At 35.3% G+C, this 125794-nt stretch overlaps 3 protein-coding genes, 2 long non-coding RNA genes and 1 pseudogene across 11 annotated transcripts; 1 reads left to right on the forward strand and 5 right to left on the reverse strand.

The window, feature by feature from the left end:
* Positions 1 to 20597: 20597 nt before the first annotated feature.
* Positions 20598 to 21140, reverse strand: LOC110820078 (uncharacterized). Its single transcript, XR_002540807.2, has 2 exons — positions 20929 to 21140; positions 20598 to 20848 (listed from the first exon to the last, which is right to left on the reverse strand). It is a non-coding gene; the product is annotated as an uncharacterized LOC110820078 (long non-coding RNA).
* A 24254-nt stretch (positions 21141 to 45394) lies between these two features.
* LOC148266308 (uncharacterized) lies at positions 45395 to 48718 on the reverse strand. Its single transcript, XR_015818442.1, has 4 exons — positions 47348 to 48718; positions 46913 to 47088; positions 46366 to 46468; positions 45395 to 46189 (listed from the first exon to the last, which is right to left on the reverse strand). It is a non-coding gene; the product is annotated as an uncharacterized LOC148266308 (long non-coding RNA).
* Positions 48719 to 58189: 9471 nt separating this feature from the next.
* Positions 58190 to 66171, reverse strand: LOC110820024 (DNA glycosylase superfamily protein). 4 transcript variants are annotated; one of them, XM_088217935.1, is made up of 3 exons: positions 65458 to 66171; positions 63297 to 63356; positions 58190 to 63149 (listed from the first exon to the last, which is right to left on the reverse strand). In XM_088217935.1, the coding sequence occupies exons 1-3, from the start codon at positions 65513 to 65515 to the stop codon at positions 61417 to 61419; spliced, it is 1851 nt and encodes a 616-aa protein (XP_088074061.1). In that variant the 5' UTR covers positions 65516 to 66171; the 3' UTR covers positions 58190 to 61416. The 4 variants fall into 4 exon arrangements, with proteins under 4 accessions (XP_088074061.1, XP_088074060.1, XP_088074059.1 ...); XM_088217934.1 differs by having other exon boundaries at positions 63297 to 63359; XM_088217933.1 differs by having other exon boundaries at positions 58190 to 63356.
* A 10221-nt stretch (positions 66172 to 76392) lies between these two features.
* On the reverse strand, positions 76393 to 104434 carry LOC110820081 (uncharacterized). 4 transcript variants are annotated; one of them, XM_022049457.2, is made up of 6 exons: positions 104273 to 104434; positions 104061 to 104156; positions 103832 to 103949; positions 103598 to 103711; positions 88593 to 88668; positions 76784 to 76846 (listed from the first exon to the last, which is right to left on the reverse strand). In XM_022049457.2, the coding sequence occupies exons 2-6, from the start codon at positions 104066 to 104068 to the stop codon at positions 76830 to 76832; spliced, it is 333 nt and encodes a 110-aa protein (XP_021905149.1). In that variant the 5' UTR covers positions 104069 to 104156; positions 104273 to 104434; the 3' UTR covers positions 76784 to 76829. The 4 variants fall into 4 exon arrangements, with proteins under 4 accessions (XP_021905147.1, XP_021905146.1, XP_021905149.1 ...); XM_022049456.2 differs by having other exon boundaries at positions 103598 to 103750; positions 104273 to 104431; XM_022049455.2 differs by lacking the exon at positions 88593 to 88668 and having other exon boundaries at positions 76393 to 76846; positions 104273 to 104431.
* Positions 104435 to 108024: 3590 nt separating this feature from the next.
* LOC110820082 (UDP-N-acetylmuramoyl-L-alanyl-D-glutamate-2, 6-diaminopimelate ligase) lies at positions 108025 to 112432 on the forward strand. Its single transcript, XM_022049459.2, has 5 exons — positions 108025 to 108214; positions 108314 to 108366; positions 111547 to 111717; positions 111832 to 111912; positions 112003 to 112432. The coding sequence occupies exons 1-5, from the start codon at positions 108161 to 108163 to the stop codon at positions 112163 to 112165; spliced, it is 522 nt and encodes a 173-aa protein (XP_021905151.1). The 5' UTR covers positions 108025 to 108160; the 3' UTR covers positions 112166 to 112432.
* LOC110820025 (putative glucose-6-phosphate 1-epimerase pseudogene) lies at positions 110508 to 111501 on the reverse strand (annotated as a pseudogene).
* Positions 112433 to 125794: the final 13362 nt, after the last annotated feature.

Raw genomic sequence — 125794 nt, forward strand, 5'->3', positions numbered from 1 at the left:
GGCATTTTTCAATCCATAGGGCATGACTCAGAATTCGAAGAGATCGTACTGACAGCGAAACGTTCTCACTAACATATTTTTGGTTCGGACCCTTATTTGATGATAGCCTAACTTGAGATGAAAAACAGCAGCGCCCAGAAGTCGATTGAATAGGTTATCAACACAAGGCAAGGGATGCCATTTGTTGGTGATTATTTGGATGAGTTCTTGATAATCGATGCAAAGGTGGGGAGTTCCATCCTTCCTTTCTATGAACAAGACCGGGGCACCCCACGAAGATGAGCTAAGTCAGATAAACTTCTTCTTCCTCAATGCCAAAAGTTTGCAATGCAGTTCCCGAAGCTCGATCCTATTCATTTGGCGTGAGGGTATGTCGATGGATTCAATTCCAAGAACTAGGTTGATGGAGCACTCAATTCCTCATCTGGGCAACAACCCTGATAGTTGTGGTGGTGGTGGTGATATATCTTGTATTTTTTAGAAGTTAAACCCTGATAGTTGTGGCAGTATTGAAATCATTATTGTCCAGAGCTTGGCAAAGCTTAACAAGCTTCTCAGTTGCATTTTTAAAAATTTCACTACCATTGAGTTTAGCAAACAAGGCACTTATTTTCCTTGAATTTTCTTTTATTTCATGATTTTTCACTGGATTTGCGCAGAAGCTTCCAAGTGCTTCTGATGTTTCATTCAAAAGTCTTGTCAATGTTATGATAACTGGCTTTTGGTGGGATATAGAAAATTATCAACAAAGTAGTAATACTATTAGACTACAGGAAATTAGAAAGTGCATTGTCAATAGTTACAATCAACTTGCATAAACCTAAGACAATAAATTGAATCGACAAGGTTCTATTGCTTGATATTCTTCCGAATGTATTCATTAATCATCATCTGAATCTTATGGGATCCATAACTTGAGAAGCTCAATAGCAATAGATAACAACAATATAACAAATAGGACTTATAAGACATTGCTTATATCCATATTCTAGAAAGAGATATTTGAGAGACTCAATTAGCCTAAATTTAAGAGACTGAGAAGATGATCAAAGGCTAAAGCTTGCGTAAAGGAAAACTAGAGACAATTTTAATTTCCTAAATGGAAAAACAGGGATTGCTTTGGATGTTCAATACCTTTTTTAATTCTAAAATATATAGTTTCGTTAGGCATCCACACAAGAATTTGTTGGAGGTAAATCTGACTCACCCATATCCCACAACATAGACTAAACTACACCCTACACAGACTAATGCAAACCTACAAACTCATATAAAGCCCAAACTCATAAGCAGAACAGTCATCTTCAACCAGTAACAAATATCAAAAAATTTGTAGGAAGGCTACTAAAAAAATGCAGGAGTGCAGAATACTTGAGGAACCTGCTAAGGCTGGGGAGGCATAAACATGGTACGTGACTATTGAGTCAGACATGACGTGGAAGGATTAATATATCTGAGAGCTTTGTGAATGAGATTTGTCAAAAACCAAAGTATTAGTTTCTTTTTCAACATCAATTAGCACCAAAACTGCATCAGTAAAAAGAACATTTTGGATGATAGCTAGATGCTTGATAAGAATAAAAATCTAACAAAAACAAAAGGGGCATTTACAAATTATTGAATTGTCACAGTTATTGAATTGTAACAATCATTTTTATTACAAGCACTGCATTAAGAGGAACAAAAAATTGTTGGCATCTCTTTTCTTGCATCACACTTGTTAGGTCTTGATCAGAGGCTAGTAAGTATTTAAGAAGTTTTTTTCTTTTGGACGAGAACATCACATATTTAATTTGTAAAATTTAACCCTACTTTTTTATTGATGATTCAGGCATGCTTTAAATACAAAAACTTATACTTGTTACTTCCTACGATTATGGAACTGAATTGAAAACATAAAAATGTGAAAATTTAAAGTGGAGGTGTAAACATGGTACATGGCTGTTGAGTCAGATATGACATGAGAGGAGTAATATATATGAGAGCTTAGTCACTGAGAATTGTCAAAAGCCAGAATATTAGTTTCTTTTTCTATCATGGGTGTCAAATCCATCAAAAATAATTTCTTATTTCAACAACAAATTAAACTTGTAGTAGTGGGGAATAGGGTTGAATCCTTATGGGAATTGAGAACTACTCTCTTTTATGACCAGCGATAAAACAAAGCTGGGGGCTTTCGTTTTAATTCAAAACAAAGAATTTAAGTGAATCAAAGAGGTTTAAAACAGAAAGGTAGGGAATATTTCCAGCAAGAAATTGAAGTAACAAACAGTTGTGATTGAGTTCCAATTAAAGAAACAATCTTGATTTCAATTACAGGATTGATCACGGATGCAATGATTGTTTTTCCTTAAACCTCACTAAACTAGTTCTAGTTGTCGGAGACGCTTATAACAACTAATCTTTTCTTATTCTTAATGAATTAAGAGACGCTCGTTAGTTAATCTTTTTTAATAAAAACCCAGAGATGGTCCTAAAATTTAGTTCACTAATAGTATTAAAAGCTAAAAAGACTTCGTTTTAATCAATAAATTCAACCGCATGATTAATTCAAACTAAATTATATATCCCTCTTAGTACGAAACTAATTCACTATTAATCATCAAATAACTAAACAATTACGGATTTAAGAGTTTGAACGGCAATATGTTGTTATGTTGCATGCTTAACGGGCCCTATTAAACAATCAACAAGCAACAATAATAATATGTGCAGAGATATATAAATACTGAAGCTTAAATGATAACAAGAATAAAAACAGTTAGATTTCATAATCCTGAATTGGAATATCAATGAATCTCTAATTGGAAAAGAATTTACCAATCGCTCATGATGAGTCGAATACACAGAATGTTGTTTATATTGTTTTATAGAAAGAGATAATCTAGAATACCTAAGTTTGCTGCAGTCATCGGCAACCTGTTCTCTTCTTTTTCTTTCTCTATTTAAAGGGTGAGAGGGTCCAAGTGTTTCCTTGTGAATGTAGGGTTTTTTTCGCAATGATTTTGGTTTCCTTCGTGTTTTCAAAAATTATCTCTTCATTGATTCTTGATTTTCCGCTTCTAAATGCAATGTGATCTTCTTTTTTAAAATCCAAATGCACATCGAGTTCCAAATCTACTGCTGAAAGGACATAAGCTTGTTAAGTAATATTTAGTTATTTGTAGGTGAATATAAAAGAATATTACACTGACTTAATTTTTTGGCACTTATAGATGATGGAGAAGACAATAATGAAGGGAAAGAGAATGCGTGTTGAAGAAGAGATTGATACCATCCATGACATAATTAAGTATGTACTAAATTTAAATTCTATAGTGAATAAACTTTTTTTGTTGTTTATATAGGTAATGGAACATTTCCAATAGAAATCATTACTCGAACCATAAGAGAATATTATAAAAATTTATTGGATGAGTAGTGTTTAATAAATTTTTAATTTAACATACGACAATATCATAAGTAATAAAATTATTGTTTAGGAGGCAAAAGGAAATGTTATTGTTCACGAGGCAAAAGAAAATATGGAGAAGCATAGCTCAACGCATAAGCCAAGAGGTGTATCAAAGAGCTAGATGCCAGAATTCATAACAATGCCTCAACAGTCACATAAAGGCGTTGTGATCAATGAAAAAAACAAGGGAAAGAATGATGAGGAGAAAAAGATATAAATTGGTGGTCTTTGTCAAGAAACAACGAACAACTCCTAAATCTTCTTCCAATCTAATTTGTAAACCATTTATAAGTCTTTCTTAACCCAACATTTGGGTAAAAAGAGTGCACTACTATTTTCAACTAGTGCAAAGAGTAGAATATATTAACTCCTAATTCATTGGTTATTATGATAACTATACATGGGGGAAACCCTTTCTTGATCTAGTTACTATCCAAAGAATGCAGTTATGTTCCAACAGGGTGATAGAAAAAGGTGGGAAGATGTTAATGTGAAGATCTTATTATGTATTATTAGTCATGAGTTAGTTTTGACATCCCAAATACCTAATGGTATAAGGGAGCCAGATAATAGAAACATATCCGAGTGATAATAATTAAATTAACATTGAAGTGGAAAATAGAAATCTCTTCAACAAAAATCATGGTTCACTTTACACCCGAGGCCAATGATTGGCTACCAAAATATGAATATACAAAATAGAGTCATTTAAATATTTACAAAAGAGTCATCAAAATGCAAGCATTACAAAGCACTCGTAACTATACTCAGGATCCGAGAAGGGATCTAAACAAGCTTCAAGGGGCAACACATCAAATGCATCATTGCTTAAATCATTTGGTAGGACATGAATTGGAGGTGAGTTCCATGTAAACTCAGTAAGGGAAACAGTATTTAAACTACAATGCTAAGTTTTAAAAAGTAATTTGTCTTTTAAGAAAAAACATAAGTTTCACAATAAAATTGACTCACCTCATAAGCTTCCATAGACGAGCATATTTTATATACTTAATGAAAATTATCATTTGACTTATGAAAACAACCATAACAATACAATAAAGATAGAGATAATATAGAACATATCATGAACCGGAAATCTAATAGAATCTATTCAAACTAAGGTTCACAATAAAAAGCACCATCATTATTTAACCTCAACTATATCTTATTTTTATTAAGTCTTTTACTAAATTTTACATCAAACTATTCAAACATATATCTGCTGAGGGCAGAAGGGATTCCAAACCACCACTATGAATGACCAAATCATTTCATTTTTTTCATTGTGACAAGTTTGGGATAGTTCCATAACAATATTGGGTCAGTTCCATAACCATTATTAGGTCAGTTCCATAACCAATATTGGAACAGTTCCATAACGATATTGAGTCAGTTCTATAACTATATTTGGACAGTTCCATTACCATATTAGAACAGTTCCATAACGATATTGGGTCAGTTCTATAATAATATTGGGTATAATCTATAACCACAGGCATAGTTGCACTACATGTTATTTCGCAAATCCAATCTCATCATAGGGAAACACCGATCATTCATAGGAGTGGTTAAACGACATTTATTTTGAGGAAGGAAGAACAGAAACCCCTCAGAGATAACAGTTAAATGAATTTTTATTCTTTTCTCTTTTATATTCAGTATTCCTTTATGATCGCCACGTTTTTAGATCCATCACATATTCACAGCTACTTCACATCTCAAAACTCGATGGGGCTCAAAAACACATTCGACCAAAGGCCCATTATTCTCGAATTTTACCACTGTGGTATTCTTTGAAGCCAGAGCTCTTTAGAACAAGTCTCTTTGTCATTACCAAAGGTAAGACAGAGGATCAATCGTGCTTATATCTCAAATCCTCAATCTGTCATATTTATCAAGAATACATTTCATAGATCCAAATAAATCACCAAACAAACATGAATCCAAATAATTCACCAACAAGCAGGAAAAATCCATTTCAACAAGTCGTCAATTCTATCAAATTAATTAACTAAAAGAGCACTTAGAAATGTAAATAAAAATACTAAGATTCCTTTACCGTAACTATAATGTCTAGATTCATTGCTTGGTGAAAAAGAAAAGGGTCGCGTGAGCTTCCAACTTCTTTCCGCTTCTTTTTTTTTTCTAAAAATCTCTTTATCTTTCTCTCTATAATTTACTAAAGTTGAAGAAATGAAAACAATGAAAAATAAAGAGAGGAAGGAAGGCTTTTTAAAGAGAGATGGAGGGCTGGATTTATGCCACTTGGCAGAGATCGAAGCAGTCGTGCCCATGCAGGCATACTGCGCGTAAGGCCGCGATTATACAAGCACAAGTTGCAGACTGCAGGGATTTTTCCCGCCTTTCGTTGTGCTGATTTATCCATTCCTTCCATTCTCTCTAAAAACGTTATAAATAATTTTTGAAAAATAGAAAAATGAATAAAATTATTTAAATTGATGTAATTCAAAATACCAATAGTTTTGAATACTAACAAAATTTAAATGGCCTATGGGATCGAAAATAATAGAGTTTGACATCTCAATCTATCATAAAAACTTGGGGTGTCACATTCCCCCTACTTTATAAAAATTTGGTCCTCTAAATTTGAATAAGTTCCAAAAATAATTCGAGAAATCCTTTCCGCATTCCCTCTTCCACTTTCCAAGTCACCTCATCTGAAGTATGGTGATGCCATAATACCTTAACCATGATCTCCATAGGATACTCATCATAAGCCATATACGCACTAATAAGAGCTATCGGGCACAGAATGATGTGAGAAGAATCGTGGCGAATACTTTTTAAGTATGAAGACATAAACATTATGCAAGGCTGCATATTCTGAGGTCAATGCAAGGCGGTACACCATAGGGCCTACACGTCCCACAATCTTAAAAAGTCCAACATAGTGAGGACTAAGCTTTCCTCTATTTCCAAATTGCATTCTTCTTTTGTATGGAAAGAGCTTAAGAAAAGCATGGTTACCAACAGTAACCTCCAAAATCCTTCATTGATTGTTCGCATAGTTTTTCTGGCAAATTTGAGTAGTGACGAGGTGTTTCAAAATGATGTCGACCTTTTCAATGGTTTCCTGGACATAATGTAACACAGGGAGATGGTTATTCCCAACTTCATTCCAGTAAGTTGGAGATTGGTAAGACCTAGCATAGAGAGCTTCAAATGGAGCAATATTGATGTTGGAGTGGTAGTTGTTGTTATAAACAAATTCGCAAAGAAGAAGGTGTTGATCCCAACTGCCACCTAAGTCCAGGCGCACAACATATACTCCAACATTTGAATTATTCATTCCAACTACCTATCAGTTTGAGGTTGATAAGCCTAAAGAACAGGCTAGAATCAAGGGCTTTTTGGATACTATTCGAAAGTGAAAAATAAAACGAGAATCTCAGTCTGATACTACAAAAGTAAGGATACCATAGAGTCGGACGATCTCCTCAATATACAGTTGGGCTGATTTCGTGACTGTATAAGTGGTCTTAATTGTGAAAAAATGGGCGAACTTGGTCCGTCTATACACAATGACACAAATGACATTTCGGTCGCACTGATCTTTGGAAAACCTATGATGAAGTCTATGGTCACGTGCTCCCACTTCCATTTAAGAATGGGGGGATTTTATAAAAGACCACCAGGTCTTTGATGCTCAATCTTGATCCTTTCCCAAGTGAGACATCGAAAGACATAATCAACGATATTCTTTTTCATTTTAAGCCACTAGTAACAGTGCTTTAGGTCCCGATACATCTTGGTCCTACCTGAGTGGATGGACAACTTAGATGCATAAGCCTCCTTCAGGACATCCAACCTTAGATCGGGGCCATTTGGTACCCATATCTGATCTCAGAATATGTGCAACCCACCATCGATCATCTTGAAGACGTGGACTTCCTCGAAGGTAAATTTGTCGATGTGCTTCAAAATCTCCTGATCCGTTGCTTAGGCTTCTTAAATTCTCATAAGAAGTATGGGTTGGATCTTGATATGGGCAAGGTACACACCATTGTTGTAATGATTTGAACAAAGATCTTGAATCATCTCGAGCATTCTCCATTTAAAAGCCAACATTTGGCCCAACATGACCGATTTTTTCTGACTAAGGGCATCGACGACTACATTACCCTTACTAGGATAGTATAGGATCTTGCAATCGTAGTCCTTCAAAAGATTTATCCAATACCTTTACCTCATGTTCAGACCCTTATGGGAAAATAAGTACTTCAGACTTTTGTGATCAATGTAGATTTCAAAAGTCTAACTATACAGATAGTGACACCATGTCTTTAAGACAAAGAAAATGGCGACAAACTCAAGGTCATATGTGGGATAGTTATGCTCATGTGCCTTCAGTTGCTTGGAATCATAAACCACTATCCGACCATATAACATGAGTACACATCTTAGACCAATGTGAGATGCATCGTAGAAAACTTGAAAACATTTGGTATCATCAAGGAGGATCAACACCGGAGCAGTGATGATTGACGCTTAAGTTCGAAAAAGCTTCTTCACACTTTTCATTCCAATTGAAAGCAATTCCTTTCCTTGTGAGTTTGGTTAATGAGTAGTAATATGTAAAAAATCTTTGATAAATCGCCAGTAATATTCTGTCAATCCTAAGAAGCTACAAACTTCTGAGATGTTAGTCAGTTGGCTCCAATTAATAACAACCTCAACCTTAGAAGGATCTGCAGAAATTCTTTCACTAGAAACCACGTGACTAAGAAAAAAAACTCGATCCAACCAAAAAGAACATTTGCTCAATTTGACATAAAGTCGGTGTTGACGAAGGGTCTCCAACACTTAAGCAAGGTGAATAATAAGCTCTAGAGGGTTCTTGGAGTATACTAGAATATCATCAATGAAGATAATAATGTATTGATCCAATACAAACTTGGAGACCTGGTTCATGAGATCCATGAAGGCCGCGAGAGCATTGGTCAACACGAAGGGCATGACTCTAAACTCGAACTGGCCGTATCTACAGCAAAAAAAAACTATTTTTGGAATATGCTCAGCCTTAACCCACAATTGGTGGTAACCCTACCTGAGATCAATTTTGGAGAAGACAGATGCTCTCTGTAATTGATCAAACAGGTCGTCAATATGGTGCAGAGAATAATTACTCTTGATGGTGATTTGATTTATCTCCTGATAATCAACACAAAGTTGAAGGGTCCCATTCTTTTTCTTCGTGAAGAACACAGGAGCTCCCCAAGGAAAATGACTTGATCTGATAAACTTTTTCTTCCTCAAGACTGCAATGTGTCGTCCTAGCTCTGCGAGTTCTGCTCGGCCCATCCGATATGTGGGTTTTAAAATAGGTTGTGTTCCAGGGACTAAGTCAATGGAGAATTTGGTTTTTTGTCGGGAAGGTAAACCCGATAACTCTATCAGAAAAATATTCGGGAAGTTATAGACAACAAGGATTATCTAAACTGACAACTCAAAATCCATTCACCTATGCATCACATAGGTTAGAGAAAGATAGGTAGATTTTTGAAATAGCCCTATTGACATACAGGCATATATTTTATACATCCAAGAGTTATGAATTTAGAACAAAGATTTTCCATTAAAGCCTTAGGATGGTTTCATTTTTTGGCAACCACAAGGTTATAATTTCATCATCACAATTTATAATGGCTCGATAGTTTTCTAACCAAAGTTTCTAACCAATCCATTCCTAAAATAATGTCGAATCTTGGAAAAGTCTAGGAGTATTAAGTTTCCAGCTAATTCTTTATCCGAAACATTTACCCTAAAATTTTTATAAATAAGGCGTGCTTTTAAAAATACTCTAGAGGGCGTTTCTACTACTAAGAGTTATCTTAATGGCTCTAGTTTAAGTGCTAAGTTCCTAGTAAATTTACAATATACAAATAAATGAGTAGCGTCAGTATCAATCAAGGCATGAGTAATAGAGTTGTAAGCAAAAATCGTACCCTGAATGACGACTAGTGTAGTAATGGTACTGAGCTTATCAAGATGGAAGACTCCCCCTTATGCGACTAGTCTCACAGTCCTGGGGCCTTTGAGGACAATCCTTTATGAAATGTTGTGCGCTCCTGCACTTATAGCAAGAGTTGTTCAAACGATAGCAGAGTCGGTCGCCATAATCCTGTCTACAATGTCAATAGGGCTGATTAAACCGAAAGAGTTTTACAGAAGGTGGGGGTAAGGCAAGATTTGGTGCTATGTGGGACTTCTTATCAACATGATCGAGGCTAAGGCCAGTTAGTCTTCTTTTAGGCTGCTCTTGAGCACGGATGTGAGTAATGCACTAATGTTGGGCTAAAATGAGCCCTTTGGCCAAAAGAGCGTGTTAAAGGGCTTCGGTATAAGTGTTGGGTTTCATCAGGGCAATGCAATACAAAATATCTGCTCTAAGACCTTTCAAGAATTTCTAAGCCTTCTGGCTCTCGGAGGCAACCAGTAGGGGAGCGAATCAGGATGGTTGAATAAACCTAGTAGCATACTAGCTAACCATCACACTTCCCTGGCATAGATCCTGAAATTTCTCTTCCTTCTTCTCCCAAACATAAACCGATAAGAAGTTCTTTAAAAAACGTCCATAAAAATATCCCAAGTGGTAGGAGTGGGCAAGACATCTTTCTTAAGCTGCCACTAATGCTTGGCTTCTTCAGTAAACATAAAAGCAGCTAAGGGAACCTTCTACTCTTCAATTAGGTCCAAAATAGAGAAAAGTTTTTCGAAATGCGAATCCAAGCTTCTGTGGCTAGGGGATTGGGTCCACCATCAAAGGAAGGAGGGTTCAATCTCCTAAACTCAAAAATATTTTGGGAAATAGTTTTTTCTACCTAACGAAAACGTTGGTAAGGAGTAGCTAATTTTTGTTATAACCAACAATAGCGGTCAAACCCTGGATGGCTCAGAATAATTCGGTGAACTTGGCTCAAGTCAAAGCGTCCTACACCTTGAGGTATACTACAAATGGTCTCCCTCAAGTCATTGGTCCTACAAAAGGGAGACAACAAACTGGATGACTAGATAGAAAAGGTCATTTCTAGTTCAAGAATTTTTTAAGGTTTTCTTTAAGCCTCTATAAGCCTCAGTGTAAAGGATTCATCCAATAACCATGTTCTGATATCATTTTGTGACATCCCAAAAAACTAATGGTAGAAGGGAGTTAGATAACATAAACATATATGAGTGCTAATAACTAAATTAACATTGAAGCAAAAAATAGAAATCTCTTACACAAAAATCAAGGTGTACTTTAAACCTGAAGCCAATGATTAGCTACCAAACTATGACTATACAAAATAGTCGTCTAAATATTTACAAAAGACTCATTAGAATACAAGCATTATAAAGCACTCATAACTATCTTAAGGATCCAAGAAGTGATCTAGACAACCTTTATGGGGCAACACATCGAGCGCGTCATCACTTAAATCATCTGGGTGGCCACAAATTGGGGACGAGTTCTATGTAAACTCAGTAAGCAATATTATATTAGATAACCCAAATTTGGTGACAAGGATGCCAATCTGCATCAAGGAGGAATCCAGCAGGTCTTGACTCAAACAAGAAAGTAAGTTCTGATTTCCTAAACGAGAATGCCTAGAACAGGAAAGTAATTTCATCCCTTATTATTTTCATAATTGGGATTATTCCAAGAGATGGAACAAGTTTTTTCAATCCAGAATACTTAAGGCTCAAGTAAGATTAATGGGCTTGATGGATCAAAAGGAAGTACAAGCTTTGGGCTCAACTTGAGAAGGCCTCAAGGCCTTATGGCCAAGATGGGCCACAGCCTAAGGATGTCGCACCCATGGGCAGCCCACGCCCGATGAAGAAGGCCCACATACACGCACCAAGTGCATATGCACTGTACGGCCTTCACATATGTAAGTTCAGCTCGGGCAGAAGCCCCTCCCGCACAGCCCAAAAGACCCATGGGCTCCACACACAGAATCAGTCGCGCATGCAGGCCCAAGAGGTCAAATGTGCGCCCCACGCAGACGAACATGCGAACGGCCCAAATGGTCCAAGCCCAGCCTGCGACCCTCATGGGCCTTCTCCTGCAACTCTCGCGAGCTTTTTCCTGTGCAATTCGCGCAAATCGGCCGACCCAGCCCATCTGGGTAGCCCAAACTGACTAGCCTCACTTTTTTCCCTTTTTAAATCATTTAAATTATTTTAAAAATCTTTTAAAAAAGCTTGGGACCCACTTTTTAAATGTTCATGTGTTAACATTAATTTATATATTTTTTTAATGAATTTTACATAGAATAAATATGAATTTAAATTAAATATTATTTTAATTATAACTTTATCCTTTATGATTATTTAATTAATTTATTTGTGATAAAATAATTATTATATTTTATAATTATCCTACATTAAAATAGAATTTTATTTAGAGTATTATTTTATTAATTATCTCAAGATTTTTGTACTCATCGAGATTGCTCGAGAAAGACTATAAATAGACATTTGTCCATATGATGTAAAGCATACCTTTGAGAATAAATTTAAGAGAATTCTTGAGAGTTTCGATTTTTCTTTCTTTTAGTATTTTTGTTAAAATTATTTTTCGAGAAGCATGAGTTTTCAGAAATCTTGTTGAGCCAAGGAGCAGGAATCAACTTATCAGTAAGTTCGTAGCATTTTTCTTTTATTTGTTTTATTTTCCTATTCTTTGTTTTTGTTTTCCTTTTAGGATTGTAGATTCAATTAAAGGGAGGGGTTTTATTTTAGGTGGTTATTGTAATACCCTACTAACCTTCGCGCTAAATTAGTATCTGAAAACTCTTATTTATTCGAACTCTAAAACCACTTAAACTCTTCAAATTACCTAGTAATTTTTATATATCGTATTTTGCAAATTTGATTCGTATTTTTACTTTGTTCTAAAAAGCATATTTTACAATTTTGTTAGTTTTATCAATTTTACTTTATTATTTTTATTATTTTTTTATTAAAATAATTTTTCAGGAGAAAAAACGGAAAAGGGGTGGAATCCCGTAGAAAAACACCCACAAGAAAAACCCGCCCGTGCAGGCACCGTACGTTGTGGGCACGTGCGTGCGCACGTCCCGTTCGGGCGAGGTGCGAGGTCGATCTGCGCGCATATCCCACCACGCATAGACAAGTCAGTCTGCGCGCGTCACATCGCACACAGATAGGCCAGGCATCAAATGCCCTGTGCACGAGCCGTCCGCACAGTAGGTTTGTGCGGTAGACCTGCACGCATTGGCCTACGCGCAATAGGCCTACACGCAGCACCTTGCGTGTTGTAGACCCTGCACGCTTGCAAACTAGCTCTGCACGCAACAGGATAGGCTGGCATGCCTGCAGCTAGGTCTGCAGCGCATGGCCGACTTGGGAAGGCACGCTACTGTATTGGGCAGTGTGTCGCCGCCCCTTGGGCATCATGCACTGCCTTAGGCAGTGCACCGCCGCCGCCTTGGGTAGTGAGCTGCCACCGGTTAGGAGTTTTTTCCCTTGTTTTTCGCACCACCATCATATCGAGTCAAATCACTCCTTTTTCACTCAACTTGCTCTCTCCTCACCAGATTTCGCCACTTGGCACAAATCCACCAATTCTCATTTTTTATAAATAGGGACCTCTCTTTTCCATTTTTCTCATCACTTTCATTTCATTCTTCCATCCTCCAAGAGCTTAGAAAGAGAGGGAGTAATCCAGAGAGAGAGGGAGTGATCTAGAGAGAGAATAAGAGGAGAAGAAGATGAAAGGTATTGGAAAACTTCAAGGTTTTGCTAAAGAATTTAGTATTTTCTTAAACATCTTAAGGAACATTGTTAGAAATAAAATTATGAAGCTTAAAATTTATGATTTGCATGATTTATATTTAATCGTTCAAATGAAGTGACTCTTACTTAATAAAGTATGTTATAAGATTATATAAACACTTGGTGATTTGCATGTGATCTAAGTGACATGATTTTGGTGATAATTTTCTAAAATATGAAAAAAAAATTGAACATGAAATGGTAGGAATAACATGTATCTATATTGACATGCATAATGCATCAAGTGTCTCGTTAGTTTTTTATCTCTGAGTGATTTTTATTTCCCCCTCCCTCATCTGGTCTAGAAAGACATGAGAAGACAAGCGCCCTGTGGATGACAGTGTATCATCTGACGAGAGTGGTGACGCAAATTATTTATTAGGGATCACTTTTGGTTAACTACTATCATGACTATAGAATATCTGATAGGACCACTATAGTTAGCACGGCCGTAGTCAAAATCGTGTCATGATTTAGCAAGCAAAAATGTGTCGTGAGCAAATTGTTGTTATATATCTGATCTGGTCATTCCATACAGATAGTCAAAAATCCGTATCTGCCCTCAATAAATGGAAGTCGGAACGATTTCGCAAAATATGATAAAAAAATTTGAGTATTTCATGATTTATTTGATTTTTTCTATTATCAACATGACTAATTTGATTGTTGTGATTATGATATGATGGATTTTTTTAATAAATAAATTATTTTCATAAAGTGAGAAAAGACCCTAATGTGACTCCTAATGGTAAGTGTTAATGACATAATTATGCACTTTTAAAATCTTATGATATTATTTAAATATTGTTTTCCTTACTGAGTATATGGAACTCATCTAATTTCATGTCCCCCCTCCAGATGAGGAAGATAGTGAGGAACCAATCGCTGACCTACCCCTTAAAATTTATGAAGATCCTATTGATCCACAAATCTTGAGTGCATTAATTGTCTCATACTCTGATGAGTCCACTCACGTAGAAAAGAAATGGCATTTTCTGTATTTTGATATTTTTGTATTTTGTTACCACTTCTGACCTTAGTTATATGTGTAATTAAAACTCATATTTTGGCAATAGATTTGTAATAATTTTATTCGTTGCATACAATTATTTATCATGTACTCGTAATCTGTTTCTGTATCTGACACTCTTATGCCTTAGTTAACATTTGGGATATCACAGTTATTGTTTCGATATTAGATACGTTGAGTGCAAGAGTAAATTCGATCCTCCTCATATCCTTTCGCGTCAGTAAGAGAAATAATATTTAAACTACGCTACTAAAGTTTGAAAAGTAAAAAACATTATCATTATTTAACATCAACTATACCTGTGTTTTTATTAAGTTTTTTTCTGACCTTTGCGCGAAGCCGTTCCAACATATATCCAGTGAGGGCAAAGGAAATTCCCAACTTTCACTGTGAATAACCAAATCATTTCATTTTTTCCATTGGGGCCAGTTCATTTCCTATTTTAGGACAATTCCATAAAGATATTGGATCAGTTCCATAACAATATTGGGATATTTCCATAACGATGGGTTCCATAACCATATTAGGACAATTCCATAACGATATTTGGTAAGTTCCATAACCATATTAGGATAGTTCCGTAACAATATTAGGTAAGTTTAGTAACCATATTGGGACAGTTCCATAATGATATTGGGTCAGTTTCATAACTATATTAGGTATAATCTATGACCACAATCGTACTTTACCACTATAGCCCTTTATATCATTTCGTGAATCGACTCTCATCAGAGGAAAATGCCAATCATTCACAGGGAGTAGTTCATTGATATTTATTTAGAGGATAGAGGAACAAAAACCTCTAATAGATAACAGTTAAATGGATTTTGATTCTTTTCTCTTTCATATTTAGTATCTCTTTATGACCGTCACATTTTCAAATCCATCACATATTCACAGCTACTTCACATCCAGAACTCGGTAGGGCTCAATAACACATTTGATCAAAGGCCCATTATACCCATATTTAACTATCGGGATATTCTTTGAAGGTGGAACTCCTTAGAACAACCCTCTTTATCTTTACCAAATATAAAACGAAGGGTCAGTCCCACTTATATCTCAAATCGTTAGTGTATCATTTTTATCAAGAATATATTTCAAATATCCAAATAAATCACCAAACAAGCATGAACCCAAATAAATCACCAACAACCAGGAAAAATTCATTTCAACGAGTCTTCAATTTTATCAAATTAATTAACTAAAAAGAGCACTAAGAAATTTAGGTAAAAATACTAAGAATCCCTTATCGTAATTGTAACGTTTAGATTCGTTGCTCGGTAAAGAAGAAAAGGACCGCGTGAGCTTCGTAATTCTTTCCACTTCTTTCTCTTTCTAAAAATCTCTTCTCTTTCTCTCTCTAATTTACTAAAGTTGAAGAAATGAAAACGGTGAAAAATAAAGAGAGGAAGGCTTTCTAAAGAGAGATGGATGGTCGAATTTGAGCCACCTGGCAAAGATCGGAGGAGACACGTGGAGCTGACCATGGGACCAACACAATAAGGTAAGTCATCCGACATGACAGTCACTCACGTCGAAGTGGTTACGCGAGTGCGGGTCGCGAACTACAAGGATTTTTCCTACCTTTTGTTGCGCCGATTTGTCGATTCCTTCTGTTCTTTCTAAAATCGTTATAAATAATTTTTCGAAAATAGAAAAATGAATAAAATTATTTAAAATAATGTAATTCAAAATACCAGTAGCTTTAAATATTAAGAGATTTTAAATGGTCAATGGGACCCAAAATAATAGAGTTTGACATCTCAATTTATCACAAAAGTTTGAAGTGTCACATTAGCGGTGGTTTAATTTAACAATTATAGAGCAATCGAATAGTTGTGTCTTAATCATAAAGTAGTAGTCACTTAATTTCAACAATTATAAATTAGTAGGTTAATAGTTTTCTTAGTAGTTAGTGCTTATTTATGTTTTGTAATATTTATTTATTTTTGACATATTTAAGCTGACTGATTTCATCAATAAAAATTACCTAAGTTCAGTTCAATTCTTATATACATACAGTTTGTGTTACTGTATAATTAATGTCAATCTTATAACATAAGCTAATTAATTTAAACTAACAGACTTTACTACCTAAAAGAATAATGGAGTAATATTGAAACGAAACTATCCTAATAAAGAAGTTTAAAAGTTTTTTTTCGAAAACTCAAAGAGCAAAGTTTTGTTTTTCAACTTTTTCATATTTAATTTTCAAAAATAACCAAAAAGATATTTTTCATACGTCAGATAAAAAATAGTCTTTTGAATTATAATATTCCAAAATAATGATTTAAAGTGGCGGAAACATATAATTTACATTCACATAAAAAATTATCTTTCGCTTAAAAAAATGAACTTCTATACTAAAAGAAAAGTACAAAAATAAAATTCTTTTAACTAGTAAAAGTCAAAATCTAGGCCAAGTTCATAAGTAAACGTAACCAACTTATAACATAATAAAAAAGTTGTTTTTATTAAGGGTGAGACAATTTTATAACTTTTATGCTTAATCCACATAAACTAAGCATGAAACTTATTTATACTTTAAAAATAAAAGACTATGTATACAAAGTAAATGCAAAATTAAGATGTGTAACAATAACTGAGTGTTAGTAGAAAGTGCGTGATAATTATTAATTAAAGCACAAATATCTAAGACTAAAGCAAATTGTATTTGAAAGCAATGAATAGAAGTTTCTAAATAAGTTTATGAAAATTAACTAGAATTTTTACCAAATCCCATGAAGCTAAATATAGACACTACCATAAATCTTCGAAAAACTTTGGAATTTTAGCAAAATACAAATTTGTCTATTTTAAGGAATAAAATATGCTCCATAAACTTCAAAGAGGAGATCAGTTTCTTTCTCTCTTCTTTGTCTCTGAAGGATGCACACCTCCCGTTATCAAACATTTTGATTTTCTTTGATTAATTATAAATTCTAATATCCTTGAAATTTAAATTTAAAAAAAATGATAACAAATTTATAAAGATATAATATACTTATGTAGTTCAATTATTTCTTTAGTTAAATATATAAGAGTAAATCAAATTTATAAATATTGAAAATAGATATGTAGTTATATTTCTTTTAGTTAAATTTTATTTTTACCTTCATAAATAATAAAAACATTCGAATGTTTTACCATAAAAGTTATGATCTTAGCGAAAATACAATTGTATGAATTAATATTAAAAATGAGTAAGACACATTCGAGCTGATAAAAATCAAATTACAAAAGTAAATATACGAATAACTGTTAAACTGTTAATAATAAATATATATATATGTATGTATATGCTCATGGTTTTGCATGCATAAGAGCAGTATTTTCACAATTGTTTAGATATATAGGAAAAAATGTGAAATTAGATATGTGAAATCTCACATTAATTTTGTGGGATATAACAATTATAAATATTTTTTTTAACCCTAATCCAACTAAAAGAAAATCTCAATTATAAATGTTGGTTCAAATAAAAGAAAATGGTTACAAAAAAGGGGGCAAAATAATTATAAGGATAACAAAATTTTGTCTATAACCAATAGGTAACTAAATTGATTAATTAAAAATATTTCTTATTTTTCTTGTGTGTTTGCAGTGCTGCAAATTCAATAGAATTCATTTCCTCACGTATCCTCCTAATTAGAAATTTGTATACCTTTCAGTTTCATGGACTATTCTATTTGCTCTTTGAATTATCTTAAGATGGTTTTAATAGGATAAAATCTTCACCTTCTCTAAAGTTTAAGAAGTTTTTGATAGATTCATGGGAGAAGTTTCTGAGAAGATTAAAGGAAGAAGCAGAGAAGAAGTCTATTAATGGAGAAGGGTTTGTTCAGGACTCTGTAAATAAAGCTTCAAATGATCCAAGAATGGCGGTGGAAGAGATGGAGGTTTATTTTTTGAAATTCACTGTGAAAAATAATAGGAAAAAAAAGGATTAAAATCGTTATCAAAATTAACATAGTTTCCTTCAAGTTCATCATTGGTACTACCTGTTAGCTTTTTCGCCTATAAGTTTCATACCATTAAACCAGGAACCCTAGTTTATTTGTTTTCTATAAGCTTAAGACTGAAATGTGTTCTTTTTCTTTTTAATTCTTTTTTATCTATAGAGAGAGGTGGAGACAAGAAAGGAGGAAAAAGAGAGATTTCTAGAGAGAGAGTGTCATTTTTTTAATTCTTTTTTTAATGAATGTTTTGCAAAAATAACTGAAAATTATTTAAGAAATGAACAACAAAAGAGTAATCCTAAGTTGTGATAGTCCGCAGTCCCACCGGGAAACCACGATTGTCAAACATCAACTAATTTAGAGAATTTGTTGATCACAATACATAAAGTAATGCAAAAGCATAACTTACTTATCCTTGTACAGTGTAATAATAATTTACAGCTCATGAGGTATCATAACTTGCAGAATAAAAAACTAAAATAAACTTACCTAAAGAGAACCACAACGAAATTCTGATTTGGCTACTACATATCCCTGGTATGAAAAAATGATAATATGAATGGAATGGGCAAATTTTAACGCACTTAATAAGTATACATGTAATGCCCCAAGTATGCACACAGCAAGCAATCACACAATGATGTAAAACTGGTTTTATCTTTTTAAGAAAATAATGAGTTTCAAATAATAGTGTTATAAATTCTAAGCTATAAGCTGAGAATTTACGTTCTTCTATAGTTGCTTTGGTGTTGTTGTAGTTTTTCTGTTTTCCTACAGTTTTTTCTAATTTTTAATTGACTATCCTAATTGTATGCACAGTATTTAACAGAACAAGTACCATTGAGAGATCTAGATCCCCACTTTCTCATGGGTAGGGACACAACGATCATGCACAGACTATTCACAACAGTACTTAGCAAGGTGACCCAAACAAAGATACGCATCCCAACCACGTCTGAAAAAGTTTTCATCCACTCATAAGAAGGGTTCATCCACCGTTGAATTTCAGTTACACTATTCTGAGGCATATTTACAGTGTTGCTTTAAGATGTTCTTTTTAGTTTTGTTTTATTTGTATGATTGTTTTGCTTTCTTGAGTTTTATTCGAAGACTTCACATTTCTTATCGACTAAACCTTATTTCATTTAGTCTTCCTTACACTTTAAACTCAATCATTCTGTTTATCTTATTTTCCTCTTAAATTCATGCATTTTAATTAATCCAAGTATTATTCATTTGAGTGGTTTCAGATTTGTATTTATCATAAAAATTTAGATCTAAGATGGTATTATTTTATGTATTTATTATTTGATTTATTTTGTAATTTGTTCTTTTTGTTTAAGTCATTGTTTCCATTTAAATCTCTTATGTGATAATTTATTTTCATTAAACTTCCTAAATTTCAACGATAATACTTCGACTAATCTGCCCTTACTTTCATTTCCTTTATTTAAATTCCTTCTCAATTTACCCAATTTGATTAAGTTAAGTTTATTTTATTTGGTGTAGGTTTGGTTGGTTTTTAATTTGTTTAATTTATTGCTTAAATTTTATCTTGAAAATTTTATAGTTCCTGGCATAACTTACCTATTCAGCTTGTTTTAAATTCTTTTATTACATAAACTTTCTATTTTAACTTATTGCTTAACTAATCTAAAGTCCTTTATTTTATTTAATCTAGAACCTAATTTTTCAAACATAATAATTAATTTATTTCTAACATACCCAAAAATTAACCAATTCTTTAAACCTATAAATTTTTTAATTAATTTATTCAAATTATTGTTTTAGTATAATTTTAATTTTTTTTATTTTGATTTAAATTGTTGATATTTTTACTACTTGATGTTTAAAATATTTTTTTTATTGTTGGTTAAATTATTTTTCTTTCCTAAATAACTACAATTAGTTTAATGATTTACAATTTAAATCATTACTAGAACACCCTTTTTGCCATTTTTATTTTCCAATTTAAACCATTAAATAAACCTATTCTTGCATCTATTTAAAATTTATCTCTAAAACATTCAAACAATCATCAAATTATCATCAATCATCAATCACAACTTAAATAGAGAACATACATGCAAGATAATCGATCAAGCAGCTTGCAAATGTGAAGAAATTTAATAAAATACAGTTCTTAAAGCTTTTTTTAGCATGATTACCAACATATGTTTAACCGGTTCAAATTCAATCCAAATGATGTTAGTTTTTTATTTCAAAACATGCATATGAAACTTAGAGATTACTACTACGCATACTTAGAAACTTCTTCGCAAAAAGGACCGATTTAGGGCTCTAAATAGGTCCCCAAAGTTGCTTTGGAACCGGACAAGAAAGCAGGTGTCTCGGGTCAGTGATGAACCTAAGATTTTCATGCAAGTTGTCTTGCATTAAATGTCAATTTTACATTTTTTAAAACCTTGGTGCGTGTTCTATGATGTATGAACAATTTTTTGATCCAAGATTTTAGGCTAAATGGAAGACAAATGCAAAGAAAAATGCTTCTAGAGAGTTGGTTCGGTAATGTGACCAACAGAACCGGGTTGGCAGCTCGCTCGAAATTTTGGCATGTTTGTTGATGATTTTCAAAACCTGAACATGCGTAGAGGTGTTAGACGGTCAGAAGAATTAATATGAGGGATAAATTTTGGTTTTCGAGTGAAAAATCTCACCGAATTTCAAAGTCGGGTCATGCGCGAGCCGGTCGCAATCCGATGGAACCCAGGCTATTTCCGATTTCCCCATGCCGCACGACCACAAGAGACCATGGATTGCTCGAATACCTGCGGTGGTCTGGTGGTGCTCCCTCACATTTCCTCTCCTTTTCCCTCTTTCTCTCTCCCCAATGACTCTCTCTCCCACTTCTGCAATTTTTCCCTCTTTGGTCGAGGAAAGAAAAAGAAAATTGATTTTTTTTTTATTTATGGGCAGGGATCTTCAATTTAAATCGAGCCGTTTATTTTCATGGAATGGGTTTGGGCTGTACGATTGATTTAAGTGGGAAGGGCAGGATTGGAATATCGCGTGCGAAGGAAATCGGGCCATTGGATTGCTGACAGGAACGATCTGGCCCGTTGAACATGCCCCCTCACACGTGGCCGGCGCTGACACGTCAGAACTGCGTGCTTTGGCTTCCTTTAATTGCGTTTTGACCCCAGACATTTATTTAATTTAGAAAAGACCCCAAAATGTTTTTATTTAGTTATTTTGGGTCCCTAAAATTAAGTATTGACATATTTTGGGATAATTTTCAATCTTCATAATTTTCTTGTGGTTTAAATATTATTTATTTTACAATATTTATTTGACTAATTAACTAAAATTAATATTTCCTAATTAATTTTTTTATTTAAATTCATTTATAAATTTGTTTGCCAATTTAATTTTTTTTATCAAACTATTATTTTTAATATTTTCTAAATATTCTTAATTTAATTTGTTTTACAAATCATGAGTTTTAACTATTTGTAAAGTCCTTTTCTAATTTATTTTAGTTATCTAATTTAAATACTTCTTAATTAATTTTAATTCAATTAATTTTCAAATTTGCTTGTTAATATGAATTTATTAAATTATTGATTTTAATATTTTCTAAATATTTTTAGATTAATTTATTTTACAAATTACGAGTTTACACATCAAGGGTCATGCAGAAAAAGATATCAAACTAATGAAAAGAAGAAGACAAATCAAAACTGAGTCTTTTTCCTGTCTTGTAGACTATCTTACTAACCGCACAAGGCAATTTAATACCAAACCAAAATCATGTAGAAGAGTATAATGTGAAGACTAAAAAGCTAAAATTTGTAAATTTTGCAATCAACAAGAGTCATTATTGTGTATGTCAGAAGTACAAAACGATCATTGTCCCCAAATGACTTATTGCATAGGTGAAATTAACACCAAAAATGAGGTTTCTACATTCAGAAAATTTTTATACTTCACTTCACATTTTGTCTTGTCTTGATCATTTATTTTAAGGTTGCTAGCCAGAAGTTGCATTCATTCCAATCACTGGTGGTAAAAAGCACCTGTTGTAGACCAAAACACAACAATAATACTATTTTCAATTGCCAACACTCATATACAAGTTCATAATAATAATAATAATAATAATAATAATAATAATAATAACGATAATGGTGATGATAAATCTTGTATTTTTAGAAGTTCAACCTATTTTTGTAGGGTAGTACTGAAATCGTTATTGTCCAAAGCCTGGCAAAGCTTAACAAGCTTATCAGCTGCATTTTTAAAAATTTCACTACCGTTGAATTTAGCAAACAAGGCACTTATTTTCCTTGAATTCTCTTCTATTTCACGTTTTTTCACTAGATTTACATAGGAGCCTCCAAGTGCTTCCGATGTTTCATTGAAAAGTCTTGTCAATGTTATAACAACAAGCTTTTAGTGGGCTGTAAAAAATTATTAGCAAAGTAGCAATATTATTATACTAAGGAAATAAGGAACTGCATTTCAATAGTTATTATCATCTTGCATAAACCTAACACAATAAATTGAATTGACAAGGTTTTATTGCCTTATATTCTTCCGAATATATCCATTAATCATCATTCAAATCTTATGGGATTTATTATGTGAGAAGCTCCATAGCAATACATAACAATAGTATAACATATAGGACTTATAGCACATTGTTTATCTCCATTTTAGACTATATTCTAGAAAGAGACATTTGAAAGACTCAATTAGACTATATTTGATAGACTGAGAAGATGATCAAAGGCTAAAGCTTGCATAAAGGAAAACTAGAGAAATTTTTAATTTCCTAAATGCAAAAACAAGGATTGTTTTGGATGTTCAATACTTTATTTATTTTTGAAATATATAGTGTTATTAGGCATCCACACATGAATTTGTTGGAGGTAAATCCCATACATCCATATCCCATAACATAGACTAAACTATAGCCTACACAAACTAATTATAAGCCACAAACTTCATATAAAGCTCAAACTCATAAGTAGAACAATCAACTTCAACCAATAATAAATACCAAAAAATTTACAAAAAGTCTATTAAAAGAATGCAGGAGCACAGAATACCTGAGGAACCTACTAAGACTAGGGAGGCATAAACATGGTATATGGCTATTGAGTCAGATATGATGTGAGAGGATTAATGTATCTGAGAGCTTTGTGATTGAGAATTGTCAAAAGCCATAGTATTAGTTTCTTTTTCTGCATCAGTTAGCACCAAAACTGCATCAATAAAAGGAATATTTTGCATGATAGCTAAATTGTGACATCCCAAGTGCCAATTAAGACAAATGAGTATCAGGTACAGATTCAGAATAACGAGTGCATAATAATATTTATGCAGTAAAGTTAAACCTTAACAAATCCTTACAAATATATATAATGTTCTAAATACATACATAAATTGAGGCTAGAAGTGGCAACAAAATACAAAATATAAGGGTCACTTCTTTCACTATGCTACTAGAATTCATCAGAGTGCAGGAATATACATGCACTCAGACTTGTGGATCCACGGGATCCTCATAGACTTCCAATGGTATGTTTGCTTGTGGTTCCTCATTTTTTTCCTCATGTGGGGGAGATGGAAATAGTGAGTTCCATTTGCTGAGCAAGGAAAACAGTATTAAATTAATATCATAAGATTTCAAAAGGTTATTATTTTATCTCACCATTTAGTTTCCTTGTTCGCCTAACTCATCATTAGGAAAAATTATTTATTTGCATATCAAACTAGTACGTTAGCACAGAAAATCAAATATACATATATTATGCCAAATAATAGAGAAAATCAAATAAATCATAAAATGCACAAATTTTTCGTGTCATGTTTCGCGAAATCGTTACAAACTTCCATCTCTGAAGGCAGATACAGATTTCTAACTGCCTATGTAGAATGACCAGATCAGATATAGATACGACAATTTGCTCATAGTCACTTCTAGTTGGCTAAACTATGGTATGATCTATGATCACGGTCGTATCAACCATAGTAGTCCTAACAGATATCTATAGTCACGACATTACTTAGCCACGGGTGACCCCTACAAATAGTATGATACCACTCTCGTCAGAGGGCACGCCATCATCCACTAGGAGTAGTCCTCTTATGTTTTTCTAGACCAGATAGGGGAGGGGAAAACAGATACCCCGAAGGGTAAGGGGAACAGATACCCTGAAGGGTAAGGGGAACAGATACCCCGAAGAGTAAGGAGAACAGGTACTCCGAAGATATAAAAAGACTAATGAGACACTTGATGCAATATGTTTGTCAATACAAATACACTTCAGATCACACAGGCTTCATTTCACTTTTCTCTTTTTCTTTTATTTCACTTTTATTATCACGAACTACATATTATATTTATTACATGTAAATTCATCAAATGTCAGTAAATCACACAGCATACTTGAAAATCATAACAATTCGACTCATTTGAACATAGAGACATGCAAAATAAGCAAAATAACAATCATATTAAATTTTTTTATCTAAAAATACTCATTAAGATGTCAAAAGTAATACTAGATTCCTTACCGAAACCTTGATATTTTCTTCTTCACTATTTTTCCTTCTTTCTTTTCTTCTCTCACTAATTTACTATCTCTCTCTTTCTCTCTAAACTTTTGAAAAATGGAAGAAATCGAAGTGTGGAGATGAAGGGGAGGAGAAGGGCAATTTATAGAATTTTATAACTGTTGGATTCTCGCCAAGTTGCGAAATTCGATGAAAAGAGTAGAGAAAAAGATTCTTGGCATGAAAAATAAGGAAGGAAAATTTCCTCCATCGGCGGCGGCAGCGTGGCACCCAAGGCATTGGCGGTGCACTAATAGAGGTGGCAGTGTCCAACCGACGGGTTGCAGGGGCACAGGCCTGCTTTCGCGTGCGCAGGGCCTTAGCGCACTGGGCACCACGTGTACAGGCCTATTGCGCTCAGGCCCCAGGAGCACAAGGCCTATCCGCTAAAGCCTGCTGCGTGGACAGCGTGTGCAGCGCTAGTTAATGTGCGAAGTGATGCGCTGATGGCCTGTCTGTGCGCAACAGCACATGCACGTAAGTCCTGACCTCATACCATGCGCATGTCCCGTGCGTGCGTGCGTGCGTGCGTGCGCGCGCGTTGTGCGCACGTCCCGTGTATGTTGGCATACAGATGGGTCGTGCGCACTGTGCGCACGCCCCATGGCCACTGTGCGCGCTATGCGCACACCCGCGACCACTGTGCACATGCCCGCGGCCACTGTGCGCACGCCCCACGACCACTGTGTGCGCATGCACCGCACACAGTGTCTAGCACCTACGCGGGCAAACTGCTTTTCCACAGGATTTTTTCCGCGAGCAGGTTTTCTCTCGTTTCGTCAATTTTTTATTTTTTTCTAAATTTTTCTTTTGAAATAAAATAAAATGACTTAAAATAATAATAAAATTAATAAAAATAAAAATAGATCAAAATCATGAATCTCGAGAACAACATAAATTAATTTGAGTTTAAGGCGGCCAAAGGTATGAATAATAGAGTTTTCAAATTATTTTAGCACAGTGATAGGCGAGGTATTACATAGATGATTGAAAAAAATCAACAATCTAACAAAAAAAGGGCCATTTATAAATTGTTGAACTGTCACAATCATTTTTGTTACAAGCACTGCATTAAGAGGCATAAAAAACTTTTGGCATCTCTTTCCTTGCATCACACCTGTTAGGTCCCGATCAGAAGTTACTAAATATTTAAGAAATTTTTCTCTTTTAGGTGAGAACTATTGTAGATTTAATTCGCAGAATTCAACTCTGCTTTTTTATTGATGATTCTTGCATGCTTAAATACAAAAAATTCTACTTGTTACTTCTTAAGATTATCGAACTGAATTAAAAACATAGAAATGTGAAAATTTAACGCAGAGGTATAAACATGGTACATGGCTGTTGAGTCAGATATGACGTAGGAGAAGTAATATATCTGAGAGCTTAGTGACTGAGAATTGTCAAAAGCTAGAGTTTTAGTTTCTTTTTCTGTGATGGGTGTTGAATCCACCAAAAATAATTTTTTATTCTAACAATAAATTAAAACTTGTGGCAGTGGCTAATAGGGTCAAATCCTTAAGGAATTGAGAATTGCTCTCTTTTATGACCAGTGATAAAACAAAGCTAGGGGTTTTCATTTTAATGCAAAACAAATAATTAAAGTGAATCGACAAGGCTTAAAATAGAAAGGCAATGAATATTGTCGACAAGTAATTAAAGTAACAAGCCGTTGTGATTGAGTTCTAGTTAAAGAAATAGTTTTGATTTCAATTACAAGATTGATTACAGATATAATGATTGTTTTCCTTATACCTCAATAAACCAGTTCTAGTTGTCGGAGATGCTTATTAACGGGCCCTGTTAAATGATCAATAAGCAACAATAATAATATATGTAGAGAGATATATAAATATTGAAGCTTAAATGATAATAAGAAAAAAGACAGTTAGATCTCACAATCCCAAAGTAGAATTTCAACTGATCTCTAACTGAAAAAGAGTTTATAAGGCGCTTATGGTGAGCTGAATACATAGAATGTTGTTTATATTATTTTACATAAAGAGATAATCTAGAAAACCTAAACGTGTTCCAGTCCTCGGTAGCCTGTTCTCTTATTCTTTTTCTTTCTCTATTTAAAGATCGAGAGGGTCCAAGCGTTTCCTTATAAATGTAGGGTTTTCTTTGATGATTTTGATTTCCTTCTTTCTTTTTAAATTTATCTCTTCCTTGATTCTTGATTTTCTGCTTCCAAATGCAGTGGGATCTTCTTTTTTTAAAGCCAAAAGTGCACCGAGTTTCAAATCTATTACTATCAGGACATAAGCCTTGGCCAAGGGTTATTCGTGTGTGACTTGGCACTTCCTCTGACTGCCAAGACATTAGCTTTGTCCAAGGGTTATTTGCACATAGACCATTATTTTCTACTATCGCAAGATTACAAGCCTTGCTCGAGGCTTACATGTGCCTCGACCAGTGCTTTTACTGTTGTGAGAATACAAGCCTTGCTTGAGGCTTGCGATCAGGGGCATGTTGCCTTTGCTAGGGTATAAGCATTGTCTGAGGCTTATACCAGGACTGATGACAGTTTCTATACAAAATCTACTTATGTGGGACTTTTTTGTCTAAAATTGAGTCATGTCCCTTTCCTGTGTCAAAATAGATAAAATCACCTAGATTAGGTAATAAGCAGCTTAATTACCAACTCAAAATAATAAATAAAGATCTTCTTTATGTGCACTATCAAACTTTCCCACATTTATCTCGTGTTTGCCCTCAAGCACTTCACAATACCTCTCAACAGCCCTCAACCTTTCACCCTTTTCCCATCTATCCTTAGTCATTCCCTCACAACTCGCATGGTATATCTCAATCCTTGAATTAAAAAATAGTCACCAACTAGTAGTTCTATGCTTTGAGTTTTATGGAATCACACCAATCAGCAACTTACTTCAAAAAGCGTCCGAACACAAAATTGAAAGGTTTTATAAGTTTTTGAACACATTTTTACCTTGAGAGGATCGTCCAGTGACGGGTGTCAAACCCATTAAAAATAAATTTATATTTAGCCAATAAAATAAGATTAAGTAGTGGTAAGCAAGATCAAATCCATAGGAAATTAAAAACTAATTTTCTTCCTTAACTGATGAATAAAAAATAAACAAGGGCGGGATTTTGTAGAACTCAATATACAAATATAAAATAAAAAAAACAAAATAATGTTTAAATAAACTCCTAGCTGCAAGTTAAAGACTAAAGCAATTATAAAAATGATTCTCAGTCGACGAAATAGCTAGCTCCTGTAACGTAGTTGATCACAGATGCAAGGAATCGTTTTATCCAAAGTATGAAAAATTAGTTATAGTTATCGGAAATGTTCCGATAACCAATCCTTCTATATTCCTAAACTACCTAAGAAACGTTTGTTAGTTGGTTCTTCATTGCTAAGCAGTCCTAAGAACTTCCACAAGATTTAACTTGTCAATGACCTTGAGGACTAGGACTTGATTCAAATTGCCAGATTCATCTGCGTAAATTGGTCAACTAGATTACTTACCTTCTCAGTACGACACTTATCGCTATTTGGTGTTGGAACCACTCAAACAATTATGGATTTAAGGGATTCGACTAGTTGCTTGCGATTTCTTCTCTCATATGATGGGCCATGTTCAAATGGATTCAAAAAAACATATATATATAGGTGCAAGATGTAAATAAATACCAGCTCTAAAATAAAAATCAAATTAATTCGATTAGATCTCACAAATACATTGTTGGAGTTTGCTAGATCTATCAATTAGAAAAAAGAAATAAGTTAGCCACTCATGGTGATCTTTAATACAAAACAAGTTCTTAAATATTATAGAGAAGAAAATAGATGAAAGGAGATGAAATAAGGGTGCAGAATCTTCAGCCACTGCTGTGAGCAGCGATGGGAAAAAGATGAATGCCGATTCTGCTGTGCGGCCTGTCTTTTATAACCAAAAGGGCTTGGGTTTCCTCTTTTTTCTTGATTGGAATCTTTCCTCAATTTTTGGCATATCCCTAACTTTTCAAAATGATTCTCTTTGATTTTATGTCCTTAAATCTCGATCGACACAAAATCTTTTCAGATTTAAAAAACCTGTGTCTTCATTTAAACTAGCTATTATGCGTGACCCTTAGCCTTGCCCAAGGCTAAGTTGTCTAGGGCAGGACCTGCTACTGACTACTGAACCCAAGCCTTGCCTAAGACCTGTTTCTGGGCTGATGATTCTTTTGAAAAAATCTTTCTGTTTTCATGTTATTTTTCCTTATTTCATCCTTATCTCATGTCCTGCAATAAAATATAGAAAATACCTCGGATTAGATAGTATACCACCAAGTTTAACAACTCAAAAGTGGGTGATAATGATGTTTTTAAACACTGTCAAACTCCACCACACTTATCTTGTGCTTGTTCTCAAGCACCACATAACACACACTACTATTTTCATCTCCTCACTTCTAATCAATCCCAATCATTTTATCAAAACTCACATGTTATATCTCAACCTTCGAATTGCAAAAATAACCAATACTAGTAGTCTGTAGGATGAGTTTCAGGGAACCACACTAATGAATAACCACTTTGACTAATATCCAAACATGACATGAGGGAAAATTGTAAATTTTATCACACAAAAAGTTTCATTTAGAGGAACAACCAATACCCAATAGAACATCCACCAAACTTATCCAGAAATAAGGATTTCATCCAATTGGTTCATGCTAAAAATAGAAAATCTATTAGTAACCAATCTTTTTTGCTTGAAATGTCACTAACCTTTTTGACGCGAGGACAAACATTTGTGATGAATGCACCCGATACTCAGTTAGTATTGATTTCAAGTATTATGAGTGCATTTTACGCTCCATCTCACACTTTTATCCTAAATGTATTTTTAGAAGTGAGTACGTTTTACACTTTATCTCACCCATCACATGTTAGCCAATTTGTTCTATTCATCCAAACTTTTTTTTATGGTCTTAGACATGAACAATTGAATTCTAGGCATACAAATATGGACAAGTTGTAGTAGGGTTCTTTCTAAGTATTGACATTCACTCAAAAATAAGAGAATTTTTTTTTTGAATAGGCAATCCCCAAACAAGTCATGCTTAAAAATATATGATCAAATATACTTATTCAAGGTGTGAAAAGATGAAAAACAAGCTACAATTCTTAGAAGATGATTATAAGTGCAATTCAATTTTTGAAATATCCTATTTGAGTTGTTTAAAAATAATAAAGATAGTTGTGAATATTGGAGCAAAAAAATTATTAGAGGTGTATGTTTGGTGTGATAAAAATTAGGTAAGGTCTAAATTCCTAGAATGATATGGTAAAAAAGAAAAACTAGCTGCCTAAGATACAGAATACAAAATGCCTCTCCCTCACACTTAAACTACACATTGTCCCCAATGTGATGCAAATAATGAGTAATGAAATAAAATATATAATGAAGGGATATATTAAATCCCCTGTTAATTGACTTGGAGGTGGAACGCGCTGGGAAGCATCATCTAGTCTTGGGGTGAGAGGCGACCTTCACAGCTTGAGCTACTAACTTGGGTTAATTCCTCTTGTTTGATATGTGGTTCGGTTTCTGCTAGAGGCGATTGTGTTTGTTCTTTTACCTCATCAATAAGTCACGACCATTTGTTTTTAGATTAACCATGTTTGGAGTGAAGGAGATTTAGTTTGGTTGAGGTTATAAGCAGGGAGAGGAAATTGCAAAGTCAATTTGGTAAGAGAGGGAAGGGGGTGTTTGCGTTAAGCAAATAAGGTAATGTGAGCAACTTGCTCATTTGAGGTGTTAGGGCAAAATAAATATAATAGGTGTTAGTGGTTGCGGTATAAGCCTTGGGCAAGGCTTATGCAAACATCCTATATTATAACCCAAAACTTCTGTGCGTACCTCCTCCATTAAAAAGCTGCAAGTGATAAAAAAAAAAGCTTCTAGTTAAGAAAAATAAGGAAGAAGACAATAGAAAAAAAATGAAATGAAAATTAAAAAATCTTTAAAATAAAGGGGAAAAAAACCGAATGGTTTGTCTCCATTTAGTGCATTTGTTTAACGTTTTAGGCTTGACATTGTCAATTTTTTAGCACTCAAATCAATTTATCTTCTTATAGCCTATTTAGCTCATTAGAACTTATCACCGGAAGGGTCTCCTATCCTCATAAGAACACATATTTCAAATGTTCAGGTAGCGGTTTGAGCTCCAATTTTGATGCTTACAAAAAAGATGGTAGACATTTTGGGTCAGAAATAGGAAGGTCAACACATGATGCACTGCTTCTTTGAGGTTTACGTGCCTCAAATTCGAACAACATATCTTGTAGATTCTTTTCAGCAACAAGATCCTCTTCTAAAATTTTTAAGTTGTTCACATTAAAATTATTAGGGAGCACAATGTTTAGGTTATCATCATGGCTTGAATCAAAATATTTTTTATTTAGAGGACTTACAGTATCAACTCGATACACACAAGACACATCACTAAGATACTTCATATCATCATAAACATTAAATTTTGCCATTCTCCATTAAATTCCATAGCGAGTGTACTATTATACACATCTATCTTTATCTTGGCCATACGAAGGAAAGGTCTTCCTTGGTCCTTGTATTGGGGGGGAGGGGGGTAGTTTCATCTTAATTATAACTTAAACATTTTTCCTCACACTTACGCTTTGATTGTAGTTCCGCTTTTTATTGTTGGTACACAGCTCCTTTAGAAACTTGACATATCGAGGTACCTGTTTAATTACATTGAGTAAAGGACTATTTACCTCAACCTTGCGAAAAGTTTCTAGAATCTCTTTCTCTTCTTTTTCCTTCATTAATTGTGCAAATCTTTGTAGAAATAGTGGAGGGATTTTAAATGGTGCTAGCTAGTCAGAGTTTGACTTTGTTCCATCTGTCTAACCATCAACTACAGCTTCTGATTTTGTGCCAAGGCTGGAATTTCTATCAGTGTCTTACCACTTCTCAATATGATAGCACTCACATTTTGCCTTGAATTAACTTCGGTTTGTGATGGTAATTTGTCTTGGGATTCTAGCCTACTCATAGATGCTGCTAATTCGCTCACTTGGGTCTCCAAATTTTAAATGCTCTTGTTTCCTGCTGAAATTGTTAGGTGTTAGTAGCAAGTGATTTAATACTTTCTTTAAAAGACCTACCTTGTTTTAGAGGTACTGGTTGTTGTTGTGGAGGCGATCTTGGCTGATATTATTGGAAATTTTGTTGTCTTACTCCATAGCTAAAGCTAGGATGATACCTCTATCCTGGGTTATAAGTGTTAGAATAGGGGTCATATCTCCTTTACGGTTGATAGGAGAATCCTCCAATCATATTAACTTGCTATTGGTCATCATCTTAAAGTCTAGGGTATATGTCTGTAGGATGTCTAGGATGCAAACAAATTCCACAAACCCTTGTTTGAGAGTTATTTCCTGCAGCCATATTTTTTACCAAATGAGTTAGTTCAGAAATTTGGGATTTAAGAGAAGAAATATTTACCTCATTCACCCTTCACGAGGTGTCTTGTATTGCTCCGAATTGTTGTGAGGTGGCAGCCATGTTTGCTATCAAATCTCTAACTTCTCGAGGTGTTTTGTTCACTATGGAACTGCCATTAACTACATCCAACATTCTTCTTTCCGTAGGTAGCAACCCTTCATAAAAGTAGTCGATGAGAGATTATTCGGAGATATCGTATTGTGGGTAACTCGCACACAACTGGTTGAATCTTTTTCAATAATCACGGAGGCTCTTTGACTCTCTTTGATTGATTCCATATATTTCTGTCCTTATTCCAACAGCTTTAGAGGCAGAAAAAATTATGTTTAGAAAATTTTTTTATCATATCAGTCCAAGTAGTAATTGAACCAGGAGTTAAAAAAAATAATCAATATTTAACTACACCATCCAAAGAAAAGGGGAACACTCTCAATTTTATTTGTTCTTCAGAGACTCCTTACAGCTTCATACTTGAGCACACAATATATAATTCCTTAAGATGCTTGTGCGGGTCTTCATTCTCCAATCCTTGAAACTTTAGCAGTAAATGAGGCTGCCAGCTCCCATAAGGTGTGTTCCTCGGCTATCTACTCAGTTTCTGCTTCAGTTTCAATGGTTGTACTATTGTCTGCAAAAATCGTATCCTACTAAGACTTTTTTCTCTTTAGCTTGGTCTGTTTCTGTGACATCTTTAATGTAAATTAAGACAAAAGGGTGTCAGATACAAAAACAGATTATGAATGCATGATAAACATTATATACAACGGAGCTAATTATTACAAATATATGAGTTCCAATTACACACATATATATATATAACTAAGGTCAGAAGTGGCATCAAAATACAAAATATAGAAATACAAAAAGGGTTACTTCTATCATTATGTCATTAGACTCATCAGAGTGCGGGAACAATCATGCACTCAAGGTTTGCGGATCTACGAGATCCTCATAGACTTCAAGGGATGATCAGTGGATGGTTCCTCACTATCTTCCTTATCTAGAGGGCATGGAAAGAGTGACTTCCATATGCTCAGTAAGAAAATCAGTATTTAAATACCATCGTAAGATTTAAAAGGTGAATAATAATATCATTACTACTTACCATCAAGTAACATCGGGGTCCTATCTCACTTTATGAAAATAATTTTATTTATTAGAAAAAACATCATGTCATAGTCATAAATATTAAATCAAATCATACTCAATAATAAGGAAAATCAAATAATCATGAAATGCTCAGATTTTCGTGTCATGCTTCGTGAAGTTGTTCTAACTTTCATCTCTGAGGGCAGATACAGATTTTTGACTGTCCATGTGGAATGGTCAGATCAGATACAAATAACGACAATTTGCTCAAGCACATTTTCGGCTTGCCAAACCATGGTCGTAACGACCATAGTGATTTTATCAAATATTCTATAGTTACGAGAGTACTTAGCCAAAGGTGATCCCTAAAAGATATTCGCATCACCGCTCTTGTCAGGGGTACACCGTCATCCACAAGGAGCGGTCATCTCACATCTTTCCAAACCAGATGAGGAAGGGAAAAATAAATACCCTTTAGAGATAAAAAGTCTAAAAAGACACTTGATGCATTATGCATGTCAATACAGGTATATACATATTTCGAACCATTCAGGCTTCATTCCACTTCTCTTTTCTCTTTTTTTTTTTACTTTTTTTTAGATAATATCACCGGATTCATATTATTTTATTTACATGCAAATCATCAAGTGCCTATAAATCACATAACATGCTTGAAATCAAGAACAATTCACTTATTTAGAAACATAAAACATACAAATCACACAAATCACAATTTCATAATATTAATTTTTCGAAAAATACTTCTTAAGATATTTAAAGAAATACTAAATTCCTTCCCAGAACATCTAAGTTTTTTCTACACCATTCTTCTTCTCATCCTTCTCTCTCTAAACTCTTGGAAGGTGGAAGAAAGAAATGAAAGTGATGAGAAAATGGGAGGAATGGTCCTTATTTATAGAAAATGGGGACCGTCAGATTTGTTTCAAGTGGCAAAATCCAGTGAAGAGAGAGAGTTGAATGGAAGATGATCAACTTGACGCGACGTAAAAAACAGAGGAAAAATTCTTCCACTAGCGGCGCGACTTCCCAAAGTGGTGGCACATAGCCCAAGGAGGGTAGCAGCGCACTGCCCAAGGCGGTAGTGCACCTCACCTAGCTAGCGCGCGCTGCAGACCTAGCCTGCAAGCGCTGGCCTACTTAGCTGCACACAAGAGTTAACCTGTGCGCGTGAAAGGCCTATAGTGCGCTAGGTCACTGTGCGCATAGGTCTACTGCTCACAGGCCTATCGGTGCAGGGCCACTACACAGACGACATGTGACTAGATTGCAGCACCTGGCCCAGTCCGCGCGCCATGTGACGCACGCAGACGAGCCTGCCTGCACGTGACAAGATGTTAGTGCAGGACTAACCTCGCGCCTCACACCGATGGGATGTGCGCACTGTGTACATCCTCCACCTGGTTGCATGCGCACGCACGCGTACAATGCGTAGTTCCCGCGGGTGTTATCCTGTGTAATATTTTTCCTTTTTTTTCGTTTTATCCTGAAACTTCATTATTTTAAAATAATAATAAATCAAAATAAAAATAATAACAGATAAAATTAAATAAACTATAAAAATCAGCATAAAATTAAAATTACGAATTATGATATAAGGCTGTAAAATAAATTTAAATAAGTTCAGGTGGCCTTAAGGCTCGAATAAAGAGGAATTTTCTGAATATAATTTAGCGCACTGGTGAGCAGGGTGTTACATCCCTCCCACCTGAAAAAATTTGGGGGACCAAATTTGTCTTGAATAGGTCTAAAAACTTTTCTCTCATCTCGTTTTCCAACTCTCACATTGCCACTTTCGGAGTATGGTGCTACCATTGCACCTTCACCATGGGGATCGTCTTGTTGCATAAAACTTTATCGTTCTAATCAAAAATCTCTATGGAGAGTTCTTTGTAGGTCATATCAGCTTGTACTTGCATCTCATCGTGAGGAATGAGACTTGTAAACTCTCGAGGTAGAGTAAGGCAGTACGCCACGAGTCCAATATGCTCCACGATTCGGAAAGGTCTCACATAACGGGGGCTCAACTTTCCTCTTTTCACGAATCACATTTTTTCCTTAAAGGGAAAAACCTTAAGGAAGACTTAGTCTCAAATGGCGAATTCCAGGGGTCTCCTACAATTATCAGTGTAACTCTTCTGGCGACTTTAGGTGGTAGCCAAGTTCCTACGGATGATTGCGACCTTCTCAATAGTCTTTTGGATGAAGTTTGGTCCCAAATGACACTGGTTTTCAACTTTACTTTAACAAGTGGGAGAATAGCAAGGCCTACTGTATAGGGCTCTATACAGAGCTATGATGATGCTTGAATGATAACTGTTATGATAAGAAAATTTACACAGGAAAAGATACTCATACCAGTTATCGCCAAAGTCAAGGATGCAAGCACACAACATGTCTTCCAATGTCTGAATAGTACGTTCCAACTTACCATTAGTTTGGGAATGATAAATGGTGCAGAAGTTCAATCAAGACCCAAAAGCTTCTTGAAAGATGTCCTTAAAGTGGGAGGTGGATCGAGGATCTCGATCGAACACAATAGATGAGGGGACACCATTGAGTCAAGCAATTTCATCGACATAAAGGCGGACTAATTTGTTGGTGGAGTAAGTGATTTTGATGGATAAAAAATGGGCGATCTTGGTTAGTCTGTCAAGGATGACCTAAATAGCATTACGACCATAACAGATCCTGGGTAGTCCAGTGACAAAATCTATGGTTATATGCTCCCATTTTTATTTCGAAATCGGGAGGCCCTGTAACAAACCACTGGGTCTCTAATATTCTGCCTTAATCCTTTGACAAATAAGGCATCAGAAGATGTAGTCGACAATGTCCTTCTTCATTCTTGGTCACTAGTATTGGTGCTTTAGGTCCTGATACATCTTGGTACTCTTAGGGTGGATTAATAGTTTGGAGGTATGGACAGCTTTGAGAACATCTGTTCTGATAGCGACGGGGACCCAAATTTGGTCCTAAAATCTAAATAACCCATTGTCTGAGAGTCTGAAATAAAAAAATTCATCAGAAGTGAACTTACTCAAATTCTTGGTGATTTCTTAGTATGTGGACTGAGCTTCCCAAATCTTCATGAAAAAGCCAGGCAAGACTTGGATCTGAGCAAGATAGGTACCGTTGTCATAGTAGCTGAGGCGGAGTGACTATATAACATCTATTAACTTCTAACTAGAGGCCATGGTTTGGGCCACCACTGCGGACTCCTTTTGACTCAGTGCATCAGTAACTATATTTCTTCTACTAGAATGGTAGATGATCTTGTTGTTGTAGTCCTTCAGGAGGTCCATCCAATGTCTCTATCTCATGTTCAACTCCCTCTGCGAGCAGATGTACTTTAAGTTTTTATTATTAGTGTAAATCTCAAAGGTTTGACCAAACAAGTAATGACATAATATCTTTAGGGCAAAGATAATGACAGCTAACTCCAGATCATAAGTAGGGTAGTTCAGCTTATGGAGTTTCAACTGTTGGATCCATAAGCAACCACTCTACCATCCTTCATCAAAATGCATCCCAAGCCAATATGAGATACATCACAGTAGACCTAAAATCTTCTAGTGTTGTAAGGGAGGATCAACACCGGAGCAGAGGTAAGACGATATTTTAATTCCATAAAGCTTTCACCATATTCATAATTCCAGATAAATGGTATGCCCTTTCGAGTGAGTCGAGTCAACGAAGCAGCAATTTTAGAAAATCCATCGATGAATCGTTGATAATACCCTGCCAAGCCAAGAAACTGCGTACCTCAGCCACATTAATGGGCGGATTCCAGTTGATCACCGTTTCAACCTTGGCCAGATCCGCAGAAACTCCTTCCCTTGAAATCACATGATCAAGAAATGAAACTCGATACAACCATAAAGAGGATTTGCTAAGTTTAGCAAATAGCTGGTTCTAATGAAGTGTTCCCAACACTTCAGACAGGTGGATTGTTATTCTTCCGGGCTTTTGGAGCACACTAGGATCTCATCAATGAATACGATGACGTATTGATCCAGTGCATGCCGGAAAACCCTATTCATGAGATCCATGAAGGAAGCAGGGGTATTAGTTAACCTAAACGGCATCACCTTAAACTCGTACAGGCTATATCTACACTAAAAAGCGGTCTTTGAAATATCTTCTTCTTTAGCTCCTAGCTGGTAGTATCTCGATCTGTAGTCAATCTTAGAGAAGATCGTGGCTCTTTGTAATTGGTCGAAAAGATCGTCGATTCGAGATAGGGGATACTTGCTCTTTATTGTTACTCGGTTGAGTTCTCAGTAGTCCACGCATAGTCTGAGGGGACCATCCTTCTTTTTCACAAATAATACTGGAGCACTACAAGGGGAGTTATTAAAGTGAATAAACTTCTGGCCAATAAGCTCAGAAAGCTGGTTCTCCAAGTATACGATCTCAGTACAACTCATGTTATAGGCAGATTTCAACATTGGTTGGGTTCTAGGTAGTAGTTTGATAGAAAATTCTACCTTTTGCGGGGGAGACAGACTAGGTAATTTGACTAAAAGACTTCTAAAAAGTTACAAACAATGAGAATGGAATACACAGCAAGATCAATATCCATATTCCTGTTTATTTAATTATTATGGAGAAAAATAGATTTTATTTCTTTTTCAGGGATCGTAAGATTACAACTTTATTTTCATAATAAATAATTGCTCTATATTTTTTTAACCAATCCATTCTTAGAATAATGTCAAACCCTGAAAAATCTAAGAGTATCAGGTGTACAAATACTTCTATTTCCAAAGCTTTTATCTTACAATTTTTATATACATAGTGAGCTTCTAGTAATCCCTTAGAGGGAGTCTCTACAGTTAATATTTTTTTAAATGTTCAACTCTAATATCAAATTTACAAGCAAATGCATAGGAGATAAAAGAGTGAGTAGCACCTATATCGATCAAGGCTTTAATAGAAGTATCATGAATAGAAAGCATACCCTAAATAAGGACAGAAGTGGAAAGGGCACCGGGTTTATCTAGGTTGTACACACGACCCTATGCTATAGGTCTGGCCACGTCCTTCGGCTATTGAGGGCAATCTTTTATAAAATATTATGTGATTCTGCATCGATAATAGGCGTGATTGATATGATGATAGGGTAATTCACCATGCGAGCGACCACAATGCTAACATGGTTAAAAAGGTCAGCCAGGCTGTCTAGTAGGTGGAGGTAGAGCAGGAGAAAGGGCAACTTGGGTTCGTTTATCAGGGTGGCTGCTTACTGGTTCGAGTAATTTTTTTTTTGGGTTATTAGGGTTGTTGTTGTTAGGGACTGAGTTGGGCAATGCGTTGGTGCCTGGCAGAGATGAGGTTTTCAGCCAACTAGGCATGTCCTAGCACCTCTGCATACGAGCTGGGTCTCAGCATTGTAACTCGATCATAGATATCGACATGAAGGCCTTTCAGAAACTTCCTATCTTTATGACTTTCGAGGGTGACCATTAGAGGGGTAAACCTAAATAGTTGGACAAATTGGGTTGCATATTGGGCAACCATCATATTTCTTTAGTGGAGTCCTGAAATTCCTCCTCTTTCTTCTCTCGGACATAAGCTGAAAAAAAGTTATCAAAGAATGCATCTATGAAAACTTCTAAAGTAGTAGGGGTAGGCATGACTTCCTTCTTAAGTCACCACTAGTGTTCTACTTCATTGATCAGTATAAAGGTTGCTAGAGGAACCTTCTGCTCCTCAGTTAAGTCTAAGATAGAGAAAAACTTCTCTATCTGTAGGATCCAGACTTCGGCTCCTAAGGGGTCAGGGCCACCTTCAAAATGTGGTGGTTTAAGTTTCATATACTCTACTATATTGTGAGAGATAGACCTCTCGGCTGTTTTGTATTCCGAAATTGGGTGTTGACAAGGCTTGGCTTGGCTCTATCCTACAACTGCGGTTAATCCTTGAATAACTCAGAAGTGTTCGGTAAACTTGACCCTGGTTGATGGTCTTAGGCCTCGGGTCTTTCAGTACGTTCTACGGAAGGTCTCCTTTGCATCATTCCTATAAAAGAAAGGAAGACATGAGTTGGTAGTCTAATTTGAAAAAAATGACTTATTTTCCTAGATATCTTAAGGGTCTTTCTACCTATAGCCTCAGTTGTAAGGGATTTGGCCTGCATAACTGCTTTGATACCATCTGTGTCATCTCTAATGCGAATTAAGGTATAAAGGTGTCAGATACAAAAATAGATTATGAGTCCATGACAAAAATTGTATGTAGCGGAGTAAATTATTACAAATCCCTTACAAATTATATGAGTTTCAATTATACATATATATAACTGAGGCCAGAAGTAGCATCAAAATATAAAATATTAAAATACAAAACACTTATATCATTATGCTATTGGACTCATTAGATTGCGGAAAGAATCATGTACTCAAGTTTTGCAGATCTACGGGATCCTCATGGATTTCAAGGATTAGGTCAACAGATGGTTCCTCACTATTTTCCTTATCTGGGGTGCAATAGAAAGAGTAGATTCTATATGTTCAGTAAGAAAAATAGTATTTAAATAATACCGTAAGAATTAAAAGGTGAATAATAATATCATTACTACTTACCATCAAGTCACGTCGGGGTACTATCTTACTTTATGAAAATAATTTTATTTATTAGAGAAAATATCGTATCATAGTCTCAACAATCAAATCAAAATCATACTTAATAATAGAGAAAATCAAATAAATCATTAAATGCTCAGATTTTCATGTCATACTTCGCGAAATTGTTTCGACTTTCATTTTTGAGGGCAGATATAAATATCTGACTATTTATGTGGAATGACCAAATCAAATACAGATGACGGTAATTTGCTCAGGCAATTTCTAGCTTGCTAAGCCATGGTACAACTATGACTACGGTCGTACCGACCATAGTGGTCCTATCCAATATTCTATAGGCATAACAGTACTTAGTTAAAGGTGATCCCTAATAGATATTTGTATCACCACTCTCGTTAGAGGGTACACCGTCACCCACAGGGAGCGGTCCTCTCACATCTTTTCAGACTAAATGGAGGAGGGAGAAACAGATACCCCTCAGAGATAAAAAAAATATAACAAGACACTTGATGTATTATGCATGTCAATACAGATACATACATATTTCAAACCATTTAGGCTTTATTCTACTTCTTTGTTCTCCTTTTTTTTTCCAGATAATATCATCAGATTCATATTATTTTATTTACATGTAAATCATCAAGTGCCTATAAATCATATAGCATGCTTGAAATCAAGAACAATTCATTTATTTAGAACTACTAAACATAAAATATATAAACCACAGAAATCACATATTCATAATTTTAATATTTCTAGAAATACTCCTTAAAATATTTAAAGAAATATTAAATTCCTTATACCGTTCTTCTTCTCCTCCTCTCTTTAGATCACTCCATCTCTCTCTAAACTCTTGGAAGGTGGAAGAATGAAATCGAAGTGATGAGAAAATGGGAGGAAGGGTCCCTATTTATAGAAAATAGGGATCATCGGATTTACGTCAAGTGGCAAAATTCGGTGAAGAGAGAGAGTTGAATGAAAGATGATCGATTTGATATGACGCAAAAAATGAAGAAAAATTCCTCCACCGGTGGCGACACACCCCAATATGGTGGCACATCGTCCAAGGAGGGCGAGGACATAATGTCCGAGGCGACAGCGTGCCCCACCCAGCCGGCGCATGCTACAGGCACAGTGTGCGACGCTTGGCCCTGTCTGCACATGATGTGACGCACACGCAAGACTTGCCTCACACCTTCTACAGATGGGAGTGTGCACTGTGTGCATGTCCTACACCTGGTCGCGCGCGCGCGCGCACGTACACAATGCGTGGTGCCCACGTGGGCAACTTTCTCCCGTGAGATTTTTTTCCCTTTTTCCATTTGCTCCTCAAAAGTAATTATTTTAAAATAATAATAAATCAAAATAAAAATAATAATAGATAAAATTAAATAAAATCAAAATAAAATAACAAAATCAGCATGTAATTGAAATTACAAATTACGATAGAAGGTTGCGAAATAAATTTAAATGAGTTTAGGTGGCCTTAAGGCCCGAATAAATAGGAGTTCTCCAAATACAATTTAGTGTGGTGGTGAGCAAGGTGTTATAGTTTCCTTAACCTTTTTATGGTTTTTTTTATTTTCGGATCGTAAAGAAGAGGTTCTCTACAATCAGTCCTGGTCATAAAAAAAAAAAACAATTAGTTAATCTCAACTCCTCAGCAACATCACCAAAATTTTATGGGTGTCAAATCTACCAAAAATAAATTTCTAATTAACTAATAAAATAATATTGTAGTAGTGATAAGAACGGTCGAATCCACAAGGAATTAGAAAACAATTTTTTTCCTTGACCAACGAATAAAAAGTAACTAAGGAGGGGTTTTATAGAATCAAATATCAATGCAAAATATGAAATAGGATATAAGTAAATTAATAGAAACCAAACTCTTGGCTTTAAGTTAAAACTAAAATAATTATAAGAAGAATTCTTAGTGGACGAAATAGCTAGCTCTAGTAATGTAGTTGATCATAGATGCAAGAATTTGTTTTACTCAAAATATGGTAAATCAGTTATAGTTTTCAGAAATGTTTCGACAACCAATTCTTTCTTATTCTTAAACTAACTAAGAAACGTTCATTAGTTAGTTTTTTTACTGCCAAGGAGTCCTAGAAACATCCACAAGATTTAACTTGTCAATAACCTTGAGAGCTAGAAGAACTTGATTCAAGTTGTCGGATTCATTCGCATGAACTTGTCAAATAGATTGCTTACCTCCTCAATGTGGCACTGATCACTGCTTGGTGCGAGAATCGCTCAAATAATTATGAATTTGAGTGGTTCGACCAACTGTTTGCGATTTCTCTTCTCATATGACGGGTCATGTTTAAACGTATTCAAAATAATAAATATATATATAGGTGCAAGATGTAAATAAATACCAAATTTAAAATAAAACTCAAATTGATTCGATTATATCTCACAAATACGTTGCTGGAGTTTCCTAAATCTATCAACTAGGAAAAAGAAACAAATTACCTACTCATGATGGTCTTTAATACAAAACAAGTTCTTGAAGATTAAAGAGAATAAAATAGATAAAAGGAGATGAAAGAGGGTGTGGAATCTTCAGCCACTGCTATGAACGATGTCGAAAAGAAGATAGATGTCGATTCTGTTGCGCAGCCCGCCTTTTATAACCAAAAGGGCTAGTGTTTTTTCATTTTTCTTGATTAGGACCTTTCCTCAATTTTTGGCATATCCCTAGCTTTTTAAAATAATCTCCCTTGATTTTCTGTCCTTAAATATCGACTGACACCTAATCTTTTCGAATTTAAAAAATGTGCGTTTTCATTTAAACCAACTACTGTGCGTGACCCTTAGCCTTACCCAAGGTAAAGTTAACTGGGGTAGAACCTGTTGCTGACTACTGAACCCAAGCCTTGCCTAAGGTTTGTTTCTAGGGTGATGATTCTTTTCACAAACTCTCTTATTTTCATGTTGTTTTTTCTTGTTTCGTCTTTGTATCATGTCCTGCAGCAAAATATAGAAAATACCTCGGATTAAATAGTATTCCATCAAGTTTAACAACTCTAAAGTTGGTGATAATGATGTCATTTTTAGGCATTATCATCCAACCACTAGTTCAACACCCATACTAAGCATGCCTAGATATAAAAATTTCATGTAAATGGGTTCCTGTTGGAACATAAATTTATTTGGGATTAATTCTTGAGAACTCTTTTGCTTACTTAAAATGTCGCCAACCTTTTGACACGAGAACAAACATTTGTGATGAATGTACACAGTTACTCTACTGGTCATAGTTTCACATGGCTACTAGCACTACTCAAGTCAATTGACTAGAGGACTAGATTATTAGTAGTGTTCTTTCTTGTTTCACCTTACGATTATTAAACATACAAATCTAGACAGGTAGTTGTGTAGTTCCCCAAGGTATTGGCATTCACTTCAAGATACAGAAAATCAGTTAAGGGTAATCCCTAAATAAGTCATGTTAAGGTAATTTGTCAAAGATAGTCCCTTACGGTGTGGAAAGATAAAAAACAAGGTAGAAATCCTAGAGAGTTACTAAAAATATAATTTAATTCTTGAAACATCACAGTTGAATTATTTTAAAAATAATTAAGGTAGTAGTGATAATTGCATTATTTGGACTGTAACTACAGCAAGAAAGGGTTTCCACCATATATAAATATCATAATAACCAATTAATTGAGAGTTAATGTATTCGACTTTTTGCATTAATAATAGTGCACTCCTATTACCCACATGTTGAGTTAAGAAAAAGTTATAAATGGTTTACAATTTAGATCGGAAGAAGAGCTAAGAGTCGTTCTCTAAAACCTCGGCACCTTCGTACTTATATGTGGTTGTATAAAACTCATATTTATTCGGGCCCTAAGGCCATTAAGTATTTAATTTGATGTTTTAATTCCGCGTATTTTTAGGGTTTACTTAAAATTATTTTATTAATGTAATTTTATAACTAAATTTTGATTTTCAGGAAAAATAGAGAAAAAAAAAGGCAGAGAAAATCCTGCAGGAACTACGGGAAAAATCCCCACCCGTGCGGGCCCTGTGTGCTGCGCACATGTTCGCACACACGGCCAGCTGGATATGTGCCTGCGTGCATGTCCTATCCACATAACACGTGAGGCATGCAGTCTACATGCAGTTCCATGCGCGCATGTGCGTAAGCCTATGGGTGCAAATGCGCTGTAGGTGCTGTCTGCGCGTAGCAGGTCGACGTGCATGGCTAGCATTGGGCAGAGTGTGCCACCCTCGGGCCCTGAGCACCACCCCTTGGGAGGTGCACGTTGTCCCTTAGTTGGTGCGCCCTTGGTCTTTGTGTTGAGTCGTCGCATCGCTGTCATCTAATCAGTCGTCCGTCAATCAGATCCATCAGTCGTCGCGTTGCATAAGTCAATTTGGCAAAAATCAGACGACCTATTTTCTCTATAATAAGGGCCCTCTAACCGCCATTTTTTCACACTTCCTCTTCATTTTACTTCCTTAAGAGTTTTTTAGAGAGAGAGTGGGAGAAAGAAGTAGATAAAGAAGGAATGGAAAAAAGAAGAATATGGGAACTCTTCAACTTTCGGTAAGGGAAATTAATTTAGTAATTAATTTGAAATATTGCATGATTGATGTGAAATAGTAATTGTATGTTTTAGTAAATTTTGAAATGTGATTGTTAAATGACATGGCTATGATGGAATATTAGTGAAGCATGAGATATCATGATTTTTGCATTAAGATGCATAAATATTTTATAAAAATGGGTATGTAGACCTAACACCGTAATATTTATGCGTGGCATTTACAATGATATAATCCGTTAGGCTATTATCTTTGAGGAGTTCTGTTTCTCTCCCATCTGGTCTGAAAAGATATGTGAGGGACCACTCCCTATAGATGACGGTATACCATCTGACGAGAGTGACTATGTGATATGATTTGTAGGATCATTGTAGCAACGTACGACTGTGGTTATAGTTTACATGTAGAATCACTGTGGTTGGCACGATCGTGGTAATAAAGCGTGCTATGGTTTATCAAGTCGTAAATATGTTGTGGTTTGACAAATGTAAATGTGCTGTGGTTTGGCAAACTATAAATATGTTATGGCTTAGCAAGCCATAAATGTGCTAAGATGAAAAGAAATTTGTCACAAAAGGGAAGTCGATATACCTGCACAGCCCGAACATTCAGCAAAACAAAGCCTATTTGTAGCTCAATACGTTTCAATTTTGGAAAAGGAATTGAGCCCAAGTAAGCTGTCAAATAGGGGGAAAACAATGTAAAAGAAACCCAGAATTAGCTTACCTCTCGGAGGGAAAAGCTCGCACACTTCTGCATACTCACAGCTCCTCACACTCTTCTTCTTCTTCCTCACGTTTCACTCTTTGTTTTCTCTCTCTCTCTCTCTCTCTCTCTCTCTCTCTCTCTCTCTCTCTCTCTCTCTCTCTCTCTCTCTCTCTCTCTCTCTCTCTAATTGCTTCAGTTTCTCTCAATTCTCTCTGGTTTTGGGGGCTTTCTTCCTGTTTCCTTGCGAATGAAGGGAAAAGACGAAGACAGAACCCCCTAAATGATGGGTTCTGCATTAATCATCACCGTCAGATTTCATGCAATGAATCGCAATCGTGTGATCCCAATAGTGGCCGACAGAAAATGAGCAAGCTTGCTTGAGCGGAGATAGCTGGTGCAGTAGAGGACAGACCTGCTGACCGGCTGGACACCTCAAATAGGTGAGGTGAGTGCATGTCCGCGTGAAGGAGAAAACAGCAAGCTGGGCGCACACGCTGGTGTTCGCCCGTGGCTGTGTGTGCTGCGGGTGGAATTTGTCTTCATGGGTGGTGTGTGTGTGACTCGCGGGTAAGATGAGCTGACAGTTTGGGAGAAAAAGAATTCCCTCGCAAGCGTTGATCTTCATTTCCTTGAAGGATGCCCGCGGGTTGATGAGTTCTCCAAGGAATCCCGCGGCCAAAATGTTAAAAGAGATTGAAAGAAGAAAAATAAGTATTCAACATTATAATTATTAAAAGCACAATATACGAAAAAAATCATTTCATTACAAAAGTATTTTTTTTTTAACAAGGTACAAGCGGATATTACAGATTCTGCTCCGATTTTGTAGCTATTTTTGTTACAAAGCTCATAGTCAGATCAATGTCCTCTGTTGCTATCTGAATTGGTACCTCCATGATCTGCAAGATTGGCAGTCATCTTTACAGTTAGAAAGTGACTAACTTTGACATTTTCAAATATTTGAAGCCCTTATACTTTACCAAGTACTTTAAATTGAGATGAATCAATTTTTCTAAAAAAATTAAAATCATAAAATAATCAATATGTTATTTATACGTATGATACGCTCACTCACATACAATCTCCTTCAAGCTAACATCACGAATCAACCACAGGCTCTCCGTATCTTGTATTGATAACTAACAAATTGGGTAGTCTTCTCAAATTGAACTCTAAGCCTGTAACAATATAATATTAAAGAATATGTTAGAATCACTTCTTCGAAAAACTTAAGTTGATAAGAAAGGACCTAATCTTTTATTCATATATTTACAAGATCAACCTAGGAGATCTCAAGGTGATCGACCAAAATGAGTCCTGACTCTGGAAATAAGATGATACTTATTTCATGAGTTACAGGAGCATCAACCTTGATAATTTTGCAGACGCTTGTCACTGGTTCTAGGATATTAGAATCATCTTCATAGCAGAGGATGAGCTTAGAGATGTCTGTGTATAAGTCCATAATCAATTTTATTAAATGTTGGATCCTCTCATCTGATTTGTCAACTTCATAAAGAACTATAACTGAACAATTTTAAAGGCACAAAACTCTTATCAACCATAAAGTGGGCAGCTTAATCATTTTATTTTCAATTATGCATGCATCCAAGAAACTGGACCTTTTATAATCTGCCTTGAGATTAGCATTGCTCACTTCAGGTGGGATGGCATAGCTGTTGTTTATTTCCTTGACTAAACCCATTAATGCATATTTAGCATTTGGTTCCAGCTTCACATTAAGCTCCATATGGTGAGTACTAGATGTTAATGGTATAGGTACTTGCACTGGCCGTTCCTGGTAAAAAGAGAAGATCAGTAAAATACTTCTTTCTATGTAGCTAACAGGATACATTACACTGGAAATTTGTCTATAATCTCCAGTTTACTTTGTCAAATTAGTTAGGTTTGGTTAAAGCTTAGGTTAAACTCTAGTAATATGTACTAGGTAAATAAAACAACAGCAATAGCTGGGTCATAATTGGTTTTCAGAATCATGCACATCGATAAACTTCACATTGCAGAAATTACAAGTAAATTGTTAGAGAACGATATACCTGAACTGGGAAAAATCTTAGTTCATGAGATATCTGCACCCAGAAAGAAAAAACAAAATTCCATTGTTATCTTAGGCTGTTAGGGGGAATGAAAATTAGCAAACTTACTGTAAATTAAACTAAAAACATATATTCCAACACCGGTCGCCATATATTTCACTAGCAGAGCCATTGCTAGGGATCTTTTTCCAGATCTTGATGGTCCTTTGAACAGGATATGAGGACAACTTTCTCGGGATACCTAGAATAGCAAAAAGGACCAAGTTAGTAGCCAAGAAATGTGTCTTGATATCACCAAACTCTATTTTAGTTTTCTTTTTATTTTTTTCTCCATGCAGCTTCATTGCATGGATGCATCTTTATTCTCTGAAACATTATTGTTGCTACACTGTCAAATCCACATGTAAGGAGGCTAAGGTTTAAATGCGAGTAGAAAAAAGTAAATCTAGATTTCTTCCAAAATGAATTCAGATCCATCCATCCAGAAGAATGGTGATTTTGACTGAAATACAAATCTCTTGTGGTTAATTATGATAGAACAAAAGCTTATTAGCATTATGGGGAGATTCATGAACATTATGAGATATTCAGATAAAAGAGACAAAAGAGTTTGGGATCTTGGATTTGCTCATAAGTTCCTTGAGGAGCAGAGCTTCCTGTTTGTGGCAAATGAATCTATTTAAAGAACCAGGTTGATGCTTATCAGCCAAAATGGCCTCAATTCTTCAACCACAAATGCCTTCTCAATAAAATTAGCCTCATCAATCACTGTCCTATCAGGAGATTTTGGGTTCCTTCAGGCCCCTAAACTCATACAAGCAAACCATGTATCTGTCTGGCTTTTGCGCCTACTTTCTGTGAACTTTGCAAGGCTTTTGCATGTTCTCCCAGTAACTTCACTAGCTTTACTAATTCTGCTGCTAAGCTTACTACTCTGCCTGATGATACCGGAGCTAGAGGTCACAATAGTTTGTAGAAGCCAGAATTCGTTGAATGTAACCTTTTGTTTTCTGATTAAGACTACCGTTTACTTTACCAGCTTGCGGATGAGTGACAAAATTAACCTGGGAAAATGCTGGAGGCTTGGGGAGAAAATGGTTGTCAAAACCAGTTTTGTTCAGCACAGAACTTTTTTGCATTGCCAAGGAAGTGTGGTCATGAGAGAAGAACATATCACCTGTTGGAATAGACTCAGTGACGTGGGAGGGTAAAAGAGAATCGAATTAACTCCTACAACCTACTTAGTGTATGTAATACCAAAAGTTAATCACTTATGAAACTGCTCCTTCTAATTTAATCTACAATTCTAAACGAAAAGTAAAAACAAAAACTAGGAAATAAAAATAAGGAAAGGAAAAACGCCACCGACAAATTAATCCCCGCTCTTAACTCAATAAAACTTCTGAAAACTTCTATTTCTTGAAAAACTTGAAGAAACTAAAATAAAATTAGTAAAATGCTAATTCTTGAAAAAAAACTAAAACTTTCAATATTATTTCTCTCAAATTGATTGTGTTTACAATCTATGAGTAAACACTTATTTATAAGCTTTTTCGAAATAGTTTTAAATGATCACAACCACTTAAAAAATTAATAAAATAATAGTCTATCATAATCTAGTTACAAGATAAATAATTAAAATAATTTTAAAAATAGACTTTACATTAAAATAATAATTAAAATAGGTTACACTTTATTTCATGTGATTTCCATCTAAAACACGCGGGAATTAATTAAAAACATAGAATTTAAAGGTAGGGTCCAAGAAAAAAATAATAATAATAATAAGTGGTGGATGGAAAACCGACTGTGTCACGTGTCGGTGGACCATGCGAGTCGGCACAGTGGGTCATGCGGGCTGCACAAAAATGGGCTTGCGGGTTCGGCTTGCCCATGGGGCGTGCACTTGGCCTAGCTGTCGCTAGACGCGCGTCTGGCTAAATATGCCTACGCGTGCGAGGCTGGTTTCATGAGCGGAGCCAATGGGCCTCATGCGTGGGCGCTGTTGCGCGCTTGGGCACACAGCCTGTGCGGGTACATGTGTGTTTGTGCACACGTGGGGTGTGTGGGTTGGGTCGCATGCTCGACACACATGTCGGCAACATCGTTCACATATGGGGATCTGTGTCCATGTGTCGAGGAATTTGCATGCCTCTTGTTTTCTTTCGGGGTATATGGTCACATCGATTTGTTCATCATGGATCCTCAGAATATCAGCAGACATGGGGGTCAATTATCCCATACGTCCATTGCGACACATGCCTACCTATGACATCCCCAATGCTATTTAAGACATAAGGGTGCAAGATACAGAAACAGATTACGAGTGTATGATAAAATTTGTATGTAGTGGAGCAAATTATTACAAATCTCTTATCAAACTATATAAGTTCCAATTACACACATATATAACTGATGCCAGAAATGACAGCAAAATGCAAAATATCAAGATACAAAAAAAAATCATTTCTTTTACTATGCGAATGAACTCATCAGAGTGCGAGATAAGTCATGCATTCAAGGTTTGTGGATACACAGGATCCTCATAGATTTCAAGGTATAGGTCAGCGATTAGTTCCTCACTATCTTCCTCATATGGGAGGGCATGGAAATGGTAAATTTTATATACTCAATAAGAAAAACAGTATTTAAATAATATCGTAAAATTTTTAAAGTAAATAATTATGTCATCAATATTTACTATCGGGTCACGTCAAGGTCCTTTCTTATTTTATGAAAAAAAAATTATTTATGAAAAAAGACATCAAATCCATCATGTCATAGTCACAACAATCAAATCAAATCATGTTTAATAATAAAGAAAATCAAATAAATAATGAAATGTTCAGATTTTTGTGTCATGCTTTACGAAATTGTTATGACTTCCATCTACTGAGGGTATATACGAATTTTTAACTATGCATATGGAATGACCAGATCAGATATACAACAGCAATTTGCCTACGACGCATTTTTGGCTTGCCAAACTATGGTGCAATTTATGACCAAAGCCGTACCAACCACAGTGGTCATATCGAATATTTTATAGTTACGGCAGTACTTAACCAATGGTGACCCCTAATAGATATTCGCGTCACCGCTCTCGTTAGAGAGCACACCGTCATCCACAGAGAGTCGTTCTCTTACGCCTTTCCAGACCAGATGGAGGAGGGGGAAATAGAAATCCCTCATAGATAAAATATCTAACGAGACACTTGATACATTATGCATGTCAATATAGATACATGTTTTTTATACCATTTCATGTTCAATCTTCTTTCCGTATTTTAGAAAATTATTACCAAACTCATGTCATTTAAATCACATGCAAATCACCAAGTGCCTATATGATCTTATAACATGTTTTATCAAGAAAAATTCACTTTATTTAAACAATTAAACATAAAACATCCAAATCATAAAATTCAAGCTTCCTAGTTTTAATTTCTAGAAATGCTCCTTAAGATATCCAAGAAAATACTAAGTTCTTTACCGAAACCTTGAAATTTTCCTACACTTTTCTTCTTCTTCTCTTCTCCTTCTCTCTCTAGGTCACTCCCTCTCTCTCTCTAAGCTCTTGGAGGATGGGAGAATGAAATGGAAGTGATGAGGAAAATGGAAAAAAAGGGTCCCTATTTATAGAAAATGGGGACTGTTAGATTTGCGTCAAGTGGTAAAATCTGACGAAGAGAGAAAAAGTTGAGTGAAAGATGAGTGATTTAACACGATGCGATAGCAGCGTAAAAAATAGAGGAAGAATCCTCTAAGTAGCAATGGCTTTCAACCCAAGGTAGTGGCGGCACACCGCCCAAGGCGGCGCACTGTGCCCAAGGGGCAGCGACACACTACCCGAGAGAGTAGTGCGCTTCCACAAGCCAACCGCACATTGCAGGCCTAGCCAACAGACGCCGGCCTATCCTACCGCGTGCAGGGCTAGCCTTTGCCAATGGGCGGGCCTTTCCCGTGGGTGTTTTCCTATGGGATTTCGCCCTTTTTTCCCATTTTTCTCATGAAAATTATTTTTTAATAAAAATAAAATAAAATAATAATAATAATAAATAAAAATAAAATAATAATAATAATAAATAAAAATAAAATAATAATAATAATAAATAAAAATAAAATAAAATAACGAAATCAGAATAAATTAAAATTACAAATTTAAATCACGAAACATGATTTTAAAACAATGAAGTAAATTTAATTGAGTTCAAGCGGCCTTAAGACTCAAATAAATATGGGTTTCTAGATACAAATTTAGCGCAATGGTGAGCAGGGTGTTACATCCTCCCCACCTTAAAAAATTTGGTCCCCTAATTTTTTTTCGAATAGGTTTAGGAACTTCTCTCTCATCTCGCTCTCCAACTCCCACGTCGCCTCTTCCGAAGTGTGTTGCTGCCACTGCACCTTCACCATGGGGATTCACTTATTGCATAAAACCTTTTCGGTCCAATCAAGAATTTCTATGGGGAGTTACTCGTAAGTAATATTATGTTATACCTGCGTCTTATCGTGAGTTATAACGAAATTGTATCTTTTGAGAATAAAGACGTGAAAAACATCATGTAGACCTGCAAACTCTCGAGGCAGAGTAAGGCAGTACACTATTAGTCCAATATGTTCCACGATCCGAAAGGGTCCTACATAATGGGGGCTCAACTTCCCTCTTTTTCCTAACCACATTTTTCCCTTATAGGAGAAAATTTTGAAGAATACTTGGTCTCTAACGACAAATTCTAGAAGTCTTCTACGATTATCAGCGTAACTCTTCTGGTAACTTTGGGCGGTAGCCAAATTCCTACGGATGATCGCAACCTTCTCAATAGTCTCTTAGATGAAGTTTGGTTCTGAATGACGCTAGTTTCTGACTTTACTTCAGCAAGTGGAAGAACGGCAGGACCTACCGTACAGGACTTCATATGGAGCCATGTCGATACTAGAATGATAACTGTTATTATAAGCAAATTCACACAGGAAAAGATACTCATACCAGTTATCGCCAAAGTTGAGAACGCAAGCACACAACATGTCTTCCAATACTTGAATAGTGCGTTCAGATTGACAATCAGTTTGGGGATGATAAGCAGTGTTGAAGTACAATCCAGACCCAAGCGCTTCTTAGAAGTTGTCCCAAAAGTGGGAGGTGAATCGAGGATCTTAGTCAAATATAATGGATGAGGAAATGCCATAAAGTCGAACAATTTCACCGACATGAAGGCCAGTTAATCTAATGGTGGAGTCAGTGGTCCTGATGGGCAAAAAATGGGCGGTTTTGGTTAGTCTGTCAACGATAACCCAAATAGATTACGACCAGGACAAGTCCTGGTTAGATCGGTGATAAAATCTATAGTTATAGGCTTTCACTTCCATTCTAAAATCGAGAGGTCCTGTAACAAACCATCGGGTCTTTGGTGTTCTGCCTTAACTCACTGGCAAGTAAGGCATTGGGAGACGTAGTCAACATGTCCTTCTTCATTCCCTGCCACCAGTATTAGCGCTTCAAGTCCCAGTACATCTCAGTACTCCCGGAGTGGATAGATAGTTTGGAGGCATGGGCAACTTTTAGAACATCCGTCCTGATAGTGACAGGGACCCAAATTCGGTCTCGAAATCTACACAGCCCATCATCTGAGAGTTTGAAATTAAAAAACTCGTTAGAGGAGAACTTACTCATATTTTTGGTGATTTCTTGGTATGTGGACTGAGCTTTCCAAATCCTCATGAAAAGATCAGGCAAAACTCGAATCTAAGTGAGATAAGCACCATTGTCATAGTGGTTGAGGCGGAGTGCCTACATAACATCTATTAACTTCCAACTAGAGGCCACGGTTTAGGCTAACACAATGTACTCCTTTCGGAGTGCATCAGTGACTACATTCCCTCTACCGGGATACTAGATAATCTTGCAGTCATAGTCCTTCAGGAGGTCCATTTGACGTCTCTATCTTATGTTCAACTTCCTCTGCGAGAAGATGTACTTTAAACTTTTATGGTTAGAGTAAATTTCAAAGGTCTGACCAAATAGATAATGACACCATATCTTCAAGGTAAGGATAATGGCCGTCAACTTCAGGTCGTGAGTCAGATAGTTTCGCTCGTAGGGTTTTAATGGTCTGGATCCATTAGTAATCACTCTACAATGTTACATTAAAACGTATCCCAAACCAATATGAGATGCATCACAGTAAACCTAAAATCTTCCAGCGTTGTTAGGGAGGATCAACACTAGAATAAAGGTGAGATGATGCTTCAATTCCATAAACCTTTCACCACATTCGTAATCCTATATAAAAGGTATGCCATTCCAAGTGAGTTGAGTTAATGGGGCAGCAATCTTAGAAAATCTATCGATGAATCGTCGGTAGTAATTTACTAAGCTAAGGAAACTACATTCTTCAGCTACATTGGTGGGCGGGTTCTAGTTGATCACCATTCCAACCTTGGCCAAATCTATAAAAACTCATTCACTTGAAATCACATGACCAAGAAATGAGGCTCGGTCCAACTAGAAGGAGCATTTGCTAAGTTTAGTAAACAACTAATTCCAGCGGGGTGTCCCCAACACTTCAGATAGGTGGACTGCATGTTCCTCTGGGCTCTTGGAGTACACGAGGATGTCGTCTATGAATACGATGTCGTACTGATCAAATGTATGCTGGAAAATCCTGTTCATGATATCCATGAAAGCAGCAGGGGCATTAGTTAACCCTAACGGCACCACCTTGAACTTGTACAAGTCGTATCTATACCGAAAAGCAGTCTTCAAAATATCTTGTTCCTTGACTCTTAATTGGTAATATCTTAATCTGAGGTCGATTTTGGAGAAAAACCATGGCTCCCTGCAACTGATTGAAGATATCATCGATATGAGATAGAGGGTACTTGCTCTCTATTGTTACTTGATTGAATTCTCGGTAGTCTATGCATAATATGAGGGAGTCGTCTTTCTTTTTCATAAATAACACCAGAGCACCCCAAGGGGAGTGACTAGGACGAATAAACTTCTAGCTAAGAAGCTCAGAAAGCTGATTCTTCAATTCTATGAGCTCAGCATGACTCATACAATAAGCAGATTTCAAAATCGGTTGTGTTCCAGGAAGCAGGTCGATAGAAAACTCTACCTCCCGCAGGGCAGGTAGACTAGATAATTCAACTGGAAAAACTCCTGAAAAGTTACAAATAACGAGAATGGAATACACAGCAAGATCAGCATCCATATTCCTATTATTCAATTGTTAGATTGTAAAAATAGATTTTATTTCTTTTTCAGAATTTGCAAGGTTACAATTTTACTTTCACAATTGATAATTACCTTATATTTTTCTAACTAATTCATTCTTAAAATAACGTCAAATTCTGATAAATTTAAGAGCGCTAAGTCTATAAATACTTCTGTTTCTGAAGATTTTAATTTACAATTTTTATACACGCAGTGAACTTCTAATAATCCCCTAAAGGGAGTCTCTACAGTAAATACTTTTTAAAAAAATTCAGGCTTAATATCTAATTTACAAGCATATGCACAAGAGATAAAAAAAGTGAGTAGTACCTGTATCGATCAAAGCTCTAGCAAAAATATCATGAATAAAAAACATACCCTAGAGAATAACAGAAGTAGGGAGGGCATCGGATTCATCTAGGTGGTATACGCAACCCTGGACTACAGGTCTAGCCACGTCCTTCGGATGCTAAGGGCAGTCCTTTATAAGGTGTTGGTTGCTTCCGCACCGATAGCAGGCGTGATTGATACACCGACAAGGTAATTCATCATGCGAACGACCACAATGCTGACATGGTTGGGAAGGTCGAGCAGGCTATCCAGTAGGCGGAGATAAAGTAGGTGGGAGGGCAACTCGGGTTCATTTATCGGGGTGACTACTTACTGAGTCGAACAATCTTTTTCTAAATTATTGGGGTTGTTATTGTTGGGTACAGACTCGAGTAATGCATTGGTGTCTGACTGAGATGAGGTCTTCGGTCAACTGGGGATGTTCTAGCACCTCAACATACGAACTGGTTCTCAACATCGCAACCCGGTTGTAGATATCGGCACGAAAATATTTCAGAAACTTCCTACCTTTACAACTTTTGGGAGTTACCATTAGAGGGGCAAATCTAGATAATTGGAAAAATGGAGCTGCATATTGGGCAACTGTCAAATTTTATTGCCAGAGATCCTGAAATTCCTCTTTCTTTTTCTCTCGAACATAGGCTGAGAAAAAGTTATTAAAGAACGTGTTCATGAAAACTTCCCATGTGGTAGGGGTAAACAAGACGTCCTTCTTAAGTCGCCACCAGTGTTCTGCTTCACTGATCAGCATAAAGGCTACTAGGAAGACTTTCTATTCCTCGGTTAGATCTAAGACAGAGAAAAACTTCTCTATCTGCAAGATCCAGACTTCGGTTACTAAGAGGTCAGAGCCACCTTTAAAGTGTGGTGAGTTAAGCTTCCTAGACTCTGTTATGTTATGAGAGGTAGACCTCTCGACTGTTTGGTATTCGAGGGCAGGGTGTTGACAAGGGTTGGCTTGATTTTATCCTATGGCTGTGGTCAATCCTTGGATAGCTCGGAAGAGTTCGGTAAACTCAACCTTGGTCTGATGATCATGGGCCTCGGATCTTTCGTTACATTTTACGGAAGGTCTCCCTCGCATCATTCCTACAAAAGAAAAGGAAAACATGAGTCGATGATCTAGCTTTTTGAAAAAGATGACTTATGTTTTTAGATATCCTAAGGGTCTTTCTACCTATAGCCTCAGTTATAAGGGATTTGGTCTACGTAACTGCTCTGACACCATCTGTGACATTTCCAATGCTAATTAAGACATAAGGGTGCCAGATACAGAAACAGATTACGAGTGCATGATAAAATTTGTATGCAACGGAGCAAATTATTACAAATTGCTTACTAAAATATATGAGTTCCAATTACACATATATATAACTGAGACCAAAAGTGACAACAAAATACAAAATATCAAGATACAAAAAGGGTTACTTCTTTCACTATACAAATGGACTCATCAGAGTGCGAGACAAGTCATATATTCAAGGTTTATGGATCCACGGGATCCTCATAAACTTCAAGGGGTAGGTCAGCAATCAGTTCCTCACTATCATGCTCATCTGGAGGAGCATAAAAAAAGTAAGTTCTATATATTTAGTAAGGAAAACAATATTTAAATAACATCGTAACATTTTAAAAGTGAATAATAATGTCATAAATACTTATCATCGGATCACGTCAAGGTTCTTTCTTATTTTATGAAAAGAATTCTATTTATTAACAAAGATATCAAATCCATCATATCATAATCACAACAATCAAATGAAATCATGCTTAATAATAGAGAAAATCAAATAAATTATGAAATACTCAGATTTTCATGTCATACTTTGCGAAATTGTCCTGACTTCCATCTATTAATGGCATATACGAATTTTTCACTACCCGTGTAGAATGAAGAGGTCAAATATGTAACGGCAATTTGCTTACGACACATTTTCGGATTGCCAAACCATGGTACGATTTATTATTACGGTCATACCAACCACAATGGTCCTATCAGATATTATATAATCACGGCAGTACTTAGCTAAAGGTGACCTCTAACAGATATTCATGTTACCGCTCTCGTTAGAGGATACGCTGTCATCCACAGGTCTTTTCACATCTTTCCATACCATATGGGGGAGAGGGAAATAGAAACCATTCAGAGATAAAAAGCCTAATGAGACATTTGATACATTATGCATATCAATACAGATACACGTTTTTCATACCATTTCATATTAAATATCCTTTTCGTATTTCAGAAAATTATTGCCAAAATCATGTCATTTAAATCACATACAAATCATCAAGTGCCTATATGATCTTATAACATGATTTATTAAGAAAAATTCACTCCATTTGAACAATTAAACATAAAATAAGCAAATCATAAATTTCAAACTTCTTAATTTTAATTTCTAAAAATACTCTTTAAGATATCCAAGAAAATACTAGGTTCCTTACCGAAACCTTAAGGTTTTCCTATACTTTTCTTCTTCTTCTCCTCTCATTCTCTCTCTAGATCACTCATTCTCTCTCTAAACTCTTAGAGGATGGAAGAATGAAATGGAAGTGATGAGGAAAATGGAAGAAAGGAGTCCTAATTTTTAAAAAATAGAGACTGTTAGATTTGTGCGAAGTGGCGAAATTTGGTGAAGGGAGAGAAAGTTGAGTAGAAGATGAGTGATTTGATGCAATACGACAGCGGCGCAAAAAATAGAGGAAGAATCCTCCAACCAGCGGCAGCTCTCCACCCAAGGCGGCAACGACACACCACTTAAGGCGGTGTACGGTGCCCAAGGGACGGCGACACATTGCCCGAGACAGTAGTGCGCCTCCTCAAGTCGACCGTGCGCTGCAAGCCTAGCCTGCAGGTGTCGATCTATCCTACCACACGCAAGGCCTACAACGCGTAGGGCACTGCGCGCAGGCCTGTCCGCGCAGGTGTACTGCGCGAATGGCACGTGCACAAGGTGCACGGGGCCTGGCCCTCTCCATGCCCGATCTGACACGCGCGGACTGACCTATCTGCTTGCGATGAGACGCGCGCACAGACCAGCCTCATGCACCGCGCGAACGGGACATGCGCACCTCCTATGCTGGCCATGCGCGCGCGTACGCGCACAGCGTGTGATGCCCGCACAAGCGGACCTTTCTCGTGGGCGTTTTCCCTTGGGATTTCACCCCTTTTTTTCTTTTTTTCTGCTGAAAATTATTTTTTAATAAAAATATAACAAAAATAAAATACAATAAAATAAAATAATAATAATAAATAAAAATAAAACAAATAACAAAATCAAAATAAATTAAAATTACGAATTTAAATCACGAAACACGATATAAAACTACGAGATAAATTTAAATGAGTTCAAATGACCTTAAGATCCGAATAAATAGAAGTTTTCATATACAAATTTAGTGCGATGGTGAGCGAGATGTTACACTACCCCACGAGTACCCATACCCAGAAAACATCGGAGCCTTCTTTTTGGATCAGGATTTTCGGACCGAGTCGTTCTTTAGCGGAGAGGCCCGTTACCCTTCGTGTTTCTCGCACCTTCTGGTGTCGTTTCCTCCTCGACCCGGTCTTCTGTTTGGTAGATTCAGCCACACTATTTGATACTTGGTCAGGGATAGAGTAGCCTTGAGTATTGTTGCTTCGCAACTGTTTCTTTTCATTTCCCAGAAGGTCATCAGTATTAGTCCGCTTCCTACCTTTCACTGGTTTAGGCCTGTCTTCGGCAACTATCGCGTCACTTGGTGCTCTCAATATTTGCAACATCAATATAAGGCCCTCTTGACATCTTTGAGTTGGCAGCCATTTCATTGATTTCCCCAACTGATGGTGATTTTGCAGACTGTGAAACTTCACCACGCTTCCCTACGATGTTCCTTGCTAAAGGTGATGGAGTTCTCTCTCCCATTCGCTTCATTTGATTCCCATTGCTGATCTATAATTTCTGTTGGTCCATCTCTGTTGCTCCATCTCTGTTGCTCTCATTCTCAGGGCAGCAACTGATCTTCGATTGTAGTTCAGACTTTCGCTCACCTTACTAACTCCATGAAGCTGTGAGTTACTTGCCCTCTCATCTCTAGTAGGTGTTCTTTGATTTTGCTTTCTGTTTGACACAAGAAGATTGTCCTTAACCCATTAGCATCCACTTCTGTCTATTCTTTCAGATTTATAAGGAGAAATATATCTTCTGTGCTCAAATTTGGACAGTGGCTTAGTTTCGATTGCCATCCAAGTTGGGTTTGAGCAAAAGATCAATGCCATCATCCCCCCTCCTTAGTTTATATGGTGACGTGTTGCTAGCTCTCCTTTGAGTTTGGCTGATTCTGGAATTCATATTAGCCGCGGAAGATTCATCATGGTACGCAAACATTGAAGACTTTCTTTGTCTGAGTCTCATAGGACTTATCTTTATGTTTCTGGGCAAAACATAAACCATGTTAAGATCACCAGCTTCATTTTTTTGGTTGTGATCATGCCATGGACTTTCTTGCCGCCATATCAGAAGGCTCATAACCGCTCCTCCTTTCCTTCAAGGAAACGGAGGAATGAAGGTGAGTACCTCTCCCATGCCTTGAGGAACTCCCCATCTTCCTTCTTACCAAAACTGAACTGTCAAGTTGAATCAAAAGAAATTCAGATCAATGTTATCTGTAATCTCAGATTTCTATTCCATTTTCAGTAAAGGGTGTTCAAGATTTATGAGAAAACAAAGAAGGTAACAGGCAGAAAAAGAATTATCAGAGAGAATTCCAGCCATAAAGGGAGATATAAAGATGCAGAAAATGGTCAAGTTGTTTAAGCAGTCGATGGCTATAAAGCGAAGACATTGTGAAAGACAATGTCTTTGTATTCTGCAGTTCTTTAATGTTCTAACTTGTGTTCAGCTAGCCATGTTTACAACTAAACAATCACTTCTTGAGTGTCCTGCAATTACTAGCACTTCATTGATGACAATTCTATCTTCTTTACTTTCTTTCCCTGTCTGATTCTGTCTCTCCGCCAGGCGATTGTGAGTAAAATTCAAAAATCAACTTATTTTCAGAGGCTTTCCTTGGATGCTAGCAATTAGAAATTTTGATTATATTTTCTGTTCTTCTCCTGAGAAAAGAGAAACTATAATGGAGTTCACTAAATCATCACCCATGATTTAGAAAAGATCTACATGAAAATTCTGATGAAATATAAATATTTCTTCAGCAGAAGCTAGCATAGAACACAAGTCAATAGATTTATTCAGATTTGGATGCTGTGGCATCTTAGAAAGAAGAATCTGAAAAAGTAAATGGAATGCCAAGGCACATTCCACGTTCACAGTCCCTCCAAAAAGCTATGCCAAATTAATTTAGTGCAACTAAGGTTATATTCCTTCAAAATTAGCCTTGTAGGCGGTAGAATCTTAGCTAAACACTATCAGCCTGTGAAGTAGAATTGATTATTCTTAGACATTATTTAACTTTTTGCAGTGGGTGCAAATGGGTTTTTGTATTTGAGGCTTGATTGGGCTTTTGATTTTGGGTTTTATCTCTACTTGACCTATGGAGTTGGATTGAAATTTAAATGATTTCTAATCCAGCGTTTATTTAAATCTGATAAGAACGTTTCTTTTCCAAAAAAAGGAGGTCAATTTTGGGTTGGATTGCCAACCAGGTACAGCAAACAGAGAGAGACTTGCAATAATCGGAAAGGTCGGTCTCAGAGGATGACAGGGCAGAAGATGAATGTTTGGTCTCATAGGATTACAGGACCGAAGATGAAACATCAGAATGATCAGCCATTGAAAGCTTGAGAGATTGACCCAAAAAAAATGAAGAGAATAAGAGAGCAAAGAGCAAAGAGAAAAGAGAAAACAAGCCGATCGAAAGGGACCAAGCAGAGGATGAGGACAGGTTTTTACGAAATGAGACGAAGGGTCTGTTTCGCAATCATACGATATCTCATAGTGAGAGGCTTGTTGGGGCACACGAAATAAAGAAAATACGAGAAAGAATTATGACATGTTACTCACATCTTACTTTTGATATGCTATAGATTATTTTCCTATTTTTTGACGGTTGAAATTACTAGGTTACATAAGCCGGCGGCTGTAGTGATTCTGTATATTCACAAATACTATCTTATCTCAAAATGACAAGGAAAAGGAAAGGGTAGTAATTAAAAGAATGGTGAGATATTACTCCTTATGCAGTTAGGGTGATAAGATTAGCATAGATTAATTGGATTTAAGCTAGTCACTATTACAAGTCTTTATTCTTGATTAATAACCCAGTGGAGAATTTTTTTTTTCTTTTACAATATCAAAAAATAGATTAAAAAAGCTTTTTTTCTGATCATAACGATATTTCTTACAAATAGAATTCCCCCATTCTAGTTTCCTTCTTTTTGTCATCAATTCTAACCAAGAAATTTTGATTAAATAAAAAGTGCTTTTTGCTAAACTTCTCTACACATTCGCCTAAACAGCAACTAAGTTAGTCCTAGTAAAAAAATGAGAACAAAAATCTAGACCGTGGTGTTTTTTCTAGTGCAGAGAAATTCCCAATAATAATTCAACATGTGATCAGCAGGTTTAACTCGATCCCACTTTCCTGTACAGAATATTGCATATGCATCGGCTGCATACTTTCCAATGCCATGCAGCTGAGTGACATGGGTCCAGCTTTCTTCAAGGTATTCTTGAGAGAAGCGCTGTATCATTGCTGCCCGCTTCTTCTGTAGTCCTAGAGTTTGTATGACTTTCTCTATCTCCTCAGTGTCAACCTCAGTAGCAGTCTTCGCATTCGGACACAAAGTGAAGAGGTCTAATATAACTTTTTCAGCCTGGCGACCAGTTGTTCTGTTAAGAAGCATGCATATAACCAAAACCCGCCAAGGGTCATGGACATGATCTTCTTGGAGCAGACCAAACTCAGATCGAGGAGGCCTCCATGGACTATCTGGGCTTCTTCTTTTATAAGCCTCATCACGCTTCTCAGAAGCAGAAAGCTGACAAGGCCTTCCTACCTTTTTCTGTCCTTTTTTGTCTTCCTCCCTAGGTGTGTTCTGGAAGTAGGGAGAGACCTTTAACACCTTGGGACAAGGCTTTGTTCGTTTGATTGTCTTGACTTCACCTTCATTTACCAACTCCTGCAGCCCTGTTGAGGTCTGGATCTTATCCCCATTTCTAACATTCTTGATTTCCAGCTCATTCCCTTGCGCCTTTACAACTTGATTGGCTAGAATTTGGGATCTCATATCCTTCCCCAATGGAGGTGGTTCAGGAACCTCCTTGGCCTTGGAATGCCCGTCACCTTTATACGTGTAATTTGAAAGCATTTCATCAAGATCTTTCCCTCCGTAAGTAGTTGAGGAATTTTGTCTGCTTTTATTAGCGGCAGCAAGAGGACCTAGCCTTGTGTTAATCAAGGAATCAGATAATTGTATCTTCTCCTTGTCCACAGGGACAGTGTCATTCCTCCTGCCATTTTCTATCGCCTCATAAAGAGATTTCTCTTCTTTTGTGTGGGAATGGGGATTAGAGTTGCCACCTTCATCGGAAGAAGGGTGGGAATTCTTCTGAAAGTGTGGGGAAACGATTCGTCCAGTTTCTAAATCCTTCCTCCCACCATGTTCTCTCCTCCTGGGACAAGATTTCTGTTCTTTTATGTCGGAATCAAGACTAGAGTTGCCATTTCTATCGGAACAAGAACGGAATCTGTTGTGAAAATAAGGGGAAACAACTTGGGCAGTTTGTAAACCCTTCCTCCCACCATCTTCTCTCTTCTTGGAATGGGATTTCTTTTCTTTACGATGGGAACTCGGACCAGATTCATCGTTGCTGGCTTCACCTTCTCGGCACATGCTCCTTGAAAAATAAGGGGAAACAACCCGCACAGTTTCTCCATCCTCTCTCCTCTTCTTCCTCTTCCTATTGGAGTGAGATTTCTCTTGCTTTGTCTGAGAACAGAGACTAGAGTTTCCATTGGAAGGACAGAAATTCTTCTCAAAATACAGGGAAACAATTCGCCCAGTTTCCAAATTCTTACTCCCACCATCTTCTCTCCTCTTCTTCTGTTTTCCTTGAGAACGGGGATTACAGTTTCCATTGTCAGTGTCACCTTCTAGGCACAAACTACTTGGAAAAGAAGGGGAAACAACTCGCACGATTTCCCTATCCTTTCTCCTCTTCCTCCTGGAGCTTCCGTGGCTCTTGCTTTGACAATCTTCTCTTCTCTTTGAAGGATATTTCTCTTCTTCTGTAAAACACGACGAAGTGGAATTTACATTCTGAAAACAAGGGGAAACCACTCTCACAGTCTCTCCACCATTGCCATCACCTTCTTCTCGCTTCCTCTTGGAGTGAAATTTCTCTTCATTTTTCCTGGAACAGGGCTTAGAATTACCTTTGTTTTGACTGTCTCTGATTCTCCTCATCTGCCTCTCGGAACGAGATTCCTCTTCCTCTGCTGCAATAGATTAAAAAAGTTACAAAACTTTCTCACTTAACGAGTGGAATACAAAATGAAGAGCTACAATATTCAACTATTAGGCTTCAAATAGAAAAAGAAAAAAAGAGAGCTTTTAGGTTCAGACGTTCTTGTACTTGAAAGATTGTATTAAATGTGGTACTATCACAATTGTGCCGCTGGATAAAACTCCACAAAAATAAGAATTTACAATAAATGGAAAAATGAGTTGTCAGTAATAGTAATCCGTTTTGTGGACTTAAACATCAAAATATGCACCAATCTAATAAAGGTAAACTAAATCCGAAAAATAAAACTAGACAAGAAGGGGTGAGGCACCAGTCTAGTGGCATAAGCATTAAAATGACCCAGAAGAAACATGTGTAAGTGAAACTAAAAAAAATATACAACTATATAAACATAATAAAGTAGATGTCTAAAATATATTTCACCCGTACAAACAGCATCATTTTTCACCAAAAAGAGAAGAAGAAGGGGAAAAAAACTATCTAGATGTGAAGACCAAAGATTGTAATCATAAAGCAGCCTTACGCAGAAAAAAAACTAAATCTCTGAGTAAATTATGAACATGAAACAATCCCGGTTATTCTCTATCGTCATCCAAATAAATTACCTTCATGCATCCTTATATGCAAGAAACTGCAGTCACTTTTTAGCTTATTTCATGCATTCAAGTTAAGATTTAGAATTTATATGAATAATTATTGCCAAAGCAGCCCCTCAAATCTCAATCTCAGTGGGCCAAAGTCAACCAAATTGCGTGTTTAGTGAAACAGTGGAATATTTAAATTAGAGACTCCATAAAGATGTGAGTAAAGCAGTAAGTATCATCGGATCCACAATGATAACACTACAAACAGATTTTGAAGGAAAGAAAAATGAATTGAATTTCAAAAGAAACAAGAAGTTGATTACTGCTTCTTTATTTTTTTATTTCAAAAACGCATCAGTCTCCACTGAGACAAAATCTTATCCATTTGTAGATGGAATTTCAACAGCCAATAAGTTTAGAAAGAAGTTGTGAGCATTACGTTCATGCATAATTTCCATTCCAAGGTTAGCATGGTTAATAATATCAACCCACGTATTAATTACACAACCTTAACTATCAACTACAGACTCGTTGAAATTGAAACCATTTAAGTTGAAAGATATAGTGCTAATACCTAAAGCAGTGAACCAGATACGAACTACAGGCCAAGCTGTTAAGAAGAAATATAAAGAACGAGAGTTGTAGCATATTGGAAGATCAAGCGGCCAAAATAACCATGAGCAATTACGATATTATAAGTCTCTTCCTCTTGACTGAATCTGTAACCTTCACTAGCAAATTCATTTTCTGTATTTTCCCTGATCAAACTAGAAGTTACCTAGGAAACATGCATAGTATTGAATAGGGAAACTTGGAGAACAGAATCTAGTATACCATTTTATAAGGGTTATGCCATTTCATATAGACCCCAAATGAGAGTCAAACTTATCTACCCAAAGTTAAACAAGATAATGACCCAATTCATCAAACTAGATTTTAAGACAGAAAGGATTAAAAGCAGACATTTTGTGAAAAGAAAAAAAAAGGTTAATGACAATGCATGAGGGCAAACAAATACGAGAGAAAGAACAAGCTAACTTAACTATCCTGAAGACTAAAACAAAATATTAGAAATAATGACAGATCCCAAGAGACAAGACGACCCTAGATAGCTTGATCATATCCTCAAACCACAAAACAAATTGGTCCTACTAATCACAAAAAATCTGATAATCTAGTACTTCTCCTACAAACTCAGCCACAACACCCATAATAAATATCCAATGGCTTAAAATCTATTTAAAAACTATCATCATCCCGATCCAGATTTCAGTTATTCATACTAGAAAAATAATTCAGGTCTACATTTCAACAAATTACGTTCCACTAGTCTCCCTCCACTTTCAGTAAAATCGTTTTTCTTCATTGAAATTTCGATCCATACTAAATGAATTTACACATACATATTTTATGATCATTTTGATTATACAGAGACAACTTCAACTAACAATAGCAACATGCATCCATTAATGAGTTCGGATTTACCTAGTGGAATTCCCCTTCCAAAGCCTTTTGATAGGCTGCTGCTCCTCTCTTCTTCCATTGCTCACGCTCTCTGTTTTCTTTTTTCTTTTTCTCCCTTCTTTCTCACCGTCAGTCCCTCTTTAGACACCTCCCTCTCTATCCCTTTTTCCCTCCAAAAATCCCTATGTTTTTACACACCGAAAATGTCTTCTCCTTTTTCTCCCCCTGAAGCTCCCAGGTTTCTGATTTTTATCACGAGACCGATGACTTCGTCTGCTCTCTCTCTTCTCTCGGTTCAACGCCCCAGTCCCTGCTCCGATGCTCTATTTTTCAGTCCACACTTTCCTCTTCAATGCTTTACTTTTCTTCCCTTATTCGGCTTCTCCTGCTATGTGGAACGTCCTCTCTCTTCGGCTCTGTCACGACTTGTTCTCGAGCCAAACGTCTTCTATTCTTTCTCCTTCAATCTTCCCTTTTCCGCGTCCACACCTGAACAACAGCAAAAAGGCGAGCTCGCTCTTGGTTCGTTTCCTCGGCCAATCAAATCAACTCTCCCTCATCCGCGATTTTGACCACCATGCTTCTCTTGTCTTCTTTTCAGAACCAAGACACTCAAGTCACTTCTCTGTTGGCTGAAGCTGAAAGAAGTAAGGTACAGAAAAGAGAAAAAGTCCAATACAGTGTCGGTTCATATCTGATGATTGGGCTGGCCTGGTCTTTCCTGTCAGATGTTTAGGCTGTCCTCAGACCATGTTTGGGGTGAAATGGACTGCTCAATAAATTGTGTTTTAGTAGGACCATGTAAATTGGGTTCAATCAAGGTTTGGACCAACTAATTAGAGGATAGGCTTTGGATTAGACTTTAAAAGGGCAAATCAGATGGCTCCTTTTTCTTCTCTTCTTTTTTACTGTTCCTTTCTTTTTTTTTTTTTTTTTTTTTTTTTTTTTGTTTTGTTGAATACCATGGTTTTGTCTTTGGAGCTTGGATATTGAACAACAAATGTGGGTTGGACAGCAGACGATGATGAGAAGGGATCTAGGAGAACATTCCCTAGTTTGTACATTGATAGTACATAGGCCACACCCAAGGTTTACACTTTGGATAGGTATCGATTAGAACAAAAAAATTAAAAACACTTTTTCTCTTAGTCTGAGAAAGAATCCCATTTTGATTACTGAATTTTTCAACCTCTATTCTTCAAAGGAAAACATTCTTAAATAGAAATTACCATTTGATTGGTCACACCCAAGGTTTATTTACCACATGCATTTTCTATCCATCTTTTTTGTTCATATTGTCCCCTCTTTTTTACCTACATATGTTCAACCGAACCTTGAAAAGCAATGTAATCAATATGTCCACTAAGTTTGACAATCGTTTCAACTTATATGCGTGAAGATAAAAATAAATTTTGTAAAAAATAAATTTTAAATTTTAAAATATTTAAAAATATCATAAATCATATTCGAAGTGAGATTAGATGTTATAAATAAATACTAATTTAATTTTAGAGATTATTGGTTCATGGACATTAAACAATAAAAAAATGTTACACACATGTCTATTAAATAATTTGGTGTGCAAAGATTAATTAAAAAAAACTATTATCTAGTACATCCATATCAAAATGTCATTGACTTAGAATTCAATATACTAAATAAAGTATTTACATACCATAGAGATGAAAAATTAAAATATATTGAAGGAAAAATTAAGAATGATACAAAAATGGAACAAGCGAATTGCATAAAATTCTCTAGGGCTTTGAACATACTCTTTTCTTCTTCATCGTTTCTCAATTAGTAAAAATTGTCCAAATCGATTTGTTCTCATTAGTCTTTTTACTTGATTCTACTCATTTCTTTTTAGTTTTACATTATTTTAAATTTAAAGCCAAACAAACAAATTTTATTAATCTAAGTAGTGTCATATGGCAACTAGGTATTATTTTGACCTCTATTACCTAATATAGCTATTCCAAATGTTCATTAGGCTAAGAACAACTAATATCACTCTTCATGCAAATGTCCTCCATACATTAAACTTATCAAGAAAGCAAAACTACAACCCACTAAATTTATTCATTTTATTCTAATACCAAACCAAATAATCAGTTTATTTAAATCTTCAAACTAAGAAAACCAAAACAATAGTATAAATTCGCAAACACATAACATGAAAACAAAGATGATTTAGAAAGAAGGTAAGCTAAGAAGCAAAGTCAACATCCATAAATCTAACCATTTATCTTTTATACCTCAACCACTTCTTCATCATATGATAAAGAATCTATAACAAGCACATTTAATTTCTAAATCCTCCCAAAAGAGGAAAAAAAAAGGAAAAAATAAAAAAGAGAAACACTAATTTGCAAAAAAAAATTGCTTTCAGGTGAGAATTCTTCAATGAGAAAATTTTCACATCAACAAGGGTGGCTAGCTTGCCTCAAGCTTTGATTTTTTTTTTTTTGAATTTATTTTTTCTATATTTGATATAGTCATAAACTTGACTAGCAATATGATAAAATAGTAAAAATTATGAAAGAGATTATGGACTTGAGTAATGCCCCATGCTATCATGCCCCCATCTCCTCAAGATAGATGTATCTCTTTTTCCTAGCACTCCTTATTAGTCAAACATATATATATATGATACATACATAAATATATGATATGTCCCAATCAAAGCTAACAAAATTATTTGATGAAAATTGTGTTCTACTTAAGGTGAGAATTGACCGCTAAAATTTGACTAAAATAAGCCTCCTTATTGAAAACTTTAAAGGAGTTTAAATATAAAAGGAAATTAACAACTATTCCTACTTCTTAGGTCATATGTCTAAGAAATAGGACAACATCAGCAATAATTAAAAAAATTATTCAAAAATTAACAAAGAGCTACTTAACTTATTCTTGAGCGAGCAAGCTTGTGATTGTGATCAACCACTTAGACCAAGTCTTTGGCAACCCAAAATCTTCACATTGCATGGCTCATTCAATGTATTGATATGAAGTGCATGCAATATGTCACGCATGATAAGTTTATTGGTCAAAATACTTTTGGTTCCCCATAGGCATTCTTCAGGATCTTCTTGGTTTATTAATACCCCTTCCCTTAACAGTAGTCTTGTTTACAATGTTTACATTCACGAACCTATCTTTACCTTTTGAGAGTTTTTCTATGCAATATCGTCTACTAGCTATCCTTTCAATTTGATCAGGCTTTGTTCTATCGCATATGGTTCCATAATCAAATCACCATCTTCAGCCATTAGTGATGATCCAATACTTATTATAATTATTTCTCCTAGCTTCTTTTGTTAAGGGACACATGAAATATTGGACGAATGCAAAACTCTTCATACTTAACCCTCTATCAAAAATAATAGAAACTAAGATCAATAGGAAATGAAGAATTAAAAGAAGAATAGAAAAATGTCACAAAGAATTACCTTGATAAGTAGATCTACTCTTTACTTAACAAGAATGGTAAAGACACCTCTCTTGAATAAGATCACAATATGATTTATTTTAATCTTAAATGCTTACAATGAAGACTTGATGGTTTATTTATAGAATAAGCCATGTAAATAAAAAGTAAATAAAATATCATAATTAAAATTACAATTACATAGAAAATTATTTAAAATTAAAGGCTAAATCCTTAATTAGGTGCAACTACATAAGAAATTAATTAAAATTAAAGTTTAAATTCCGAACTAGGTGCAGTTACATAAGAAATTAATTAAAATTAAAGTCTAAAATTCTTAACTAGGATAGATATGATCTTCCCTTTTTCTTGGCCAATAGCTTTCTTGTCTTACCCATTTCCATCATGTACTTGAAATAAGTTGATAAGACTATTATGCCACTAGGTTAATTGGTTGGGTAGTTTATTTCCTTGAGCTTCTTTAGTCAATTCAAACTAATCTTTCTCATTAATCTAAGCTTGGATGAAGAGTTGAAAAGCTTGTTGTAATCCTTTGATCTGCCTCCTTGTTATGGGCCCACTTGGTATGATGATGTCTCTTCCAAATGGCACAAGATGATCCATGCTTACATCATCTCCCTCCTCTTCAAGAGGATTTGTCCTCGAATCTAAACTTGCATCAAAAAAGAAAGGTCAAGAACGTTAAAGGTGGTGGAAATGTCATACTTACCCGGAAGGTCTATCTTGTAGGCATTGTAGTTGATGCGCTTGAACAGGCCAACTCCTCTAGGGTCTAGTTTTGACTTCCTTTGTTTAAGAAATCTTTCCTTCCTCATAAGGACCCGTACCCAAAATCCAAGTTAAAATATGACTTGTTTTCTCCCTTTATTAGCTTTGTAGATGATTCATTCTTTTTCTCCAAGTGTTCCTGTACTTTTTTGTGTATAGTTTTGACTAACTCTTCTCTTTGTTGTCCATCCAGATTAGCAAATTCCTGCAAAAGTAAAGGAGTTAAGTTAAGTGGGATTAGTGGGTTAAACCCATATAAAATCTCAAAATGAGATAAGTCAGCAGAAGAGTGAATAGTTCTGTTATAAGCAAACTCCACTAAGTAAACATTTTCCCCATGTTTTTAAATTTTTTACTACCGCCCTTAATAGGGCTCCTAGAGTCCTATTAACTACTTATGTCTGTCCATCTGTCTGGGGGTGACAGACAATAGAAAATAATAGTTTAGTCCTCAATTTGTACTATAAGACTCTCTAAAAGTGACTTAGAAACTTGACATTCCTATCACTAAATATGGTTCTGGGGACATTATGTAATCGCATGACATCACTGAAAAATAGATTAGTTATATTCGTTGCATCATCTGTTCTATGACATGCTATAAAGTGTGACATTTTACTGAATATATCCACTACAACGAACATACTATCACTTCCTCGCTTAGTCCTAGGTAACCCTAACACAAATTCCATAGACACATCTGTCGATGGTGCTGACGAAATGGGTAACGGATGAATAGTCCGTGCAGTAAGGACCTAAACTTGGCCTACCTACATGCAATACACTTTTCACACACTCATTCTACATTGCAGCACATGTTAGGTTAGTAAAAGTGTTCTTGTAGGATACTTAGAGTCTTAGCTACCCTAAATTGTGCATAAGTGTATGTTCCCGTTGGGAGCATACACTTATGCACAATTTTTCATCTTTAAACATAAACTCATCGTGCCTATAGAACTTTTGGAAGGCACATGTTGCATAAACATTAGAAAAGTTATTATCATTGAGATATAATTCCTTAATATATTTGAAGCCTAGTAATTTAGAACTAAGAATTGTAAGTAATACATATCTTCCTGACAATGCATCTGCTGCAATATTGTCCTTACTTTTCTTGTACTTGATGACGTAAGAAAATATTTCAATGAATTCTACCCACTTACCATGTCGGCAGTTGAGTTTACCATGTCCCTTTAGATATTTTAATGATTCATGATTTGTGTGGATCACAAACTCCTTGGATAGGAAATAATATTGTCATACCTCCAATTCTCTCACTAATGCATACAGTTCTTTTTCGCAGGTGGAGTAATTAAGAGGTGTGTCGTTGAGCTTTTCACTAAATTAGGCAATGGGTTGCCCTTCCTATAATAGTTATGCTCCTACAACGATACCTAAAACATCACATTCAAGCTCAAATATTTTGTCAAACTTTAGTGATGCTAGAATAAGAGTGGTACACAAATTTTCTTTAAGTAAGGTAAAAGCATTTTTATGTTTGTCATTCCATACAAATTTGGTGTCCTTAACATGTTCATTTAAAGGTGCATCTATAGAACTTAAATCCCTTATAAACCGTCAGTAGAAACTAGCTAGTTCATGGAAACTCCTTACCTAACTTGCAGTCTTAGGGGTAGGTCAATCTCTAATTGCTTTTAATTTTTCGTCGTCTACTTCAATACCCTATGTGCTAACAACAAAGCCCAAAAAGATTAGTTTTTCACTACAAAATGTATAATTTTTGAGATTAGCATGCAACTTTTCTTTTTGTAGTATCTCTATGACACTTTTACTATGCTCAACATGATCTTCTAATGATTTGGTATATATCAAAATGTCATCAACGTAAACAACTACAAACTTACCAAGATATGGCTATAAAATATGATTCATTAAACGCATGAAGGTGCTAAGAGCTTTAGTTAACCCAAAGGGCATAACCAACCACTCATACAAACCGTATTTCATTTTAAAGACAGTCTTCCTCTCATCTCCAGGATTCATATGGATCTGATGGTAGCCACTCTTCAAGTCAATCTTGGTGAAGACATTTGCACTGTTTAACTCGTCAAACATATGATCAAGTCGGGGAATGGGGTGTCTATACTTAACTGTGACTTTATTCACGACCGGATAATCCACACACATTCTCTAAAACCCATCCTTCTTGGGTACTAATAGGACTAGCACAGCACAAGGACTCAGATTTTCACGAATATGTTCGTTCTCCAACAACTCCTTTACTTGTCTCTGAAGCTCCTTTGTCTCCTTTGGGTTGTTTTAATAAGCAGGTTGGTTGGAAATTGATGATCCAGGGGTGAAGTCAATCCGGTGCTCGATCCCTCATATCGATGGTAATCCATCTGGTATCTCCTCTGGAAATACGTCCTCAAATTCTTGCAAAACAAACAACAAAATACTAGGCAAAAAGGGGTTAAGGTCAGTTAAACTTAAATAAGTCTCAAGGCAGAAATCCACATGACCAGGTGCATGGTCATGTGGGAAAAGAAAAATTTTTAGGTTTTCTGAAGTGCTTGGGATGTCATATTTTCTTTCGTATTTCACTTAGAATTTGTATTTAGGGTATTATGTTATTTACCCTAGTATATATATGACATATTATTAGTATTCTAATAGTACGTTTCTATTAGAAAGATTGTTCTAAGTTAGAGAGTTTTCTTCTTCTTCTTCCTTGAAGACTCAAAACTCCGTCTAAGAGGAGATCAAACTCAAGACGGATACACAATCCAGAGTTTGATTTTATCTTACCATATTTTCTTCTAGTTTCAGTCGTTTCTTTCTACATTTACTTATGGAGTAGATTTGTTTTTATTAGGAAAAACATGAACCCTAAACTATGATGGGTATTGATTTTAATTAATGATATTTGAGTTAGTTTTATACAAATTTATTGAGTTTAATGCTTGTATTGATATTTTGTTGATTGAATTCCTTAATGATGTGTCGAATAGAGAAGTTAGAATTTTTAATCAATAGGATTTGAATGCATGATTATTAGTATTTTATATAATAGGCTTAATAACATATTTGTTTGAATACATAATTTGAAATTGATTTGTGGCATATATTCATGTTCCTGAATAAGGTCGATAATTGGGTTGATTATATGCAGATTTATATGAAAGTGTCTAAATAAGAGTTTCATTGAAATCTGAAAGGTTATGTTCCTGAATAAGATTAACCAGACTTTAGAATTACCCACCAATCTTAGTTCAGATTTTGTTATCAATATTAATATCTAGATAAGTTTAGCGGGATTGTGGACCCTAATGTTGTTTTATTGATTGATTTATTTTTGATTTACTATGATTATTCAATTTTTAATAATTTTATTTAGTTTTATATTTTACTTTAATTTACTTTAATTCAATTATTATTTGTCAAATAACAATTTTCAATATAATAATTAATTTATAAAATTTGATCTTTGTGGAACGTTATTTGTATTCTCATATGTATTACTGATATAACTAGTGCACTTGCTAGTGTTGTCTAGGACGCATCAATGTTCTAAAGATTATTTTCAATTTTCTTCTTGGAGATTCATGCTCAAGTTATAAGTCAACCTAGGAAACTCTGAGATCATTACTGCATAGTGTGGTGAAGGTATGAAGTGCACTTTTAGTTACACATTTTATATTGCTTATGTCCAAGCTCTGTTGTCCTTCCCTGTTTTTGTTAAGTAGAAAGGGTTTATTTAAGTCTTTATGATTTCTAAATGTTAATCTTGCATACAGGGTTTTTTATTGCACTATTGATTTCAAATTCTGCATCAATAAGTCAAATGGAGCTTAACTTCACAATTGAGTTCATTTTTTATCGATCAATGAATAAAATATTATTAGGAAAATCAAGGATATAAAGGAAAAAATTATTGTGTAATGGAGAGGATGTAACCAGTATCAGTTACAGGAGTTAAGAACCCTTCTGTAGTATGGATTTTATCATTATTTGGTCATGTCTATGTTTCAAAATTTCTGAACAGCTAACCATATGTTCTAAAGCTTTAAAATTTATAGATCATGAAGTTTTTTTATTTTGAAGATTTGCATAAATAGGCATATTTAACTTCAAAAAGTGGGACAATGTCGTTACATTAGCATGAGGTAAAAATATGTCCTGGAATGTGTACTTAATGCCTCAATTTGTCACAATAGTCACATGTTATATTATCCTAATGCAATAAAATTTGGTTACAACTTTTAGGCTGATCAAAGATGATTTTAATCGCCAACAATTGGATGTGTTTGTCACATATGGATGAGTCACTTACCAAGTAATTGAGACAAGTTTTGATCATCTTCCACTTTAGGCCAACAAGGAAATCATTCACGTATTCCTTCTTAACCAATTTCTAAGATTTAGAGGCATTTTTGGAACATGCTACCAAAAAGTCTTGGTGGTAGTCCAGTATCTGCCATAAACCACTCACCTCAATAAATTATCAAGTTATCGTCATCTCACCTAATCCGGTTGCATGCACCTAATTCAATAGCTCCTAACATGTGCATTGTTGTCAACTTTAAAGTATATCAAGCATGCAATGCTCCAAATTTTTATGAGCAGTAAGTATTAAGTAAGCACATCAAGTTGATTAGTCAAAACATAACAATAGAGCTTTTAGATTATTTTTTATTAAGCATGGAATTGCTAATGATTGTTTAGGGCTTATTTTATATAATGTACCTTTGCAATCAATGAGTTTAGATAAAAAGTAATGAAGATCTTAACTAAGAGAGGAAAAAGGAGCACGTGCCACATACGTGAACGTGCTCACACACACCAGAGGGAAGCCAAATATACAAGAAGGAGGTCTCATACCCGCGGGGCTATCACCTACATGAAAAAAACTTGCAAGGCATACAGGCAAATTTTCTCGCATGCTAGGCAGTGTATGTGCAGAACAGCCATCGCATACGCACGAAAGGAATGCACGCATTCAACAGACTGGCCACACAAGTAGTGCGCACCAAAGGAGCGCGCACGCCAAAGAAGATCATGCATGCCCAAGAGAGTCGCTCACGCGAACACATGTCGCACACGCGCAGGTGGTGAGCACATGTGCAACGCGTGCAAAAAGATGTTGCAGGCATGGGCAAGTCGCACGCACCAGCAGCACGCACACTAGCAGCCCAACGTGCATGCAGGCTGCCTCCCACACGTGGGGCATGTGTGGCATGAAGGTAAAGCAGTCTGGCCGAAAAAATTGATCTTTTCCCATATTTTTCATGTGATTTCATCCAAAAATCACATATGATAATGATTGCAATATTTTAATATTTTTATTTATTAATATTGTATTATAAATCTATCTCTTAAGATTATTTGATTAGTATTATTTTATTATTTTTCAAATCTTTGTATTTAATTAGAAGTGTTTAGGTGAAAGTCTATAAAAAAGTCTCACTATAGGTTGTAATTCACAATTTCATGAATCAATAAAATCAAAGTTTTTACTTTAAATTAGCTCTACAAATTTTTGGTGTCTTCAGACATCTTCAGGGTAGGAGTTTCAGACTGCTTCGTTGAGATAGGGAATCAGGATCGATTTATTAGGTAATTCGTGACATCTTTCTTTATTTTTATTTTTATTTCTAAGTTACTAGAATAAACTTTTAATATATTGATTGTGATTCTAGTAGAGAGAATTGAGTTTAGGTAATTAAGTTTTGAATTGCTGAATATAGTGAATTCATAATCGAGGTGTTTTCGATTTGTTGAGTAACCCGTCTCCACCCCTCATCACCTCTTGTCTTTATCTAAGAATTACTCCTACATGCAAGCCTTATATAATATCCCAACTAGCACACATAATAATAATAATTATTATTATTTCTTCTTTAGAAGTTAGAGAACTTGCTTTCATTGAGAAAATTGCAAACTGTTTTTGATATTCTGCCATATTCCAATTTGTTTCAACTTGCTTGGCTTCCCCAATTTATTCTTATGATTAGGTCCGTCAAATCGTAAATGACAGAAATATTTTGAACAAAATGGATAAAAGTTATTTATAACAACAATAATGAGCTTATAATGAATTTAGATTTCTTTAATTAAACTTGAATCATTTGTATAATTTGAGTTCCACTTTTAATATCATTCTTATCTAAATAAAGCTAAAATTAAAATTATTATTTTTTAATTAATTTTGAAGATAGGGGAGTACACCCCAATAAAATTGTTTAACAAGCATCATTAATAAGAAAACATGTTAATTTACACTCCCCAAATTGATATTCATACTCTTCTTTTTTGTTGGAACAGATTGAAAAATTTGTAAAAATTTGTCTGTAAATCCATATTTTTTCATGATGAACTTCTTAGCCAAATTGATAAAAAAAAAAACTTTTAATATAGATATCTTAATTGAATTGGAGTAATGAATTCCAAATTTTATAAAATTTAATAATAGTAAAAAATTATTTAAAATTTACGTTAAATATCATATGAGATCCATTTCTATTAATCCTTAATAAAATTTGCATTATTTATCAAAATAAATATAAATTTAATAAATTTCATGCAAATCTTAGATTTATTCCAGTAACCTTTGTAACAATTCATTTCATTTTAAAAAATAACATTAGTAAAATTTAGAGTGCAACTAACACAATCACCAGAGAGAATTTTGCCTTTTTAATCATAAGTCAGATACATATATGAAATAACTGCGTACGTAATTTCACCTAAAAAAACTTTAATGGGTGGGTTTAAAATGAGATTAGCCAATTTATTGTGAACAATTATATTGATGACGAATTCAGTAAAAATCTGGTGTTTCCTATGTTTTAATTTGTCCTGATGGATCTCAAACACAAATCCAGTGCTACCATGAAAATCTACTCGCTATGTTTTGATCATTATCAATGTCTGTTGAAGCTAAACTAGAATCTTTGTATAGCCACAAAACCCCTAATATTTATATATATACACACAAATATATAGGGATTCACCAAACAAAGCTTGACCTTAATTTATTATCCTCCGTTACCTGCCCGCAGTTTTACTTCCATGCTTTGCCGCTTGCTCCGGATCTCCAGTTTCTTCTTTAGCCTTTTCAATTGCCTTCTCATTATTCAATGCTGTTGGAACAGGAGGCAACATCTCTTTTACCATTTCTACTAGCTCTTCCACTTTCTCACCCAGCCGATTCTCACAATTCTCTATGATCTGTCAAATATTTGGCCGAAAAAACAACATAATTGTCAATGAATTACCTAAAATAACAAATTGAATCATCTGAGAAAGATTGATGTGTTAGAGGTTTGCAGAGAACCGCAACCAACAAGCTAGCTACAGAGTAAGAATTTTATGTCTCATGGATTCTTCCGCTCAAACATGGACAGGATAAAGTAGTTCTCATTCTACTAAAATAATTATTTAAAGGTTGAGAAAATAAACAGTCTACCGAATAATGCAAAATATTATTTAAATGTCCTCTTTTTTCATATATAAATTGACCACCCCTGGCTGCTACAACTACCAACTACTTTGTAATCATTACTGAATACTCAGTCGCAGTCAACAAGCTTCTCCAACTGCTGTTGACTGTTGTTACCCACCTTAGACCACCAGTTTCCACCATCGAGCACCACGAGCTGATGCAAACCAAGGCTTTTTTTTTATTATTTGTTGTTTTTACAAATAACTTGAATCCATATAGGTTTTTTTTTGTCGGGTGGAGGCAGATCCTAGATGTTTTGGTGACTAATGAGGTGATATATTCACTTACTACAAGGAAGGGGAAACGACTAATTGTCTCACGTGCTCTTTGCAGATGATACCATCTTGTTTTGCAAACCAAATAAGGTATCTCTTCTTCACATCAAATACATTTTGCTCCCCTTCCAAGTTGTTTCCTCACTCAAGACTACTTCTCGTGGGACTAAATTATTTCCTATACAAAATATGTAGATGGACAGGTCTATGCTACCATTCTGGGTACAAGCTTTCTTCATTTCCCATTAAATATGTTTGACTTAGCTTTTGGGGCTAAAGGATAAAGCTATTTGGAAACCGATGATTAAAAAATTTTATAGAAGACTAACAGGATGAAAGAGAAGTCTTCTGTGTGACAGCTATAGGCTCACACTTGTTAGGAAAACTTTGGTAAATGTTCCAATCTACTACTCGTATCGGCTTCGCATATTTTATCATTTCATAAAGATAAGTCAGAGATATATGGACATATCTATTTCATGTCAAAACAGATTCTTTACAAACAGAAGTTTTTTTATGAGACAAATGTATGGAAGTTTTTTTAGAAAGAGTAAAGTAAATACGACTTTGAATGCTTTGTTTATGTACAAAGTAAGAAACATTAGAATTGGATCAGTGAATTTTTTTTCAGTCATTTATTGAATGATAAATCACTACAAGTGATGGAGATACACGATTTAAATACCGGAAGATCCAATATTTAAAAATTGTATCTAGAATGACTGGAAAGGTGGAAACAAGACCAGATATAATTTGATCGTTATGAGCAAATCCAAAATCTTTGTAAATATAACCAATCATTAGTTTCCAACCGTGAAGCGAATGGAATCCGATACATAAATCAGTTAATAAAAGAATAGAAAAAGCTTTGATTGTGTCGCTTAAATTATATAGGAATTCTTGAACCCAAGTTCGGAATGGATTGGTGTTGTTCCTCTACGCCTAGGACACCAGAATATCGAACCATGAACGAAGAAAGGCATGCGAGAAAAGCATATTGGCTAGTGATTGTGAGGCTCCAATTCTTGACTGGAGGGGACACCAAAGGCCTCCGCCCTTCCATCTCTTGGATAGATAGAGAGGGAGGGCAGAGCTTTTGGTTTTTTCATGTTGTCAAAGAGTTGAACAATGGTTTTTTCGTGTTGTCAAAGAGTTGAACAATGAAAATAGATGGCACTTTCACAAATTTTACAAACAGAAGTTTTTTTCTTCTAATCCTGATAAGGTGTTCCTAAGAAATTGGAAAGCACATCCAATCTTGGTTATGCGTGCTGATATGAGCAACGAACATTGTATTTGGTGGCATGGGAGGTAGTCAGTCTTCCATTGAACTTCAGGAGCCTTGGAATTGTCTTTGATGAGCTTTAATAGAGTGCTCAATAATGACTTGGGAAATTTATGACTAATCAAGGACACCAGTGTTGGAAGGTGATTAGGGTTAGTATGAACTATGGGAAAAGGATCGCAAGGCTAAAAGTTCAGGGGTTCATATGGCTCCAGTTTATGGAGGTGGATTAGTAAGGCATGTGAGAATTTTGAGGTATTCATTTCAAGGTGGCAATGGGAAGAGTCTCTGGCTTTGTGATGATGTTTGGTGCGGCTCTTCTCTGTTCTGCATACAGTTAGCGGATTTGTTTTCATTGACTAGAAGCGAAGATGCTCTTATGGGCAACTAGTTCCTGATCGTTGGTGACTAAGTGGTAGGAGAGGTGGAGGTAGTGAGAAACTTCAATGATCCGTAAGGAAGGTGACTACATTCAGTACTCCTCAAAATTCATGCAGGTTGCCCAATCTAGGGAGCATGAAGAGATATAGAAGTCAATCTAGCGAGCATTTGGTTCCAGTCTCTAAATATTTTGTTATTAGCAAATCAGTTACTCGATAATAGAACCTTGGGAACTTCTTGATATTCTGAGTTATTATCGTCTTTAAGTTTTCGGGTTTTTTTATCAAAAGCGTCCTTCCTTTTCCCATGGCAGCAGATTTGGAGGAAGCATGTTTCTCCTATTTTTGCGTGTGAAGTTACAGATAGATGTATCCTTACTATCAACAATTTCATTAACAAAATGTAAGATTCTGTTGAATGGTTGTTCTCTGTTCAAGAATGCTGCAAATACTTGTATTATCTTTTGTTAAGATGCACCTTTCATAACATTTTCTGGTCTATGATCTTAAAATCTTCTAGTTTATTGAATCATGGCTGCTTCAGTGGCGGACAAGTTGTGGGCACGGCAAGGCATCTTGGGTGTTCAGAGAATGAAGAAGCTTCTCTCTCTCATCTCTCCAGGTAACTTTATAGGTTATTTAAAAGAAAAAAGTAAGGACCTCTTTTATTGTTTTGGCATAGTCTAGGTTGTTAGGTTCAAAACCCTTTGTTTTCATCCAAGCGTCGTTAGCTCTAATCGGCCAAAGATTTTCTCAATTTCAGAAAACGATTTACAGATGAAATTGAAGTTTTAGAGAATGGAAATTCTACTTCTGCTTATCATTTCTATCATCATAAGGTGTCAATTTATAGGAAAAATACAACTAAATTCTAACAAAAACCGAACAAAATTCTAACAACTTTATGGGAATGAGAAATAATAAAATCGGTTATATCTCACCAACTTTGTGATTACCTCCACTAGGCTAAACACTAGGCTAATAACAACAAAAAATAAAAACTGAATTAATTCTTTTATTTTGTACACTCCCCCTCAATCTAATTTATGTATATGTTGAGTAAACCTAAATTAAATGTTATGTCATCAAAGATCCTTTTTGGTAGAGCCTTTGTTAGGATGTCTGCAATCTGTTGACTGGTTGGAATGTGCATGAGCGTTATAGTACCATCTTCTAACTTCTCTTTGATAAAGTGACGATCAATTTCCACATGCTTGGTTCTGTCATGATGTACAGGATTCTTGGCCATACTGATGGCTGATTGATTATCACACCAAACTTTCATAGAAACGTTATTAGGAACCTTTAGTTCGACAAGTATCCTTCTTACCCACATACCTTCACATATACAATGAGCAAGTGTCCTAATCTCAGATTCTGCACTGCTACGAGATACAATTGACTATTTCTTGCTGCGCCAGGTGACCTGGTTTCCCCAAATATAGGTACAATACCCTGATGTAGACCGTCTTCGTTTATTGAGTCTGTCCAATCTGCATCAGTGTACATCTCAACATCTTTTTTCACTGTCTTTCGAAAGAACAATTCTTATTCTAGAGTCATCTATAGATATCTTAAAATTCGATATATAGCTTTCATGTGTTCCTTAGTTGGCTGATTCATGAATTGACTCACTGTACTTATTGCAAAACTGATGTTGGGTCTTGTATGTGCTAGGTAGATGAGCTTTCCAACTAGTTTTTGATACCTTTCTTTATCAACTGTTTTATCACTGATTTCGAATCCAAATTTGATGGTTAGATCCATAGGAGTGTCAGCAGGCTTACTTCCTAGCATCCCAATCTCCTTCAGAAGATCTAGAACATACTTTCGTTGAGATACCGAAATTTCTTTCTTGGATCTAGCCACCTCTATTCTGAGGAAGTACTTTAGTACTCCGAGATCTTTCATTTCAAACTCTTTGGCTAAGAATTCTTTGAACTTTTGAATCTCCTCAATATGATCTCCTGTAAGGATTATATCATCTACATATACTATCAATATCCATTTCTTACCTAAGGTACAATGTTTGACAAATAATTTATGATCAGACTGACATTGCTCATATCCTTTCCGTTTCACTGTTCTTGTGAATCTATCAAACCATGCCCTTGGAGATTGCTTTAGACCATAAAGTGATTTTTTCAACTTGTATACTTTTTGAGAACTGTCTGCTAATTCAAATTCTGGCAGTATGTCCATATACATTTGTTCCTCTAGATCACCATTAAGAAATGCATTCTTCACATCTAACTAGCAGAGTGGTCAAACAAGATTAGAGGTGAGTGAGAGAAGTACCCGAATTGTATTGTGTTTGGCTACCGGAGCAAATGTCTCTTGATAGTCTATCTCATATGACTAAGTGTAGCCTTTGGCTACTAGTCGAGTCTTACACTGATTCACACTTCCATCTGGATTGTATTTAGTTGAGAAGACCCACTTGCACCCTACTTGGTGTTTCCCTGGAGGTATATCAATTAATTCCCATGCTTCATTCTTTTCAAATGCCTTGATTTCCTCTTGAACAGCCAGCCTCCATTCAGGTATTTTTCAGAGCTTCATAGATTGTTTTAGACTCTGATGAGCTACTGTCTAACCTGCACACAAAAGTATGATGTTCCAAAGATAACTTGTCTAATGAAATATAGTCTTGTATAGAATGTTTGGTGCATATCCAAGCCTCTTTTCTCAAAACAATAGGCATGTCAATGTCAGTATCTGTAGTAGGAATAAAAGTCTCATTACCTGTCAATTTTTGGGCACCAGGATCAACGGTGGATTCATGGCAAGGCTTGGATAATTCGGATGCCTTCCCTTTATTTCTTTTAGTATAAACACGTAACTCACTAATTGCAGGTACTGTGTTCTCTGTAACTGGTTTTGGTTCAGGTTCTTTATGTGAGGTTGTAGGTTCAGGCTCCAGAGAGGGTTTATCTGGTGGAGGGTGACTCTGTAGATATAGAGGAGATATGTTTACATCCCACAACTGATATTTTTGAGTAAATGTCTCCCCCTGAATATCAGTTGTAGGGTAAAATGGTTGGTTTTAAAAAAATGTGACATCCATTGTGTTATAAAATCGACGGGTTTCTGGAACTAAACATTTGTATCCTTTCTAATTAGCAGAGTACCCAACAAATATGCATTTAAGGGCCCTTGGGTCAAGTTTCCCAAGGAGATGAGTGTGAATATGAACATATGCTGAACAACCAAAAACTTTGAGTGGTAATGTGTTTAAGATATGAGATTCAAGAAAGGTTTGTGAAAGAATGGTGTGAGGTGATTGGAACTTTAAGACACGGAAAAGCATCCGGTTTATCAAGTAGCAATGAGAACAACCTCTCCCCAGAAAAATTTTGGTACATGAGTGGCAAACATGATTGATCTAACTACCTCAAAAACGTGTCTATTTTTTCTCTCGGCTATGCCATTTTGTTGTGGGGTATGCACACAAGAGCTTTGGTGAATAATGCTATATTCAGTAAAATATTTCTCAATTGTGGCTTCAAAGTACAAGTATTGTCGAATTTCAATACTTAGATGGTAGAATGGAATTGTATTTGGATCATTGTATGAATTTTTTTAAAGAGAGGTCCAATTTCAGATTTTTTTTTCATAAGACACACTTAGGTAATTCTTGTATGATCATCAATAAAGGACACAAACCACCTAATTTCAGTGATGTTGGTGAATTAATACAAATAGTTTTGAAGGTTTGTATAGCAGACTAGGAAATGAACTCCGAACATACTTAGAAAATTGACATATTTCACACTAAAATAAAATGAGATTTTTTTTTTTTAATAGTAAAAGGAATAACTTTTTCAGATACACGAAATTTAGATGTTCTAATCTATAGTGCCACAACATAATATCATAGTCATTATCTGAAAAAACAGAAACAGAATTTGCACAAACTGCATTGTGAGTTTGTCTTTTAGAAGCATTGATTTGAAACAAGTAGAATACTGAGCTCATCCTAGCATTGCCAATCATCCTCCCCGGGTTCAAATCTTGAAATTCATACATGTTGGAGACAAACTTGGCAGCACAATTTAAATTTTCACATAGCTTGCTTACTGATAACAAATCACAATCCAGATTTGGAACATAAAAGACTAAGCAAAGAGAAATTAGAAGACAAATTTACAGAACTCGTTCCTGCCACTTTTGAGAGGGATCCATCAGCAATTCTGATTGAATAATCTTCTTTACACTTGCTGTATTTTTTGAAATACTGAAGCATTTCCAGTCATATGATCAGATGCTCCTAAGTCTATAACTCAAACCTGCCTTTTTTATGAGAAAGCAGACAAACCAAAAATATTACCTTTATGTGCCACTGAAGCACTGACTTGTTAACTTTTCTAGGACAGCATGTGCTGGAGAGCTTCCAGCTGTTCAAGACTAAAGGGATTGCTCTCCACAACAGCAGGTGGAATTTCTCCAGCAGTCACGTGATTTCCCTGGTGCTTGTGTGAGTTTTCTGGCTTGGAGGGCTTCCAATCACTCGGTTTGCCATGAAGCTTCCAACACTTTTCATGTGTATGCCCGAGCTTTCTACAGTGGTCACACCAGGGTCTTGTTTTCTTCGTACGAGCATCCAGTGCTCGAGTTGTGAGCGCAGAGGAATTTTCGGCCTGGTGGTTGAGTTCGGCATCTCCCAGCATGACCTTCCTTTGGCTTTCTTCTCGCCGAATCTCAGGAAAGGCCTCACGAAAACTCGACAGTGGCTTGATATTCAGCACGCGTCCCCGAACCTCATCAAGGTTTTTGTTCAATCCCAGCAGAAATTTGAAGACTCGCTTATGTTCAACAATCGATTTGAAGATTTTTGCATCTTTAGGATAGCTCCATCGATGCTCTTCGAAGATATCCAATTGCTGCCAGCTGCGGGTCAAAGCATTATAATATTAGGTTACGCTTAAGTCACCTTGCCGAAAATCGTGAAGAGTCGATTCTATCTCAAAGATGGCGAGGTGTTCTCCTTACTGGAGTAAAATTCCTGAGCCGCTTCCCAAATCTCATGCGCGGTCTCATAGAGAAGGAAATTCTCTCCGATTTTTGAAGTAATTGAAGTTATGAGCCACGACATGACCATGTTGTTTTCGATCTTCCATGTACGAGCATTCAGGTTAGTTGCGGGAGGAGGTATGAATTCACCAGTGAGATATTCATCGCGCCTCTTACCTCGGATGAATAGCAGAACGGACGACGACCATTGAAGGTAATGGCTGCCGTTTAGTTTGTGTCCTGTGATAAAGGACGAAGACATTTCACCCACACCGTTGTTGATGGGTGTGTGATGATAGGAACCCAAGGAGACCTCCGGTGGAGAAGACAGAAGCTCACCTGTTACCATTTGTAACTCAGCACAACAGGGATGATTCTCTTGGATCAGGTATGTTCTGATACCATGAAGTTTTAGAGAATGAAAATTCTACTTCTACTCATCATTTCCATCACCATAAGGTGTCAATTTATAAAAAAATACAACTAAATTCTAACAAAAACCTAACAAAATTCTAACAACTTTATAGGAAGGAAGAATAACAAAATCAGTTATACCTCACCAACTTTGTGATTACCTCCACTAGGCTAAACACTAGCCTAATAACAACAAAAAATAAAAACTGAATTGATTCTTTTATTTTCTATAGGAATCTTGACTAACGTGTAAGATCTGCCCATTGTATATTTCTTTTGTATTCCGAGAGACCCCCTTGATGCTCTTTTACGGATTTCTCTTTTTGTTCTAAGAAAGAGTTCATAAGATCACAGATATTACAATATATGCATAAACATCCACCTTATGGTCAGAAACTTGCTCAAATCAAAGATAGAGATCAACTCACATAGAAAATTATGCAGTTGGTTCCGGCTGAATAATCTCTTTAATGAATGCCTCTAATTCCTCTAGACTGTAATATATGCTAAAAAGTGAAGTATAATGAATCCATATGAAAAAACTAGTCTATCAGTAGAGTGATATCAAATGCTAGACACCATCCAAAGCAGACGCACTACAGTATTTCCAAGCAGATGATGAACTCTAGTACTTGAGCAGACAACTCAAAGGAAAATTAAAAAAAAAAAAAAATTCCATTCACAAGCTCAAGCAAACTTCTCCACCCTACCAAACAAAGATGCAAAAAATTAATATTGTTTACGAGATTGTGTTTTGGGCTCTTATACCGATGTGTTCAATACAAAAACAACCCTCAACATCCCACTTAAAGAGGAAAAGCCTGATCATCCAGTAAGAGGCCTCACATTGACTTTCGATTAAAGTTGAAATCCTGACAGCAACAATTGTATAATCAAGAAGGATAGCATAATATGCAACTCCATTTTTGAGAAAACTATGAGGAAATATGAGACGAAAAAAAAGATCTCTATTTCTGAATTGATAATACATGGTATTATATAGTAAGTTACAAAAAAAAAAAAAACCAGGAAACTAACTCATTGTTAAATAGGACACTAACTCATCAGGAAACCTACTCATTCCTAAATAAAACACTAACTCATTAGGAAACCTAACCTCCTAATCCCTCAATTTACAGGATTTCCAATTAACTCTTCTAATCTCTTGCCAGCATGTCTATATCTCGACACTCCCCTTCAAGCTGAAGAATAGATGTCTTCCATTCCCAACTTGAATACAAGATCATGGAAGTTAGAACTGTTTAGGCCCTTTGTTAGAACATCAACTACTTGACGTTTTGATGGAACATAAGACATACACACTAACCCTTCCTCCAATTTTTCTTTGATGAAATGTTTATCAATTTCGCTATGCTTTGTCTTATCGTGTTGTACAGGATTATGAGAAATATTGATAACTGACTTGTTGTCACAATAGAGCTTCATAGGTTCTTCCCATTTGACTCTCAAATCATCTAGAATAATCTTCAACCAGAGTATATCACATAATCCCTGAGCAATAGCCCTGAACTCTAATTCTGCGGATGATCTTGCCACCGCATTCTATTTCTTGCTCCTCCACATTAACAGATTACCTTCAAGAAAAGTACAATACCATGTACTTGATCTTTTGTCCACTAGAGAACCTGCATAGTCAGCATCGGTGTAAACTTCTAGAGCAAGAGTGTCGTTCTTCTTGAACAAAATTCCTTTCCCTGGATTGCCTTTCAAGTAATGCAGTACTCTGTAAGCAGTTTGAAGATGAGATTCTCTTGGATCGTGCATGAATTGACTAATCATGCTCACTGAGTATGCTCTGTCAAGTCGAGTGTGGGCAAGGTATATGAGTTTTCCGACCAACCTTTGGTACATCCTTTTATCAATAGTTGATTCTTCTTTAGCTTCTCCCAACTTATGGTTTGAATCCATTGGTGTAGAGACTGGTTTACACCCAATCTTCCCTGTTTCTGTCAACATATCAATCACGTACTTTTGCTGAGACATGAAGATCCCCTGCGTGGAATATGTCACCTCAATACCAAGGAAATACTTAAGTTTTTCCAGTTCCTTTATTTCAAATTCTTTTACTAGCCTCTACTTCAGTCATTGCTTCTCTCTCTCATCATTTCCAGTCACTATGATGTCATCCACATAGACTAAAAGTGCAATTACTCCCTACAGCCGAATGTTTAATGAAGAGTGTGGTCATCTTGGCTTTGTTTATATCCCGACTCCTTCATGACTTTTGCAAATCTTCCCCTTTTTCAGCTTGCAAACCTTGTTAACTATGTCCCTCTCAAATTCTGGTGGGATATTCATGTATATCTCTTCATCTAAATCACCATGGAGAAATGCATTCTTAACATCATATTGTAGGAGTTGCCACCTGAAGTGGGCAACCAATGATAATAGAATTCTCACTGTATTCATTTTTGCAACTGAAGTAAAAGTCTTTTGATAATCTACCCCATAAGATTGAGTATACCCTTTGTCCACCAATTTTACTTTATATCTCTCAAGGGATCCATCAGCCTTGTATTTCAGTGTGAAAATCTATTTACAATCAACAATGTTTTTCTTTTTTGATTTATCAACAATCTCCCATGTTTTATTCTTTTCTAATGCATTCATCTCTTCTCTCATAGCATCCCTCCATTCTCTTTTTGACAATGCCTCAGAAATAGTGTTAGGGATAGTAATGGTGTTTAAATTTACAATGAACTTTTTGTAAGATGGTGATAAGTGCTTAAGAGAGACATAGTGAGATAGTGGGTAAAGCGGTTGTTTGATGCATTCTCTGTAACCTTTTCTCACAGTAATGGCAAGATCTAGGTTGTCTTTTGGATTATCAGGTGTTTCAACAGATTGTGTATATAAAGATGGGTCATATCTTACCGTGATCCCATTTCCAGAGTCTCGGTTGGATTCTTGGACTTGTATCAATGCTGAAACGGTCTTTCTCCTTAAATACACTTGCGTGAACCTTGATAACTTTTGACCTGCACTGGTAGGGACAAGTGATGACACGGGTTCAGCAGCAAAGTTGGGTGACTCAGATGTGATTAGGTCAAAGGTCTCGGATTCAACAGCATGGGTTGAAACCTGAGGAAGGTCAAGGGTTTTAATTGGTTCAAAGGACTCACAAATACTATCTTCCATCATTGAAATCTCCCCCTGAAGAGAGGAGTTGGAGAAAAAAGATTTATTTTCTGTGAAGGTGACATCTGCAGAGATGTAAAATTTTCTGAATGAAGGGTTGTAATCCTTTTGAGTGGATGAGTAACCAAGGAAAACATATTTAATGGCTTAGGGATCTAGTTTGCCTCTTTGTTGGTTGTGGACATGAACAAAGGCAGTGCACCCAAATACTCTAGGTGTTAGGCCATTTTATATTCTAAAGTGAGGGCAAAAATTATTAAAGATTTGTATGAGACTTTTGTTGTTTAACACACGTGAGGGAAGTCTATTTATCAAGTGTGTGGTAGTAAGAACAGCCTCTTTCCAATAGAACTTAGGAACATTCCCTTGAAAGTGTAAAGCTCGAGTGGTGTGAAGTATGTGCCCATTTTTCCTTTCAACTACGTCATTTCGCTGAGGTGTGTTAACACATGATGATTCATGGATAATACCCTACGATTGAAAATAGGGTGACAATTTGGTTGAAGTAATCTCTAGCATTATCTGTCCTAAAGTTTTTTATTTTAACCCCAAATTGGTTTTGAACCATTAAGTGGAAGTTGGGTATAACAATACTAACATCAAATTTTTGTTTAAAAAGAAAGAGTCAAGTAACCCAAGGGCAATCATCAATTAAGGATATAAACCAACAGGCCCCGGAAACATTTAGTATTGTAGGACCCCATATGTCATTATGAATTAAATGAAAATGATGAGAGATTCTTTTATTGTTAATAAAAAAAGATACACGAGCATGTTTTGCTAATTCACAAGTCTCACAATGAAATTCAGACATATCTAATCCATGAAACATGAGAAAACATGACTTTTAAAATCCTAAAAGATGGATGACCTAGGCGTAGGTGATACAACCAAATGACATCTTTATTTGTGGAACTGAAGAAAACCAAGAACAAATTGCTTTTACCAGTTTTTGATAATTCAAAGTGGTAAAGACCGCTTCTTTCCTTAGCAAGTCCAATCCTCCTCCCCGAGTGTTGATCCTGAAAAACACAATAAAGGAAAAAAGTGACATAACATTTAAGATCATGGGTTAGTTTTTGAACGGAAACCAGGTTGGTTGATAGTTTTGGTACATGGAGGACATTTTTAAGGATAAGGGTAGGTGTGATATGTATATCACTGAACCCGACAACAAGTAGCTAAAGAGCCATTGGCCACTAAAATTTTCCTATTACTCAAGCATGGAGTATAGGTGTGAAGGAGTTGAGGTATCGGGGTCATATGATTTGTGGCACTAAAATCTATTATCCAAGAATTAGCATATAACATTTTCGAGGCATTCATAAAAAGAGAGAACGAAAGTTTACCTATAAGAGCCAGAGAACAAGTTCCAGAAGACTTCCCAAGAGACCCCAGCAGGTTTCTCAGCTTCTCAATTTCTTCATTGTTGAATCCCCTTGTAGCTGAATTTTCCTTAGTTTTGGGTTTGCTTTACCATATGTGTCTGAGGCCTTTGTTACCCCCCCACGATTCCCCCATTCTCGGCTTGATGGCTTACCATTCAGTTTCCAACACTTTTCCTTTGTTTCTCTCAGTTTCTTGCAATAGGTGCACCAAAGATTGTCCTTGTTCTCCTTCTACTGGTTTTCTCTACCAGGGTGTTGAGTTAGATTACCTTTTCCTTTCTCCTGATGATCTGTTTTTGCTATTAGGGCTTACTCGTTCACGATTTGTTGTGTTTGAAGCATAATACTCCTTTGGCTTTCTTCTGCTCGAATTAATGATATTGTCTCTTTTAGAGGGGTGTCCTCCTTACCAAGGATTTGGATCCTAACCTGATCGAATTCAGAATTCAATCCAGCCAAAAAATCATAGATCCAGTCTTTTTTAATGAAGTTCTTCAAGATAAAAGTATCCTCGAGGTGTTTCATCTTAAAAACTCGGTAATAATCAAATTCTTGCCACAGGTTTGCATATTCTGTGACAGATTTGTGTCCTGACTTAATGGCTGCAGTTCTTATCTTGATCTCGTACACTTGAGCAGCATCATAGGCCTTTGAATATGTGCGACGAATGAAATCCCAAATTTCCTTTACTGTACCCAAAAACATACACGTATCACTGATCATGGGATCCATAGAATCCCATAGCCAAGACATTATCATGGAATCCTCCTCATCCCATGCTTCAATCGATGAGTCATCCTTTGCTGATCCCGTTCCAAAAAGATGATTAAGTCTCCCTTTGCCCTTGAGGTATGTGCGGACAAATTGAGACCATTCGAGATAGTTCTTCCCATTGAGCCTGTAGAAGACCCGAATATTCTGCAATTCCCCAATTTTCTAAACAGAGTTAGACTCTTCGGATGGATTTGAATTGCTGGAGGCAGTGGTGTCGGTGGTTTAGGAGGTTGACATGATGAAGGAAGGAAATCAACAACAATTAAGACTGCCCAAACGGGAATTAAAGAAGAATGAGAAATAAAAAGATCAGCAATGAAGGCTGAAAGGAAGATCGTTCAGCAATTAAAGCTGAAGAGAAAAGAGACAAAATTCCCAAAAAAGAGTTTAAAGCTCTGATACCATGTGAAGAAATATGAGAAGAAAAGAAAAATCTCTATTTCTGAATTGATAATACATGGTATTATATAGTACAAGAGAAAAAAAAATAAGAAATTAACTCGTTCCTAAATATAACACTAACTCATCAGGAAACCTATTTATTCCTAAATAAGACACTAACTCCCTAGCAAACCTAACCTCCTAATCTCTCAATTTACAAGATTTCCAATTAATTCTCCTAATGTCTTGCCAGCATATCTATATCTTGACAAAAACCATTGGATGGAAAAAAAACTCTTATGTTGTAATTTCCCAGGCTTCATTGACTTTTCATCGACATAATGTCCTCCTTGAATCACCACAGTGAGAACATTTCCTGGAAACTTTTCCTTTTTAAAAGATCCCAATGGTCGTGAAATCATTAATAGGTTGATGTCTTTTATTATTTTGCTAGATTCTGTTCGCCTCACTTCAACTCCTGATTAGAACTTATGATTTGTTGACTCTTCAAGGAATTATACTTGCATATCATGTTTTTGAGTTACTTACAAATAGTCCTACCATAGACAATTTAACTCCTTGGCTCTCTTTTTGGAAAGTGAAAGTTTCCCTAATGCATAAGAACTAGGTTTAGAATATTTAAATAGATTAGGACTTTATTCCCTTTATGTGTTATGTAGAAATTTGGGATAATAATGCACTCATTCTTGTTGGAAAGTTTGCTGCTATTTTGTTTTCGTCTTCTTGCACTAGAAGGCTTTAGGAGGATGTCTTATCTTCTAACATTGTAATTTCTCTCTTCTTGTCCTTAATGGCATTTTTTCTTTCATCTAAAAAAAATAGGACTTTAGTAGCTTTAGCATTTTGATTATAGTTTAAATTTTTTTGAATATTTAGTTTTCTATTAAGATTCTATAACTATAGTCAGATTACGGTTTTATTTTAAGCATAATACCTTTATAATTTTAACATTGAATCAAGGCTTTAATGAATAATTTCTCATGAGAATCTCCCTAGTACCTCGATTGTGTGATGCAATCATGTCTTAGGTGTGATACTTAAAAAATCCTTACCGTAGGTGATGCTTGAGAAAAGTTCATCTCAGATCTGATGCTTAAGGATCTTAAGTGCAAATATTTTCTACCTTAATCCCAATTTTTAGATGTGATATCTAAGAATGCTAAATCCTATCCAAAAATACTTAGTAGCTAACAGCATGACATGCTTCCACTGAACTGAATATAACAACCATTTGCTACTTCATTGTGGGATGGCCTCCTGACTTGATGATCTTCATCTCTACCTCATTATGTGGTTTTTTGAAAAAAGTAAAGATCAAAAGATGCTTCAGCGAAAACTATTTTCGCTGGATTATGGATTTTTGGTTGGGAAGAAAGGCAAAAAATTTTAGCAAAAGTCTCAATTGTCTGATGGCATCTGGGAGAGGATTATGGTTTTTACTTCCCTTTGGACTAAGACCCATGGTTTTTTTACGGGATTTTCTTTGTTCATATTACAAAGGGATTGAGTTACTGTCATGCATCAATAATTCATATTTTGTTTCCTTTTCTTTTGGACAATAGCTTTATCCTCATTTACTTTGTATATCTTTTGTACATTCCAATGATATTTCCTCTTCATTTTCTATATATATACACACACACACACACATACTATGCAAGACTGAATTTCACTAGTTCTTTCTCTGTCACTTGTTGCCTCTACTTTTCATATTAGGTACTAGCATGATTAAGTTCCTATAAAAGAAGCTTCAAAATACTAATCTGTGTTTTAGAGTCCAAGGACAAATAGGAAAAATGGTGCTGGCATAAGCAGGATATAATGGAAGATATAGGATATCAAGTTTCTAATGACTGAAATTTCCTCAAATTAACAAAATAAGTTTCTTCCAAGTTTTAATCAACATCGGAAGGAGACTGAAGCAAAAATAAGATCCTAGTTTCAAATAAATTTAATATAAATTTTTTTGTAATTATTGTTATTATTGAGAATCTAGCTTATTACTTAGATTTTAAGCATCAGTAGCAACTAGAAACTTCTTCTTTCATATTTTATTATCTTAATACTTCATTATTAATTGTAAATAGCACCTATATGAAGGTTACTAACATAGATTAGAGGACAAACAATTATGACAAATTAAGAGCCTTTGTCTAAAATTTCTATTATCTATTACTCTATATTCTGTTTTCTGTAAATCAAGAAATTTTGTTTCTTTCTAATCTATCCTGCTCTATCGCTTCTTCCTTAATTTCCTTCATTTTAATCTCCAATTTCCTCTGGTTCCCACCTCTATTCCTCTAATTTCTAAGCTATCTTGGACAAGTTAGTTTCAACCTACTTCATTAGTTGGTATCAAATTCCAACTTCTACCATCTTCCTTGCTAAATCTTACTTTAAAGCAGAAAAAAAAAATTCATATCCTTGCACTGCCAAAATAATATTTCTGAAAAAGAAAAGACAACAAAAGCTTGAAGATGAAAAGGAAAAACCCAAACCGCTGACTCTGCTTCATTGTCCAACATGTTCTTCTACCATTTAGCTGCCACCACTGTGCAAACCAAAGCAGAGACCAGCAGCCGGCTTTTCTGTCAAATATTTGTGGCCAAACCTTGATCAAAATCTATGAAACAAGTGACCCACCTCTAACATTGCAACTCTTCAAGACCCGCCTATTCCCGGTTAAACCAACAATCACTGACTGTCTATTTGCAATCACCATTGTTAGACAGTCTTTTGCTAGAGGCTTGATCCTCACATGTGACCTGAGAGAGGCACGGGGATCTCATTCATGCAATTTGCTAGTGGATTGTTACTGCTTGACTGGTTCAGGTTCAATATGTCCTAAGTTTTTTAATATATCCTATTGGCTTCTCGAATCGATTCGTCAAATTCAAGCCCTACTCTCACTTTTAAAGTATATCATATACTTAAAAAAAATTTTGAAGAAGAAAAACATAAATACAAACAACCCACCAAGGATATAGCTCCCATGTACAGACACTTTACAATTCATCAAATTTTCAATAAAGTTCAAAGGAAAAGCCAACTCCTCAAAAGCTCTTTGATTACTTTCCTTCCAAATGAAGCACATAGTAGAAAGGGGGATAAGAGAATCAGTCTATTCTTGCACTTATCATCTCTGCATATTCCATGCCATGCCCAAGCCTCTTTAGCCACAAACATGACAATATCTGACCCAAGTAACTTTAGTGCAACACACCAAAAACAAAAAGAAAAGAGGCACCTTTAGATAGATGGTCTGATGTCTCTGCTACCATCATGCAAAAATAGCATCCATTAACAAGGATCTTCGCCTTCCTTTGGAGATAATCAATCATGAGGGTTCAACCTCTCACCGCCTCCCATGCAAAAGCCAATAGGGCATACAATTAAGCTTCCAAATGAGCTTCCATGAGAAGTTATTTAGAAAAGATTGTCCTAAACAAGATCAGGGTGGACAGATTTCATAGTAAACGAACCACTAGCTTCTAATACCCCACACTAGCATATATGCTGAAGGAGACCCAAATAACTTTTTTTCTTTTTGAAATAAAAGTATAGAAATGTATTGATGATAGGTGCCAGGGGGCACTGCACATGTACAAAATTTACATATCGATAACTATATCTACAATAAAAGCAAAATCAACATTACTATCAATATCATGCTCAAGTATAGTAGAGCCAAAATAGTGAAACCAATTGTCTTTTAAAGTGTCGAAATCTAATTCTTTTCCGTCAAAAGCACGTTTGTTTCTTTCCTTCCAAATGATCCAAAATACCGTGAGGTGGATAATTTTAAAGAACTTGTCTCTTTTGCTAAGACCTTCCCACCCAAGAAGTTCCCCAAAGACTGTGTTTGCCATGACCCAAGAAAGCCTCAACAAGCCAAGAATCATCACCGAAAATTTGTCAGAGAAAGGGCACCAAAGTAGAAGATGATTACACGATTCCAGTCCCATTTTACAGAGGTAGCACCTGTTTGCAATAGGAATTCCTCACCTCCTAAGATTATCCAGGGTAAGAATTTTTTTCTTTAGCAGCTTCCCATGCGAAAAAAGAGATTCTGGGTGGGGCTCCAGATTTCCAAATAATTTTAGCCGGAAATTTCAATTGATTACTATTGATCCAGCCATCCAGAAAGTCATAGAATGAGCTGACAGTGAATTTGCCAATGTTTTTGTGTTTCCAATGCAACTTGTTCTTCATGATTTTTAATCTGAATGTGCGACAAATAAAGAAATAAGACTTCGAATTCTTCAATTTCCCAATCCTGAAGATTTCTCATTACAGTAATGTTCCATGTATTAAGGCTGTCCGGAGTGACAACATCTCCCACGAGCAATTTTGAATTTAGAGATGGCATAAATCTATGGGAATCTGTCTTTGAGAGTCATTGTTCCGCACCAGGCGTCATTCCAAAATTGAATTTTGTCAGCTTTGCTGATAATCCACTCAGTACAATCAAGAAAAGCCGGGCTGATGTTCATGATATTTCTCCATAGACTTCTGTCATAGTTGTGTTTTTTAATTTGTGAACGATTCTTTTGATCACCAGAAAACTATTTACAATCAATAACCTTTTTCCAAAGACTTTCTTTGTCATTCCAATATCTCCATATCCATTTCCCAATGAGTGCTTTGTTTAAATTAACAAGAGTTCGCAACCCCAATCCGTCATCTCTTACTGGTTTTTTGACTTTCCAGCTGACAAGGTGATATTTTTACCTTTCATTATCCACATCTCCCCATAAGAAGTTACATTGAATTGTTTCTATCTTTTTTGCACCTTAGACAGAATATTGAGCACCGAGAGATGATAGATGGGCAAGTTGGAGAGAGTGCTTTTGTTGAGAGTAAGTCTACCCCCTTTAGACAAAAATTTCTTTTCCAAGTGGCCAATCTGTTTTGTACCGTGTCTACAACAGGGTCCCAAATCTTGCTGTCATTGTGTTTTGCACCCAGCGGCACTCCGAGATAGGTGATAGGCAGAAGTGAGAGTCTACAACCGAGAGTAGCATTAAGGGAATCAACATTATCATCACCAGCACCCAAAATAACCATTTCATACTTGTGTAGGTTGATTTTTAAACCAGAGACAGCTTGAAAACATGATAAAATGCATCTCAAAAAAATGAATGAGCGAATCTTCGGTTGACAGAAGATAAGGATGTCATCAGCGAAAAATAATTGAGATGTCTCAATTGTTTTGTTTGTATTATCAACGGTAATAGCTTTAAGCATATGCAGTTCTTTAGCTTTCTCAATAAGTTTATCTAAGGCCTCCATAACAATGATAAAGAAAAGAGGGGAAAGAGGGTCCCCCTGCCTCAAACCTCTGGATGCAATAAAAAATGATGAAGGTCAGCCATTAACCATAATCGCGAAGCTGGAGGTTGTGATTCAAAATATGATCCAGCTTCTCCATTTCTGACCAAAACCCATTCTTTGAAACATGTAGTCAATAAAGTCTCAGTTTACATGATCAAACGCTTTTTCCATGTCAAGTTTATAAAGAACACTCTTCTTATTGTGTTTTATAACTTCATCAACAGTCTCATTAGCAATCAAAATGGCATCAGATATTTGTTGCCCGTAAACAAAAGCATGTTGGCATTCACTAATGATTTTGTCAAGCACTTTAGAGAGCCTTTAAGTAAGGACTTTAGATAATAATTTGTAGATACACCCAATGAGGCTAATAGGCCGAAAATCATTTATATTCTCCTGGTTGGCTCGTTTTGGAATCATAACGAGAAATGTGGAATTAAGAGATCTGACAAAGGTGTTATGATTGTGGAAGTCATTAAAAATTCAGTAATGTCACCTTTTATTATATCCCAAAAAGTTTGGAGGAGGTTGAAGTTGAAACCATCCAGACTGCCGGCTTATCTCCATTACAGTCCCGAAGACAATCTAAAATTTCTTCCTCAGTGAATTTTCCCTCTAAGTGCTCCTTATCTTGCTCAGAAATGTTGTTAAAAGATAGGTTGTTCAGATTCGGTCTGTGATCATGCCGTTCAGTGTACAAATTCTGAAAATGAATTTTCACACCTTCCCTAAGAGTCTCATTACCATTAATTCTGTTGTTTCCAAATGTGAGTTCTTTCACAAAGTTGATTCTTCTTCTGTGATTAACAAGCATGTGGAAATATTTTGAGTTTCTATCCCCCATCCTCAATCCATTTTACTCTGGTTTTTTGTTTCCAAGATATGGCTTCTATGTGCAGCTTATTAGACAGCATAAGCTTCAGATTCTTTCTTTTATCTCTTTCATCGATGGAAAGCAGTGAGTGTTCTTCTTTTCTGTCCAAGTCATCTATTTCCATAAGGATATCATTGATGTCTTCTTCTTCTTTCCTGCCAATCTCCTTAGCCCACGTTTTGATAACAACTTTGAGCATTTTGAATTTTGTGGCAATTCTGTAACTGATAGTGCCCTTAATAATCGAGTTGTTCCAAGTATCAGCAACAAGTTTTTTGAAGCTATCCAACACCAGCCATTTATTATCGATCCTGAAGGGGATGGGGCCCCATTGAATCCCATCCGAAGCCAACAGAAGTGATCTGAAGTTGTTCTGGACAGAATTTTCTAGTTTAAATTAGGGAGAACCGAAAGAAAATTTGTAGTAATGAGAACCCTATCAATTCTAGAGGAAGAGGAGTGTTCCCTTAGATTGCTCTAGGTCCATCTTCCCCCCATTAACAGAAGATCATTAAGGTCAAGACTGTCAATGAGTGTGCTAAAATCATCAATATCCTTTGGGTTGGTAGAACCACTTGACATCTCAAAACATTTCAATACCATGTTGAAATCTCCCCCAACAACGCCCCTTTCCCCCCAAGAGCTTTTAATGTGTCTTAGTTCATTACCCACTTGATGCGTTCTTCACAATTACCTCTGCAATAAACTCCAGAGATATACCAAAAATCTCCATTAAATAAATTAGAGAAAAGGCAAGAGATTGTGATCTCACCCAAAATCACGCCGTAATAATTAACACAATCCTTCCTCCACATAATTAGAATGCCGCCAGCAGAGCCCTCGGCCGGAAGAAAATTCCAGTCAATATTGTCCATCCTCCAGAGGCTACCAATAATTTTCTCATTTATAGCTTCCATTTTGGTTTCTTGTAAACAAATGACTGAAGGCTTCCATTGATTAATGCAGCCTTTGATGATTGTCCTCTTCTTATGATCGTTTAGACCCGTGCATTCCACGATAAAACTTTACCTATCATTTGAAAATTTGGATATCATTCCCTCCCTCCTTGTCCCTCTTGTTGCGCTCATCATAGTTAATAGAGGACTGAATTCTTTTGAGCTTGGAGCCACTATTTTTTTGCTTCCTCTTACTGTGCTCCAACAATAGAGGCTCAAAGTTGTTGTTTACCTTTCCATTGAGCCAGTCAACAAGAAGTGGTCTTGCATCTACTTCTTGATTCAGAAATGAAGTTCCGAGGTACTGGTTGATGCACAAAATGTTGTTACAAAACCAGCCAGCGAAAAGTTGGGAGTTTGACCTTGGATTGTTGCTGATAAGCTTGTTTAGAGCTCGGAAAACATCAGTTAAGGTTCTTTCATTCATGAGCTGCGTGCTTGTGTCGTGTTGTGTCTCTTCTGTCTATCGATGTACAACCAACTCAGCTCCCGTGATTGATCTTTGCTCCTCTTCCAAAATTGAAACTCTATTCTGAAGAGATGAAGAAGAATTCCATGCATTAGAGCAAAAAGCTAAGGTAGTCATGTCTATGAGCTCATCTCCAACGGGATTGTGATTCAAGTTAGGGCACTAATGCGACACCCTTTCTGAAATTCCAGCTATATTCTGAACTTTTAACGGGCATTGTTGCTTTTTCTTTATTCTCCAGACTCATTGAACTTTCTTGGGGAGCGCCTTCGGGCTGATTTGTTTACTCTTTACCATGCTTGGCCCAGCATGATTTGTCCATTTCTCTTTCTCAGCCCAAGTGTATTTGGGCTTTTTTGCCTGCTTTGTGGTCTCCCTGCTAATGGGTTGTTGGGCCATCAAATAGTTCGGATCACTAGTAGCGTTGCCCGCCTTTCCCTTGAGTGTTGAGGGATTTTGAATTTCAAACAGCAAGTCATTTGGGATCGGATCAGGCCGAATCGTCTTCGCCCGAGTAGGGTTCTTGTTGGATGCTGCTAAAGTTGCCGCTTAGGATTTCTTTGTTGTTAAAAGTGGAAAATGGGTATTGTGGTTACGTTTTGGACAACAGAAGATGATAGAACAAATTTCCCAATTGACAAAAGCGGAGAGTTGGCAGATGATATTTGAGGGGGTGTTATAGATTTCATGATACTGCCGTTTTGATTGAAGGGATTAACAAGGGGTACTTTAGCAAGTTCGAAGATGGATTTCATAATGCGCCACCACCCGCTAGCCTCAAAACCATTTGGTATGAAGATCCTTTTCTTGGAGTTGTCCTTCAATTCTGAAAGGACCAGAAATCTACCCCTTGTGTTCCTACCCAGTGCCAAGAAAAGATGGTGGAAGCAGCCTTTGAAATTTTTCCCCAAAGTTCGCCCACCATTGTTCTAGTAAAAGTTGCTCAAGGCATTTAGAATCCAGGCAACTTCCTCTCTGCACATTGAGATGATTACTCTAATGCCACAACCATTTTCGTAGATTCTGATTCCATGAAGCTTTTGCCCATCGTAAGTGATGTCAAATGACTTATTTCCAATAAGAACAAATCTTTTGGAATGTGTTGAGATCATTTTGTGAGTTCGGAGAGGGGAAAACTGGTCGGTCGGACTGCTGTAGGGTTACAAGGGCAAGTTTTGCATTGTTTTGATGAAGGAGGGTGTAAGGATAGATTCTAGGTGAAGATAAGGGTTTGTTGTTCAGAGAAGATTTTAGAGAGAGAAAATTTTAGAGAGAAAAAAAAGATTTGATATACTTTTTTTTATGAAGGAGACCCAAATAACCAACCCCCAATAATTCATGTTTCCAAAGGATCAATAGTTTACAACCTATTAGTAAAATATAATGAAAACAAACTACTTATCAAAGACGAGCCCACAACCACACCAATTACTATGCCGAAAACCACATTGTTATGGTAGTCAATCCTCATTTTAATACAGTACAATAATTCCACCTGGAGTTAATTTTCTTCCAAAGACTTGAACCATGACGTGAGCTAATCCTTCTGCCCTCCAAACCCTATCTACAATTCCAAATTTTGCTCTCATCAATTTCTACCGGTATCTTACTAAAACGTTTATCTCCAAAGCCACTTCCTAAGCAACACTTTGTTGAAGCATGTAAGAAATCAAATTCTCAGGCCAAGCTTATCAGATACTTATGAATCGTTGAATGTTACAACCTTGACATGGAATACAACAAACTTTTTGTCAAAATTCATGATATAACCTACTCGATTAAAGATATGCTTGGCCTGCTAGTGCTTGTGTAGCAAAATTTTACAAGTGCTGAGAAATAAACCTTCAAGAAAAGCAACTTTAAGGTAAAAAGAGTACAACGTTATAAACAAAATAAATATATACATATATAGTGTTTAGTCTGGTAAAAGTTTTTTCACTATAAAAAGTAATCTTATATTTGATTATTTGTATTGTGAATTAATAATAAATTTTCACATGAGAAAAAAATAACTAATTACTACAGTTATTTAAATAATATTTCTCTCTTAAAAAGTATTCTAGTAATTTGAACTATTTATTTAACTTGAATTATTCAATTTATTTTGTTCAATATCATATTACTTTTAAATCATCATTATTTAATTTTTAAAATAAAAATTTATTCAAACAATTTATCACAAATATAAATTATTAATCCTAAATTACTATTGTTACTTATTTAAAAATATTAAATTAATAGATTAGTTAAACATAAAGTCATATACTCACTAAAGATACCATTCATCTGCTCCAACACAAGTCATGAATATTTATTTCCAGTTTTTAATTTTACTTTCCTCAGAAGATGAAAAAAAGATTTTGCTTTTCCTTAAAAGCTCTTCTACTTCTGGGCACTACTTTCTAGCTGCAGAGCCATAAGCAAATTCTCAACCAAATAGACACTAAATATACAAATAATATGTCCACATAATCAAGCTTGTAACAAGTATCAATATCTTTTTTTAAGATGCTATCTATGTTATAAATTCTTCAAATGATCAATGCATTTATTACAATGTGGTAGCTAGATTGGTATTGAGCACAAAAAATTGACCTATATGCAAAAGTCATGGAATTGTGGGATTGTTTGCAAGAGTACAATGCAGAGCTTAAGAATGTAGCTATACCAATGTTACAAGATGAGAAGCTTGAAGCTTCTCGTAAATCACCATTGGCACTAAAAGAAATGGAGGCTCCATCGCAGTTGTTTCCATCTATGCTGAAAATGTTGAGCAACTTCCTTCTTGCAATGATTGTTTTCTGCCTCATGCTCCTATTGGAGTTGTTTCCTTCCATAATAACCGCATTGAGAAGATTTTGTGTGATCACCTTGTCTAGTTTCATGATGTTTGGAAACTACAATTTTCGCTAACTTCTAGTTTTTCCAGTAAGACTATCATGAGAATAGACTTTTTAAAGAGCTATACCAATGTTACAAGATGAGAAGCTTGAAGCTTCTCGTAAATCACCATTGGCACTAAAAGAAATGGAGGCTCCATTGCAGTTGTTTCCATCTATGCTGAAAATATTGAGCAACTTCCTTCTTGCAATGATTGTTTTCTGCCTCATGCTCCTATTGGAGTTGTTTCCTTCCATAATAACCGCATTGAGAAGATTTTGTGTGATCACCTTGTCTAGTTTCATGATGTTTGGAAACTACAATTTTCGCTAACTTCCAGTTTTTCCAATAAGACTATCATGAGAATAGACTTTTTAAAGAGCTTGAAGAGAGTACACTCACGCCTTTGGTATTCTAATTGCTTTCTTTTTTCAAAACTCAAGGTTGAGTATTTGTCAAGAACAAAAAACTCAAGGTTGAGCTTTCACCAAATTGTAAGGATGCACAAGAAAAATACAATATTTTGGAATAAATTTAGTAGTAAAGAACTTTTTTTTAATTATGGTCATTATTCAATAATTTTAATCTATTTAATTTAGTTAAATAAATTAACTAAAGCTCAAGGTTGATTGCTTTGTCATTTCAAAAGTAAAGATTGAGTATTTGCCAAAACCAAAAAACTCAAGATTGATTTTTCACCAAATAGTAATGAATGATGCAAAAGAAGAAGACACCTACTCTTGTGGTGTCCTACGGCGTACAGGCTGTGGTGCATGGTATACGGGCTTTTGGAGATTAATTGGGTTGTTGTGAGCTCTGTTGGGAAGGAAATTTGGGCGTGGGATGGCCTGTGTATAGAAAGGAAAATAGCTAACTTAATTCTTTTTACTGTCTTTTGGATTCTTTGGAAATAGAGAAATTCTAGAGTTTTGAAGGGTTAGAGAAAGGGATAAAAAGGCTAAAAGATAAATGGATTCATTATTTTGGGACTATATTGTTAGGTAATAACATTATTAGTGATGTGGATTTTGGGAATGTAATAATACACTAACCCTTTTGTAAATCTTTGTACATGGGCAGTACCCCCGTTTTTTGTCTCATTAATATACATACTATACTTTTTATCTCAAAAAAATGATGCAAAAGAAGAAGAAACTAGTTTGGAATAAATTTAATACTAAAGAATTGTTTTCAATTATGGTTATTATTCAATAATCATAATCTATTTAACTTATTTAGTTAAACACTCCACTCATGATTGCTTTTTCTTTTTTTTTTATTTGGAAGGCTGTTAGTGGTACAATTCTCACAATTCATAACATCAAAAAAAGAGGCAAGATTTTGATCAATGGTTGTTATTTATGAATGAGTGAAGCAGATTTACCCAAGGAAATGCCATGTGTCATATCTAAAATTTTTTCCCAAATTCCTTGATAGGTTACTTTACCCTAATTTGTCCTAGATCGATTGGTATAAACGCTAAAAAACCTCCGACACCTCAAAACGTATCTCAAAGACCCTTAACTTATTTAGTTAAAAACTCCACTAAGGATTGCTTTTTCTTTTTTTTTTTCCCTTAAGAGACAGTTAGTGTAAAATTCTCACAACTGTTAACCAGAAAAGGAGAGGCAAGATTTTGATCAATGGTTGTTATTTATGCCAGAGTGATGTAGATTTACCCTAAGGAATCCCATGTGTCATGTCCATATATTTTTCCCAAATTCCTTAGTAGGCTACTCTACTCTAATTTATCCTACATCAATTAGTATAAAAAAGCTAAAACGCTCTGACACCTTTAAGAAAAATCTCAAAGACCACACGTCCAAACAATAACAACTATCAAGAAAAAGAGCGTAAACCTAAAAGAACCCATATTCGTTTGTAGTAAACCACCAACAACCATTGAGTAGCAGTTGACTAGCCACCACTTTGTTTTTAAATAAAGTTGACTAGCCACCACTTGCAACCTTAGACCGCTTCTATCCATCTATATCTGATGCCATGCCGCAAGAAACACCAGAGAAACGTGCCACTCACTCCCTAAGACCAAACTATCGTTGCTTAATTGGAAGTCAACACAAGACACATCACTAAAAGAGCTCCTGATCTATAAACCTCACCAGCAAACAAGTAGACCACCAAGATGTCGATAATGTTCAGTGACTAAAAGACCACTTAAGCCTCACATGCACATGATAAAGATTGAGATTCATCAAATCCACAATGCTTAACTTATTCCACTAAAATTTGGCACTCAAAATAGTTCACCCATATCGATTCAGCCTCTTTAAATCAGTTTTCAAACAAATAAACACTCTATGTTAATTGACGGAAGAAAAAATTAAATATATAGAATATTGAGGAATAGATTGAGCCATCATTTGTAGATGGTAGGCGAAGTAAATTTTTTCTTTTTTCTACTTAAGGACAAGTAAGCAGTTGATGTGGAGGAAAATTGGAAGCAATCTTTAATTTTTTAAGCCTGGCATGCATGAGAAACAAAGTTAAGAAGCTTTTCATTAATGAGGTTTGTTACAAGATCCTTGTTTCAATTCCTACAGTTGAACATTTCAATCTCCAGGTAAAACATCTTCTGCACAAGCTATCTTGGATTGACAATATGAGTATTTGAAGAGAAATGTTTCTTCATATAGCAGAAACTACGAAGTATTTGAAGGCTATACTTTAATCTAAACTTCTTTGAACTAAAAACTCTAGCAAGAAACTTAAATAAGTGCAAACCATAAAGGAAATCCTAATGAAACTAAAATTATAATAACAGACTCTAACCTAGTTCAATAAATATCAGGTTTGAAAGAATATAATTATAGTGTATTTAAAAAATCACATAATTAACAGCTATGAGGAGTTTACCGGATCAATTTCAACTACAGAACATGGCCTAAGGTTGATGATGTTGAGCATCTCAGCTTTTGCCAAATTATACTTTTTACACTTCTCCAAGAACTCATTGATGCATTCTCTTGTCTGACTACAAGCAGCAGTGTCAAACAAATAGTCATAAACCTGTGCCACCATTAGCAGAGTATATTTAACAGATATTCCCAACAATACAACTTGTTGAACATCAATGCTCTAATAAATCACCTTGTACTCTGATTGTGCTATAGAAGCAATAACTCGTGTAGGATCCCTAGAGGCCCCTCTTGAATTTAGAAAATTGAGCACCTCAAAATTGGTAAGTGCACCAGCATAGGACTCCAATCTGCAAAACAACTAACCTCTTGAAGAGAGAAGTATAAAAAGCCAAATTCCATTATTACAAGTAGATGAAATTGGAATAACGAACTAAATTGATCAGGTGCTGATGACATACATTTTCATCCCTAGCAAAAATTTATATGTAGTCTACTCTTTGAACTGCAAGATTTGGTAGTCCCCCGAAATCTACGAGCATGCAGTGTTTGAGATTCTGTTTTGATCAATTTCACCATTCATGGGGAGGAAAAATTTAGATATATTTTCAAACAAAATTAGAAGAATGAACAATGAGTAACAGAAAATTAGTTCCATTATTAGAACACATACATGCCGTGAACGCGATTAGGGAGATTTCTAGGGCTGTCGATGGAAGATGCAACCCCCAAGTTGGGCGAAACAAATTAAAGTAGAAACGTTAAAATGAATAAACCTAAATTCACGCAGTGAAACCCAAAACCCATTAAAAATAGTCAAATGTAATTAAGTTAATATATATATATATATATATATAGACCTGTATCCACGATAAGATTTAAGAGTAAGGGTTAATCGAGAATAATGAAATAAAGAGGAATATAACAGGACAAAAAAAATGGAAAAGTAAATGTAACGGATGAGTTAAAATGGGTTTTTATAATAGTGAAATTGTTATAAAAACCATTAAAGAAGATGTACAATTAAAATTAAACCCAAATGAAGGAGAGACTTGTAAAACTTAAAATAGAAAAATAATTGAATTTCATATGGAATGGCATCATTCACAACAAGGATTTATGTGTCCTTAAACATCACCCTAAAGATGCATTGCAACCCTAAACAACTAAATAATGAACATGTAAAGTTGAAGGAAAGTGCATCATAGAATTTATCAATATAATTGTAATAAGGTGGCAATTAAAAGACACGTCATTATGGAGAAGAAATATGAAATTACAAGAAAAATGATATAATAATTAAAACAATAAAGGATACAAGGAAAGGAAAGAAATAATTTATAATTAATCATAACAATATAATCTGATAAAATGTATAATTAAATTGAAAAGAAGAGAAAATGAATAAATGTGGAGTATGAATTAAATGATATGTGATGTGTTGAAATGGGTATAACATTTAATCATTTATCAATGAAGAACGTATATGTATGGTCGAGATTTGATTATGTGATTGAGACCCTTTCTCGCGGATGGAAAATATTATTGAGAGTAATGTACATTGTACTTTTCATGTGATTCGATACATATGCAATTACGTACTTTATATTTGTTGTGGGAGCATATGTATATGTGATTGCAGTGTTTATACTCTCAGAGGGGCACATGCGTGAGTGGTTGGTTATGGTTGAGTGGTGTACTCCATTGGGAGAGGGTGTAATATACTGTATCATATTAAGGCAATAGAGGGGCAAGTGTGTGTATGGCTACTTACAGTCATCAGTAAATCTTAACTAATAGAAATATTATATAATTTCCACCATTATTAGAATTATGTCCATGTTGTTGAAGTGTTATTGATTTTTCTTATTTGATAATGATTTAAACGGTATCGTATAATGAGAAATTAGTGCCAACTAGTAATAAAAGAAATAAAATGTATGGTAATACATTTACATTACAAATTTTATAAATGATATTATTATACTTGTTAAAAGAAAGGCGAATAATTCTTACAGTAAGAGTCATAAAAATTAAAATCGGAAAGTGTTAACTTCTTTATCAATTTAAAATACTAACAGTAAAATCAATCTTAAGTGACAAAGATAAAATTAAATTAATATGCTTAACAAGTTTAAATAAAAAAACATAATAGAAAACATGTGAAAAATGTATCAATATATTTGAAAAATAAAAAAGATACACAAAACTATAAATATTTCGATGATATTGTATTTCAAAATAGCCTAAAGATAAGATAAGTAAGACCCACTTATACGATATATAGCTTATATATTAATTTGTCAAATAGTTCTTAATGAGCATATATAGCTCACCTATTTCTATTTCTTTCATAATAAAAAAAAAACAAAAAACAAAAAACAGATCATGATCAACTAGGACAATGACCACACTCCTAAAGCATGCGTAGTTTACGCCATCGTTTATTAGCATTGAATTAATCTTTTGAATTCTCAAGCATTACTTTATTTCTTAAATATTGAGATATTTTCATAAGATTATTTTGATTGCCAAGTTTTCTCTGTGTTATAAGATCAATAATAAAACATATATGTAATTATGTTTTTTTTTTCATGTAAATGTAATTTTGCACGACCACACGTTTAGCATAGTTTGACTTATGTAATTCAACTTAAACTACAGAATGTTTTCTTTAATCAAAATCAATATAGTATTCTTGATTATATCATTGTAGTAGTCTACTATTATTTATTATATTATTTTTAATAATTTCTTTTTCTAAATGTTCATTTAGTAACATTATTATGTTATCATTAGGCCTATCTAATAAATTTTATATTTTGTTTCTCATTATATTTTCCAATTAAAGAAAGGTGTAATAAAAATGTTACTTCAAAATTCAAGTTTATCCATGGGCATATCTGACAATACTAGATAATAGTTAATAGACTTTGAAAAAAAAAATTATTTAAATTGCTTTTATCATAAAAAATAGAAAAAGGTGAATAAACTCTTATTTTTTTAATTTTATTGACATTTAATAACTTAGAATATGATTTTCAATTTACAACAATATAATTCTCATTACGAGTATGTTATGCCGTAATAATAAATAAGAGTCAACAAATATTATCGACAAAAGTGAGATTATTCTTCCTCAATAGTTTTTTTTTTTTTCATGGCCAACTTTATGTTTTACTATCAAAATTCACACTCCCACCAAATTTCTAGATATTAGTAAAAAATAAAATTATAACATTTACAAAAAATGTTATTACTATAAAATTTTTGACAATTTTCCCAAAATATGATATCAATATAAATTAATACTCTTCTAGAAATTATGTCAAGTTAAAATCTCAAATACTAAAAAAATTAATATTTAACGATTTGTAACTCACCATCATCTATAATTTTGTAGGTAGAAATGGAATACGATAAGAGAATTAAAGACAACATTATTTGGAAAATAGTAAGTAAATTGCAATAATAATTGTACAATGATATTTCCTTTTATCATATGAATAATTTTTGCCACTCTCAACCAAACTAAACCACGCACAAATATCAATAAACTATATTTGAGAAACACCTCGAACATCAAAATTATAATAATCTAACACATTTCCTTTAGTTGTACTGCATATATACGGAGACATCTATATATCTATGAAAAACCACACAAATAAAAGAAGTGAAATTATGAACTACAGTTTTTCATATCTTTCTACTTAATCACATATTGTAATGAGACAAAAATTTTATTAAACCAATTTATATTATTCATATTATTGAATTAGTATCATGCTTAGTTAACATAAGAAATAAAAAAGTATTTTTCTCAGTTTTTATATCTTCGTTATTGGCAAGAAGATTTTTCTTTTTTTTTAATGATTTTTACACATGTCTAATAATGTTATAGTTCAAAAATTTTTCATTCTCTATCATTCTTGATATTATTCTAAAGTGAATACTCGAATTACTTTTTTACGATTACTGTTAAATATTTACTACACCACCATTAATAAATTTTTAAAAAATTTTTAATTACAAGTTGCATCTTTTGTAATAAATCGAAGTTTAATATAATCTCTTTGTCCCTACATATGTGAGATACAATTCTAACATTTTGTGTAAGTTGAAAAGATAATTTATTTAAACACGTATATTTTTGAATTGTATATAGAGATTCTTATAATAATTAATATTATGATATTCAATTTTACTATCTCGTAATTAAAATGTATTAAAATTTTTATCAAGCCATAGACATTAATTTTTATTATTATAACTATATTAAATTTAATAATTATTTCTTTGTTATTATTATGCAAACTTAATTATATTAACTACTATTTACATGAATAAATGGAAAACAATTCGCTGCCGTTTTATGCCCAGTCATTGTTTACACGCCCAATCAAGCTATAAAGTTCGGGCGTTGAGCACAAACAGTTTATACCTTTATTTAAACCCAATATTTTTCAAGCGTCACAGAACGCAGAATTTCAGTGGAGGATTCGCAGTGCCATAAACCCTAGATCCTAGAATCCCGAAGGACGAGAAGTACCACAATCAGATGTCGGATAGAGGCTATGACTCGGACGGACCCGAGGTGTTTACTCAAGAGCAGGTCTTTATTCATTCTTCATTATGTGTTTATGTAAACCAAGCAAAGGCGAATTTTATTTTGCGAAATAGGAAGTCATATGGTTTTGCTTATGGCTTGTAGGCTATACAGAAAGACGAGGAAATAAGGAAAGCTCAAAACGAAAGTAAGGCCAGGTGTGCTCTCTCGTTTAGTTTTTCCGTTTTTATTTAAGTATACAGAGAACTACGATTTTTTATCTGTTTATGTTTGGTAGCTAGGAAGTATTTGGATCAGAATCTACTATTGTCAGTATTTGGTGAGAAAACGAATATTTAATTGATTTTTAGCAATATAGATGTTTACTTTGAAGAGCACAGGAATTAGGCTTTATGTCTTTAGCCTGTTTAGATATCTGAGGAAGTAAGACACTCCTTTGGCAGGTGTAGTGAGACCTAAAATACATTATTTTGCAGCTACGTTTGGAACAAATAAATTACAGAAAAGAAGGAGAATTCATTTGCAAATCCACTTTTGTAATCAAGTTCTAAACATAAGAACATAGATTTCTAATGAATTTCAGAACTGTTTCTGGAATTTATTTGTTCCAAACATAGTGCCAGTCTGTAGGTGCTTCTATGTATAAAGGTTGCACTGAGAAATTATAGGGTTTCTTGGTTAACCAAGGTAGCATGCCTTTATCCCTCTCGATCTTTTAATTTTATAGAAAATATACTGTTAATTACTTAATCATTGAACTGTTAAGGTTTTATTTCTGAAATTTATTAGTCAAATAATGAAGGTATGGTGTGTTTAGAGGTGTTGTAGTTGAAACTGATAAGCACTGAAGTTTACTTAGATGGCTTTTTAATGTCAATGGGACGACTAAATTGATGTAAAAGATAAATTCTGTGAGATCAACATCTTCAATAACCTTCAGCTAGGCCCCCACAAGATGAAGAGGAAATATTGCAGAATAGGAAATTAAGGATTGCTAGGGCTTACATATATTGTGATTTTGGGCCTATCTAGTGAGATGCTCATAAACTTGTGAATAATATAAAAAAAATACCCCTTATAATTTTTGTATTTATCCATCATATACTTTAATTGTATTAATTTGAGCTTGAGACTAGCACAATGTACCAAATTGCACGTTCTGTTAACAAATTTTGTTAGCTTCAACTGGAATTCTACTTCTACATTTTTTTTTAAATTTTTTTTTATAAATTTTTTCCGTCTTTTCTCTCTCTATTGCTCCTCATGACTCTCCTTCCTTTTCCCAAGTGCTTTCAGCTGCTTCCAAGTATATAAGGTGCTGAGCTCTCATTTCAGAGTCCAATTATGAAGTCTTTGTTTGGTTGAGCTTTTTGCTTTTACTGTTAGAAACTAGAAGTCTGATTAGATGTAAAAGTCAATAGGTGCTAATATAGGTTTGGTGCTACTAGAGCTTTTTTAATCAATTACCTGTTTATTTTTTTTTGAAATAAGAGGAAAGTATTATTATGCTCAAGGTACCAAGGGGGTACCGCTTATATACAAAATAGTTACATGTCGATCCATTACCTGTTGTTATTCAAATTAAAGTTTTTTATTTTATTTTATAGTAAAAGTAAAATATTCCAAACATTTTTTTGTAAATTTATAACACTATATACAAATTAATTAATTTATTTTTAAAAAATTTATTATCTTTTAAGAATAATACCTTCGGATTATAAGTAATTGGTTGGATCATATTTAGGGACAGAGCTAGACCACTATAAAAGTCAGCAAAATATAAATTAAAAATAATGGACAATTACCAAAACATAATTAGATTTCTGTTTTTTTACAGGCATGTGATTGCCTTTTGATTATACATAGAATTAACATTTCACGATTAACAAACATTAATTCTGTTAAATTTGATGTAAAATACCCAGCATTCCCTTATTATTTTACCCCTTACTAAAATAACCTATGTTAATTTTTGTGTGAAATCCCTAAAAGAACCCTTTCTAATTTGAGCTTGCCCTGTTGGTGAGACAGAAAAGAAAAACTTAAGCTTGAGATGTTCCCTGTTGCTTATGCACGGAGCTATTCTTCTTTTCTTGAAATGAAAATGTTTAGCAGCCACTCTTGAAAAAAGACTTCCAGATTTTGTCTCAGGACTTCCAGTGACCTAGTGTGAGAAATTCCAGTAGATATACTTGCACAGTTTCTGCAATGTGAACAAGTCAACAACCAGCTATGTCTGCTACAAAAGCTATTACACGTCAAATGAGAGATGTTTTGCTCTAAAACTTTTGCTTCTCATGGTCAAGGACTATGATCTCTATTGAGAGCCAAGATAAATTCATTCTACCTCAGATTCCAAACTAATGGCATCTCCTTATTCTGCATGGTGCTTCCTGTGGCAAAGTTTGTTTAGGTAATAAAGTGTATTAGGCCCTTCTATCCTCACTTCATTGATGTCAGAAACTGAAAAATATAAATGATATGGAAATGAAAAACCAAACAGCTTGCCCATTGATGCTGACCACTAGTGATAAAAATGTCAGAGCTCCATCTGCAGCACCACCCTGAGATGGAACTCAAGACAATGGGCCAGAAAAATGAGTCTTCCTCAGATGGTTTAAGCAGCAGGTCAATGACAGATTTTCCATTTGAACCATTTGGGTGCAGAGATGGAGCATCATCATTTATTGCCCAGATCTTGTTCCTTGCAGATCCATGCTGTTCTAGTAACCCATAATTTGTGGGAGACAGAATTGGATTCTTCCCCTCCTTGCTTCTGGGGGCTTAAAGATGGCCTTAGTACTAGTAAATAAAAATTATTTTCCTTGCCCATTGCTCCAAGAGGTGACTTGACCTCCATGCAGGCTAGCTTTTGCTGAATACCATGTGGGTTTCGAAGGACAACCTGGTTACTGTCATTCCAATCTTTTATTATCTCAAATTATCAAAAGAAGTTTTATTGCCTGATTTAATAGTACATTAATTAATTTTTTCAAGGTCAAGTGGGGTCAATTGCACCCGCACTAGCAAAGAGGAGTCGTCCTTGACCTTTGCACTTTTACATTTATATCAATTTTTTATATATATTTTGAATTTTATCAATATGTGCATCAAATATCACGATATACGAAATTATGCTTGTTGTTTAGTAACATCAGTATCCCCAATCCATTTCATATGAAATTAAAGTTAGTCTTATTTCTATTGCTAAAGAAGTCTTTTTCCACACAATCCTCAGTTGCGAAATGCTTGCAGTTCTTAAATTTATATATATAATTCGAAATAAGAATTCTTATATTTATATTAACTTGCACTAGGATTGTCAAACGCATGATCTTTTCATCTTAACAGAATTTGAGATGATTCCTGTCATGTAGGGTTATTCGAGAGGGAAAAGCACGTCGTAGAATATGGGCTCAAAGGAAGACGCCACGCCCATCTGGAAAGGATGAAGTTCAAGATGTAGAGCCTGAAACTCACGAAGAGCCTCTGAGCAATAGGGGGATGCTTCCCAGTGATATTGTTGAGCTTCTGGCGGCTCGTGAAAAGTATTGTTTCTCTTTCTCTCTGTGTCCACATGTGCTTTAATAAGTGAGTTCCTAAGGATTTCGATCTTTTAACACAAAATTCTAACATAAGGACATTTCCTCGTCTATCTGCAGACAAGTTCTCTTCTCTGATTCGGAGGATGAGAAGGCTGAAGTAAAGCACATAAAAAGGAAAAAAAAGCTCAAGAGTGCAGGGTGGGCTCTTTTTCTGCATGACAACGGATTTCAAAAATTTCATATTTTTTCAGGCTGGCAACTTATATACTGTTGAATTTTCTGTTGCAGGGTAGAGCCTGTTGTTCTGAAAGACATACCACCTGCTCAGTGCTTACAGAATTCCTTGGAGTTCTTGAATAAAAGGAAAATGCAGGTCTCAAGATCATCTGCAGTTTTGAAGAATTCCAAACAAGCGCTTCGCCTTATTTCTAGCACTTTAACTAGGAACTGATAAATTGTGAACCTTCTAATTTTACTGTCATACCCAATGCAAACAAATGAATGCCCATATAGGTTTTGGGTGTTTTGAGGCTTGAAAGGGGTACTATAGTTCTTTTGGAATGATTGTCCTTCCTATTTTCGCCAAATGTTAAGATTGATTTGCAAGTAGCAGATCCAACAAGAGCATTACACCTATAACTCACTGTGGTTATCAGCTATGCCCTGCATTATTGATCACACTAACTTAAAGATTCCAATAGATCATTTAATAGTACAATTCTTGCTTCATTTTCTTTTAGTTGGCCTTTATTACATATTATAAACAGGCATGCTTATGTGTAGAGGCATTTCATCTTTTGAACATTTTAATATGCAAAATCTGGTGGCTGTGCCTTTTTTCCCCCTTATAATCTTGAAGGAATTTTTCCTGTCTATCCGTACTGCTGTTGTGTCAATGCAGACTAGAAAGGGTGTGAACCCTGGCTGCAAGGTTCCTCATGTTGGCACCAGGGCCAGGTCTGGGTAGTGATGGTACCAGTCCTGTGCAAAGGATGGACCTGTCCTATCGGTTTTCATTTAGTTAAGGTGGTATGTATATTTGCTCTTCGATATTGGAAGAACAGCTTCGCTCTGAGAAATTAGTGCTTTTATCTGTATCATTATGCATCTACAGTTTCTTGTTTGTATCATGTACATTTATCTCATCCTCATGTTTTTGGATAAGCGGAAAGAAATGATAGTAATATGACAGGTGATGTAATAATTTTAATTAACTCAGGATACAGGTTTTGAAGTATGAGTAGTTAAATACAATGATATGATATTTGGTGATGCAGATACTCCTGCCTAGTTTGTCTTATAAGTAATTTGGGGATGCAGCTTTGCGAGGCTCCTCACATACGTTTCCAACAAAGACCACTGTGAATCACATGGGGTTTTACCAGTGATTATAGCTCAGCCCATTCATGGTGAGAACACATCTTGGTGTTCCCGGCATTTGGGCTGGTAGTTTGATGCCATCTTGGGGTGCTCAGAGCTGCTAAGCAGAGCTTGGAAGGCGCTTTTGATATTGTTTATGGATCTGTGCTGACGAATTCGCTTGAGGACCACTTGCTTGTCCATGGTTTTACTTTCAGGAGAGGATTTCAACTGGAGATGTGTTGTGATGATGGGAGGAGCAGGTGGTTGGTTGTGTTTGTGATCTACGTTTCCTGCATCTGAGAAGGATGGTTGGGATCTGGAAATCATGAAAGCCATACTTTGATTATTGATTGAATATGTGGAGTTGGTTTATATAGTGGAAGGGTGGGGGAGGCGCTAATGATATACTGCCTTTTATTCTTGGGGCTCTTTTTCTAGCTTTCATCAGACCAGTGGCAGCTGAACTTTTAAAACTACGTACGAAGGATTCTCTGAAACGGCATTGGAATTTATTTTCTGAGAAATATTTATTTATCACTGAAAAAGAAAAAGAAAAGGGCATTCTTCCAGGTCCCTATCAAGATTAAAATACTTCCATTTCCTTTATTGAGTAGGTAATTTATAGCAGGCAGCGTTAGAAATGAATGCAGAAATTGCTGATTCTAAAATCAAAGAATATTTAAGGGGAAGTAAGAAAGAATAAAGTAATAGTTGAAGGGACCGGTTATGACATGAGACAAGTAGTTCTACTTGCAAAACCACGGGGCACTTTTGCCGTTTGAGATCTAAACCAGGGGCCATCAACCTTGATGGCAACTTTGTTGATCTCTCTCTCTCTCTCTTGCTTGTTTCACTTTTGGCCTTTAAGAACGATGTTGAATCAAACATGTCGAGGATATAGATATACTCACACGTATACATTTTGATATTTAATTGATTGTCATTTTCTTGCCAACTTTTTTCCTAGGCCTTAATAGAGGACCAAGTTCATTGTCTCTCAGACTTGAAATGCTGTGGGCTGGGAGGATATCGGTTGTTTGCTTTTAAGTATTTCACCTAATACTAGATATTGTTACAAAGATAATACAATTATTGTTTCAATAATAATAACATTAATAATAATAATAATAATAATAATACTTTCAACAATAGATGTAATATTTCTTTTAAATTATGATTTTATTACAGTCATATAAATATTCAAACTTATAAAATAATGAAGGTTCTACAAAGCATATACAATAGAAACATGACTATGAACCACTGAGCTGTGGTTTATTAGTTACCTCCTCTTCGCTAGCGTTGGGTGAAGGATTGATTAGGGTTTTGATCCCCACAGTGACTTAAATATTAATAAGAAATAAAATAAAGTCAAAAAAAATTAAAACGTGGCTATGATAAAATTATAATAATAAAACTTCATCTTCTAGAAAACAAAATTTAGACATTTCATATTAATACAGTTGATATGATCTAAAAACATTAACTAAAATATACTGCATCATTAACAGTTTGTTTATATTTTACATTTACATACACCATAACAATTTCTTTTAAAAAAGAATGATATCATAATAATTGTATACTTACTAAATGAATAAATTTACAAGGTTAACCCAAGTACTAGATTTTTGATTAACAATTTTATTGTGTCAAATAAGAATTAAATCATTGATAATATTAATATTACTAATTAGCAAAAAGTTTTATTGGTCACTTTAGTGAGAATTAAGTAGAAATATTTACATTTTCTAGTACTAACATCCGTGGAGCTGCTTCGAAAAAAAAGAAAAGAATATGAGGGGAGCGATGGCATTTCTACAGACATGGAGAGGGAAGAACTCTTGTAAACGCATTATAATCGAGATACATTTAGAAAATATTACTTTGGAAGAAAACAGAAAAGGTCACATTCATTTGTCGTCCTTCTTGTCGAGAAAACTTAACAAGAAACCACTGACAATTCTTCGCGCTATAGGGTTAGGGATACAGTGACATAGCCTTCCATCAACATATGCTAAAATGCCCAACAATACAAATTTATTGATACCCCATTTTCGCATAAGCTTCCCCTCTTTCTTCTCTTCAGGTTGGTGCGCAGGGACAACAGTTATAACATCATCAGACACCAAATATTTATTTGCCTTGATGCTGGATATAAACTGATTAGCTTGTTTTTTCAACATCCGAATCGCGTAACTCACAAAGAAGTGTTCACATAGTGTCCGTAACATTGGTCCAAGTCTCCATTCCTGAGATGTTTGTTTTTCAAGTTTTGACAACAAACATGAAATTGAGCAAGGGAATGAACCCCAATGAGATTCAACTACCATGGTGAGCTTGACTTGACAAATGATCTTCCCTATATTCCAACTAAAAATTGCTCTACATAGTGATAAATAAACACACACATAGATATATAAATATATTAATGAATCATCAAAGCCTTCGGCTTCACTCAATTAATATTTGAAAAAAATGTAATTTAATAATTTTAAATTGAAAACAGAACTAAAATCTGTAATTTTTCTATCATTACAAAATGGTATCTCTCTCCTATACCAAGTAATTGACCGCACCTAATCGATTACAACACATACACTTAATTGATTAATGAAATCAATCATTGATTTTTTGCTATTAAATATCAATCGCATTCCCATAGCATTCGGGATTCACAAAATGATTTTATGTAATTAAATGTTAATTATAATGATGTGAGCATGAACATGGATGATAAAGAGAAGACTCCATCCAATGAAAAAAGTTAAGGCCATCCATTAAGGACAATTTGGTATCTTCAACTCTATCCAAGCACAAGAGGGAAGTGGAAAGAAAGAGGAGGGAATCGACTAAAAAGGAGACCTGACCAGCCTCAAATTTTTATGTTTCCCCATTTATTTGACCACAGTCTCTTTTAATTAAAAGAGAAAACTAAATCTATCTTACTTAGAAAATTAATTTTTAATTCTTGATTTATTTTCATACAGACTTCTTTAATTTGACCACAATATCTTTTAATTAAAAAAAAATACTAAATTTATTTTATTTAAAAAATTAATCTTTAATTTTTGATTTATTTCCTATGTTATTATAAATTAAATTAAGAGATTTTATTTTCTTTTTATTTACATATCTTAGCCTATAAATAGGCTACCAAGTCTTCATTGTAAAACATTCATAATTACTTCAATAATATTAAAAGTGTTTCTTTTCAAGAGAGGTTCTTCTACCATCTTATTGAGTAAGGAGTGAATTTACTCATCAAGATACGATCTTGTGATGTTTTTTCATTATATTTCTTTCCATTCCAGTGATCTTAATTCCTATCATTATTGATAACGGATTAAGTAGGGAGAGTTTTTATAAAATCAATTCATTTGATATATTTAAATGAAATTTTGTGAGTTCCTAATCACGTTGGTTAATCTTGGTTCTATATCATTTGGTATTAGAGATTTAGCTTCATCTAAATCTACTATCTTTTACATTTGCATATTTAAATTCTTGCACCGTTTATTTATTATTTTTTTGTTCATCTATTCAAAAAACAAAAAATTATCTCATAATTAATCCAAGCAAGACATAACGTTAATTGATACTTTCTTGACTTGATAAAATCATTGTTGAGTATTGATTTTTTAAATATATTTTTCTTGCAATTTTGTTTTCTATGCACAAAAAAAAAAAGGAAAGCAAAAAAAAAAGAAAAGAACAAAAAAGAGAGAAAACAAAGAAAAGAAATCTTAATCAAGTAACATGCTCATCGGAAATGTACTTTTTGATACTCAACCATCCTTCTTTAAAATGGTGCAAGAACCAACTATTCATAAGGCAAAAATCCCTTTTTGTTCTACATTTTTTTTATAACCACATGCATTCACATTTACACAGTTTATTAAATACTACAATTTTTTATATAAACGTAACGTACATCGATAATAGATTGGTGAAAATATATTTTAGATTTTCTTTTAGGGCAGTACCGAATCCTTACATCTTTTTTTTTTTTATTCTCAGTTTCTTTTATTGTTCTAAGCTTTAGTTCATTGATCTACGCATTTAAATTGCATCTTAGAGCTTAATGTAATTGATAACACACTACCTCTTCCTCTGTGTGTTATACTCTTACTTTTAGTATTAGTGCGATATTTGTTCTATAGGACTTCTTGCGATGTCTTACAATAATACTTGAGAATACTTTAATTCAAAAGGATCTATCCGACACTCAACTTGAGATGAGAGATAGAAAGGTAAAAGACAAGAATGTGTGACATTATCAAAGAATAAAAGCCAAATGAGTGAAATACAAGAGAAATGATGAGGAAATTTTTTTTATCAACCCTTTTGTAGGAAATCTTCTTAAAATGTCGAGTGAACATCAAAGCTCCGCCAACATAATACTTTTTATAGAGGCTATGCAAGCAGAATTGACATGACTTAGTAGGTAGATCACTCGAGTAGTGGTTGAAGTGAAGTACGACACGGGACCCCTAATATAAGGTGGCCTAGAACTCAAATCCTAAAAATGAGGTCGGGTCATATAATGATAAGGAGGAAGACTAATTTAGAAGGAAAGAAGATAGGAGAGACAATAATATTAATTCTATTAAAATGACAATACCACCATTCACGGGTAGGAATGATGCAGAAACCTACCTGAAGTGAGAAAGAAAAATAAAGCTGATCTTCGACTAACACAACTACAGCGAAGATAAAAAAATCAAGTTGGCAGCTACAGAATTCACTGATTATATCCTAGTATAGTGGGATCAATTAATCCTCACTAGACGACGTAGCAGAGAATGACCAGTCTCCACTTGGAGAGAGATGAAGGCCATCATGCGAAAAAGATTCCCACCATCTTATTATTATAAAAAAATACATCAAAAATTGCAATGCTTGATGCAGAGATTTATGTCCATTAAGGACTATCATAAGGAAATATAGATGGAGATGGAGATGGCCATGATTAGGGACAATATCGAAGAAGATCCAAAACAACCATGGCAAGATTCTTAGGAGGTCTTAATGAGGAGATTGCCAACATTGTGGAGTTACAACACTGAACACTGTATAGAGTTGGATGACATGGTACACATGACTATAAAAATCGAGAGACAACTCAGGTACAAAGGGAGGGGCACATCATATGCCACCCCTATCTATAGCTCGGAATGATCCAAAAAAAGAAGAAAACAAGGGAACAGATGAGAAAAAGAAAAAGTCCGCACTACCTGATATAAAAAGTAAGACACCTAACTCATCTCAAGAGTATAGTACAATTAAATGCTTTAAGTGTCTTAGAATCGAACATATCACCTCTCAATACCCAAACAAAAAGATCATGGTATTGAGAGATGATGACAGAGTTGATAGTGCTAGTGATTGTGAGAGCAAAAATAATGATAGTATGCTACCACTAGAGGATGTTGAGGAAAGTGTTGAATATCTAGCTTAAAGGGAAGCTTTGGTTATCAGAAGAGTTCTGAATGTCCAAGTCAAGTCGAAGAAAGTAATTAGAGAGAGAATATCTTTGTAACGCCCCGTTTTTTTTTCTTTTTTTCACGTTGGGTGTAATTAACAAAGCAACCAATTCCATAGTCAATCGGTCAAGCACAAGGAAACACTATCACAATCCCTTATTGAATGATGAAAGTAAATCTATAATCATGCACAAGGCATCGCACACAATACAACCGTACTCAATGTCTATGCTACCATCAATTTACACATTCTATTCGGTCAAAAGAAACGAAAATCTTTATCCTGTTACTCTACACACTAGGTTCGGACGCCAACAACTTCGATCCGGACTCCGTCCCTACATCATCTGTAAAGAGGAAAGAGTGAGTCCATTTAACTCAGTACGGTACAAATCAAAATACATGTGTGAGATGCAACAATATAAACCCCAAGTTCTTACCAACAGTTCACTACCGAACCCCAGTCCCCCCCCCCCCCCCCCCTGTATCCCACAATCCCACCTACCTAGGGTGTCCGTCCCCCGACGGCACCCCAGGCGTGCCAGTGATACCACCCACCACCAAGATCGACGACCATTAACCACCTATCGATCCCTACTGGGCCACACACGCACACTATTTTCCTTCATTTTTCGCCACCAACATCGGCGACCATCATCCACCTACCGACCCTTATCGGGCCACACACACACACTCTAATCATTCTCTCTCGTCACCAACATCGGCGACCAATCGCCACCTCTCGACCTATACCAGGCCACACACACACACACACTGACCATTCTCTCCCGTCACCAACATCGGCGACCATTAGCTACTTCTCGACCTATACCAGGCTACACACACACACTCTGATCATTCTCTCCCGTCACCAGCATCGACGACCATTAACCACCTCTCGACCTATACCAGGCCACGCACACACACTCTGATCATTCTCTCCCGTCACCAGCATCGGCGACCATTAACCACCTCTCGACCTATACCAGGCCACGCACACACACTCTGATCATTCTCTCCCGTCACCAGCATCGGCGACCATTAACCACCTCTCGACCTATACCAGGCCACGCACACACACTCTGATCATTCTCTCCCGTCACCAGCATCGACGACCATTAACCACCTCTCGACCTATACCAGGCCACGTACACCACTCTGATCATTCGCTCCTGTCACCGACATCGGCAACCATTAATCACCTCTCGACCCCTAACAGGCCACACACACAGCCTCATCATTCTCTCCCGTCGCCAACATCGGTGACCATTGGCTACCTCTCGACCTCTACCCGGCCACGCACGCACACCATTTTCATTCACGTTCGTCACCAACCTCGACGACCATCGTCCACCTACCGACCCCTATCGGGCCACACACACACACACACTCTGATCATTCTACCCTGTTACCAACATCGGCTTTCATTCGCTTCATCTCCCGATCTCTCTCTCTCTCGAATTCATACTCACCTCCACTACCTCTTTCTCTCTCCTCCCTCGCGTGGCGCACACAACCCCGTTCCCTCCTGCACAACTCACTACCTCACACATCTGCCTCCCTTCCGGCCTCCACTCACTCCACACCTCTATTTCTCGCTCGGCCTCTACTCACTCCACACCTCTACTTCTCTCTCGGCCTCCACTCACTCCACCAACCCCTCTCTCACTCCCGGTCCCTACTCACCCCCACCCTTACCTCACTCTCGGACACCACACACCCTGCCAACCTATTTCTCTCTCTCAGCACTCTCATACTCCACACACACCGCCAACCTCCTTCTCCCTCACGGCACTCTCGGACTCCACACACACGACTTCCTTCTCTCTCACGGCACTCTCGGACTCCACACACACACCACTTCCTTCTCTCTCACGGCACTCTCAAACTCCACACACACACCGCCAACCTCCTCTCTCCCGGCACTCTCGGACTCCACGCACCGCCAACCTCTTTCTCTCTCTCGGTACTCTCGGACTCCACACACCGACAACCTCTTTCTCCCCCCCCCCGGCGCAGTTCTCATGCGACCAACTTTCTTCTACACACCTTAACGCACGCACTCCCCTATATTGCCTCCTCCGTACACTGCTACCTCCGTAAACACTCACAAACACACACCACAGCTCCAGATTTCGCATCCACATTTCCAATCTCAAATCAACACACACATATTTGAAATATATCACAGTACCTCCCATTTCCATCTTCCTTCTTTCAGCCGATTGCGCTATCATCGTCCGCGGTCTCATCTTCTCTTCGCTCCACTTCTTCCTCTGTTCTTTCTCTTTTTTTTTTCTTCTTTTTCTTTCTTTTTTCATTCCTTCCCCCACCCCTTATTTATATCACCCCAGTTTTCTCAAAACGGCGTTGTTTTCCCCTTGCAGAACGACGTCGTTTTTCCCTTTTCAAAACGACGTCATTTTCTCCCATCTGCAAAACAACGTCGTTTTTTCCTCTTTAAAACGGCATCGTTTCCCTCCCCTCTTTTTTTTTTTTTTCCAGTCATTACAATCTTCCACACTCGTTGTCTTATAAATGAAAAGATATGTAATCCCATTATAGATGGGGGTACCTATGTCAACGTTGCTAGTATTGCCCTAGTTAATAAACTTGGCTTAACATGCACGCACCATCCTCACAATTACAAGTTGCAGTAGTTGACTGATTTTAAAGAGATGAAAGTGACTAAGTAGGTATTAGTTTCCTTTTCTACTAGATGATACACTGGTAAAGTACGTTGTGATGTTGTGCCTATGCATGCTAGTCACATCCTGCTCGGAAGACCTTGCCAATATGATAAGCGTGCAACTTATGATGATTATATGAATTATTATTCCTTTGACATGAATGGTCAAAATTTTATACTTGCACCATTATCACCTGAGAAGGTATTCAAAGATCAGCAGTAGCTTAAAAACTCCATAAAGTTCGGAGGAAATGAAGGATTGAACAACATGAAAAGACAATGTTACTATATTAAAAATAAGCTAAAGAGGCCATTTTTTAAGGAAAAAATATTAACTCATCTCAAATCTTATTTGTTTAATAGTGTTGTTTTGTAGGATATTTTTTCAAATAAAACAGAACTGGTGAAATCCTTACATAAGAAGTGTCCGATTCGAGAATGAATCGTTTTTAAACAGGGAGGGAATGATGTGAGCATGAACATAAACCATAAAGAGAATGCCCCATCAAATGGAAGAAGAAGTTAAGGCCATTCCATCAAGGACAATTTGGTATCTTCAACTCTTTCTAAGCAGAAAAGGGAAGTGGAATGAAAGATGAGGGAATCAGCCAAAAAGGAGACCTATTCATAACCAACCCCAAATTTTCATATATCTCCCTATTCATTTGACTACAATCTCTTTTAATTAAAAGGGAAGACTAAATCTATCTTAGTTAGAAAATTAGCTTTTAATTCTTACTTTATTTTCATATGTCTCTCCCTTAATTTAGTCACAGTCTTTTTTAATTAAAAGGAAAAACTAAATCTATCTTAGTTAGAAAATTAAGTTTTTAATTTTTGATTTAATTTCTATGTAATTGTAAATTAAATTAAAAGATTTTATTTCCTTTTTATTTACATTACTTAGCTTATAAATAAGTTACAAAGTATTCATTGTAAGTCATTCAGAAATTAACTCAATAATATTAAGAGTGTTTCTTTCAAGAAGTTCTTCTACCATATTTTTGAGTAAGGAGTGGATATACTTATCAAGGTATGATCTTGTGGTGTTTTTCTTTTCTATTTCTTTATTTCTAGTGAGCTTAATTTCTATCATTCTTGATAGCAAGTTAAGTAGGGATGATTTTTATAAGATCAATTCATTTGATAGATTTAAATGAAATTGTGTGAGTTCTTGATCACATTAATTGATCTTGAATTCCGCATCATATAATCTCCTTAAAATATGAGATTTTCACACTCCTTGTCAAGTTGGATTGTAGTTATCAATCATATCCAAGCTGCAAAGAAAACAATCAAAACTTTGTCGAGGAAGACCTTTAGTGAAGACATATGCAATTTGCTCTTTAGTAGGCACATGTCATGCAGATAATACCTTATACATTTTCTTTAATAAAATATTGATATATTTTTACATGTTTGGTCCTATCATGTTGTAAAAGGTTGAGTGAGATATTGATGACAGCTTTTTTATTACAGTAAAGTTTTATCAGTAACTTGCTTCTACTAGGAACTCCTCAAAAATATCTTTTTTAGCCATAATCCTTCATAATTTCCCTGTAGGAACTCCTAAAAAAGATCTTCTACTACTTCAACATTACTTTTAGCCATAACATTTTGATTGTTACTCTTCTATGATCAAGTTCTCCCAATAAATGTGCAATATCCGGTACTAAACCTTCTATCTATTGTTGAAACTCCCAAGTTGCATCCATGAATACTTCTATTCCATTGGTTTCCCACTCTTCTTGAAGAATAAAACCTTTCTTCGAGAGCCTTTCTTAGAGGGTCTTCTTTATCACAGCGAGTTTCTCATAGTGAGTGCATGTGTTGACTAACTACACTGATTGCAAAGATAATATTTGGTCGAATATGTAATAAGTAGATTAATTTGCCAACTAATCTTTAATACTTTCCTGTTTCAATTTGTTTTTTGCCTTTTTCCATTTTCTTCCCTGCCTTAATTTGTGTATCACTTTGTTTGCATCCCAGCATACCGATTTCAATCAAAAGGTCGTATACATATTTTTGTTGAGAAATGATTATCCTCTCTTTGATCTATCAATTTTCATCCCTAAGAAATATTGCATTAGCCTTAGGTCCTTGATATCAAATTCAGTGGCCAAAATTTTCTTTAATCTCTCCATGTCTTCTATATCATCACTTGTCAGGGTTATCTAATCTATATAAACAATTATGATTATTTTCCTCACACTTTTTAATTGTCAGAACAAAATAGTGTGATCAAATTGCTCTTATCAGTATCTTGGTCCCTTTATCATTTCAGTGAACTTATCAAACCATATTCTCGACGACTGTTTGAGCTCATATAAATATTTCTTTAATTTATAGACCTAGTATCTTCCTATATTAAACCCAAGTGACATTGTTATGTAAATCTCTTCTTCTATGTTGCCATTGTTAATTTTGAAAAAAAATAATTTTATTTCTCACCCTTAATGTTGTTACATTTGGTATATTTATAAAATTTTGATTTTATTAAACTTTTAATTATATGATATTATTTTTCTCATAAAATTCTAATTATATAATACTAATTAATTAAATAATAAACTAAAATAATTAAATAATAAAATATGGTAGTCAACACTTCCCCTCAAGTTGGTGTAGAGATATTACACATGTCCAACTTGCAAACTAAGTTTTGAAGAGTCATTTTACAGTTTACCAATGTTAGGATGCCAAAAAAGTGCTACAAACTAGAACCAAATATGTCAAACAGCAGTTGGTATGCTCTTAGAAAAGGAATCAGGACTTGCACCAAATATCCTATGTTTAACTTTATTTCATATGACTCTCTATCTCCCTCCTATAGAGCCTTTATCTTGTCTGTTTTCTCTGTTTCTATTCTACATGATTGGAGATTTATAGGAGATCCCAAATGGAAGGAAGCAATGATTGAAAAAATGAAAACATTGGCAGAAAATGAAACATAGGAACTTGTTTCACCTCCACGGAAAAAGAAAATGGTTAGTTGCAAATGGGTGTTCACTATAAAACACAAATTAGACAAGTCGATTGAAAGATACAAAGTTATACTAGTGGCTAAAGGGTTTACTCAAATCTATGGAGTTGACTATCAAGAGATCTTTGCAATTGTCGCAAAAATGAACACAATAAGAATATTACTATCTTGTGCTAGTCATTGATTGGGAGTTACAATAGTTTGGTGTCAAAAATACCTTATTCCATGGAGACTTAGAGGAAGAGTTATACAAAAAAATTCTCCCTAAATTTTAAGATAAAAGAACGCAAGGAAAAATTTGCAAATTAAAAAAGACCTTATATAGACTGAAATAGTTTTCAAGAGCATGGTTTGAAAAGTTTATAAAAGTTATGATCTCGTTTGGATATCAACAAAGTAATGCTGATCATATCTTGTTCATCAAACATTCTGAGGGTAGAGTCACTCTTCTTATTGTTTATGTAAATGATATTGTGATGATTGAAAATGATACAAATGAAAAGACTCGATTGAAAGAACTCTTTACTCAAGAGTTTAAAACAAAAAATATAGCAAAATTGCATTACTTATTAGGAATTGAAGTTGCTAAATCTAATAAAGAAATATTCATTTCTCAAAAAAAGTATATCTTAAACTTATTAAAAGAGACTAGTATGATGGATTACAAGCTGACAGAATTTCCCAATGAAAGCAATCACAAACTACAAGCAAGTAGTGATATATCAGTTGACTTGGGAAGATATTAGAGATTGGTTAGAAGACTCATCTATCTCTCACATATTAGATTCGATATAACATATACAGTTAACCTGATGAGTCAATACATGCATGATTATCGTAAGACTCATTAACATGTCGTCTTTCGTACATTATAATATCGGAAATCTGCACCAAAAAAAGGTATGTTCTTCTCCAAAAATGACCATCTTAAGATATAAACATTTACAAATGCCGATTGGACTGGATCTCCGAATGATAAAAGGTCAACTATCGGTTATTGCACACTCGTATAAGGCAACTTGGTTACATGAAAAAGTAAGTAGAGTGCAGTTGTTTGCTTTAGTGCTGAAGTAGAATATAAAGCAATGAATCAAAAGGTATATAAATTATTATGGTTGTAAAAACTAATGAAGAAATTAAAACTGTTTAAAGAAGAGAGTCTATTATTGTTTTGTGATAATAAAGTAGCCATTAGCATTGTTTATAATCCAGTTCAATATAACTGAACGAAACATATTGAGATTATCGTCATTTCATAAAAGAAAAAGTGGTTGATGACTCCTTATGCTTATATCATGTGCCTTCTAGTGATCAGGTGACAAATATCTTTACTAAGCGAGTTTGCAACAAATCTCTTCAAAACTTGATATGCAAATTGGACATGTATGATATCTTTACATTAACTTGAGGGAGAATGTTGAAAAGAATATTTTATTGCATAATTAGTTGAAATATTTTTTCTTTTATAGTTCTTCCTGTAATCTTTCCCATAATGATGTAATTAATTATAATCCTTACTATAAGGATAATTTCCTCATTTGTATATAGGAATTCTAT

This window comes from Carica papaya, chromosome 4, assembly GCF_054855325.1.
Source record: "Carica papaya isolate Zhongbai chromosome 4, ASM5485532v1, whole genome shotgun sequence".
Lineage (NCBI taxonomy): Eukaryota > Viridiplantae > Streptophyta > Magnoliopsida > Brassicales > Caricaceae > Carica > Carica papaya.

What these genes read in the sequence shown, in the direction of transcription:
- LOC110820082 (XM_022049459.2), top strand. Translation starts at nt 108,161, where the DNA reads ATGTCGGATAGAGGCTATGACTCGGACGGACCCGAGGTGTTTACTCAA. An exon ending in CAAAACGAAAGTAAGGCCAG is followed by an intron (nt 108,367 to 111,546) that starts GTGTGCTCTCTC and finishes CCTGTCATGTAG; the next exon opens with GGTTATTCGAGAGGGAAAAG. An exon ending in AAAAAGCTCAAGAGTGCAGG is followed by an intron (nt 111,913 to 112,002) that starts GTGGGCTCTTTT and finishes TTTCTGTTGCAG; the next exon opens with GGTAGAGCCTGTTGTTCTGA.
- LOC110820081 (XM_022049454.2), bottom strand. An exon ending in TAGCACAATCAGAGTACAAG is followed by an intron (nt 103,751 to 103,831) that starts GTGATTTATTAG and finishes ATGGTGGCACAG; the next exon opens with GTTTATGACTATTTGTTTGA. An exon ending in CTGTAGTTGAAATTGATCCG is followed by an intron (nt 76,847 to 103,597) that starts GTAAACTCCTCA and finishes AATATTTGACAG; the next exon opens with ATCATAGAGAATTGTGAGAA.
- LOC110820024 (XM_088217931.1), bottom strand. Translation starts at nt 65,515, where the DNA reads ATGGAAGAAGAGAGGAGCAGCAGCCTATCAAAAGGCTTTGGAAGGGGA. An exon ending in TGGAAGGGGAATTCCACTAG is followed by an intron (nt 63,360 to 65,457) that starts GTAAATCCGAAC and finishes AATCTATTGCAG; the next exon opens with CAGAGGAAGAGGAATCTCGT.